A 144,179-nucleotide genomic window follows, 5' to 3' on the forward strand; every position below is an offset into this window, starting at 1 on the left:
GAGAGCTGATTAATGCAGATGAACAATACACACTAATAGGGAGGGAGGACACACAAAGGTCCAAATAAATTTTTTTTATATTTAAATATTTCTTGTCTTGGCATAAAATATAAATTTTATTTCATCACATTTCAAATGTCCAGTCACAAAGTAAGGGATGCACAAACAATGGTATATGCATATGATGCAATGTTACTTAGCAATATAAAAGAATGATCTATTGATAGAAAAAACAACAAGAATAAATTGCAGCATAAAATATGCCAAGTGAAGGAAACCAGATGAATAGAGTACATACTAAATGATTCACTGATATAAAACTCTAGAAAATTCAAACTAAACTATAGTGATGATGAGAAGATCAATTATTACCTGAGGATTGAGATGAGAGGAGCTGGTAGTAGTTTGGAAGGACACTTTGGAAAGTGATGGAAATTTTCTTTACCTTTATTGTGATTACTATTTATGTAATATATATAAATGTGTAGGCAATGGACATGAACTTGGGCAAACTCCGGGAGATCATGAGGGACAGGGAAGCCTGGCATGCTACAGTCCATTGAGTGGTGAAGAGTTGAACAAGACTTGGTGACTGAACAACAACAAACATGTGTGTGTTGTTAACATGTTATTAAATGCTAAAGTGTATGATAACCAAAGTCTGAAAATGATTATAACGTTCATCTTCAGGGTAATACATAAGCACAGCTGCTTATTATGTATCAATTTATACCTGAAAAAGCTATTCAAAAATACAAAGAAATGCTGGTTTTATTAGCCTCAACTAACAATTTTCCAAAGTATACATAATATCTGTTCTATTTTAAATGTATGCCAGCATAGAAAATGACATTTTCCCCAAATACGTATACCAAATGATTCTTACTTTGTAAATAGCATAGAACATATAAAAACATAGTTTTGCATTTATATTCTAAGTAAAAAAATATCTGAATAAACTTAAAAGTAAATCCAATAAAATCAAGAAAGCAATCACAATTGGTTTTCATTATACTATTATGTAACATAATTCTACATCAGTTACTGAAATTTAAGAGTGAAATGAAAGAATGAAATGAAAGTCAGTCAGTCGTGTCCGACTCCTTGCCTCTCCATGGACTATAGAGTCCACGAAATTCTCCAGGCCAGAATACTAGAGTGGGTAGCCTTTCCTTTCTCCAGGGGATCTTCCCAACCCAGGGATTGAACTGAGGTCTCCTGCATGGCAGGCAGATTCGTTACCAATTGAGCTATGAGGGAAGCCCGTATGTAATATAATTCTGCAACAATTATTGAATAATTAAATCATGTAATAATTTAATTAAATTATATGCATCATTTAATAAGATAATACACACAAGGAGAAAAAGATCACTATTTTCAAATGACTATTTCTGAGAAAACCATGGAAATACTTAGAAAATCTATATAAAAATAGGTTATTTTCATGATATCTGGTTGAAAAGGAACTGATAATTATAGGAATATATTATTATATTCCTATAATTATTGGTTAAAAATGGAAGATGTAAAAATTTCATTTCATAGTGCTAGAAAATATAAAATATCTAAGAATAAATTTAACATATAATAAGTCATTCTTATATCAAGAAAACATTAGACTCCACTGAAGTTGTGTATGAGCACATAAATATTAATATTAAGGAAAAACATTACTTGCTTTGTGTTAGGATAATTCAGTTCTATCAGATGTAAATGGTCTCCTTATTTCTTTAAGAATTTTGAATTATCTATTTTATATTTAAAAGTTGTCCTTTGCAGTTTTTCGAACTTCATTTCCTAATTTTAACATCATTGTGTTACTTTTCAAACAGTCACTGTCTATATAGTTAGCTTCTATTTTCAGTAATTTCTTAATAAGTTTTAGGACAGATAAGAAAAATGATGAGGGATTATGTGTTTGCCTCTTTGTTTTTTGAGAAATTCACTCCATTATAAAGGCTACTCACAACAATATAGAAGTACCTGCCATTTGAAAGACTCCTGTGGGCTGGGGGCACAAAAAACCTATGCAACTTTACCCAGGGTTTTCTGTAAGAAACTTTATGATGTTCTAGGAAGATCTTTGTGTTGAATTTGTTTCAAGAGGCCAGCTTCTTAGCATTATCTAGGTCTCCTTCTTATGACCTAAGTTGCAGTGTCCTGGAATATTAAATGATGCATGCTAAGAATGAGCTGCTTCTCTGATGGCTCAGACAGTAAAGTGTCTGCCTACAATGTGGGAGACCCGGGTTCAATCCCTGGGTTGGGAAGATCTCCTGGAGAAGAAAATGGCAACCCACTCCAGTATTCTTGCCTGGAAAATCCCATGGATGGAGGAACCTGGTAGGCTATGGTCCATGGGGTTGCAAACAGTCAGAGACGACTGAGCGACTTCACTATCTCTATCACTATGCTGGAATGGCTTTTATTTCTTACCATCAGCTTTCAACAATCAAGTTAACATTATATGTCTGTCTTATTAGCATCTCTGTGTTTTCTCTACTTTGGTCTTCCAGTCAAATATTTAAGAAGTACTTATCAGACATTATAGCATAGTCCATAAAAAGTTTTAAAACCTTATTTATTAGCAATTTATGTGTCCCTGTAGTTGAGCAAGAATCAGTTCAGTTCAGTTGCTCAGTCATGTCTGACTATTTGTGACCCCATGGACTACAGCACGCCAGGCTTCCCTGTCCATCACCAACTCCCAGAGTCTACCCTAACTCATGTCCATCAAGTCAGTGATGCCATCCAACCATCTCACCCTCTGTTGCCCCCTTCTCCTCCCACCTTCAATCTTTCCCAGCATGGGCATCTTTTCCAAGAGTCAGTTCTTCACATCAGGTGGCCAAATTATTGGAGTTTCAGCTTCAGCATGAGTCCCTCCAATGAATATTCAGGACTGATTTCCTTTAGGATGAACTGGTTGGATCTCCTTGCAGTCCAAGGGACTCTCAAGAGTCTTTTACAACACCACAGTTTAAAAGCATCAATTCTTTCGAGCTCAGCTTTCTTTATAGTCCAACTCAGATTCATATATGACTACTGGAAAAACCATAGTTTTGACTAGACAGACCTTTGTTGGCAAAGTAATATCTGTGCTTTTTAATAATGCTGTCTAGGTTGGTCATAGCTTTTCTTTGAAGGAGAAAGCATCTTTTAATTTCATGGCTTCAGTCACCATCTGCAGTGATTTTGGAGCACAGGAAAATAAAGTCTCTCACTATTTCCATTGTTTCCCCATCTATTTACCATGCAGTTATGGGACTAGATGCCATGATCTTTGTTTTCTGAATGTTTCGTTTTAAGCCAGCTTTTTCACTCTCCTCTTTCACTTTTGTCAAGAGGCTTTTTAGGTGGTTTTTTTTTTTTTTTTTTTTCTACTTTCTGCCATAAGGGTGATGTCATCTGCATACCTGAGGTTATTGATATTTCTCCTGGCAATCTTGATTCCAGCTGTGCTTCATCCAGCCCAGCATTTCTCATTATGTTCTTTGCATGTAAGTTAAATAAACAAGGTGACAATATAAAGCCTTTATGTACTTCCTTCCCAAATTGGAACCAGTCTGTTGTTTCATGTCCAGTTCTAACTGTTGCTTTCTGACCTGCATACAGATTGCTCAGGAGGCAGGTAAGGTGACTGGTGGTCCCATCTCTTCAGAATTTTCCACAGTTTATTGTGATCCACACAGTGAAAGCCTCAGGCCTAGTCAATAAAGCAGAAATAGATGTTTTTTCTGGAACTCTCCTGCTTTTTTAATGATCCAACAGATGTTGGCAATTTTATCTCTGCTTCCTCTGCCTTTTCTGGAAGTTCACAGTGTTCAAGAGCAAGAATATCTAGCATTAAGTAACTGCATTTCAATTCAGGTTCGTACTGTTTTTAATCATCCCTTAGATTCATAGTTATTGCTTCTACTTTTGTTACATGTTTTCTTATGGATCTGTCATGGAGAGTTCATTATTTTTGTTCAGAAATATCAGATTTTCAAAGGGAAAAAAAGGCACAATTTCACATTCTGCACGAGTATCTTCCATAGTGCTCAGGGACATATATCTTTTAAGCATACATGGGTGATTCTGATAAATCACAGAAATATTGAAATTATAAATCAGCAGCAGATCTGGGTTATAAAATTATCTCAAAAGAGTTTGTACTTCTACCTCTGGAGAACTCTTGGAAACAATTCAACAATTATTTATTGAGCACCCACTATATACATATATGCTATTGGCTATATGTCTCAGAAGATAAAAAGAATCTTTTGTTTAAATTATAAATCTTGGATATTGGACAAATTATTGTATTTTTATAAAGCAAAGTATAGTAAAGTATTTTTTTACATAAGAAGAACAATAAAAATGCTTTGTTGGAGTGTGGGTTTAGTTTAAGTTTCTTTAAGTTTCTTTACTTAAAGAAGGAGCTATTCATAGTTTTTAAAAAGAGAGAGAGACAGATAGACAGAGAGAAGGGGAAAATAAGGAAAGAAAGAAACAAAGACCCGGAAGTCTCAACTAAAAAAGTGACACTTGAAATGACAGGCAAGTTGAATTCCACCTCTCTCTGGATTTATATTGAGAAGGTAGACTTTAGTTGTCCTGACCTCAGCATTCCTACATTGGATGACTAATTCCACCATAGATGTAATGAACTGAGCAAGTAATATAGTCTTTATAAGCCTCCATTATATGATGTATATGATGGAGACAGTAGCATTTTAATACAGAGATGCTATGAAGCTCTGTATTAAATGTTTCATTTATAAAGACTGTAGCACAGCCCTTTTTATATTTTACATGTTCAATCAAGGTTTAGCTCTCATTAGCTGTTACAATAATAATTGTAATTACTACATCTACTAGTGGAAAAGGTACCATAGTAGTAAAACAATATGGGCAAAAAATGGAAAACAGCATGAAAATTTTTGAGAAACAGTAGAAGTTAATTTTGATTGGAGGATATGGTTCATTTAGACAATAGTGACAGAGTGGCAATGCTGGAAAAGTAGACTGGGGATTTATGGAGGGGCTTAAGTGCCTGGTTAATAAATTTATAATTAATTTGGCATACAAAAATGAGTCACAGAAGTTAATTGAGCATGGATATATAATTTGGCCTCTTTTAAGAAGATTAGTCTTGGCCTTCAGTGGAAAAAGAAAAGAGGCAAGAAGGCCAGTTGGAAACTTAATAAAGTAGTCATTGCAAAGGGAATTACATCCTTTATAAGAACAATAACTATAGTAGTGGAAAGAAGTATTCCAGAAGGATTACTGAAGAAGCTACATACTGGCTCTGAGTAGAATGTAGAAGATTAAAAGGTTAAGTTGACTAAGATGGCTCTCAAGAACTGGAAGTCTAGTGGGAACTGTAAATAAAAGCTTGAAAGCAAGGACTGAGGGAAATTGGTTCTGTGGAAAATGTAGCACTTTTTGATTTGTACATGATAAGCGTGATGAGTCGGGGATGTGTAGTCTAAGGAAACAAAAACAGTTAAAATCCAAGCCAAGTCTGAAGAGAGAGTTCAGGCTATCAGCAGATATTTTGGAGCTATTTACATTGAGTGTCAGTTTATGAAATCAGAGAAGACAAATGTTAAAATATAATAGTTTGAGAAAGAAAATAAGAGGACTGAGAGGAGACTACTGGTCATTTTCCTTTAGCTCCTCTAAATAGTTCTAATCTAACTAGGTCAGGTGAGGTAATAATCTAAAATGTGGCCTTCTACAAGTAATTATTACAAATCTTAACATATACACATCATTAAGATCAGCAAGACATCATATGTATGCTCATTCCAAGTTCAAGATTGTTTATAAAAGTTGTGCAGATGTTGGAGAAGTAAACAATGTGAGCAGCTACATGATCTACTATCTATACTGAATGATGAAGTAATAAATTGGGGCCTTATCCAGCAATTCTTCAACAGATCAGATCATAATGAACACTTTTCCTCTCATTTCAATAATCTACTATTGAAGCCCCTTCTTAATTCCATCCCCTGATTATCCTCCAAGATGGACATAGTCAGAACAAGTCATTTGAACTTAGTTTTCACCTTTTTTTTTTTTTTTTTCCCACTGCACACTTACATTTATAATACCATTAGGTTAAGTGGCCCTTTTTTCTCCCCAGCTGTGGTTTCCACTCCTCTGGGATAAATTTCTTTTGAGTCACTCTAGCTTTAAGAACACATTCTTTCAAGCATTCAAAAATTCAATCAAATGTGTCCTCTGAGTTCACTGAACTCAAAATCTTATTTGAGTCTATATTGCTTGTGTCCTCAGTATAACAAAGAATTCCAGATATACCATGTTCTTGGATTAGAAGAACCACTGTTGTGAAAATGACTAAAGAATATTACCCAGAGCAATCTACAAATTCAATAAAATCTCTATCAAGTAAAAAATTATATTTTTCACAGAAAAAAAATTCTACATTTTCTCTGGAAGCACAAAAGACCCTGAATAGCAACAGCAATCTTGAGAAAGGTAATCAGATCTGGAGGAATAAACCTTCCATACTTCAGAATATACTGAAAAACTACAGTAATCAAGACAATATAGTACTGGAACAAAAACAGAAGCATAGATCAATGAAATAAGATTGAAAGTCCACAGACAAACCCACACACCTTCTTTGACAAAGGAGGCAAGAATATACAATGGAGAAAAGATAGTCTCTTCAATAATTGGTGCTGGGAAAACTAGACAGCTACATGTAAAAGAATGAAATTAGAACACTTCCTAACACCATACACAAAAATAAACTTGAAATGGATTAGAGACCTAAATGTAAGATCAGACTCTGTAAAACTCTTAGAGGAAAACATAGGCAGAACACTCTTTGACCCACCTCTAAAAGTAATGGAAATAAAGACCAAAAAAAAAAAAATTTTAATGGAACCTAATTAAACCTAAAAACTTTTGAATAGCAAAGGAAACTATAAACAAGATGAAAAGACAACCCTCAGAAGGGAATAAAATAATTGCAAATTAAGCAACTGACAAGGGATTAATCTCCAGAATGTAATGTATAAACATTTCATGCAGATCAACATCAGAACAAGCAACTCCATTGAAAACAGCACAGAAGACTTAAATAGACATTTCTCCAAAGAAGACATACATACGGCCAACAAACACATGAAAAGATCATCAATTTTGCTCACTGTTAGAGAAACACAAATCAAAACTAGAGGGAGAATGATCAAAATGGATGTTGTCAAAAATCTACAAGCAATAAATGCTGGAGAGGATGTGAAGGCAAGAGAACACTTTTGCATTGTTTTTGGGAATGTAAATTGATACAGCCACTATGGAAATCAGTATGGAGATTCTTTAAAAAACTAGGAATAAAACTGCCATATGACCCAGCAATCCCACTAGTGGGCATACACCCTGAGAAAACCATAATTCATAAAGGCACATGTACCCCAGTGATCATAACAGCACTGTTTACAATAGTCAGAGAATGGAAGCATCCTAGATGTTCTTGGGCAGATGAATGGATAAAGAGTTGTGGTACTTATATACAATGGAATATTACTCAGCCACAAAAAGTAATGAAACTGGATCATTTGTGATGTGGATAAACTTTGAGTCTGCTATACAGAGTGAAGTAAGTCAGAAAGAAGAAAACGTGTATCCTATATTAACACACACACACATGGAATCTAGAAATATGGTATTCCTGAACCTATTTGCAGGGTGTGAATAGAGATGCAGATGTAGAGAATGAATTTGTGAACACAGTGGGGGAGGGAAAGTGTGAGATGAATTGAGAGTGCAGCACTGACATATATACACTGCCATATGTAAAACTGATAGACGGAAACAGCTGTATAGCATAGGGAGCTCAGAGGTCTGGGATGATGGTGGTGAGACGGAGACTCAAGAGGGAGGGAATATATGTATATTTATAGCTGACTCATGTTGTACAGCAGAAACCAACACAAAATTGTGAAACATTTTTCCTCCAATTAAAAATGAATGAATCTCCTCACCAATATTTTCCTACTATTGCTGATATCAGAAATATAAGGAACTCTTATTTTTCACTGGGCATATGAAGATAAAGATAGAAATTTCAGAAAAGGAGAGAAAGGAAATTTTCGCATCATAAGACATTCCATACAGGAAAAAAAAAATTAGTTAATTGTGGCGTTGTCAAAACATGTAATAGTATAAATTTGTGAGGTACACTTGGTAATTTAAAGTATTTTGCTAACAGATGAGATGTGCATTGCTAAATACTATTACTAGAGAAAATCATATGATAGACTAGATAAAATAGAGTTAATAAGTGTAGATAATTCCGAATTTAGGGTAAGGGCTAGGGAAGACTGGAGTTTTGAGTTAAATATATCTGTCCTATTGATGGATTTAATGATTATTGGTCTTGATTGTCATATTGTGGGCAGGACAAGGAAAAAGGGAAAAATAAATTACAGGATAGTAAAATACTCTCTTAAAAATACTGTAAAGTAGTATCTATAATATATTCATATTAATAAAGACTAATAATACATGGTTCTAATGTATTTATCTTTTATTTATCTTTAAATTTTTTAAGCACACCGTGCAGCATGTGGTATCTTAGTTGCCCTATCAGAGATTGAACTCATGCCCACTGAAGTGGAAACACATAGTCCTAACCACTGAACTGTCAGGGAATTCTGGTTCTAATGTCTTAAAACTGGATTCTTTGCTATGAATATTGGACCTAAAAACAAATGAATCAATATTTGTAGTCGTGAAATTTTATTCATGCTCCTGGAACTTATTTCCAAATAACAGCTCCAATCCCACATCTCATATTTTAATGCTGCAACAAAAATGTTGATTCTTTAAAACCACTCTTATAATTATCATTTATTGACATTTTTATTTCTGAAGCTATATTCCTTTTCTTTATCTCACCAAGCCTGAAAGAAAACAAACAGAGATTTCTAAGAGGCCAGTCTTGAGAGTCTTTTTCATTCATTTCATTGTATACACAGTGCAGATTATTAATACCCACATTTTCATTATTAACCTTTTGTCTTCAGGGCACTCTCTACTATAAAGGAGAACATAATTTGAAGTGTTCAGCTTTTGTTAATAGTCCCAAGTGTTATGCTATGGTCATTTTAGATTTTATATTTCCTCTTATCTAGGTGTACCTTGACTATGAAATCCTAACCATAGAAAATTCTTAATTTGCTGTGATCTTCTAGTTTTATTAAATTCCAAATCTTTCTATAACTAGCACACATATTTACAATTTATAGAAGTCTACCCTATATATTTTCAAATGCTTTAGTATGTATATCATAAGCTATGATCAATATTGCTATTATCTCTTAATCTTTCCCACCCTTGATATTGAAGTTGGTCCATTCTCTATAGATAGAATGAGCCAACATAGTACCATCCTACTAATGTGTATGAATCTACCCATAGATAAGTACTTCATAGATGCTTTATCTTATTCTCATTTCATACCTGAGAAAAGGGTGTTCAGAGAGGTTAATTGATCTGTCTACATAATGTAGTGAGTATGTGACAGGGGAAATCCCCAAATTCTGAACTTAGGCCATTTATCCTATTTCAAACACACTATTTTCTTTCATTTCCAATTACTTTCTCCACATAAATATAAAAACCCAGCACTATAACACAAAGTGGTGTATATAGATTAGCATTTTTATTTTCTATTTCTTCAAGAAGCTGAAGTGCTGGTATTAAATAAGAACTTTGGGTTTGACTTTGCTTTGGATAATACACCAGTTAAGAGATGCAAGCTTCAATCATATAGGATAATAGATGATCTGCTGAAGAGAGAAATTGATTTTGAAGTTGTAATTTACTTGAAGTGTTTTGATGATCTCATAAAATACAAGCACAAAATTGAAGTTATTTAGGCTTTCATGGCTCTCTTAAAGCTTGAATTACTACTTCAGTGCCAAAATGCCCAGGATAGATCCACAGGTTCCTGTATTACAGATTACATTTTTATTGCACTGTGAATATATTTCCTGGTACAAAAGCTTATTCTTTACCCTCTCCATCTATTATTCATTACCTTTTTCTCTCTCCAACTCTCTCAAATTTCTCTCTCTATTTCTCATTTTTCCCCACTTGTCTTCTCATTCTCTCTCTCTCGGTCTCTTTACCTGGAAAGTGACCCACTCCCATGTTGTTTGTGTGTGTGGTTCATGGCTGATATTTCTTTTTTCAAAAATGATTTTATTTGGGCTAACTAGAAGAAATAACCCTGTATATATCATCTCTTTAGCTATCAGCCATTTCTCTTGAACACGATTCTAGTGTTGTATATGAGTATTTGTCATTTATGTATACCTTTTATCATTTGATATATTTAAGCAAGGATAATAATATCCAGAAAGAGGACATAAGAAAACAGCTTTCTCTGCCTTGTCCCTTCTAAGGGAGGAAGGTAGAAGGCATAGTTTGAAAAGCTTGAAGGGTTGCTCTCCTGAAATGGTTTTCAATCCTGGAGGCAGATAGCATCATCTGGAGAGTTTTTGAAACCATTCAACTAGATAATCAGAATCTCTGGAGGACAAAGATTTTTAAGCTTCCCAAGTGACTTGTAGAGCTTCCCAGGTGGCACTAGTTGTAAAGAACCCTCTTGCCACTGCAGGAGATGTAAGAGACTCTGGTTCAGTCACTTGGCTGAAAAGATCCCCTGGAGGAGGGCATGGCAACCCAATTCAGTATTCTTGCCTGGAGAATTCCATGGACAGAAGAGCCTGGAGGATTATAGTCCATAGGGTCACAAAGAATTGGACATGACTGAAGTGACATAGCACGCATGCATGTACACAGGGAGCAAGAGTAACCCCACCAATTAGCAGATAATAGTATTAAGGCTTTACTGAGCAAGGCTCTGCCCACCAGAGTAAAACTCAGTTCTTCCCACCAGCAGTCCCTTCCATCAGGAAGCTTACACAAGCCTCTTAGCTTCATCCATCAGAGGGCAGACAGAAGAAGCAAGAAGAACCACAATCCCACAGTGACTAAAACACATTACAGAAAATTAATCAGCATGAGAAAGCAGACAGTCATGTCCCAGATGAAAGGACAAGATAAAATCCCAGAAAAACAACTAAATGAGCTGATGATAGACAACTTTCCAGGAAAAAAAAAAAAAAATCAGAATAATGAGAGTGAATCTGATTCAGGATCTAGGAAAAAGAGTGAAGGCAAAGATTGAGAAGATGCAAGAAATGCTTAACGTAGACCTAGAAGAACTAACAGACAAACAAACACAGATGAATAGTACACTATAAGGAATCAATAGCAAAATAACTGAGGCAGAAGAAATGATAAATGACCTGGAGAACAGAATGGTGTAAATCACTGCCGCAGAACAGAATATAGAAAAAAGAGTGAAAAGAAATGAAGGCAGCCTAAGAGACCTCTGAGAAAACGTTAAATTCGCCAACATTCTCATTATAAGAGTCCCAGAAGAAGAGGGAAAGGACCTGAGAAATACTTGAAGCAATAATAGCTGAAAACTTCCCTAACATAGGAAAGGAAATAGTCAACAAAGCTCAGGAAGCACATACTCCTAAGCAGGGTAAGCCGAAGAAAGAACACACCGAGACACATGGTAATCAAATTGACAAAAAATAAAGACAGAGATAACATATTAAAAACAACAAGGAGAAAATGACAAATAACATAAAGGGAACTGTCATCGGGTTATCAGTTGATTTATCAACAAAAACTCTACAAGCCAGAAGGGAATGGCATGATATATTTAAAGTGATGAAAGAACCTACAACCAAGAATACTCTCCCCAGCAAGACTCTCCTTCAGATTTGATGGAGAAATCAAAAGCTTTCCAGACAAGCAAAAGTTAAGAGAATTCAGCACCCCCAAACCAGCTTTACAACAAATGCTAAAGGAACTTCTTTAGGCAGGAAACAAGAGAAGGAAAAGACCAACCTACAGAAAACAAATTCAAAACAATAACATAGGTCAATAGTATAATGCCTAATTACTAATTCAATAGGTACCAGGAAGATGTCTAATAGAATCTACCACCATTTGTAATCAAACTTCTTAGTTAAATAGGAATAATGTACATAATAAAGAATAAAAGCCACAGTTAGCAGTACAACTTCCTGCCTACTAAAGGATAGAACACTAAAGATATCAATTAAATTCAGAAAAAAGACATAATAAGAAATATACATGACTCATATAAAATATATGAATATAACAACTGAAAAGTAAAAATTAGATTTGATTCATGGCAAACATAGAAATTTCTTGGGTAAGAGTTTAGGGTAGGAGCAAAAATTTTTATTTCCATATATTTTCCATACATTGAGTTCATTTGCAGTAAAAAGTCAATGACAATTTTTTGTCATTTTATAAAGGATTTTAAAATTCATTTGGAGGAAGAATTTTTAAAATAAATTTTAGAAGTTTTAAGGAAGAACTAACACAATTAGGAAAATCTTCGATCATATATTTGAAGAAATGAATGGTTGGGTACATTTAAAATAGTGTTTCTTTTAGAAACTGATCGAAGTATTTTAAAGGTTAAGAGTGATATTTCACATCAAGGATAAGGTTATTATTATGCACAATGGAAGACTAGCTAACAACTTGAGAGAAAGTAAAAAGACTAACTCATGCCATACATAGTAATTTCCTAGGGTCAACATAAATTACCACAGACTTAGAGAGTTAAAAATAACAAAAATTTATTGTTTCACATTCTGGAATCTAAAAATCTGAAATCTGGGATTATCAGCTGGGACACACTCCTTCTGAAGGTTCTAGGAAAATATTCTTTTATCTTCTGGTTTCTTGTGGTCCTAGCCATTCCTTGGTTTGTGGCATCATTATTCTAATCACTGTTTTTGTCTCCAAATGACATTCTTCTACCTCTTTATGTTTGCTTTTCTTTTCATAGGGACATCAAGTCATTGGATTTAGGTACCATTCTATTAAAGCAAGGATGATTAAACATCAAGATTCTTAATTAATTACATATATAAAGAACCCATTAGCATATGAGATCACATTCTGAATCTTTTCAACCTGCTACATTATACCTTAAGTAAATTGTAGGATTTTTTCTCTTTTCTAATTTAGACAATGTTTTGGCAAGGTACAAAGAATTTCATTAGCTCAAGTATAAGTTCACCATACAAAGAATAAATAGTAATAAGGGAAAAGCAATAATAAGATACAAAAAAGTAAGGCCAAGTTTGTTGAAATTCTAGATGAATATGCTTGTTCATACTATATTGGTGATAGTGCAAAATGTGGTTACTTTTGGATTCTGTATTTCAAGGATATTAGAATCAATTATATAGATGAACAAAAGACTTTATAGTAAATTTTCTGGCAAATATTCGGAGAAGGCAATGGCACCCCACTCCAGTACTCTTGCCTAGGAAATCCCATGAATGGAGGAGCCTGGCAGGCTGCAGTCCATAGGGTCGCTAAGAGTCAGAAACGACTGAGTGACTTCACTTTCACTTTTTCTCTTTCATGCATTGGAGAAGGAAATGTCAACCCACTGGAGAATCCCAGAGACGGGGGAGCCTGGTGGGCTGCTGTCTATGGGGTTGCACAGAGTCTGACACGACTGAAGCGACTTAGCAGCAGCAGCAGTTAAATCATTTGTGTTCATATAATGCATGGGAATTTAAATGCCATTAAAAATGTATTTGCTGTCAGTAAACTCATATGATACACTTAAACTAAAGAACAAGCTAAAAATCATTTATTAAATAATAATTAACTTATGAATTGGAACAATAAAAGTATCTAACTATTTTTGCAATGGAATGTAAATCATAATTCACAGTCATAAATCTGTGAGGATGGTTCTTTTAAAACAGTTTTATTTTCTTCCATTGTATTGATTTCATAAGACATATTGTAAATATAGTTTTATGTGTATTACCAATATTTTCAAAGATTTTAGCTTTGGCTATATTATACAGTTATTTTATTTTTCTCTTGTGTATCTAGAATTATATTTTTTCAACTTTATTTGTATCTTTCTTCCTTTAAATTGATTAGTCTTAAAATATTTTAACTATTTCATCGATTATTTTTAAAGATATGTTTCATAAAACAGTTTTGTGTTGTTTATAAATAAGCTGTTTAGGATTCAGAAATAGATGTGTGCACATTTGGAGTGGAAATTGATGGAATCAAACACAGATAAGGAGACCTCCATGCTCTATGAGAATGGCTTACCCTGAGAAAAGAAACAATCTGGCATATTTAGCTGCTGCTGCTGCTAAGTCACTTCAGTCCTGTCCGACTCTGCGCGACCCCATAGACGGCAGCCCACCAGGCTCCGCCGTCCCTGGGATTCTCCAGGCAAGAACACTGGAGTGGGTTGCCATTTCCTTCTCCAATGCATGAACGTGAAGAGTGAAAGTGAAGTCGCTCAGTCGTGTCCAACTCTTAGCGACCCCGTGGACTACAGCCTACCAGGCTGCTCCGTCCATGGGATTTTCCAGGCAAGAGTACTGGAGTGGATTGCCATTGCCTTCTCCGGGCATATTTAGCTAGCCTCAGCAATTAACTTGAGAATAATATGAAGGCGGTGCATCCAGGTACGAATTGACAGTTGTTGCTAATACCGCTTCCAAATATATCTCCATCAGGAGAATTCATGAAAACTAGGGAGGGAATACTTCTAGGTGAAATATATAAAAAAAGTCAACACTGAGACCTTCATAATCTATCTACAAGACACTTTTAAAAGTATTGAAATCAAGAGAAACCCATTTCTCTATTTTGTAGCAGCGTGGAGTTTGTGTTTTAAAAGAGCATGACATGAATAGAAATGAAAACTTGCCCTGGAGCAAAGCACCTATAATATCAGGCCTCCAAGTCATATGGTGGAAAAGTTGTCGTTCCTGAACAGAAAAACACTGGCCTGTCAGTGATAGCCCACATGACACAAGATATGAGCTGGCTACCAACAGTGAAATTTTTCTCAATTATGGCACAATCAGGGCTTCACAGGTGGTGCTAGGGATAAAGAACCCACCTACCAATGCACGACACAGGGGTTTGATACTTGTATTGGGAAGATCTGCTGAAGAAGGGCATGGCAACCCACTCAATTATTCTTGCCTGGAGAATCCCATGGAAAGAGGAGCCTGGTAGCTACCATCCATTGGGTTGCAAAGACTGGGATGTGACTGAAGCGACTTAGCACACAGCACACACATGTGGGATAATTCAGGGTTTGTTTTATATAGTTTTATTGCTTAACTTTATTTTCCAACTATTTTGCAATAACATTGAATTTTGTGTATATACTTCTTAAATAAAAATTTTACTATACATGTAATTCTCCATAAAAAGTATTCATTCACTTAAGATTTCTGAAAGAATCACAGCTATACAAATATACACTATTGTTTGAAATATGCAAAAATATTTTTAGAATTTTAAATATCAACATACTAATTATATTTTCTCTGTTTAACTTCAGAGTAGCGAGGAAATTCTATAAGCCCCCACAAATTCAAAAAGTGAAAATTTCTTAGGCTGAATCCTAGTAAAAAGACAAGGTAACTATAATAAATTAGTTCCTGAGCACAGAAGGAAGATAATCAGTAGAAAGAATAATGAGGAATATGTCCTCTGGAATGTTTAGTTTTTGTTGTTCAGAATATTGGCTTAGGAGTCAAATACATTAGGAATAAGTTGCTAATTCTACCATCTACTATCTGTGTGTCTTTTCTTAAAATTACTTTATGTCTAAGCTTCCATTTGTTTGTAAAATAGAAGTAGTAATAACTATCTCACTGGATTTTTATAAATATGATATAGCTAAAGATATAAAATCAATTAGCTCAAGGGCCAGAGAAATTCTAAAAATAGAAATCATGATTAGTATATAAAAAGTTTCAATATTAACCAATAAAACCATTAATAACTTTAATTATCAGACTAGCTTGACAAAATGAAGCTCATTCCAATGATCTTTCTGATTTCCTGAAGAAATCTCTCTCTTAATTGCTTATGCCACAAGAAGTTAAGAAATCCCTTGAATATTTAATTAAGAACTCCCAATATCCTTGTTATAATTACAAAAAATACAGCCTATATTAACATGCAGTATGCAGAACACGTTTCATAAACCAATTTTTAAATGGGTGTAAACTCAGAGGTCCCTGAAGGCAGTTCCCAATCAGCCTACTGCTAAGTGGAATATCCTTAGAAGTGCATTAAATGCTTTGATTAAGCATAAAAAGCTCTTGTTAAACAGCCATAATGAAATATCTCATTAACGTGAGATACGGGTGTATGTGTGTATGTGTTTGTGTGTGTGTGTGTGTAACAGATCACACTCCCCCCTTTTCAATTAAAGAATAGTTAATTGTCTATTGTTTGCAATATGTATGGAAACAGCCTCCTCCTTGATCTTGATTCAGGTTAGAAAGCTAAAATTTATCTCTCAATCTTGGGATTTACAAGCTATTATTAATAGTTTCTATATTTTATTTATTCATAGTTAAACTATTTTGTTGGCTTTTGAGTTAGCAAAAATATAGAATTCCAGAGTTCAATTGAAAATATTTTATGTTTTATGGAAAGGCCACATCCTGAGGAGCCATCATTAGTGTTTAGGTTAAAGAATCTTGTCTCAGCTCAACCATCTACCCAAAATAAGGTCAAGAACAAATAAATCCTTTATTACCAGCTTGGTTTTGAACTCAAGTTAGATAATTTCTTGGTGAACTACAGAAGTGTTTTTAAGTTAGTGATAGACAAAACTAAATGGTTTCTTTTCTTTCTTGGCATCTTTTATTGAGTTCCCATTCCAATTTGAACTTTTTAGAACTGTGGCACTTAAAGCTTCATTGTGCATCAATATCATAAATGCTGCTTTTAAAAAAAAATGCTTTATCCTGAATTCAGTATGGGAATGCTTTGGATTTTTGGATTGATGACTGAAGTACCATACTTTATTTTGCCACACTAATGGCTAGAAAAAAAAAAACAAAAAAGAAACATTCAGAATAGTAGCAAAGGTGGTATTAAGGAAGGGAAAAGAAAATTGCCCTTCAAATCTAGAGTAAAACCAACCTAACCAACAATGTAAGCCTTTCACAAATTATTAATCCTGTAGGGAGTGCCCAAATTCATATTCTAAATATGTGTGTTTGATTTTTATCTTCCAACTTTCCCCCTCAATAATCCCTAACAATTTAATTTTTTCACTATCAAGTAGCTCAGCTTATTGTCTATAAAATATATATTTTTGTTTATTCACCTCTTAATCACTTAGTTAATGTTTGTTTTTCACAGCTTATTTTGTAATATTCCTGAATTTCTTTTTCTTTGCAATTAAACACAGGTTGCTTGAGAATTAAGATTGGTTTGAGATTAGGGATAATATACTTACGGGACCTATATATGACTCAACTGTATTTCATTTTTGATGCCTAAAATTCTTATCAATAATTTAACTTCTCATTTTCTTTCTATTTTTAGAGCATAATAAGATCCACTGCCTGCAACCCAGGAGACACTGATTCAATCCCTAGATTGGGAAGATCCCCTGGAGGAGGGCATGGCAACCAACTTCAGTATCCTTCCTGGAGAATCTCATGGACAGAGGATCCTGGTAGGCTACAATCAGTAGAGTTGCATAGAGTTGGACATGGCTGAAGCAACTGACCATGCTTGCAAGATCAAATGCAGCAAAATACTATGTATTTGGAAAAGCTACTTTAGAGCCAAAGATGACGATGCCAAAATTAGACAGCTAATTGACATATAGAACCAGTATGTTTATGCTTGAGATATATTAATTTTAGCTGATGGACAATTGTTCAAAATGATGGTAAAATTTTTGTCTTAATTATAATGGTTTAATTGCCTAAAAGTTCACCATGCAAAAATTGAACCCACGGAAGTAGAAGACATTCTTGTAATAATGATGTAATAATGATTCTAAATATGTTATTTAAAACCTGCAATTGTACAATCTACTCAAACACCACACATTTAGACACCAATCTTTTAGACTACTAAAGGAATTTTGTTGCAAAATATAAACATCAATATAAATATATATATACACATACATATGCATATATAAAGAACCTACCTTTACCTATTCCTCCCACTCTCCTTCATTCCATTGCCCAAATGTTTGCTGAAACAAACCCCATGGGGCTTCTCTAAGTCTGTAGGACATGTCCTTCTCCTTAAGCAAAGAATTCCATGATACTCCCTTCATTTTGCCTCTGTAGCTTTCCTCGAAAGCACCCAACAAAGTTCATAATTATTTGCTTATTTGCATTAATGTTCAGTTAATGTGACTCTCCCAATAAATGTCTTTATATTAAATTATAGCAATATTTGTATTATTTATGGGTAATAAAATACTGCAAGGAGATCCAACCAGCTCATTCTAAAGGAGGTCAATCCTGAGTGTTCATTGGAAGGACTGATGTTGAAGCTGAAACTCTAATACTTTGGACACCTGATGCAAAGAACTGACTCATTGGAAAAGACCCTGATGCTGAGAAAGATTGAAGGCAGGAGGAGAAGGGGATGACAGAGGATGAGATGGTTGGATGTCATCACTGGCTCAATGGACATGGGTTTGGGTGGACTCCAGGAGCTGGTGATGGACAGGCAGGCCTAGCATACTGTGGTCCATGGGGTCGCAGAGTCGGACACGACTGAGGGACTGAACTGAACTGAAGTAAAGTACTAGTGAGAACACTGTGAGATGTCTCAATTCATGGACAAATAATCAAGAATTTTGGTGTTCACATTTTAAGTTTTAGCATATAGTAAGTCTATGAATACAATTCAAGTATTTAGTGGAAAGAAAATATATACACATAAGAGAGTTTTCTGGCCTAGAGATATATTTAAATTCTTGGGATCTTAGATCACATAGGCAAAGAATTATATTCTGGACTGAAAAACCTATAAATCATGTTCAAAAACTGCCTAACTTCTTAATGATTAATTGAAACTGTGTTCCTACATTAATTATAATGAGTACCTCTGGCCCCACTGCTTGATATAGAGAGCTAGGAGTGCTGCTCACACCCTGCCACAAAGAAAATCTAAAATAATTTCAAATTCTTTCTTCAACACATTAAGATCTTAGGTCACATAGTTAACAACTAGTCCCAAATCAAATAGAGATGAAAACCTGCAGGGAGAGATGAAATGGAAGCACTTACTCAGGGAGTATATAATAATGCAACTGAACAGGTAAACAAAGTTCAACTAGAATCATTGATGACCTTGCTGAACTTGAAAATTGAGCTGGTGGGACACTGTGAAACTCAAGGATGTGCTAAATTAATGGCAGTCAATTTTGTTGATTCTTCTTTCTCTGTGATACTGGATTTTCACAGAAAAGGCAGGAAAGAGTGCTAATAATTATCCATTGTAATGACCTTGGGCAAGGAAAAGCAGTTGTTTGAAGAGGGCAAGAAACTCTATCCAAATTCATCTCGCCTATACACTATGGAGGGGGGAGTTTGAATTTGAGCAGGAAAGGGAAACAGACTATGCTTTTCTTGGTTACTGGTAAAAACTTGTGGCTGTTGGGAAAAGAAATAAAGGAAAAAATCCTATTCCTGGTGGAGAAGCAGGATTATACACTGGACTCACAACTATAATTAAACCTGTAACTATAATTAAATCTGTAACTAAAAAAAGAAGAGTAGAACCAAGAGCACCACATCCATGAGTTCCCTGGAACAGAATGTGCCAATACCTTAGGCTAATTGGAATGAGACACCCCTGCCACCAGAATAACAAACCTTAAATAACAAATAACAGCTTTATATTACAGAGGGAGAAAAGATGAAGAGCAAAAACATCAGAACACTCAGTGATAAACAGAGACATTAAGAGCTATCTGATATGGACTGTAAAATAATTATGATTAATGTGTGTGTACTGCTTTTCATCCTGTTTGTGATGCCAGCTGTCTTGCTATTTACACTCTTTGCCCTATTTACCGAACCCAGGGTAGGCAAGCCGTAAACTAAGAGGCTGGAAGGCAACTCGAGAAGCCATAGGAACTATAGGGACTGCAGATCTCTCCTGGCTGACAACAGCCCTAACAGTATTCGCTCCTGGCTGATGCAGCAGCTAGACACTCTACAGTCCCTCCTCTAATGGCTGTCCCAATGGACATAGGCATGATGCAGCAGTAAAGAGCTGCTGCCTTCTAGGTGGAGCTCACATATATGCATACCACACAGTGTCCCATAATCAAGTGAGTACCTCGTGACACATGCATGCACAGTGCTACAAATGATCTCAGTTGTTCCATCGCCATTATTTGAAAAACGTGGGGTGAGAGAGCCTGAACATGCCATCTTGGCTAATTTGCTCTCTCCTCTCAGTGTGAAAAGCTCTAAATAAAACCTGGGCCACACTATCAACATCAACAGTGTAAAAAATTGTAAGAAAGCATCAAATAGAAATGCCTGACCTGCTTCTTGAGAAATCTGTGTGCAAGTAAGGAAGCAACAGAACTGGACATGGAACAATGGACTGGTTCCAAACAGGGAGAAGAGTATGTAAAGGCTGTATATTGTCACCCTGTTTATTACACTTATATGCAGAGTACATCATGAGAAACGCTGGGCTGGATGAAGCATAAGCTGGAATCAAGATTTCCAGGAGAAATATCAATAACCTCAGATATGCAGATGACACCACCTTCACGGCAGGAAGTAAAGAACTAAATAGCCTCTTATTGTAAGTGAAAGAGGAGAGTGAAAAAGTTGGCTTAAAGCTCAACATTCAGAAACCGAAGATCATGGCATCCAGTCCCATCACTTCATGGGAAATAGATGGGGAAACAGTGGAAACAGTGAGAGAATTTATTTTTTTTGGGGGGGGGGGAGGGGCGCTCCAAAATCACTGTGGATGGTGACTGCAGCCATGAAATTAAAAGACACTTGCTCCTGGGAAGACAAGTTATGACCAACCTAGACAGCATATTAAAAAGCAGAGACATTACTTTCCCAACAAAGGTCCATCTACTCAAGGCTATGGTTTTTCCAGTAGTCATTTATGGATGTGAGACTTGGACTATAAAGAAATCTAAGTGACGAAGAATTGATGCTTTTGAATTGTGGTGTTGGAGAAGATTCTTGAGAATCCCTTGGGCTGCAAAGAGATCAACCAGTCTATCGTAAAGGAAATCAGTCCTGAATATTCATTGGAAGGACTGATGTTGAAGCTGAAACTCCAATACTTTGGCCACCTGATGCAAAACACTGACTCATTGGAAAAGACCCTGATGCTGGGAAAGACTGAAGGCAGGAGGAAAAGGGGACAATAGAGGGTGAGACGGTTGGATGGACCATCTCGATGGACATGAGTTTGAGTAAACTCTGGGAGTTGGTGATGGATAGAGAGCCCTGGTGTGCTGTAGTCTGTGGGGTTGCAAAGAGTCGGACACGAATGAGTGATTGAACTGAACTGAGAAATGAAGATTTTACTATCAGAAATGAAGAATACCTCTTGTGAGCTCATCAATAGATTGACACAAAGGAGAAAAAAAGTCAGATAACTTGAAGACAGGTCAAGAGAAATTACTCAAATTGAAACACACATACACGATAGCACATGTGCCTTTAAACATAACAGAAACAAAAAAATAACACGTTTCGTATTGGTACTAGACTTTTTTCTTATTCAATTTTATCTCTACTTGGTGACTTTCTTGAAACAGATAGTACACATTTCTTAATATCATGTAATAGAATAAGTCTAGATGACTTTTACCCTTATATCTAGTAGAAAAGTATCACAGACATAGAATAAAGCAAAAAAGTTATTATCAACGTAAGTACAGATCAAAATTACATGATGAAAGAGAGTATGTAGGTACTTCATGGTAAATACTATCATACAATAACCAGGAAATTTAAGTCTAAAAATAAAGAGCAGAAAAGGAATTTACAATATACCTTCCAATGGGAGTGGAAAAAAAAATGGAAAATTCTCAGCAATAGAGAAGTGGACAGTCCAGTTGACTAAAGGCATAAAGAATAGGAGAATTGAGGGGGGAAAGAGAGACCCCAATGCATCATCCTGTATATTTCCTGTATTCTTGTGGCTAACCTTCATTTTGCAATTGGGTCAGGGTTCAAACTGAAGGAAGTTTGGGAATATGATTCATTTCAGTACTCATGACCATTGATGTTCACCTAACCTTCTGCAGCCAAATTTTTTTGTAATCATTCTAGACATCAATAATTATAAGGCATATAGATATTTATATACTATATAAAGGAAACACACCGTCTTTATATTTATTCTCTTAAAAAGAATGTCTTCATCTAAATGCTTTCAGAATGTTTACATCTGCAGAATTGCTGTCTGTTATAAAATCTTGTAATAGAGGAAATTCATTCTGAAATCAAATCATTCATCATAAGAAAATAGTAGCTGGACTACAGAAAAAGTAGGTAGTGGTTAGAGGGATCTGATGGTTAGAAGTAGTTGGGAAAGAGATTTTTTAAATGTCTGTCATTTAGCTCGAGTTATTTAATTTTTCTTTGAACTTATTTCCTTTGTACAATTAGTATTTAGTCTCTAATATTAAATAATTTGGGAATCCATAGTCATATATATCTGAATGTGATGTGAACATGAATTTCAAACTCTAAGCTCTAAGTTACTAGTCTAAGTTCTGGTATTTACTATGTGTGGTTAACTCTGTAAATTACTTAAGCCTTTTGGGACTCAATCTCACCATTTCCAAAATGTTTTTGTTAGAAAATTACTAAGGCTTAAAATAGCTACAGAGTGTGAAATTGCTTTTTATTCTACTTGATACAAATATAAGTATATTTTTAAGTAGTTAATACATTTTGCCAAGCTGCCTTCCTTTCTGCAAGGAAAACTCAACAGTTTGACTCCATGTCATATGGTTCTTGAAATGAAAGTGAAGTCACTCAGTCATGTCTGATTCTTTGTGACCCCATGGACTGTAGCCTGCCAGGCTCTTAGAGTCACAGGATTTTCCAGGCAAGAATACCACAGCGGGTTGCCATTTCCTTCTTCAGGGGATCTTTCCAACCCAGGAATCTAACCCAGGTCTCCTGCATTGCAGGCAGACTCCTTACCATCTGAGCCACCATGGAAGTGGCTTGAGGGTTCTTGAGGGAATGGTTAAAGAAGATTATTCCATTTCCATGGCATCAGGGATGGGAATATTACCTCCCCCACTTCCACATCATTGAAATTCCTTCTCTACAAACTTTAAAGTTGGAAGCAAATAAACTGTTTTTTTTCTATCTGCTAGTAAGTTTGTGAAGATGTGGCCTAGATGGACACAAAATCTGCATACCATATATATTATTTCCTGGAGATGGTAAATTATTTTTTATTAAACACAAATTTAATAGTTATTAAGTGAGGACAAAGATGTGCTAGTTCACACAACCAGTTTTTCCATAATGAAAGCAGAAGATAATGGAGACAAAGCAGAGCTATGTTTTCAAAGACAGCCCCTGAAGGGAAATTTGATTCAGCCAAAATTATTCCCTTGAATTCCCTGTCACAGTACAAATCCTTGAGTTCATGAGAGTGAATCCAGTCTAGTATTAAATTTTCATTGGTTTATTCATCACCATAAAAAATAAAAATAAAAAAATGCTGTGATGTTATAGGGAAGTGAATATATCACATTTAGATATTTTCCCCTAAATCTAATCTAAATCTAATCCTCTATTAATATTTGTATTACAATGAGATTTTACTTTAAGCTCTATATTGAGGTCTTTTAAAATAATTTATTAGTTATTTCCAATTGTTTTTCATGCATTTCAAAGTTTAAAGGTTTGGCTTTTTAGTTTTTGCATTTTCTCCTTTAAAAATACTTTTCATATAAGTATCATAACTTCATTAAAAAGTAAAACAATTTTTATGATGTATACATTCATTTTTAGAAAGTAAACCAAATGTGTGCCAATTTTATTAAACTTATGTGCATTATGAAATGCTATAATAAAAGCCAAAAATCTTTTGAAGAGAAATTTTAAAAGAAATGGCATAATATTCAATTTCATTTTAAGTGATAAAGAAAAACTTAGCATAGATTTTAAAACATATTATAATAAATGTAGACATTACGGAGAAAGCAATGGCAACCCACTCCAGTACTCTTGCCTGGAGAATTACACGGATGGAGGAGCCTGGTGGGCTGCAGTCCATGGGGTCTCTAAGAGTCAGACACGACTGAGAGGCTTCACTTTCACTCTTCACTTTCATGCACTGGAGAAGGAATTGGCAACCCACTCCAGTGTTCTTGCCTTGAGAATCCCAGGGAAGGGGGAGCTTGGTGGGCCGCCGTCTATGGGGTCGCACAGAGTCGGACATGACTGAAGCAACTTAGCAGCAGCAGCAGACATTACACTTTACATTCAGTTCAGTTCAGTCGCTCAGTCGTGTCTGACTCTTTGCGACCCCATGAATTGCAGCACTCCCTGTCCATCACCAACTCCCGGAGTTCACTCAAACTCACGTCCATCAAGTCAGTGATGCCATCCAGCCATCTCATTCTCTGTCGTCCCCTTCTCCTCTTGCCCTCAGTCCCTCCCAGCATCAGAGTCTTTTCCAATGAGTCAATTCTTTGCATGATGTGGCCAAAGTACTGGAGTTTCAGCTTTAGCATCAGTCCTTCCAAAGAAATCCCAGGGCTGATCTCCTGATCAGCAATGCTCAAAATTCTCCAAGCCGGGCTGCTGCAATACATGAACCGTGAAATACCAGATGTTCAAGCTGGTTTTAGAAAAGGCAGAGGAACCAGAGATCAAATTGCCAACATCCACTGGATCATGGAAAAAGCAAAAGAGTTCCAGAAAAACATCTACTTCTGCTTTATTGACTATACCAAAGCCTTTGATTGTGTGGATCAAAACAAACTGTGGAAAATTCTTAAAGAGATAGGAATACCAGATCCCTTTACCTGCCTCCTGAGAAATCTGTATGCAGATCAAGAAGCAACATTTAGAACTGGACTTGAAACAACAGACTGATTCCAAATCGGGAAAGGAGTATGTCAAGGCTGTATACTGTCACCCTCCTTATTTAACTTATATGTAGAGTACATCATGCAAAATACCAGGCTGGATGAAGCACAATCTGTAATCAAGATTGCTGGGAGAAATATCAAAAACCTCAGATACTCACATGACACCGCACTTATGGCAGAAAGCAAAGAAAAACTGAAGAGCTTCTTGGTTAAAGTGAAAGAGGAGAGTGAAAAATCTGTCTTATAATGCAACATTCAGAAAACTAAGATCATGGCATCCGGTCCCATCACTTCATGCCAAATAGATGAGGAAACAATGGAAACAGTGAGAGACTTTTTTTGAGGGGCTCCAAAATCACTGCCAATGGTGACTATAACTATGAATTTAAAAGGTGCATGCTCCTTGGAAGAAAAGCTTGATCAACCTAGAGAGCATATTAAAAAGCAGAGACATTACTTTGCCAACAAAGGTCTGTCTAGTTAAAGCTATGGTTTTTCCAGTAGTCATGTATGGATGTGAGAGCTGGATTATAACGAAAACTGAGCACCAAGTAATTGATGCTTTTGAACTGTGGTGTTGGAGAAGACTCTTGAGAGTCCCTTGGACTGCAAAGATATCAAACCAGTAAATCCTAAAGGAAATCAGTCCTGAATATTCTTTGGAAGGACTGATGCTGAAGCTGAAACTCCAATATTTTTGGCCACCTGATGTGAAGAACTGACTCACTGGAAAAATCTCTGATTCTGGGAAAATTTGAAGACAGGAGGAGAAGGGGATGACAGAGGATGAGATGGTTGGATGGCATCACTTACTCAATGGATATGAGTTTTTGAACAAGCTCTGGGAGTTGGTGATGGATAGGGAATCATGGCATGCTGCACTCCATGGGGTCACGAAGAATTGGACAACTGACTCTGAACTGAACTCTAATATTAAACTATTTTTGCAAATTATTTACTTCTTATCAAACTTGTAATAAGTTACTTTGAAAGTATTTCACAGCATCCTCTCAAAATAGCCTTTTCTTTTCTGATTTTCAGTTTTCTTTTCCAATGTCTCTCACCTGTACTGTAAACAAAACTGGTAGACCTAAAACTTTTATGAATCAACACATTTTCTAAATATATCCTTCTTAAGTTCAGGTATTGGTTTTAGGAATCAATTCAAACATGTAACATATTGTTAAAGATAAGCTCTGTTAATATATCTATACAAATCTCATAGCAACACTCAATGAAAGGAATTTTATTTTATTTGTTATAGTTCAAAAGTTCTTTAAAAATTGCTTTCACATAAGTATTTATGAGTTAGAGGACATTTTTAGAATTCATGTAGGAAGAGATTAAATTTTCCAAAATAATCCTAGGTTCATAACAAGACATATAGATCTTAAATCAGTGATTTGAACAGATTTTGAGAGACATGATTACGTATGAGATTCTACATCGTAATGGCACCAGACATGTCCTTAATTTATTGCACACAACTCGAGGCAGAATATTTATACCTTAAAAAATAAATACCAGATGAAATAATCACTGTAGTGTATATAATACTAGAAAACTAAATATATGTGAAGTAGAATGGATTTAGGTTTCTGTAATTAATCCATTTGTTGTATGATCGGACTGATATTGCATTTAGAATCACTTGTCTGTTATTAGTCTCAATTAGTACATTTTTCAATCATTGAGCATATATATCACTGTATTCTTATTATAATGCTCATTCCCAAAGATTCCTTATGATCTTCCACAATTTATCCAGTAGACTTAACTCCCACTATGCACATACAAACCAGATAGTACTGGCAGTTTTTCCTTAAATAATTCCCTGAATACATATTATTAGATTATATTTATTAATATTATTAAAAATATAGAACATTATTACTAATTATAAAACTAATTTGATTTAAGTCAAACAATATAATATCTCCCATGTATATTTAGATGTACTTATTTTTAAAACATAACCATCCATAAATGATGGAACTCCATGTTTGGAATTCTATTCCTTTGGAAATGACAAAGGACAATTATTTCCTTATAAAGAACTTTAATATTTTATAATGTCAATGTTATTATTACATAATTACTTTCATTTCAAGTGTAACTGATGAGAATTCATAGATTTTTAAAGGCTAAGATTAATGATTATCTGTCTAGGGAAAGTTCTTTCTGTATTATACTTGTTCTGCAGACAGGACACATATCTCAGGTTAGCATTGATATTCTTTTCTTTGCAAGGCCTATAGTTAAAAACTATGCATTTTGTTAGTGATTCGAAAAAAATTATATCAAGACAATTTTTTTTAATGTTCTTGTGTGATCTATGGTTATACTAATAAAGATGTTTGAAGCATTGCAATAATTTCCCTTGCAAATTTCATTGTAAGTCATTTTCCCAGATGCTTTTTCTTCAAAATAAACTACAATGTATTTTTTACAAGCTTTTTAAAGACTGAAGGAAGTTAAATGATTCTGATATAATTCTTAGCAAATTATGCATTATAGTTTGATGAGAAATATATATGGAAACAATTACTGAAAAATATAGATTACAGGAATTTTACAGAAATGTAGTGTTAGTAGTTTGAGTTCCTCTAAGGTACTTTTTAAACTAAGTTTGCAAAAATGCCTTCTGAGAAACAAAGCTAATAAATAAACAGTGTCTGGTAATTAGTATATCAATGCTCTGTGAGCAGAAAGAAAATTGTATTGTGTATAAAATACTATTTTCTCATTCAATCACAAATTTATTTATATTCATTTGAAAGTAGAAAATTCTGGCAAATAAAAATAATTTCTAACTCCACTCCCTATATTCATCTGTCTTCAAAGCACATACACAAATTACATGCTAGATGGCACAACCACAACTGAGCTAGCTGGAATTTTCTCCACTTTTGGCACCCTTTCAACTCTGCTTCTAAGACCCACTTGCTTTGACACAGAAATGATGTTAACAGTTTTTCTGTCAGTCAGCTATCCAGAGTACAAATACCTTTAGCTGTCTTAAGTGAAAAACAAAATCATTGGGATGTGTAAGAGAATCAATCACAGACTCATCGGGAAGCCTGGAGAAACAGATTTGGAAATGAGCAGGAGGCAAGGGCTAGGACCATGATCAACGTCAAACCACAAGAACATCCTTTTTAAAACCTTTTACAAATGCATGCTGTTTTGTATTTGTAGTGTAATCATACCTAATACAAATGCCTAGTTTTGATTTACTACTTCCCACATTTATTTTCACTTTCATAATTAAACATAGTAGAACTCATAATTGGTACTCAAATAATCTACTTACAAGAGTAATGGGTGTACCCCTTCCTTATAAAATCTTCAAAACTACAGCTCCTGGCATGCTTGTGAATCTAGATAGAAAACCCCTGCATAGCAGGCCTGGTACATCTGCTTTAACCAGTTCTCTTATGCTTACCATCTTTTACCAGGTGAATTTGTGAGTCCTCAAATTTCATATATTTAGGTCCTAAACCCGATGTAACTGTATTTGGAAACAGGGCTTTTAGGAGGTAATTGGGATTAAATGAGATCATAAGAATGGAATTCTAATCTAAAGGACCAGTGACCTTATAAGAAGAGGAAGAAAACCTTTTTTCCAGCCTCCATGGACACATACTAAGAAGTGTGAGTGCACAGAGAAAAGGTGACTATCTGCAGGTCAGGAAGAGAGCTGTCACCAGAAAGTTAATAGGCTGATACCTTGATCTTGAACATTTCAGCTTCTAGAAATAGGAGAAAATAAATTTCTATTGTTTAGGCCACTCAGTCTACAGTATTTTGTTTTGGCAGTCTGAGCAGTCTAACACAATATATTTATTCTAGGTACTCACATTACTATATCAGGTGATAAGTGTGTAAGTTAATGGAGCTTGAAAGAAAATCATATGAAAGTTAAAGTGACTGCTTGGGAAATACTCAGTAAAATTTGCTCAAAAAAGTGTTGCCACTGTACGCATGTAGACAACTATAAAACTCTAGAAAAATAATACAATCTGGAAAGTTTCTCAACTCAGTTGTTTTACAGCTTTCTTAAAATGATTCTGTCTTAAATACATTGAATGTAAACATCTTAAAAAAACTGTCAATGTTTTTATTATAAAACAGATTTGATATGGAACTATAATCAAAATTATAGTTATAGGCTTCCCTTGTGGCTCAGGTGGTGAAGAATCCACCTGCAATGTGGGAGACCGGGGTTTGGTCCCTGGGTTGGGAAGATCCCCTGGAGAAGGGAAAGGCTACCCACTCCAGTATTCTAGCCTGGAGAATTCCATGGGCTTTATAGTCTATGGGGTTGCAAAGAGTCGGACATGATTGAGCGACTTTCACTGTCACTTCTTTCGTAATCAAAATAATAATCCTTAAAGAAAATGTCTTTGTACACCTTGAAAATATACATGCCTAAGTTAAAATGAAATGTTCTCAGTACAGACACAGAAAACATTTAAGAATATTTACCAAAATTTTTATATATGTTTATGTTTTATATAATCTCTTAAATAATCAAGATAAGAATGCATTTAAGCTAATTTTAACTTTTTTTTTTTTACTAAAAATTACTCTGTGTTGGTTTGGTTGTTTGTTGTTCAGTTGCTAAGTCATGTCCAACTTAGCAATCCTATGGACTGCAGCACTCCAGGCTTCCCTGTCCTTCACAATCTCCTGAAGTTTGCTCAAACTCATGTCCATTGAGTCGGTGATGCCATCCAACCATCTCATTCTCTGTGACCCCCTTCTCCTCCTGCCCTCAATCTTTCCTGGCATCAGGGTCTTCTACAATGAGTGGCCAGAGTTTTGGAGCTTCAGCATCAGTCCTTCCAATGGATATTCAGGATTGATTTCCTTTAGGATTGACTGATTTAATCATCTTGCTATTCAAGGGACTCTCAAGAGTCTTCTATAGCACCACAATTTGAAAGCATGTCTTATCCTTGCATGCCATCAAACAGCAGCATTAAACTCCCTATCTTTCCAGAATGTACTGGACCCTTTCATTTATGCCATGAGGTCACTATGGCTATAATGGTTCTGCTTAGGGTAAAGAACATCTGTGAGCAAAGGATTTCTCTGACGCATCACTTGGGAGCAAGCAATGACTAAAAGCCAAGCAAAACTGACCAAATCCTAGCACAGGGTGTTTGTTAACTTTCATTCTTATGCTTATTGATCAGTTCTCTGACTGCTTGGTAACTAGTTGAGTTAGAATAAATATATCTGTGGCGAAGTGCACACAAACACAGAAAAAAAAATACCTTAACATTAAAAAAACTAAGATCACAGGTATACATGTGTTCCCCATCCTGAACCCTCCTCCCTCCTCCATCCCCATTCCATCCCTCTGGGTCGTCCCAGTGCACCAGCCCCAAGCATCCAGTATCGCGGATTCATTTTGATATTTGGCAAAACTAATACAATTATGTAAAGTTTAAAAATAAAATAAAATTAAAAATAAAGTAAAATAAATAAAAAAACTAAGATCATGGAATTCAGTCCCATCACTTCATGGAAAATAAATGGGGAGAAAATAGAAAAATACTTTCTTGAACTCTAAAATCACTATAGATGGACTGCAGCCATGAAATTAAAAGACACTTGATCCTTGGAAGAAAAACTATGACAAATCTAGACAACATATTAAAAAGCAGAGTTGTCACTTTGCAAACAAATATCCGTATAGTCAAACCTATGGTTTTTCCAGTAGTCATGTACAGATGTCAGAGTTGGACCATAGAGAAGACTGAACACCGAAAAATTGATGCTTTTGAATTGTGGTGTTGGAGAAGTCTCTTGAGAGTCCTTTCAACAACAAGGAGATAAAACCAGTCATCAGTCTAAAAGAAAATCAACCCTGAATATTCATTGGAAGGATTGACACTGAAGCTGAAGCTTCAATATGTTGGCCACCTGATGAAAAGAGCTGACTCACTGGAAAAGACCCTGATACTGAGAAAGATTGAAGAAAAAAAGGAGAAGAATGACAAAGGATGAAATAGTTGGATGGCATCACTGACTTAATGGATGAGTTTAAGCAAACTCCAGGAGATGGTGAAGTATAGGGAAGCCTGGCTGCTGCTGTTCATGCAATCTCAAAGAGTCAGATATACCTTAGTGACTGAATAACAACAGTCCTTTGACATTTAATGTGATTTCTTGTAGGAGTGTACTTACTGGCATTTCCTTACTTGTTTTCTATGTTTCTGTAGTTATTTTCTTCTTGTTTTAGTTTATTCCCATGTAGTTTGATGATGTTCTTTGGTGATATGCTTGTGTTTCTTTCTAATTGGTGTGTGTCTACCACAGGTTGGTCATCTGTGGTTATCATGGCTTTCATATATGTAAACCAATTAGTTTATATATTAGTTTTAAACTGATAATCACTTAAATTCAACACGTTCTTAAAGATCTACAATTTTTTTTCACCCCATTTTGTCACCTTTTATGTTTTTCATGTTATAGTTTATGTTTTTATGTCTATCTCTTACTTGTTATTTGAAGTTCAATAAATATTACATTTATTAACTTTTTGGAAAAGGTCAGTTTTCACTCTAATCCCAAAGAAAGGCAATGCCAAAGAATGCTTAAACTACCACAAAACTGCACTCATCTCAAACGCTAGTAAAGTAATGCTTAAAATTCTCCAAGCCAGACTTCAGCAATACGTGAAATGTGAACTTCCAGATCTTCAAGCTGGTTTTAGAAAAGGCAGAGGAGCCAGAGATCAAATTACCAAATTCCTCTGGATCATGGGAAAAGAAATAGAGTTCTAGAAAAACATCTATTTCTGCTTTATTGACTATGGCAAAGCCTTTGACTGTGTGGATCACAATAAGCTGTGGAATATTCTGAAAGAGATGGGAATACCAGACCACCTGACCTGCCTCTTGAGAAACCTATATGAAGGTCAGGAAGCAACAGTTAGAACTGGACATGGAACAACAGACTGGTTCCAAATAGGAAAAGGAGTATGTCAAGGCTGTATATTGAAACCCTGCTTATTTAACTTATATGGAGAGTACATCATGAGAAACGCTGGGCTGGAAGAAACACAAGCTGGAATCAAGATTGCCGGGAGAAATATCAATAACCTCAGATATGCAGATGACACCATCCTTATGGCAGAAAGTGAAGAGGAATTAAAAAGCCTCTTGATGAAAGTGAAAGAGGAGAGTGAAAAAGTTGGCTGAAAGCTCAACATTCAGAAAACTAAGATCATGGCATCTGGTCCCATCACCTCACGGCAAATAGATGGGGAAATAGTGGAAACAATGGCTGACTTTATTTTTCTGGGCTCCAAAATCAGTGTAGATGGTGATTGTAGCAATGAAATTAAAAGATGCTTACTCCTTGGAAGGAAAGTTATGACCAACCTAGACAGCATATTTAGAAGCAGAGACTTTACTTTGCCAACAAAGGTCTGTCTAGTCAAGGCTATGGTTTTTCCAGTGGTCATGTATGGATGAGAGTTGGACTCTAAAGAAAGCTGAGTGCCGAAGAATTGATGCTTTTGAACTGTAGTGTTGGAGAAGATTCTTGAGCGTTGCTTGGACTGCAAGGAGATTCAACCAGTATATCCTAAAGGAGATCAGTCCTGAGTGTTCATTGGAAGGACTGATATTGAAGCTGAAATCCCAATACTTTGGCCACCTGATGCGAAGAGCTGACTCATTGGAAAAGATCCTGATGCTGGGAAAGATTGAGGGCAGCATGAGAGGGGGATGACAGTGGATGAGATGGTTTGATGGCATCACTGACTCGATGGAAATGGGTTTGGGTGGACTCTGGGAGTTGGTGATGGATAGGGAGGACCGGCATGCTGTGGTTCATGGGGTTGCAAAGAGTCTGACACGACTAAGCAACTGAACTGAACTGAATCTTCATATTAGTTTATTTAATGCCTGATCTACAACCCTAACTATATATTTACCTTTAGTGGTAGGATTTCTATTATTGTATAATTCTTACTTCTTGCAGCCTTTTCATTTCCACTTAGAGAAGATCCTCTAATATTTCATTAGGGTCTGTTTAAGTATTAGACTCCTAGATTTCACTTTATGAGAAATACTCTTTATCTCCTTTAATTAGCATGGTAAGTTTTCAGTGTAGAGAATCAAGTGGTAGATTTTTTTTAATCTATTTCTATTTCTTTTATTTCAGTATTTGAAATATATCCTGACACCCACTTCTGTCTTGTGAAGATTTTTGAAGGGGAAAAATGAGCTGATAGTCTTATGATGGGGTTCCCTTGTATAAGATTCTTTTCTTTTTCATTTTCAGCTTTAGGAACTTTTCAGTAGTGACTTTATTAACTTTTTTTTTTTTTTCTTTAAGTCCAGAGCTAATAGCTGAAGGGTATGTTTTTCTTTAAGCTTTGTACTAATGATTATATAACAGCAATGTATCTTGCTTGAGGACATGTTTCTCTTTCTTAATAGGAACCTTCTGACTGATTTTGTTAATTTAAGATGTGTGTTGTGGGAGTGGGTCTGGTAAAATAAGGCCTTGATAAGACTAGCAAGGGGGAGGCAGTGCTCTCAGTCTGCCTTCTGATGTCTATGTCAGAAGATTTCTCTGTCCTTTTGCACTGTAATAAAACTTCTGCCACACAAAATTCTGAGTTATTAAGCCTAATCCCTGATCCTAAAGCTAAATCTTCTTCGGATTTCGCAAATTTGACATTGTTCACCATAAGCTATCAATACCTTCTAATGTATTTTCATTTCAGTTATTTTATTTTTTATCTCTGCTGGTTCTAGTTTACATTTGCTTGTTCCTTATTAAAATTCTTATTGTGTTCATCTATTCTTTTCCAAGTTCAGTAAGCATTATTTGTATTAATGCTTTGAGCTATCTGATAAATTATCTTTATGTTTCACTATGATTTTTTTTAATTTTTCCCTAGTCTTTTCATTTTAAGCCAACTCCTTTTTCTTCTAATTTTGTTTAACTCTCTCTGTCTCCATGAATTTAGGTAGAACAATTACCTTTTCTGCCCTTGAAGGGATGTCCTTTTACAGATGTGTCTCCACGTACCCATTGTTTGTGCCCAGTGGCTTTGGTGAGAGAACTGGATCTGAAGTGAACATGAGTCAAGTCTTCTCTAAGTTTGTGATTGCAGCTACCTTGGTGGGAAGTAAGGTTGGGGGTGGAGGAACTAGAACCAGTGTTAGTTATGAACCAGGTCTTTTTGTCTACTTATTGATGACCACAGCTCTGTAGGGGGCAAGGTTAAGACCAAAGTAGTTGATCAGAAGCCAAAGGTGCTTTGACAACTTTCAAAGGTCCAAGACAACTTGGACCAACTTGTCAGGTCCAAGTTGACCTCTAAGTGTGTACTCTGCTCCAGCAATGGCCCCTCTACTCTAGTGGAAAGCAGCACAAGGGCTAGAGGAACTGGCACAGATACCAGGTACAGTTCTGAGGTTCATTGGGACAGTCTCAGCAATCTAGTCAGAGCCCCTGGCAGCTCCTAATCAAGTGTCTCCAAGAGCACACTGGCAATGGTTAACCTCACCTTGTTCAGAAACATGAAAGCATCCAAACCAGACTTGTTCCTATAGTGTACATACATTCTCCTCATCAGTGGCATCTCCACCTCAATGAAAAGCAGTGTTTGTACAAGAAAGGGTGGAGTGGGCATTTGGTGAGGGTTGGAGTACATGCTGGGATAGTAAGGGTAAGTCCGTCAGAGCTCCAGACAGCTTTTAATTGACCACCTTTGCATGCACTCTGGCAATGCCTGCCTTTGCCCTCTTGAGAGGTAAGATCAAGTCCAGTCTTGCTTCATTTTCTCTAAGCATTTATATACAATCTCCTTGGCAATGTCAGTGTTTACCTTAGTGGATAGCTCCCGAGCAAAAGGGACTGGAGCTGACCCCCTTTCTGGGCATGAGTGTGTACTGTGATATTCTTGGAAAGCTGGTAAGAGAACTCAGACTGTTTTCAGTCTGTTTGTTCTTCCTTATTCCTGAGAATAAACAAGTATAAATGCAGCTCTTCACAAGTGGAATCTGGTTTATTACAACCCTCTGGTAAGTCCACTGGTTTGCAAAGCAGCTAAGGAAACTTGTCTTTCAGGACTGTGGTGTCAGATTTATGACTTGAAGCCCTCACACCCAATGGAGGACCTCTGAACTTGCAATTCTCCATCCTTTTTGTGTCACTTGCTAAGAATGTGGGTCCCAAACTGAATGCTTCTCCACCCTTCCTACAATTAATAAGGAAACAAAGAAGAATCAGAGGTCTTACCCATGGCAAAAACAAGTTTAATGAAGAACAGAAAGAACACCTCAAGGAAGAGGTGGGCCAAACCAAGAGAGGCTTTGGCACCAGAACGATGAAGTATGGGGTTTTCAGGACAGGGATTTCACATGTTCATCTAGGCAGGCATGTGGACTGACAGTTTTACATGACAGTTGCAAGTTACATTACAACAGGCTCTATTGTGCATGATTTTCCCCATAATTCAGTCTGCTATAATCAGATATATGTATGTATAGAATGTTGAGCAGTCCAAGTGTGAATTGGAAAAGAATTTCCAAACACGGGGCATTTCAGAAGGGAGTGAGTTTATTAAGAGCAAAAAGCAGAGATAAGATAATGTGGGCACTATGAGTACAGTGGGCCAGCCAACCTCCTGACAGACCAGAGAGAGTTGATAGTTTTCATGAGTTAATAGCCAATTTTATAATCTCAAGACAAAAAAAAAAAAAAAATCCTGCTTGAAGGTTGACAATGGGTGATTGTTTGGGGTGAGATACGTGGCTTATTATTGGAGTGGGCATCTTTGCCTAATTTGGAATTTGGAAGCTTGTTAGTAATGAACAGGTGGCTTTTGGCAATGGTTACAAAGGGGCTCAATTACCTTCGGAGGTGACCTTGGTTCTGGGCTCTGCTTCTGTGGCCTTGGTAAAAGGCACTTGCACCTGTGGCCTTGGGGCAGGACTCAACATACAATACTTATGAACCCTTAATAGGCTCCCAGCTACCTAAGCTGACTTGAGGACACAGCTGTGCCTCCAAGGTGCCTGTGTTGGAGTTGGAGAAGCCTGTGTAGGTAGTTTGCATCCACTGTGCACCAAGGGAACATGCTCCAGAGTTGAAAAGAATCTGTGGTTATTTTGTAGCATATCTGTGAGCTCTTCTCAGTCGCATCGGAGTGTGTCTGAGGTGAGGTTTAGAGATCAGCTTGAATCATTTTTGACTAGGCCTACCCTCATTGCCCCTGGAGAGGGAAATGGCAACCCACTCTAGTATTCTTGCTTGGGAAATCCCATGGCCAGAGGAGCCTGGTGGGCTACAGTTCATGGGGTAACATGAGTCAGACACGACTTAGTGACTAAATGACCACCAACCATCCTACACCTTAAAAAACAAATGATAGGTTAATCATATATATGATTTGTTAATCATACCTCAATAAAACTGTTCAAAATTAAAAAAAAAAGTAGCAACAGCAGAAACAAATTAATTGAGAACTAATCTCTCTAAATGATTGATGAATACTGGAAGAAAGTATAATAATGTATTTTATGTGTTTAAAGAATATAACTCTCAGTGTACAACACTGTACTTAACAAAAATATTCCCCAGCAATTAAGGTTGAATAAAAATATTTTCCATAAATTAAAAAAATGAAGTAACTTGTAACCAGCAGAACCACACTGAAAGAAATACTAAAAATCATAATTGTCTTAATAAATATGTATAAAATAGTACAGGATATAACTCAGGAAGTGATAAGTAGAATTAAATATTTGAAGGTATTCCAGAAGAAATGGAAAGTATCACCTAACATTAAATTTAAGGTTGAATTGTTATCTCTTAAATAAGTCAGTTCAGTTCATTTGTTCTTGTGACCCCATGGACTGCAGCATGCCAGACTTCCCTGTCCATCACTGACTTCCAGAGCTTGCTCAAACTCATGTCCATTGAGTCGGTGAGGCCATCCAACCATCTCATCCGTCCTTTGTCATCCCCTTCTTCTTCCTTCAGTCTTTCTCAGCATCAGGGTTTTTTCCATGAGTTAGTTCTTTGCATCAGGTGGCCAAAGTATTGGAGCTTCAGCTTCGGCATCAGTCTTTCTGATGAATATTCAGGATTAATTCCTTTAGGATTGACTAGTTACTTAATACCTAAATTATAAATTAAAGAAGGAAAAATGAAAGTATATACAATTTAACACAAAAATCATTTTGTTTCTATAACTTAGTAATGGACAATCTCAAGAGAAAATTAAGAAAATAATTTTATAAATAGTAGCAGTCAAAATAATGAAATACATGTCTGCTGTGTGTACTTAGTCACTCAGACGTGTCCAACTCTTTGTGACCTCAGGGACTGTAGCCTGCCAGACTCCTCTGTCCTTGGGAATTCTCCAGGCAAGAATACTGGAGTGGGTTGCCATGTCCTCCTCCAGGGGATCTTCCCAACCCAGGAATCCAACCCTGGTCTCCCACATTGCAGGCAGATTTTTTACCTTCTGAACCAATAGGGAAGCCCAATAAAATATATATGGATAGATTTAACTAAGAAGTGAAAGACTTGTGCACTGAAAACTACAAAATCTTGTTGAAACAAAGACAACTTAAATAAATGGAAAAACATCGAATGCCTATGGGTTGTAAAAAATATTTCTAAGATGTCAATATCACCAAAAATGATCTATAAATTTAGTATACCTTAAGTTGGTCAGTCGTGTCTGACTCTTTGCAACGCCATGGACTGAAGCCCACCAGGCTCTTCCATCCATGGGACTTTCTAGGCAAAAATACTGGAGTGGGTTGCTATTTCCTTCTCCAGGGGATCTTCCTGACCCAGAGATCGAACCCAGGTCTCCCCCATTGTGGGCAGATGCTTTATCGTCTGAGCCACCAGGGAATCCCACCAGGGAGTTATAAATTTAGTATATTTCGTATAAAAATTCCAAAACTTTTTTTTCTCAAAATGGAAATGCCAGTTCTCAAATTCACATGGATTTGCAAGAGCCCCACATATTCAAAACTATCCTGAAAAACAAAAATGAAGCTGCAGTGCTTAGACTTTCTAGTTTCAATATAGTTGAGAGTTCAGAAATAAATACAAACATCTGTTACTAACTGATCTTCAATAAGGGTTCCAAGATCATTCACAGAGAAATAAGTCTTTTCAAAATTTGCAGAGGGATAGCTGGATTTCCACATGCAAAAGGATGAAATGAAAGATTTTACCTATATGTCTCCCAGAAGCATATCAAAGAAACAGAAAACACAAGCACAAAAACTCTGTAAGGTTATGTAAAGGTTGAGCAACATAATTAATGAAATTTATTTGCTGAATATACATGGAGAACTTCACTGAACAACTTCATAAGGCCTATTCTTTTTATGAACACATGGAATATTTTTGAAAACTATCTGCTTTATTATTGCATTTATTTTATTTTATTTATTTATCTGCATATTATTAATGATGTCCTTCAATTCACAGATGCAAGATATCAGGTAAAATTAAATTACCTTTACCTCCAGTTTTCTTTTGTCTCCCAGTTTTCAGAATTTGTTTCCCTGTAATTAAGGCATTGTATTTTGTAATCTTAGTACTACTATTTGGTTTAATTAAAGGCTAAGATTTTTAGTTGTTGCCAGCTCCTTTGTCATAGTACTCCAGATGAACTCTCAGCATGCTTAAGATGGTCTCAAGAAAAAAAAAAAAAATTCTAAAATCTATATATGTTCAAACTTACTTTTCCATAGGTTTCATTCTTAAAGCTAATATGAATTGACTAAATATAAAAGTCTTCATTCAGAATGTCTTCCTATGAGTGCTTTTAGGTGTTGCTATATGTCTTTTGTGACACTGAATTTTGCTGTGAGTCAGTCTAAGGCAAGCTTTCTTTTTTCTCTTATAAGTTACTTGATGTTTTTATCCTGGCCATAGAAGAAATATTTATATTTGAAAGCTAAATATTTTACTAAATTACATTGTGGTATTGACTCTTCTGTATCTGTTATATTTTACATATGTTGTCTGCATATCTGTAGTTTTTTTAATTTATTGAAAGTATTCTCAAATTATATACCCAATATATTTTATTTTTTATTGTTTAAGCTCTCTTCTCCATGTACTCTAATTAGGCACATATAGACATATCTACATATTTATTTAATCTACTTTGCACATCTGTTGCATCTATTTTTATTTCTTTGGTCCTCTTAAAGTGATTCTTTTTGTTTTACTTTGCTTGCTTTGCTAGTTTCTATACTTCATGTCTCTTAATTGTTTCTTTCACTGTATCTATTCTTTCCTTCTATTTTAATTTTCATTCCCATTCTGTTTTGTTGATTGTTTTACTTCTTTATTGAACTCTACCAATTCATATTTATTTCATTGTTTTACCATGACTGGTTTATAAAGCAATTTATTACTACTGATTTAATTTATTATGGAATAGTTGTTCAAAAGTATATTAGGTTTGTGATATCACATAGTTCTGATGATTGATTTTTATGTATTTGTAAGTTACATATTTATTTTTGTAGAGTATCCTCTTACATGTGTTTTATTGCTGATACTATGCTAGAGGACTTTAATGAATGTGTTTTATACAGCAAATATTACTTTCTAAGTAGGTCTAGGATATGTCCAGAGTACATTTTACAGTTTATTTTTTTTTTCTTTGATGACATGGAGATAATTGCTTCCTACAAATACTAATAACTGGTGGGATCCTATAGGCATTTCTATTTCTCCTACATTTTCAGTAGAATTCAATAGGTATTTCTCACCCCAATTCCAATAGCCATCTTGCATATATGATATACTGATTCTGTTTTACAATATGGTTCCTTTCCCTTTAAAAAGTGGAATTTTGCTGGCATTTTCTAAGTGATCACTCCTATTCTTTCAACTCTCTTGCATTTCTTTTTTGTAACTTCCTCTATGGGATGTTAGGGGTTTCCCCAGTGGCTCAGTGGTGAAGAAGGCACCTACAACACAGCAGATGCAGGAAACACAGTAGGGAAGATACCCAGGAGGAGGGCATGGCAACCAACTCCAGTATTCTAACGTGGAGAATCCCATGGACAAAGGAGCCTGCCGGGCTATAGTCTATAGGATTGCACCGAATTAGACATGACTGAAATGACTTAGCACACATTCATGCACACATATGGGGTACTTGGCCAATTTCAAATGACTTGGCAGTTTTCACCTAATTTTGTTTGATGGAATATTTCTATTGTCATTTTAAAAAATAATTGAAATTTTTGTTTGCTTAAAACTATCATTGTTTCCTTGCTATGTTTCCAAAGGATGATTCAAATATTATATTATTGTGCCTGAAAATTTGAGTCTTTTTAATTTTAACCTTTAAAGAAGGAAAGCCCATAAGCTCCTGGTTCTTGGGTTGCTTGGAGTTCCTCTATTTTCAGGCTATCCCAAGACATTGATGTTCAAACTTGAATTTCAGCATCTTGCAAATAAATAGCCCCCACTTTTTTGTGGGGGGAGCTATGCTATTTGTAAGCACTTTCTTTTACTCAGAAAATGAAAAATTGAATACTGATACAATAACACTATTTAAGCTAATCTTCAGATAAATTTTTCAATGCATGTTGTGTGTGTGTGTTCAAAATAAAAATCCCTTTAGGGTTGTAAATTCTATGATATAATATAGCCTAATCTTAATCTGGGCATATGTAATCTTTTAACAAACTGACAATCATCAGCTTTATATCTTGGTATATCTTGATAATGAATAGAGGCTCTTATTTCTTCCATTAGACATTTTTAAAGATTGCTTGTTTCAGAAAAGTTTCTGATATAGAAATATTAAAATTTTTCAATTGTCCAAAAATGCCCTTGCAATAATTAAGCACCAAGCAATCAAGAATAATATGATGCACTTTGTTGTTTTATTTCTTTGAAAGTGAAAGTGGGGTCACTCAATCTTGTCTGACTCTACAGTCCGTCAGGGACTGTAGCCTGCCAGGCTCCTCCGTCTATGGGATTTTCCAGTCAAGCATACTGGAGTGGGTTGCCATTTCCTTCTCCAGGGGAATCTTCCCTACCCAGGGAACAAATTCAGGTCTCCCGCATTGTAGGCAGACTCTTTACCATCTGAGCCACCACTTTACCATCTGAGCCACCAGGGAATCCTTAGTATGCTTTAATCTCTTTTCATTCTTGAGTAGTTTCTTCAACTTTTAAAAGAATATAGGCCAATTACCTATAAGTTTATAAAATGTTCAACAGCTTGGAATTCTAGGATTGAATTTTCATTGTCCGTTTCAGCTTAAATACTGTTGTAAGAATGCTGCACATTACTTGATGTTTTACTCTTTTGATTGAATATCAGAAAGCATATATTCTTGTGCATATATTCATATATTCTTCAGCATGTGTTCACATGCTCCAGTATTCTTGCCTGGAAAATCCTATGGATAGAGGAATACAGGAGCCTGGTGGGCTATAGTCCATGCCGTTGCAAAAGAGTTGGGTATGAGTTAGCAACTAAACAACAAAAAAAATTGCTTCACAATGTGTGTTGCTTTCTGTCATATAATGTGAATCAACCGTAAGTATACATATATTTCCTCCCTCTTGAAACTCCCACCCACCTCCCACATCCCACCCTCTATGTCATCACAGAGCACTGGGTTGAGATCAATTCAGTTCAGTTCAGTCTCTCAGTCATGTCCAACTCTTTGCGATCTCATGAACTGCAGCATGCCAGGTTTCCCTGTCCATCACCAAATCCTGGAGCTTGCTCAAACTCATGTCCATTGAGTCAGTGATACCATCCAACTATCTCATCCTCAGTCATCCCCTTCTCTTCCTGCCCTCAATCTTTCCCAGCATCAAGGTTTTTACAATGAGTCAGTTCTTCACATCAGGTGGCCAAAGTATTGGAGTTTCATATTTAGCATCAGTCCTTCCAGTGAATATTCAGGACCGATCTCCCTTAGGATGGACTGGTTGGATTTCCTTGCAGGCCAAGGGACTCTCAAGAGGCTCCTCCAAAACCACAGTTCAAAAGCATTAATTCTTTAACACACAGCTTTCTTTATAGTTCAACTCTCACATCCATACATGACTACTTGAAAATCCATAGCCTTGACTAGACAGACCTTTGTTGGCATAGTAATGTCTCTGCTTTTTAATATGCTGTCTAGGTTGGTCATAACTTTTCTTCCAAGGAGCAAGTATTTTTTAACTTCATAGCTGCAGTCACCATCTGCAGTGATTTTGGAACCAAAAAAATAAAGTCTCTCACTGTTTCCATTTTTTTTCCCCATCTCTTTGCCATGAAGTGATGGGACCAAGAGTGTTTATTTTCTCACAATTTTGATATATGTGTGTTTATCTGATAAATGAGGAAAATTATCTGGGTAAATTGGTTGTTTTATTTGTTGGTTATGATTTTTTTTTTTTAAGCAAACCTCTTGGGGTTTATAAGACAACACTATAACATTATGGATTTCTCAAGGTACAAGCTTTCAAGAAAAGGCATATACACTTTATCTTGGTTAATGGCAATTACTACAATTATATACAAAAACAAAAAAACCAAGCACATTGATTTCTTGTTAGTAAGAATCTGGGGGAAAATTCATTTGGGCTGATAGCCAAGTGCTATTTTATTTTGGAATGGCAATTGCTTTGTTACTTAAAGGCAAAACGCATGCAGTATCTTTTTTTTTTTTTTTTTTAACTAGAAAATGTTATTTTCGTGTCTTTTTAATTTCTAAATGACAAGCTACAAAGTGTGCAAAGAAATTTTATCTTGCCTCTAATATAAGTAAAATGGGTTTTAGTCAACTGGTGATGGGCTTACGCACATTCTGTTACCTTTAGAACTATTAGTTCCTTGTTTTATCTTCACAAAGAGACTGTACACAATCTGTCACAGTCTTGAGTTGGACTCATTGCACCTAACTGAAGCTGTTAAGTCAGGATCAGGAACTGCTTCTGCATTTTGGATAAATACTTTCTAGTGTCCTTCTGACATACAGAGAGACTTTGTCGTTCATTTGCTAAGTTGTGTGCAGTTCTCTGCAACGTCATGGACTGTAGCACAGTAGGCTCCTCTGTCCACTATCATCTGGAGTTTGCTCAAATTCATGTCCATTGAGTTGGTGATACTAGAAAGACTTAGCAGTTTCTATTTTTCTATTTCTAGAATAAAGAAAAGAAAGACAAATATAGGCAAAGAAAGTGAAAATTAGCTTTTAACGTCTTCATGTACTCTACAAAAATGTCCAAGTGAAATTCATAAACAGAAAATTATTTCCAGTTTTATCTTAGAGCATTGGAGAGTGCTTGCTAATAAAATTTTATGTTACATTTTAAGTGATAGAAATCAGAGGTTTTTATCATGAAACTAAACATTAGTATTGCCCTAAACTTAGATTTTAATTTTACAGGTTGGAAAATGAGGTTCCATTACCAAGAGATGAGGTCAATATTGTCAATGTAGCTATAAACATGCAAATGAAGTCAAAACACTTTTATGTTTTACAAACACTCCTCTCAACCACATTAAAGAGAGCTCACAACCCTCTGTTGGTAAAATATTAAGAATGGATAAGGACAGTAGCATAATGTCACTTCCTGGCAAAAATATGCTTGCACTTACTTTTGAAAATCCAACTGTTACCTGAAGTCTCATGTTTATGCTGATTTTATCTTATTGTCTCTAAACCCAAATCTTCTCTCTCCACTTGAAAGTGAAGTGGAAGTGTTAATAGCTCAGTTGTATCTGACTCTTTACCACCCCATGGCTGTAACCCACCAGGCACCTCTCCCATGGAATTTTCTAGGCAAGAACACTGGAGTGGGTAGCCATTCCCTTCTCCAGGGGATCTTCCCTGACCCAGAGATCAAACCCAGTTCTCCTGCATTGCAGGCAGATTCCTTACCATCTGAGCAACCAGGGAATCTCTCTCTGTCTTTTGGAAGACCTTAAATATTCTCCTCTCTGCTTTTTCACCAGATCCATGAGATATGTCAATAAGTTTAAAACATTAGCCTGTTGTCTTTTTCTTGTTGTTTCTAGCCTTTTATCCATTTTCAACCATTAAAAAAATAAATAACCCTGTTTATAGCCTTCAAGAAGGAAAGTACAATATAGATAGATATTATATTTACAGGGAGTAAAGCTAAATGTTAATATAGGCTTAATTAAAAACGTAAAATTTGTAACACCTGTGAAAGAAAAAAAAAATCTACTTTCCTGTTTCATGATCATCTGAGTAAGTAATCAACTTAGTTTCTATTGGGAAACTTGGAAGTCCCAAGTATCTTAAACTTGCCTAAATTTAGTGTAGGGATCACTGAAGTCCTGGAGGGAAATGCGATTTTCAATATAATAGAATTTAAAATTACAGAGCCCCAGGTTCAATTTTTAGGTGGATACCACTTTGTTCTGAAATTATATTTAATAAAAAGCCCCTACTTTTCTTTCATAACAGTTCCATGAGTCTTCACAGAGAGCTCCAGGGCTTTCTAGAGCCACTTCCAACAGTTCTGTGTATTAGGATTCAATTCATTTTCTAGTTGAAAAACTTTTCTACAAGGACAAATGAATACATTCAAGTCACTTTAATAAGCATCAGAGTTAGACATAGAACTCAGTATCTAAAAACATGAACTTTTTGTTTACTCTAAAAATTAGATTGATGTATAAAGGTGATGTTATACAGAAGGCAAAAGTCCTGATATGTTTAGGATTTCTTTTCCATTTGCAATTGAGCTTTTTATCCTACTATTTTCTAATAAACCATTTAACAAGACAAAAGAAAAGTGGATAATTTGTTGGTAAAATGTAGGGAGGATGAAAGAAAAATGATAAATAGATGGTTTCAGCTGGCCAATGTTATACATCTCAGAATTTTGTCCAAGGTTTGCCTTTATGTTCACTCATGCTGTAAAAACAATTTTTTGTCAGTTGCTGCCAGAACATGCTGACCGACATTCCTTGCCTGATCATTCTAAGATGAGATCTATCTTGCTATACCAAATCAATTACTAAGTTATAATAATACAAAGCATGTGGAAAGCTTTGAAGAGCTGAGAGAGACAAAATAAAAGTATCAATTGTGCTCCCTGGAGGTGAAGACGTTATCTTATGGGAGTCACCATAAATATAAAATCTGTCAGCCTCCATGCCCATAAGTAGAAAAATGGGAAGAGCTTCAGGGGAACACATTTTACCTCTAGCATATAATATCAGCAACTTAATTAGAAATAATTCTAAAACTAAGTTCCTAGGACTATATTTTTTAACTACATGTATATTTTACCTAAAGGCATACAAGCCTACAAATATGTATGGATTTATGCTTTGTAGAACAGCACAGTTTTGTGCAATAAAGAGTCTATATTTAGATACTTCTTATTTAATATTTTGTCCTATCATCATGCATGTGTCTAATCAAAGTTCTAATTTTATGGATTAACTGCATAGGCAATGGCATTCCAAATAAAACAAATCTTTATTACATTAATTGAATGTGAATAAATAACATGTTATACTCAAATTCCACCCTAAGTCAGTTAGCAAATGGTTTGAACTTTTGACTCAAAACAAAAATTAACTTGATAAAATATTTGGTACTAGTTTTTAATCACATTATATTTACTGTCATTCAGTATTTACTGAAACTATTACTGTTACAGATGACCTGCTGTCAGGATGTAAACTCACATTTGCTTAATTCCAGGTCTGTGTTTTATTCATTCTAGTTCTTCATCAAAGATTTTTTACTTGGATTAACATCAGGTGTTGGCTTCCCTGGTGGCTCAGACTGTAAAGAATCTGCCTGCAATGCAGGAGACCCAGGTTTGATCCCTGGTCAAGTAGTCTGGCTGGAGAATTGTTCTTACCTGATTAACATTGGTTGCTCAGTTCAGTTCAGTTCAGTTGCTCAGGTGTGTCTGACTCTTTGTGACCCCATGAATCACAGTACGCCAGGCCTGTCCATCACCAACTTCCAGAGTTTACCCAAACTCATGTCCATGGAGTCAGTGATGCCATCCAGCCATATCATCCTCTTTTGTCCCCTTCTCCTCCTGCCCCCAGTGCCTCCCAGCATCAGGGACTTTTCCAATGAGTCAACTCTTCGCATGAAGTGGCCAAATTATTGGAGTTTCAGCTTCAGCCTCAGTCCTTCCAATGAACACCCAGGACTGGTCTCCTTTAGGATGGACTGGTTGGATCTCCTTGCCGTCCAAAGGACTCTCAAGAGTCTTCTCCATCATCACAGTTCAAAAGCATTAATTCTTCAGTGCTCAGCTTTCTTCACAGTCCAACTCTTGCATCCATACATGACCACTGGAAAAACCATAGACTTGACTAGAGGGGCCTTTGCTGGCAAAGTAATGTCTCTGCTTTTTAATATGCTATCTAGGTTGGTCATAAATTCCTTCCAAGGAGTAAGCATCTTTTAATTTAATGGCTGCAATCACCATCTGCAGTGATTTTGGAGCCCCCCAAAATAAAATCAGCCACTGTTTCCACTGTTTCCTCATCTATTTGCCATGAAGTGATGGGACCGAATGCCATGATCTTTGTTTTCTGAATGTTGAGCTTTAAGCCAACTTTTTCACTCTCCTCTTTCACTTTCATCAAGAGGCTTCATAGTTCTTCTTCACTTTCTGCCACAAGGGTGGTGTCATCTGCCTATCTGAGGTTATTGATATTTCTCCTGGCGATCTCAACTTCAGCTTGTGCTTCCTCCAGCCCAGTGTTTCTCATGATGTACTCTCCATATAAGTTAAATAAGCAGGGTAACAATATACAGCCTTGACATACTCCTTTTCCTATTTGGAACCAGTCTGTTGTTCCATGTCCAGTTCTAACTGTTGCTTCCTGACCTGCATATAGGTTTCTCAAGAGGCAGGTCAGGTGGTCTGGTATTCCCATCTCTTTCAGAATTTTCCACAGTTTATTGTGATCCACACAGTCAAAGGCTTTGGCATAGTCAATAAAGCAGAAATAGATGTTTTTCTGGAACTCTCTTGGTTTTTCAATGATCCAGCAGATTTTGGCAATTTGATCTCTGCTTTTGTTTTGTTGCTCAGTAGTGTCCAACTCTTTGTGGCCTCATGGACTGCAGAAGACCAGAGTTCCCTGTCCTTCACTATCTCCTGGAGCTTGCTCAAACTCAAGTCTATCAATTTGGTGATGCCATCAAACCATCTCATTCTCTGTCACATCCTTCTCCTCCTGCTTTCAATCTTTTTCAACATCAGAGTCTTTTCCACTGAGTCAGCTCTTCATATCAAGTGCCCAAATGACTGGAGCTTCAGCTTCAACATTAGTCCTTCCAATGAATATTCAGGGCTGCTTTCCTTTAGGATGGACTGGTTGCATCTCCTTGCAGTCCAAGTGACTCTCAAGAGTCTTCTCCCACACTACAGTTCAAAAGCATCAATTTTTCAGCATTTAGCCTTCTTTATGGCCCAACTCTCACATACATACATGACTACTGAAAAAAAGTATAGCTTTGACTAGATAGACCTTTGTCAGCAAAGTAATGTCTCTGCTTTTTAATATGCTGTCTTTCCCTGATAGCTCAGTTGGTAAAGAATACACCTGCAATGCAGGATACACCAGTTCAATTCCTGGATCAGGAATATCTGCCGGAGAAGACGTAGGCTACCCACTTCAGTATTCTTGGGTTTCCCTTGTGTCTCAGCTGGTAAAGACTCTGCCTGCAATGTGGGAGACCTTGGTTTTATCCCTGGGTTTGGGAGATCCCTTGGAAAAGAGAAAGGCTACCCACTCCAGAATTCTGTCCTTGAGAATTCCATGAACTGTATAGCCCATGGGGTCACAAAGAGTCAGATATGACTGAGCAACTTTCACTTCACTTCAACTATATTAGTAAGATATACCAGATAATTATTGATTTTTAAGATTTTATTTTTTCAAGAATTTTCCCAGAATTTTTAGCACCCTACTTTCCTATATGAAGGAGATACAATGTTAATACTAAAGTATAATTTTCAGTCATTGATTTTGAACTTACTATAATACTGATTTTTTTCAAAGCTAAATATGTGTCAACATTGAAGAATAAATCAGACCTCTGCCATTAGTATTGAAGGATTAAATAGAATTATAGATTTTCAAATAGTTGTTAATATGTGTAGTATAATTTAGGTATTTTGCAATTGTCATACAGTACAGTCGCATTTTGTTAACTGCACATGTAATCCATATTTCTGCTTTTCTTGTGTTTCTCTTTGCTGTGGCTTGAACGAGAGCTACTCAGCTTCCAGTCTACTTTGCAGGTGTTTTATGACTCAGATTAGGTTAATGGCATTTAAGCAGAGGTCATCAGAGGTAGCTTGTTGGAAAATTATTGCCTCTTTTTAAAGGGTCAAACAAGAATGGAGGCTATGTACTCTGCCCATTTCCCTTCTGCCTGATTTGATGTTGTGTCTAGAACACCAACTTTGATCCATTGATCATGAAGCATTTAACATAAGAACAAAGAGCCTACACTGTAGACATCACAAAGTGGAGCCTGGGGCCTTGAAAGCATAGCCAGGTGATTTATACAGAACCTGGAGTCACCTGCACCCTGACATGTTGTTCAATAAATGTCCTCATTTGCAGTCAGTGTTAGGCTGTAAATTTCTGATGAATGTAACCCTAATAGTGATACCCTTATATAGCTGTATAATGCATATGTTCTTGCTCAATATCTTTCAAGTTAAATATTACATTAACTTTCTTAAGTGTTAATTGTGCTTTAACACTTCTCCTTATGTGATGAGAAATATCCCACTCAGTCACTCAGTGGGGAGCTGCTTCTTCCTCACTGGGATTTCTACATTTGCCCCATGGGGATTTTCACTGACCAGAATATTGAGACAAAATACTCCCCTACGCACCAACTTACTCCCCGCCATGATCTATTCAACATGTTACACCAAAGGCCTATGTTCATTTTGAAAGTTCTAACTTAGTTGCCTAATGTCCTATCTCTACTATCATTCACATAGACAGACCTGAGTTGTCTGACTCCAGGCCAAAATCCTCTGTCTGATTTCTCAGGTTCAACCATAGGCATGTGCAAAGGCTTCAGCTGAGGAGGTTCCCAAGGGAAAACAGCTCTGCCCACACCAGACCTGGTACACAGTCAGTGCATTGTAGTCTCAGAACTCAGGGCTCTTAGCGACACATGCCCTTGTATATACTTGAATTCCTGGCCCAGGGCCTCTGTTTGGAGGTCTTCCAATCAAGGGCCCTATACAGAAGGAAGATCTCAAGCACTCCTGCCCAGATCACCTCTTTAAGCATCCTTGAAAACATTTTTCTCCACTCTAATTACTATTTCTTCCCCTTTGCTTTCCCTCAGCACTCATGGTCAAAGATGTCAGGAGCCTTTTGTCTGGAACTTCCCTAGCCAGTAAGACAAACATCTACACTGATCCATCTGACCATCACCTGGTGCCATTTCATAGGGGAAAGTGGGCTACTGAGGGAGCTGGCACATTTTCCTTTAGCCTTTCACTGTAATATCTCAACAAGTGATTAAAAGCTTGATTGCTACATTCATTTGGCTGTTTTTAGCTACTGCAACATCTGGCGTCTTATCTCCCCCTAGCTCAGCTGGCCCTTGACAAGACCCAGAGGAGGTACATACTTGAAAATGGTGTGTGAAGCAGAATCAGACCACAGGGTCAATCCTTAGCAAAATTCCCAAGGTAAAATCATTTGGGGGCATATGGCTGTCTTTCAGTCATGTCGTTTTTATCTTTGCACACTTTGAAACATTCTAATTCTCAAATTTGAGTATTAAAAAAAAGAAAGCTCTCATAATTATCCCCTGAAATCTAGAAAAGCTACAATCCCTAGGATATGACTCTTATCTGACTTAGAGGAGGAGGGTAAAGGTAACTGTTGTTCTCATTTTTTAGTGTTTAGGTTTATTAGTTGCAAGAATAAAACAGAAATTAGCATTCATTAAGCAATTATGTCAAATGTGTGATAGGAAAATGTACTTCCTGTGTTTGTATATCCTCCTGTGCCTAAATTTCTCCTGTATATCAAGTCAATTTCTCTGTTTCTTGGGTCATGCCTGCTACCTTGCTTCTACTTCCAATGTGCTTACTGTTTGCACTAACAGGTTTTTGGCAGCATTTTCTCTTATGATCCTTCCTTCCTCTCTCCTCTCAATTCTCCTCTTTTTCCTTTTGTTTTTGGCAATGGTTTTATTTTATTTTATTTTTTCCTCTTTGATGAAAAGAACAGTTCATTCACTTATAGTTAGACTGCACTGATACCTAGAGTAAGCAAATAAAAATGACAATATAACAGGAAAATAAAGAATATACACACAGATACATAATGAAAAAACTGAATCCCATGTCACTATTGTCATACTTTGGTCCTCTTGAAATTATCCCTCTGTTTTCTGTAATTTGTCATTGTAGGGAAACAGCAAATTAACCAAGATGGCATGGTCAGGCTCTTTTGCCCCATAACCTCTTGCTCTTGTCCCACATTTTGTAACTAATGTTTATGTAATGATTGTTATAGCAATGCCCATGTGCCTCACGAGGTACTTATTTGGTCACACGCTGTGTGTTATAAGTATATATGTGTGCTCCACTCAGAAAATGGCAGCATATTACTGCTGCGTCATGGCTGTGTTCATTGGGTCAGCCTCTGAGGAGAGACTATAGCATGTCTACTGTTATCGCTGCTGCATCAGCCAGGAAGGCATACTGTTGTGGCTGCTGTATAAGCCAGGAGAAGGGTTGTTTTGTGTCAGGTTATGCTATGGTTGTTGCCAGAAGAGACTAAACATGTCTGCAGTTCCTACGCCTCCTTGTGTCTTCTTCCAGCCTCTTAGCTCTGGGTTGCCTACCTACCTTGCCTTGCCTATCCTGGGTTCAACAAACAGTGTGCAGAGTGAGATGCAGCAAGACAAGTGTCCTCATGAACAGGATGATCAGTGATACAGCCATATATCTGTGTCTCATGGAAACAGAATGGATGGAAGAAGGGGAAGGAGAGAGAGATGACATCTGTATCCTTTTCTTCTCCAATGTGGCTCCTTTATCCTGAGAAGTTCCAGATCCTTTTATAAAATTTTTTTCAAGGAAAAAGCTAGATTTTAAAAGGAATAGAATCAGAAGATTATGTGTCCTATGGAAAGGCATGGCTGGCTTCTGCAGTTTTAAAACAAGAAACATAGGAAAGAGGATGGTGGAACAGCTGTTTGGTTGCTGTTGTTCAATCTTTCAGTCATGTCTGACTCTGCAACCCCACGACTGCAGCACACCAGGCTTCCCTGTGCTTCACCATCTCCGGGAGCTCGCTCAAATTCATGTTGGTTGAGTCAGTGATGCCATCCAACCATCTCATCCTCTGTCCCCTTCTCCTCCTGCCTTCAATCTTTACCAGCACTTTTTTTTTCCTAAAATTGAAAGAATTCCATAATTTCTTCTTTTTATCTATAATCCTGAAGTTTGAAATGGAGACTAAAACTAACCTTTTAAAATACTCATTCTCATTCGTATTTTAGTCTTTTAACAAAAGCATTTTGAATTTGTCTCTCTAGTAAACTTAAAACAATTAATTTTTGAATGCCTTAGTTTCTAGATGCATCTGAAATTTTGTACAATCTCAGATGCATTATTAGGATTTGACAAATAGCATAATACAAATAAATGGGAAGTTATTTCTGCAGCCCTTCTTGCCTTCCTTTATGAATATGTAAATAAGGTAGTGTCAATATCACCTTTCAATTATTTTTGGCAGATTAGAATTCCACTGTCAGTTGCTCAAATTTTTGACATTTTCAGGTTGTGATTTCTGACTTGTAATAGCTCACAATTGCTGCTTATCCAAATTTAAAAAGCAGCTTCCTTGGGGAAAAAATGTATTCCCAAAATTGTATTTACTAAAGTAATTTCTAATCAAATAAATTAAGCCAACTTTTTTCTTGATAAAGAGAAACCCTGAGAGGGCATCATGTATCTTGGAGAATTACTGAACAACAACACTAATAAAAATTGACTGTTTGCTGTTTGGAAGAAATCTGAGGGCATGAGATTTGTAACAGAACAATAAAACATATTGTGTTGCTACAGTATTCAGTGGTCTTTTGGTCAAAAGTGGCACTGATTCATACTAGATTATGTCACACAAGAGTATTCACTGGTCCACATATCCTGAAGGCTAAATAGCACTGCTTATTTCAAGTGAAAGTGGATCCCAGGGTTCAGATATGTCAACAGCAACCTGTGCCATTTTCTTATCTCTTGTTTCTGATTTCATTCTGAGATATCATCCTCTTTATCATTAAAAATGTTGACTATAAAACTCAAGTTTAATAAATAACTTATTTTTCATTACTTCACAGGCAGAGCTATTCTTCAACCCAGCTTCCAGTCAATAATTCCACTTACTTCTCTTTTTACCACCCTGAAAAGGGAATAAATTGAATCAAATCAAATCATTCAAGTAACCAGACAAGCAAGCAATTCCAGTTCTGACTGGGTCTGCTTAAATCATATGATCATTCTTAAACTAGTTACAATCTAAATGGAAGAAATATTCTAATTGAAAGATTGTCTGTGTGGGTTCCAGTGACTGATTCTTAACAAATTATCCAAAAACTTTGTTGTGAAAAATGATCATTCACTTTGCTTGTGGATTCTGAAGGGCATGGTGGGGAAGCCTTATGTGCTTCACTTGGTCTGCCAAGGCGTCTCAGAGGCTGGGATCTGAAATCATTTGATGTTTCTCTCACACATACATCTGCAAGTTGATGCCAGGAGCTGAACAGCTTAGGAACAGAATAGACAAAAGCGTGCCTGATGAACTATGGACTGAGGTTAGTGACATTGTACAGGAGACAGGGATCAAGATCATCCCCATGGAAAAGAAATGCAAAAAAGCAAAATGGCTGTCTGGGGAGGCCTTACAAATAGCTGTGAAAAGAAGAGAAGTGAAAAGCGAAGGAGAAAATGAAAGATATAAACATCTGAATGCAGAGTTCCAAAGAATAGCAAGAAGAGATAAGAAAGCCTTCCTCAGCGATCAATGCAAAGAAATAGAGGAAAACAACAGAATGGGAAAGACTAGAGATCTCTTCAAGAAAATTAGAGATACCAAGGGAACATTTCATGCAAAGATGGGCTCGATAAAGGACAGAAACGATATGGACCCAACAGAAGCAGAAGATATTAAGAAGAGGTGGCAAGAATACACAAAAGAACTGTACAAAAAAGATCTTCACGACCAAGATAATCACGATGGTGTCATCACTCACCTAGAACCAGACCTCCTGGAATGTGAAGTCAAGTGGGCCTTAGAAAGCATCACTATGAACAAAGCTAGTGGAGGTGATGGAATTCCAGTTGAGCTATTTCAAATCCTGAAAAATGATGCTGTGAAAATGCTGCACTCAATATGCCAGCAAATTTGGAAAACTCAGCAGTGGCCAGAGGACTGGAAAAGGCCAGTTTTCATTCCAATCCCAAAGAAAGGCAATGCCAAAGAATGCTCAAACTACCACACAATTGCACTCATCTCACATGCTAGTAAAGTAGTGCTCAAAATTCTCCAAGCCAGGCTTCAGCAATATGTGAACCGTGAACTTCCAGATGTTCAAGCTGGTTTTAGAAAAGGCAGAGGAACCAGAGATCAAATTGTCAACATTTGCTTGATCATCGAAAAAGCAAGAGAATACCAGAAAACATCTATTTCTGCTTTATTGACTGTGCCAAAGCCTTTGACTGTGTGGATCATAATAAACTGTGGAAAATTCTGAAAGAGATGGGAATACCAGACCACCTGACCTGCCTCTTGAGAAATCTGTATGCAGGTCAGGAAGCAACAGTTAGAACTGGACATGGAAAAACAGACTGGTTCCAAACATGAAAAGGCGCACATTAAGACAGTATATTGTCACCCTGCTTATTTAACTTATATGCAGCGTACCTCAAGAGAAATGCTGGGCTGGAAGAAGCAAAAGCTGGAATCAAGATTGCTGGCAGAAATATCAATAACCTCAGGTATGCAGATGACACCACCCTTATGGCAGAAAGTGAAGAGGAACTCAAAAGCCTCTTGATGAAAGTGAAAGAGGAGAGTGAAAAAGTTGGCTTAAAGCTCAACATTCAGAAAACGAAGATCATGACATCTGGTCCCATCACTTCATGGCAAATAGATGGGGAAACTGTGGCAGACTCTATTTTTCTGGGCTCCAAAATCACTGCAGATGGTGACAGCAGCCATGAAATTAAAAGACGCTTACTCCTTGGAAGAAAAGTTATGACCAACCTAGATAGCATATTCAAAAGCAGAGACATTACTTTGCCAACAAAGGTCCATCTAGTTAAGGCCATGGTTTTTCCAGTGGTCATGTATGGATGTGAGAGTTGGACTGTGAAGAAAGCTGAGCACTGAAGAATCGATGCTTTTGAACTGCGGTGTTGGAGAAGACTCTTGAGAGTCCCTTGGACTGCAACGAGATCCAACCAGTCTTCTGAAGGAGATTAGCCCTGGGATTTCTTTGGAGGGAATGATGCTAAAGCTGGAACTCCAGTACTTTGGCCACCTCATGCAAAGAGTTGACTCATTGGAAAAGTCCCTGATGTTGGGAGGGATAGGGGGCAGGAGGAGAAGGGGACAACAGAAGATGAGATGGCTGGATGGCATCACTGACTCCATGCATGTGAGTTTGAGTGAACTCCAGGAGTTGGTGATGGACAGGGAGGCCTGGCATGTTGCGATTCATGGGGTCGCAAAGAATCGGACACGACTGAGCGACTAAACTGAACTGACTGATCTCTTACTCTGTGTGGCCTCCTCACCTGAAAGAGAAGTTTGACGGCTGTAGCCATACTTTTTACATGTCAGCTCAGAAATTCTAGAGAGAGCTAGATAGAAGTTTCATTGCCTTTTTCTTAGACTCAGAAACTATAATACCTATCTTCAGACACACACCTCCCAGAATATTGGAAATAAAAGCAAAAATAAACAAATGGGACCTAATTAACCTTAAAAGCTTCTGCACATCAAAGGAAACTATTAGCAAGGTGAAAAGACAGCCTTCAGAATGGGAGAAGATAATAGCAAATGAAGCAACTGACAAACAACTAATCTCGAGAATATACAAGCAACTCCTACAGCTCAACTCCAGAAAAATAAATGACCCAATCAAAAAATGGGCCAAAGAACTAAATAGACATTTCTCCAAAGAAGACATAAAGATGGCTCACAAACACATGAAAAAATGCTCAACATCACTCATTATCAGAGAAATGCAAATCAAAACCACTATGAGGTACCATTTCACGCCAGTCAGAATGGCTGCGATCCAAAAGTCTACAAGTAATAAATGCTGGAGAGGGTGTGGAGAAAAGGGAACCCTCTTACACTGTTGGTGGGAATGCAAACTAGTGCAGCCACTATGGAGAACAGTGTGGAGATTCCTTAAAAAACTGGAAATAGACATGCCTTATGATCCAGCAATCCCACTGCTGGGCATACACACTGAGAAAACCAGAAGGGAAAGAGACACGAGTACCCCAATGTTCATCGCAGCACTGTTTATAATAGCCAGGACATGGAAGCAACCTAGATGTCCATCAGCAGATGAATGGATAAGAAAGCTGTGGTACATATACACAATGGAGTATTATTCAGCCATTAAAAAGAATACATTTGAATCAGTTCTAATGAGGTGGATGAAACTGGAGCCTATTATACAGAGTGAAGTAAGCCAGAAAGAAAAACACCAATACAGTATACTAACGCATATATATGGAATTTAGAAAGATGGTAACAATAACCCTGTGTACGAGACAGCAAAAGAGACACTGATGTATAGAACAGTCTTATGGACTCTGTGGGAGAGGGAGAGGGTGGGAAGATTTGGGAGAATGGCATTGAAACATGTGTAACATCATGTATGAAATGAGTTGCCAGTCCAGGTTCGATGCACGATACTGGATGCTTGGGGCTGGTGCACTGGGACGACCCAGAGGGATGGAATGGGGAGGGAGGAGGGAGGAGGGTTCAGGATGGGGAACACATGTATACCTGTGGCGGATTCATTTTGATATTTGGCAAATCTAATACAGTTATGTAAAGTTTAAAAATAAAATAAAATTAAAAAAAAAAAAAAAAAAGAAAAGAAAAGTAATGACAATACAAACTTAAAAAAAAAAAAAAAAAAAAAAGAATGTTTATTGTAGCAGTGATCTTTGTGGCACAAAGCTAAAAACATTTTTCATGCCATTAATAAAAGTATATTCAAGAAAAAAAAAAAAAAAAAAAAAAAAAAAAAAAAAAGTAAGTTAATAATCCAATAATATTCTAAAGACATATTTTGTGAGAGGAGACTTAAAGAATTTGAGGACCTGTTTAAAACAACCTCAATGCTCCTAACTCTGAAAAGGGTAAGTTACACATTTTGATAGAAATTTCTAGCAGGTAGAAGGATAGATAACAAAAACAGGGGTGTGTGTACTTGATACCAGCATATGAGAGTAGAATGCATAAATAGAAATTATAATGAATTTCAGCATTAGGGGCCCAATATTATCTTATTAATTATATCTTGCTGTTACACTTCTATTGAGATGAACAATTAATTACACTGTCTTGGAATTATCATTGTCTTGTTTATTATTATACATTTTTATCAATCTTTCCATTTATGGGTATTAACATTGCTTTCTCTATCAAGTGGTTGAAATAGATCTTTAAACATTTTTTAAGGAGAATAAACTAATTCAAATTTTCCTTGAGTCCTATTTACTTTCAGGAGCTTTTATCTTAAAAAAAAAAATAGTATCTTGTCATAAACTTTTATTTTCAGCTTAAAATTACTGAGGATACTATGACTTTATATTGATAACATGAGTTTGTTTATTTTCTATTGTTAGTATGAAGTTAACCTTTATTTTTGACTGTTTTTATACATGTTATGGAATAAGATCTCTCTTCATTCCTCTGTGTTTATATGGAAGTATCTTAAGAATGATATTGCATGACCCACAGTGAACTTTACTCATGCTATATATATATAATTTTTTTTTTGTCTAGAAAACATATATGTGTACTTGTGTGTATGTGCTCAGTCATGTCTGACTCTTTGCAACTCCATGGACTGTAGGTCACTAGGCTCCTTTGTTCATGGAATTTTCTAGACAAGTGTACTAGAGTGGGTTGCCATTTCCTACTTCAGGAAACTTCCCTACCCAGGGACCCCACACATGTTCTTCCATCTCCTGTGTGATTCCAACTTCTGCCCTATTTGTTCTATCAGTAATCACCAATAATTTGCATTTTTTTAAATCACCAGTTACAGCCTCCATAGATATACTTGCATCTTTTATCTGTTAATTTTCACCTTGTCATGTGAATTCTGGGAAAGCTTTTCAAATTGTTCCCCACATCTCTTAATTGATAACTTCTGATAATTCAAAACTATTTCCCAAACATTTTTCAGATAATGGAATAGATCATTTTCAGAATTAATATCTTCCTTTAAGTCTTTTGTATTTTGTTCAATATATTTGATTCTGTACTATATTTTCATGGGCTACAAGTTGTCAGTATTTACATTTTTTCCTTTAACATCATTTGAATTGTAATCTCTTCGACACTGTTTATCAAGAGATGGGGTATGTTAATTCTACTTCCATCTTTTTGACCGTGCCACTGTGTCTTGAATAACATAATTCATTATAAGTTTTGAAATTGGAAAATGGGAGTCTTCCAACTTAGTTTTTGCTTTTCATTATTGTGGCTATTCTGTAACTCTTGAATTTCCAATGGATTCTATTATCAGTTTGCCAATTTCTGTGAAAACTCCAGGTAGAATTACAATAGTGAAAAAAGTGAAAGTTTCAGTCGCTCAGCCATCTCCAACTCTGCAATTCTGTGGACTGTGGCTGACCAGGCTCCTCTCTCCATGGAATTCTCCAAGCATAAAAACTGGAGTGGGTAGCCATTCCTTCTCCAAGGGATGTGTCATATCTTTCAATTAATCTTAGGACTATTGACATCTCAACAATATTGTCTTCCAATTTGTGAATATGTGATACCTCTCTACTTATGCAAATCTTCCTTAATTTCTTTTGGAGATGTTTTATAGTTTTCAGTGCACAAATCCTACACTTCTTTTGCTTAATTTTTTCTTGAACTTTTTATTTGTTAATATGCAAGAACATAAATGAAATTTGTTTATTGCTAATATATAGTAGTACAACTGATACTTTATACTGATTTTATAATCTACAATCTTGTTAAACTCATGTATTATTTCTGAGAGTGTGTGTGTGAAATCTTTTGTGGTTTCTGCATCCATTAGTATTCCATGTGTAAAAAAATGCAAACATTTCTATATTTGGCAAAACATAACTCTATTTCCTTGATGTTTACATGTCTCATAGTTTTTGTTGAAATCTGAACAATTAGTATAATGTAGTAACTATGCAAATAAGACTTTTGTTGGTTTGTATGAAAGTGTGTAAATGTCCTGACTATTCTGTAAAGTCTGGATCATGTATTGTAACTGATCTCTCTCTTTGATTAGCTTAGGGGTTGGCTAATAAATCCACATATTTTACTTAGATATCTTGATCCAGTACATCTCTTAGATGTTACTAAGTGGTTGCATGCTTTAGACACACCTTTAGTACTCCTTCAGTTCATAGTAGTGCCTTATTCTTCACTTTGAAGTTTCAAGATTGGCCAGAGGTGAGATTTTAGGGCCTCTTCAGATCTTCCTGGACATATGAACTGCCTCAAATATGACCTTCCAGATTCTCAGGAATATGGTAGAGCTTTTCAAAACCTCCTGTGAACATCCCATTTTCCAATTTTTCTTTTAAGTTTTTGGTTGTTTTCCCATTTGCCCCAATTGTTAACACTGGCTCAAGCAGTTGTGGTTTTAAACCGTTGTGGCTGATTATTTTAAGCAACTGTCGAGGGATGAAAACTTTTCACTCTGAATTCTGACTCAGGTTAAACAAGAGCAAGCTGTCCAATTTGGGTTTACAGGGAACTTACAGGCCATGTCAGAAAAAAATCTGTACAAACGAGGCTCTATAGAGTACTCCAAATTTATTCTGCCTCGTCAGGGCACTAACTTCAGAATGTGCTTCTCATTCACCTGTTTTATATAGATGTACTTGATGAATGTTATCCTGTTTATGCAGTGAGCAGAAGGTAGCTCTCTCAAGATTAAAAATGCTATAAAACTTTGTGTAAAATTTATATTTACTAGAAAATATTAGATGCATTTTTTTCTTTTTCTTTTTTATATTCAAGTATAGTTCGTTTACAATATTGTGTTAGTTTTAGGTGTATAGCATAGTAATTCAGTATTTTTGTAGTGTATATTCCATTATAGGTTACAATAAGGTGATGGATATAATTCCCTGTGCTATGCAGTAAATACTTTTTGCTTATCTGTTTTTTATATGTTGTAGCTTGTAACTGTTAGTTCCATATTTTCTTAAGACAGAATAAGCCAAGATCACCCAATATCATTATCTCAATCACCGCAATTTTAGGGCAGTTTAAATTATAACTCCTGACATATTATTTATTTAGTAAATACCCATTGAAGTGAAAAAGTTTTAGTCACTCGGTCATGTCCCACTCCTTGAGATCCCATGGACTGTAGCCCACCAACCTCCTCTGTCCATGGAATTCTCTAGGCAAGAACACTGGAGTGGGTAGCCATTCCCTTCTCCAGGGGATCTTCCTGATCCAGGGTTCGAACCCAAGTCTTCTGCATCTCCTGCACTGGCTGGCAGATTCTTTACTGTCTGATCCACCAGGGGATACACACATAAGAACATCTATCCAATAATAGTCTAGTCATTCTTTAAAAAGAATTAGGGAGGCTTTTCCTACCTGATAAGATGGTATATTTTAAAGAAATCATGGTAATAAAACAGTGTAGTGTGAGCATCATAGTAAACAAATTAAACAGAATGGAAACTTTAAAAAATGGAAATAAAACACATATGAATGAATTTATTTTGTGATAAAGTACCACAAAAATTGGACATAGTATGGACTGTTTAAGAGATGATGGTGGACAAACTGTCTTGGAGAAGAGTATAACTTTGGATCTCTATTCATCACTATATATACTATGTCTAAGAACAGTAAAACTGTAAGAGCAATAGAGTAAAACCAAGGAAAATATCTTTGTATCTCTGGGTTTGATAAGAGATTTTAATGAAGCATTTGAAAGCACATATAAAAGGCAAAAAATAAAATTCTCATTCAGTGTTGTCATATTTACTATTTTCCAAAGACACAGATGAAAATTAAACGGGATGATAGAGAAATAGAATATATTTGCAAAGTTAGTGCCTGGAAAATATTTTGTATTTATAATATAGAAGTTCATATAAACAAAATAAAAGCAGAGACCCAATACAAAGAGGGCTAAGTTTATTGACAAGCAATTAAGAGCCACTTTTATCACACTTTTGCTTTTTAGTGTATATTTTTAAGATATTTGTTTCAACATAGTATGTGAAAGCAGATAATTGGAACCATCCTTGTGAATGACCACTAAAAATAAGTAATGTTAAATAAAGTAGAATATATGTAATACCTATGATGCCATAACAGGTAGTAAAAGCAATAGATAAACAAGAGGTACTCAGAGCATATGGATGGACTTTAAAATATGAAGCTGAGTCAAAATATTATTGTATTATTATTGCTAAATGCTATATATGTAGCTATACAATACAAACATAAAAGAAAAATACATTATACTTTAAAATATGTTAGAGTGTCTTTTGGAGAAAATAGGAGTATTGAAAGAATGTGGAGAGTAGAATGGGGAAATAAATGCTTAATTCTTGCACTACAGGTCCAAAATGGTAAGAGGAAAAATTTTAAAAAGAGGCACAAAAACAAAATCATTCCAACCTAATGGGTAAATGGAGAAGGAAATGGCAACCCACTCCAGTACTCTTGCCTGGAGAATCCCAGGGACAAGGGAGCCTTGTGGGCTGCCGTCTATGGGGTCGCACAGAGTCGGACATGACTGAAGTGACTTAGCAATGGGTAAAATTTTAAATATATCTTGACCTGTGATATGGTGACTTTATACTTTTCTTCCTACAACTTCTCTTCACAATGAAACTATTATTCATATAATAAGTACATGTTAATTTCATGGATGATGGTACCTAATATTTTGGATGTATTTTTCTGTAATACCAATATAATAAGGAAATCTACTTCATAGTGTTGCTATTGGAGAAGGCAAAGGCACCCCACTCCAGTACTCTTGCCTGGAAAATCCCATGGATGGAGAAGCCTGTTGGGCTGCAGTCCATGGGGTTAAGAGTCAGATACGATTGAGCGACTTCACTTTCACTTTTCACTTTCATGCATTGGAGAAGGAAATGGCAACCCACTCCAGAGTTCTTGCCTGGAGAATCCCAGGGACAGCGGAGCCTGGTGGGCTGCCGTCTATGGGGTCGCACAGAGTCAGACACGACTGAAGTGACTTAGCAGCAGTGTTGCTATAAAGATTATATAATTTAATATGTGAAAATATTTAGAGCAATGTTTAGGACATGGCTCAGATGATAAAGCGTCTGCCTCCAATGTGGGAGACCTGGGTTCAATCTCTGGGTCAGGAAGATTCCCTGGAGAAGGAAATGGCAACCCACTCCAGTATTATTGCCTAGAAAATCCCATGAACTGCAGAGCCTGGTAGGCTACAGTCCATGGGGTCACATAGAGTTGGACACGACTGAGCAACTACTTAAGTAAGTTAAGTAAAATGCTCTGCAAAATTGCCTTCTTGAAATTTTTTGACTGTTAACACAAGTGAAGAAAAAATAAAATTATAAAATAAATATATATTATATACTTTTAGAATAAAGGGCATTATGATATTATTTACACATGTATTAAGTGATTTGAAATTTGAATTCAATATCATTTCACTTATTTTTTGAGGTTTATTGGGAGTCTCAATCTTGAACTGGCTTTTGAAAAATTTGAGTCTAATAGCTAAATATTCCTATATAAATATGCCTATATAAAGTATGTATATGTAATACATATATAAATATATATATGCAAACATATATATATATACACATGGCTGCAGGAGAGGCAAGTTCAATCCTGGCATTGAGAAGATCCCCTGGAGTAAGAAATAGCAACTGATTCCAGTTATCTTGCCTGGATAATCCCATGGACAGAGGAGCCTGGGGGGCTATGGTCCCTGGGCTCCCAAAGAGCTAGACATGACTGATCACACACATACCTCTCATTTAAATAAAATGGTAACTGATTGGATCATATAGCCAAAATAGCCTAGAAGGAGAACTGGATTCATTTGAATGTTAATTTCAACATTCACACGTCTTTAGAACTTTGGCTTTATTTATGTATACTCTGAAGTTTTTGTTATTTTTCCCCTCTATAAGTCACTTTCACAATTAAGATAGCTCATCTGATGAGTTAAAATATATATAACAGTTCCTAAACTCCCATCACTGTACTATTCCAAGTCATTCAATATTCTGTTCATTCTCAAAAAATTAGACACAGCTTCTGCCCTCATTTATTTAGCAAAATCTCCTGAATGCCACATGGCCTAGATTAGGTCTCCTGATTATCTCAGAACTGTATTCTATAGCTGGAATAATGGGAGTAATTCTTGGAGCTTGTGATGACTCATTCCCATAGATCTTTAGAGAGTGCAATAGAGATGCTATTACACAAAAGAAAATATGGGTGCTTTAGTGAGAATTCTAGGGGGTGAGTCTTGTGTAAGAAACCAGCAAATATTAACTTTAGAATGAATAACTTAAACCAATAATAATTCTATATATTCCCTCTATGGTTTTTTTTTTTTAAATATAAAATCTTACTCAAATGGAGTCAATCAAATCTGACTCCATTTCATCTCTGCTTTCCTTTTGCATTTAAAAGATTTTCTAGCATGTCTATGTTCTTGGCTCCTCCTGTGTCAGTATTTCAGATACTGACAAATCCATTGGTTCCTCTTACTAATGTTGTTCACAGGATATTTAGATGTTCTACTGTAACAGACAAAAATGGAGAGGCACATAATTTTTGTCTGAAAAACAATCTGCCCTACAAAGATAGTCAATGCTGTATTTATGATATTCTTATTATAGACAAACAAAAACAAGTGCATAAAATTTGGTTAAATCTGTTCACCTGAGAAATTTTCAGGGTCAAGCTAAAGAGTGTGTGTTGGTTGCAAAATCTAACTACATGTTCAATTTTCCCTACAGTGCAATACAAAGAAACAGTGATACTGACACTCTGAGGAGGACGGTCAACATGATACTGGAGATGTCCCTGATAATGAGTGACTATGGGTATTAAATACTGTAATTTAAGTAAAATGCTTATTGTTGTTGTTCTGTGGCCAAGCTGTGTCTAACTCTGCAACCTTATGTATTGCATCATCCCAGGATTCCCTGTCCTTCACAATCTCTCAGTTTGCTCAAACTCAAGTCCATTGAGTCATTGATTCCATCCAACCATCTCATCCTCTGTCACCCTCTTCTTCACTTACCCTCAATATTTCCCAGCATCATGGTCTTTTCCAGTGAGTTGATTCTTCACATCAGTTGGCCAAAGTATTGGAGCTTGAGCATCAGTCCTTCCAATGAATATTCAGTACTGATTTCCTTTGGATTGACTGGTTTGATCTCCTTGCAGTTCAAGGGACTGAAGAATTTTTTCCAGCACCAGTTTGAAAGCATCAGTTCTTCAGTGCTCAGCTTTCTTTATGGTTCAACTCTCACATCCATACATGACTACTGGAAAAACTATAGCATTGATTATATGGACCTTTGTTGGCAAAGATATTATTTTAATTATTAAATAGATATTTTCTTATCTTGAATGCATATATATGAAATATATGAAAAATGAAATATGTATTTGGTCTTTTCCCCCAGTTCTTGACAGACAGATTCTAAACCCTTGCAATTTCCTAGGTGATAGGAACATTTGTTGTTCTAATGTGACTACTCTTGTTAGGCTTCTGGATAGCTTCACAATGGGAACAGATCACCAGAAAGACCAAGTCATGATAAGAAGCTTGGAACTTTCAGCCTCATTCTCCAGAGAAAAGAGAGGGGCCAGAAATTGATTTATAATCAATCATATCTATGTGATGCTGCTGCTGCTAAGTCACTTCAGTCATGTCCGACTCTGTGTGACCCCATAGACGGCAGCCCACCAGGCTCCCCCGTCCCTGGGATTCTCCAGGCAAGAACACTGGAGTGGGTTGCCATTTCCTTCTCCAATGCATGAAAGTGAAAAGTGAAAGTGAAGTCGCTCAGTTGTGTCCCGTGTCCGACTCTTCATGACCCCATGGACTGCAGCCTACCAGGCTCCTCTCTCCATGGGATGAAGCATCCATAAATATCCCCAAACCACAAGGTTCCAGATTTGTGCACAATTGAATGTGGCACCCTCCAACTCCACAAGGACATTTCCAAACCTTATCTTATCTACCTCTTCATCTGACTATTCATCTGTATTCTTTATCATATCCTTTATAATACATTGGCAAATGTAAGCAAATATTTACTTGAGTTCTGTGAGTTGTTATAGCAAATGTTGAACCAGGTTCAGGGACTGTTCAAACCCGCAATTTATATCTAGTTGGGCAGAAGTACAGGCAACAACCTGGAACTTGGAACTGCTGTCTAAAGTGGAGGATGGTCTTGCAGGACTAACCCCTTAACCTGTGGGTTCTGTGCTAATTTCAGGTAGTAAGGTCATGATTGACTTATAGGACAGCTGGTTGGTGCCTGAGAGTGGGACATTGGGTGAGATTGGGGGAAAAACCCAAACATTTGGCATCAAAAATAGCATATGTGTAGAGGAAACACATTTTTATTTTAACCTATACAACTCAAAGTATGTTCTTCTACAAAGCAATAGCTGTGACCATACTTTGCTGATCATTTTTATTAGTGGTTGTTTTATTTAATCTTAAAAATTCATTTGAATTTTTTGTCTTTTCTCACACCTACTTTTTTAAACCTCTTTTTGTTTTTATGTATGTCTATTCTTCTAGACTCTTCACCAGTTTTGGCTTTACATTGTGCAGTTTATTGGATTTCAGAATCTGTGGGTTAATATATAAACAGAAAAAGACATACGTTCTGAGAAGAAAAATATGATAAGATAAAATAGGAAATGCAAAGCAAGTGTATAATTTGTTTGTGGTTTTAAATTTAATAGTATAATTCTATATGGGATGAGAATAGTTTAATCAAGCCACTATTTCGAATGTTAAGAACTACATATCTAGCATTAATAACCCAATCATATAGTATTGTGAACTTATAATACAGTGTAATTTCAATGATTTATCTAATCAGAGATTAGGTTTTGTATTTAATTATATTTTATTTGAAGATGTATGAGAATCCTGAATTTCTTGAAAGCTGTAACAGAACTTTGTTCTTTTATGACTTGCACCTGTTTTTTGATGAACACTTAGTGTCAAGAACTATGAGGGGTCTCACAATTTTACTTTTTTTGCTCAGCCATGAAGTCGTGTCTGATTCTTTGTGACCCCATGAACTGCAGCATTCTAGTCTTCCCCATCCTTCATCCTTCACTATCTCCCAGGGTTTGCTCAATTTTATATCCATTGAGTCAGTAATGTCATCCAACTATCTCACCCTCAGTGACCCCCTTTTCTTGCCCTCAATCTTTCCCAGCATCAAGATCTTTTCCAATGAGTTGGCTCTTTGCATCAAAGGGTCAAAGGTTTGGAACTTCAGCTTCAGCATTAGTCTTTCCAATGAGTACTTAGGGTTGATTTCTTCTAGGATTGACTGGTTTGATCTCCTTGGTGTCCAAGGGACTCTCAAGAGGCTTCTCCAGCACTGCAATTCAAAAGCATCAATTCTTTAGCATTCAACTTTCTTTATGGGAAAACCAATAATTTACCTTACCACAGTTTTTATAGATACTAGCAGAAGACAAGAAACTCTTGGGCCAAAGTGAAAATTCTTTATTACTCATTGTAAAAAGGCAGTGTGAGCTTAATACTCACATCTCTTCCCTTTGTCCCCAACATCTTACCAGGCTGACATGGATGAGCCCTTATTGGATGGTACATACATAGTGGACTGTGTCACAGCTGATCAATAGGACATCTATTTCTTATAACATATTTAGAAAACCATACTGTGGACTGAAATCTTAAATATAAAAAACAAAATTTTAAAATGTTCCAAAAAATAAATGAGAATGTATTGCTACTGTAGGCTGGGAAGAAATTTAAAAACAATATATTACAGTCAATTACATAAGTGCTAAATTTAATTAAATTTGCAAAATTTCATGTATATGTGTTTATACAATCTTAAGACATCATTTAAAAGCTTGGAATATATTTGCCAAACATGAAATTTATAAAGACACATGGAGAGATTTATAAATCAGTAATAAAATGAAAAATTAGAAAATACAAAATCAGCACAACTCCTGAACTGACATTTCAGGAAGAAATAAACACACAAATGACTAACATGTCAAAAGACCTTGATATTCAATAATTGTTAGAAAATGCACAATAAAATTAATTTGCAACACTATTTTAGATATACTCAATACAATAAAATGAAAAAAAATGTTTTTAAAGATATATGCTTGTAGAATAGGAAATTTTAATTACCAAGATTGAAAAGAATTTGCATTACACAAATAAAATCGAAGTTACATACATAAAATGATGCAGAAATCTCACTTCTAATTATATATTCTAGTTACACAAAAGGAAAGATGTTCATGACAAAATTTTTAAGTAACAGCAAAACCAGTGCATAGCACAAATATCTGTAACCACGAGGATGAAGAAACAAAGTGTGATATATTCAAAAGAAAGGTATAGTAGTAAAAAAAGAATAAACTATAGTTCCATTCATCAACATAAGTAATATGTAAATATAATATTAAGCACATCCATACTTATAGAATATATATACTGTTTTCACTTTATGTGAAGCTTCAATCCTACAAAACTAAGCTCTATATTAATCAGAAATGCTATTATAAAGTAATTATTAAATAATAAATAAAAATTAAAAATAAGATATAACTATAAAAACATCATAGATAAAAGCAATATATTAAATTATTAAATACATGAACAGTGAAAACCTAGATGAAAGTTATGCCTTACTAGACTTATAGGTATATTTTCAAAGTTAGCATAATAATAAACCAAATAGTTGCTAATGAATTTGATATGATATACAGTCTAAAATAGCTGCTTAAGTAAATACTTAAATATTCTTTTATTGCTGAAACAAATATTTTCCAATAAAGTGAATTAATTACATTTTTAGACATTCAGTATTCAATGATAAAAAAGGATTCTTGATATGTTCACAAGTGTCAGGAAACATTTTTCTTTTATTGGCAGAACATACATGTCACAAAATTTCTGGAGAGATAGCTGATTAATGTGTCAAAATCATCAATGTTTGCACCAAAGTTTTCCTTTTATAAATCCATACATCAAGGAAATAATTATATTAAAAATTGTAACATATAAATTCTGACATTTATTATACTGTTTCTACAGTACCCAAATGTAGAAACACACAAAAAATTTGTTTAAAAAATGTTTATTCAGCTTTAAAATAGGAAAACTTTATCCTTTGACAAATATATACAAACATTTTATTCCTCAAAACAAAACAGTTTCTCCCTCAAAAAATTCAGATATGTTGGTTAATATACACAAGCTGTGTGTTTATGAGAGAATATATTAGATCATTTACTTAAAAAAAATTCAGGTAATATTCACTAACATTATTTTAAAGTTAGAAGGGTAACATTTTAAATAGCAGTGGAAATATGACAACAAAATGCTATAAGAATATAATCAAAGAACTTTATGACATGTTAATTTTTAGAGTATTAAACACATAGACCCACCCAGGGCACCACAGACCAGTGGCCAGCACCAGGCAGCAGTCCTGCAGTCCAGGTTGGCCAGGGGCCTGGGCTGCTCACCATTCAGAAACATGATTGGTTCTATGAGGACCTACAAGACCTTCTAAAACTAACACCCCAAAATGATGTCCTTTTCACAATAGGGAACTGGAATGCAAAAGTAGGAAGTCAAGAGACACTTGGAGCAACAACGGTCAAGATTGGCCTTGGAATACAACATGAAGCAGGGTTTTCCAAGAGTTTTGCCAAGAGAACACAGTGGTCATAGAAAACACCCTCTTCCAATAACACAAGAGACAACTCTGCACATGGAGATCAGCAGATGGTCAATACAGAAATGAGACTGATTATAGTGTTGTAGCTGAAGATGGAGGAGCTCTATACAGTCAGCAAAAAAAGTGGACCTGATATCAAATCATGATCTGTGGCTCGGATCATGAGCTCCCTATTGAAAAATTCAGGCTTCAAATGAAGAAACCAGGGAAAATCACTAGGCCATTTAGGTATGACCTAAATAAAGTCCCTTAATTTTACAATTTGTTGTTCTTCATTTGCTCAGTCATGTCTGACTATTTGTGACCCCATGGACTGAAGCACACCAGGCTTCCCTATCCATCACCAACTTCCAGAACTTGCTCAAATTCATGCTGTTCATGGGGTTCTCAAGGCCAGAATACTGAATTGGCTTGCTATTCCCGTCTCCAGTGGACCACTTTTGGCAATGACCCCACACGGCATAGCTCATAGTTTCACTGAGTTAGACATCACCGTGATCCAAGGGACCAGTTTAGTTTTCTATAGTTGTGGTTTTCATTCTGTCTGCTCTCTGATAGATGAGGATAAGAGGCTTGTGGGAGCTTCTTGATGGGAGGGACTGGCTGTAGGAGAATCTGGGTCTTGCTCTGATGGGTAGGGCCATGCTCAGAAAATCTTTAACCCAATTTTCTGTTGATAGTTGGGGCTGTGTTCCATCCCTGTAGCTTGGCCTGAGGCCAAACTATGGTAGGGGTAATGGCAATAATGATACCTCCTTCTTTAGGGCTTATGCCAGGATTGTTGTAGTCAGTGCCCCTAACCCCAAGGCAGACCACTGTTGACCCACACCTCCGCCAGAGACTCCTGGACATTCATAGGCAAGTCTGGCTCAGTCTCTTGTGCGGTCACTGTGCTCAGGGCATTTCAAATAGGAATGTGCAAGATATTGCAGAACACATACTGTACATCACTCCTCTGCTCACAGGATGGATCATCAGATGTCATTTCCAATACACAAGCTTGAAAATGAATTTATTATAAATTTCAAGATCATAACAGGAAAACATTAAACCAATTATGGAATCATGAGTAATTACACAGCTTGAACACCCATGACTGGCCCTATTAACTACTGGTTTAAACTTCTGAGATATTCTTCCTTTTTCATTATCCTTCATGATAAAATATAAAGTTAAGTATTGAAAAATTTGCTGTCCTTGAGGGCTATGTTGTTGACTAACTCCTTCTCTGGCCATGGACTATGTGGGCTCTTGAGTGTTTTAATATTTAAATATTTGGAGAAGGCAATGGCACCTCACTCCAGTATGGACCGAGGAGCCTGGTCAGCTGCAGTCCATGTGGTTGCTAAGAGTTGGGCATGACTGAAATGACTTAGCAGCAGCAGCGGCAGCAGGTTATGTTAGTTTTTTCTTTATCAGTGTAATTTCCTCAAAAATGAAATAGACTTCTGAACTATTTGCTTACAGTGAGCTCTATGAGTCAGTAACTTTAGCTAAAGCTCTTTCCTAGATATACTTAGTAAAACAGACATTTATTTTCATATTTATATTCCACAACTTAATGGTGGCTATTTGAAGCAATCGACTTGGGTGGGAATGGAAACACTTAATTTGATCTTTACGGATATTTAACTCTGCCATTTATTGAGAAATGCTAAAGGGATATTGCCATTTAAATGATTTTGTTTGTTTGTTTGTTTTGTTTTTGCTTTTTGTTTTTAAACTGAGTTTCCTGCTTTTTAGGGTCCAAAAGCATTCAGTGTTTTCATCTCTCAAGGCACATGTTTCTATACTCTTTTTCCTTTCATTTATTTTGCATTTGAAACCAGCAAATTCTTGCCTGAGCTCATATCTTATATAGTATTTTGGAAGTGCAGTTAAAAATTACTGACATCTAGCATCATAGCTGTTAATTCCAATTTATTGCTTTGGTTTACTTGTCAGACAACTCTACATCCCAAGTGTTGGACATTGTATTCTGCAGCTTTGCATACCTATGTACATTTTATTACACATGAAATTGTCATTAGATATATAAATCTCTGTTTAGATGTTTTTTCTTCCAGTAATACTCAGGAACATTAAAGAAAAATGCTCTTGGATTGGTCTCTTATCTTCTTATATCCAGTTTTGTTGTTCAAACTATAATTAGCATTATTTCTCTTCTTACATGGATGTTTTTTTCTTTCTCTGTGCCATATTTTTCATTTTCCTTAAATGATGCTATTACATGTAAAAGGTTGCCATTTTTATTCTTATTTAGGATTCAAGTCTATTTCAAAGTTTCCTTTAAAATGGAAATTGATTATAATTATTTTACAACTATAATCTTGCTATACTTTTTTAAAGAAACATTTGTTGGGTGATCTGTTTTCAGCTTCACTCTAGTCTTAGCAGTGCTTTAAAAAAAAGACATAGGCAAACAAATAAAAATTAAAAAAAAATCAATGTGCATTCTACTGTTGTTGGATGGAATGCTATATACATGGAAAATAGGTCAAGTGAATTAATCCTATTCAATATGTGTTTTAAATTCTTGCTTGTTTTCTACTTGTTCTCTCAGTTACAATGAAAGGGAGTGAACTGACCAAGTGTAGTTCTGATTTTGTTTATTTTTCACTTCACTTCTGTCAGTTGTTTATTCATCTATATTAAATTTCTTATGTTAGGCACATAGTGATTGAGGATCAAGTGACCATTTTTATCATAAATATTTCTTTTTACTGGTAATTTTCCTTGTTTCAAATTTTACTTTTTTATGATATTAATATAGTTACTTAAGCTTTTTGAAATTATGTTTTCATGGCATGCCCTTTTCTTTTTTGCCATTGTACCTGTCAATGTAATTATATTTCAAATGGATTTCTTATTTGTAGCAGAGATCCAGGGTCCTTCTATCCAATCCAATAATTCATGTCATTAAAATAATATGTTTAAACCATTTACTTTTAATGTAAGTATTTATGTGGCTGAATTTAATTTTGAATTTTTATTGTTTATATTTGTCTTGTTTGTTTCTTGTCTGTTTCACGTTTTCTACATTCATTTATATTTTTTTAGCATTTGGATAATTGTGTTATCAGTCAGTTCAGTCACTTGGTTGTGTCCGACTCTTAGTAACCCCATGAACTGCAATATGCCACGCTTCCTTGTCCATCACCAACTCCTGGAGCCTACTCAAACTCATGTCCATTGCGTCGGTGACGCCATCCAACCATCTCATCCTCTGTTGTCCACTTCTCCTCCCGCCTTCAGTCTTTCCCAGCAACAGGGTCTTTTCCAATGAGTTGGTTCTTCACATCAGGTGGCCAAAGTATTGGAGCAGTCCTTCCAACATATGTCCTTCCAACCTATGGCTGATTCATGTTGATGTCTGGCAAAAATCAACTCAACATTGTAAAGCAATTATCCTCCAATTAAAAATAAATAAAAGAAAAAGTTAGTGTGTCTCACTTTATTGCAATATTTGCTTTATTGTGGTGGTTTGGAACCAAAACAGCACTGTCTCCAGGTGTGCTTATAAAGGGTGAGGGGAAAGAAAAGAGACCTATGTACGTGATGCTTTTAAATGTCATACCAAGTTCCACAGCACTAACCTTATGTAGTTTGTGACAGGTTTGGTGTTTGCCAGACATCAACATGAATCAGCCACAGATGTACATATGTTCCCTCCCTTTTGAAACTAACATTTTGTTTACACAGGTTATAAAAATTTACATTTATACTGCACTGTAGTCTATTAAGTGTACAATAGCATTATGCCTAAAACATGTAAATACCTTACTTAAAAAATAATTTATTGCTAAAAATGCCAATATGATATAATAATAATATCAAAGATACTGATCATAGATCACCAGAGCAAATACAATAATAATGAAAAAAATTTACATTTATTTGAATCCTGCAACTTTACCAAATTCACTGATAAGTTATAGAAATTTTCTGGTGGCTTCTTAGGATTTTCGATCTTTAGTATTATGTAATCTGCAAATAGTGACAGTTTTACTTCTTTATTCAAAACTATGTTGAATAAAAGTGGGGAAAAAAGTCATTGACAGTGGACATCTTGGCCTTGTTGCTAATCTTAGAGGAAATGCTTTCAAATTTTCACCATTGAGAATGATGTTTTCTGTGGGTTTGTTATATATGACCTTTTTGATGAGGGTTCCATCTCAACAAGGTGGAGAGCCCACATCCTGGAGAGTTTTTATCAAGGTGTGATTTGTGACCCAAGATGTGATCTATCCTAGAGAATGTTCCATGTGCACTTGAAAAGCAAGTACATTTTGATGCTTTCAAATGGAACGTCCTATAAACATTTATTAAGTCTGATCTGTGTCATTTAATGTGTCATTTAAGATTTGTATTTCTTTATTAATTATAGTCTGGATATTCTCTCCATTTATGCAAGTGGAGTGTTAAAATCCCTCACTCTTATTGTGTGCATAGATTTCCCATTTTATAGCTATTATAATAGCATTTGTGTTGTGTATTGAGGTGCTCTTGTATTGGGTGCATAAATATTTACAACTGTTATATCATCTTCTTGGACTGATCCTTTGATCATTAGATAGTGTCTGTCCTTGTCTTTTATAATAGTCTTATTTTAAAGTCTATGAAAATACTACTCTAGCTCTCTTTTGATTTCTACTTCCATGAAATATCTTCCATCTCCTCACTTTCTCTCTATATGTATACTGAGGTCTGAAGTGAGTCTCTTATAGACAGGATACATATGGGTTTTGTTTTTGTATCTAGTCAGTCTGTGTCTTTCAACTGGAGCATTTAGCATTTAAGACAATTATCAGTATATATGTTCCTGTTGCCAATTTCTTAACTGTTTGGTTTTGCATATCTTTTTTTGTTTTGTTTTCCCCCTTCCTGTTTTTTTCTCTTTTGCCTAGTTTAGTTCTTTTAGCAATTGCTATAAAGCTGGTTTGGTGGTTATGAATTCTCTTAGCTTTTGCTTGTTTATAAAGTTTTTGACTTCTTTGTTGAATCTGAATTAGGGTCTTGCTGGGCAAAGTATTCCTGGAAACAAGTTTTTCTCTTCCATCATCTTAAACATATCCTGCCACTTCCTACTGATCTGCAGAGTTTCTGTTGAAAAATCAGCTGATAAACTTATGGTTATAATATACAATTCATCCATATGTTATTTGTTGATTTTTTTCTTTTTGCTTTTAATATTGTTTCTTTCTATTTAATTTTGTTAGTTTGAGTATTATGACTCTTGGAATGTTCCTTCTTGAGTTTGTCCTGTTCAAGACTCTGTGCTTCCTGGATGTGGGTGACTATTTCCTTTCTCATATTAGGAATGTTTTTGACTGTTATCTCTTCAAATATTTTCTCACCTCCTTTCCCTCTTTATTACTCTTCTGGGACCCCTATAACTCAAATGTTGGTCTGTTTAATGTTGTTCCAGAGGTCTCTGGACTGTTCTCATTTCTTTTTATTATTATTATTATTTCTACAGCAGAGGTTTCAACCATTCTCTCTTCCAGGTCATTTATCTGTTCTTCTTTTTTAGTGGTTTTGCTATTGATTAGTTTATTTGCTAGTATTTTTCCATTTCAGTTACTGTCTTGTTTACCTCTGTGTGTTCATTCTTTAGTTCTTCTAGGTCTTTCTTAATCTTTTTTAATATCTTCCTAATCTGTTCCTCTTTTCTGCTTCTGAGATCTTGAATCATCTTTACTATCATTATTGTGAATTATTTTTCAGGTGGATTGCTTAGCTCCTCTTAATTTAGTTGTTATTGTAAGTTTTATCTTGCTCCTTCACCTGCAATATATTTCTCTGTTACCTTATTTTGTCAGACTTGTGCATTTGTGGTCTCCTTACCACAGGCTGCTGGATCATAGTCGTCTTGCTTCTGGTGTCTGACCCCTGATGAGTGAGCTTGGTGCAGAGGCCTGTGCTATTATCCCCTTGTTAGAGGGTTTGATTGTTGTTGTGTTGATCAGAGCCAATACTAGATAGGGGGTGGGACCTCCCCTTTGCTCTGTGGTTGTCCTTGCCTTGTCAGGCATGAGGTTTGCTCTCTGGTTGTTGGAGTAGAGGCCCCAGATCTGTCCCTTAGGTGTGATTCTGATCTGCAGTATGAAGTAAAAAGGATTAGATAATTCCCACTGCAAGAGCTTCCCTGGTGGCTCACATGTAAAAAAAAATCTGCCTACAATATGGGAGGCCAGGATTTGATCCCTGGGTCAGAAAAATCCCCTGGAGAAGGAAATGGCTAGCCACTCCAATATTCTTGCCTGAAGAATTTAATTGACAAATGAGCCTCATGGCTACAGTCCACGGGGTCACAAAGTGTTGGACACAACTCAGGAACTAACACTTTCACCTTCACTTCACTGCAAGAGCAGCCGCTGAGTTTTCTTCCTCTGGAACTGTTTACCTGCAATTGTGCTGTTGTTTCCCCTTTCACAAATTGTGTGGGCTCACAAGTACACTATTGTTGGCACTGCCCTCAGTCCTGTGTTAACTGTGGATATGCAAGCAGTTGGCCTTGATGATTCTCAGGTGCTATTTTCACCCAGCATTGGCACAGATTAACTGAAATTAGGTTCCAGTACTGCAGTAGCTGTTTACCTTGACTCACTGTAGGAGCTATGGAGGAAGTTCAAACTCTGGTTTGGCCCTACCCCTACACGTGCATACCCACCAAGCTCATAACTACTAATGCCAAACCTGTGATAGGGAGTTTGACTGGTGTTGTGATGACCAGAGCCTGCCCTGGGTATTGAGTGGGCCTCGCCTTTCTTCTATGTTTGTCACTGCTCCATTAAGGGCAGGATTTTCTCTCTAGTTGCTGTAGAAAGGCCCCAAGATCTGATTCTTAGCTGTATTCATGATCTGTGGTGTGACGTAGGTGGGATTGGAACACTCCCACTGAGAGGGAAGACACTGAGTATTCTATTTTTGCAGCTTTTCACTTCTGGGTGTGCTCTGTTATGTCATCTTTCACCCTTTGTGCAACTCCTTAGATTACACTGATGTTTGGCACTGCTCTCAGCCCCCTGCCCTTAACGTGGGTGTGCTGACAGTTGGCCTTTATGTCCCAGATGTTACTTTCACTTGACCACCAGGGTTGATCCACTGAAGTCACGTCCCAGAATTGCAATATTCTTGGATCAGGAGCTCTTATGGGTGTTATAGGGACAGTTCATACTTTAGCCTGGCTCTACTCCCGCATGTTTGTGCCCACAAAAATCTACAGCTACTAAAGTTGGGGCCTTCTTGGCTGCTGGAGCATTTGTCTGTTCAGATGTTTTGCAGGTGCTGAGTTTTTACCAAGCCATTCATGGGGATGTTAAATTTGCAGTTTGCTCATCTGCGAAGAAAGATTTTAGTTTCTCTTCCATAGTTGCATGGCCTGCAGAATTAGCCCTCAGCTAACAGTTGCATGGCCTGCCATATTAACACCACAGCTGTGGTGTTAGCCCTACTTCTACATATGGGCCACTCATAGAATCCTACTACTAAGGCTATCCTGCAGCACTTGGGTCTGCTCCAATGAGGAGAGAGTGTGAAGGTGGCATGGCCTCCAGGGTCGCAGAAGCTGTGGTGATGACAGATGTATTAGGGATTCAGAGACTGCAAGAGATCCAGCCCCATTGGTGATGGTATTCCTGGGAAATCAGGTAGTCACAGGAACAACAGGTCTAGTCCTGTTGGAAGACTTGTCTAGCTCCCAGCTACTGGCACGAGATGGCCAGCTCTAGTAGAGACCTTTCCCATTTCCCAGCAGCATGTGCAAGAGGGTCAGCCCAGGTGGGGCTCTTTTCCAGTTCCCAGTTTCAGTATTGGGCCTGTCCCAGGTCTTTTTCTAGCACCCAGTGGCAGGCACATGTAGGCTTGCCCTGGCAGAGGACTTTCCTAGCATTTTGTTATAGGCATAAAAAAGCCAGCTCTGGTGTGGGGTTGGGGAGAGACTGCAAAAGCAGGTCGACCCCCTGCACATCATTCAACAATGGTGCCATGCTTTTGTGGCAGTCTGTTTCCTCCACAAATATTCTCCATCAAAGATCGACTCACTCCCCTCCCTTCAGACTATCCCCTGCAGCCAGAAACAGTCCTCGCTAAGGTTTGCTTTCCAATCCCCACATTCCAGCACACAGCACTTCATGCACAATGACAGACATATATCCCAGGCTGGGGTGTGCAGGGTTGTGGCATGGACCATCTGTATAGGTCCCACTCTATTCCGTGTGCCACAGACATGCTGTTTCACTCTCCTCTGACAGCTCCAGATGCTCCCCTTCTGTCCCATTTGATGTCCCCATCATTTGAGGGGATTTCCCCAGATGTGAGAAATTTTCCTCTCCTTCAATACCCTCAAGGGTGCAGGTCCCATCTTATATCCTCTTCTCACTCTCTCTCTTTTTTTTTTTTCCCTTCTTTTTTTCATCCTACCCAGCTCTGAAGGGATTTCTCCTGTTCTTTCTGGTGTCCAAGATCTTCTGCAAATGTTCAGCCAGTGTTCTGTGAGAATTGTTTCATTTGTAGATGTATCTTTAATGCATTTGTGGAGAAAAATGAATTCCATGTCTTCCTATTTGTTAGGGAAATTAAATAGTCTTGTTTAGGCTTCAGAGACAAAGCAAAGAAGACCTCTGACCTTGCTTCTGACCTACCTGAGCACTGCCCTGACTACTGCTAAGGGTGCCAGTCACACCTCTGTGAGTGTCAATGTTGGAAGAGAAACACAGTAGATAGATAAGAAGCTGATCTTGGAATTTGTTATGTCCCTGGAGGAGGTCTGGCCAGCCACACCTTGGATTTAGCAACATTCCAAGATTTTCAGAACAAAGGAAACAGCCTTGTAAAAAAATTAACATAATACAAAAGCTGCAGTTTTGCTCCTAGACTTAGAATGATATAGGTTTGTGGCCTGGGGATTATAAATGGGAACCCCATGGGACTGCAATCTGAAGTTTAACCCAAGGAGCAGACACACTGCCTGGGATCTTTGCCCAAATGGTACTCCAGATATGCTGTGACATGGGACTTTCCAGGCCGTTTAAGTCGGCATGTTGGTCAAAATCCAATTTGATGATGTATCTTCTGCTCTTTCTATGTCTTTTTTCTTTTAATATTAGTATATTGAAAGTAAGCTAGATAATTCTCAATAAATATTTATATTATTTATTTGTATATAACGAGTGGCTTATTTTGTTAACAAATCCTTTGAATCTGAGACGAAAGTGAAAACTTTCAGCCAAACACTGCTGCTCCACATTTTGCTTTCTTTATTATTCCATATGTTTCCTTTTATGACTTCCTGTTTCTGTTTCATGTTACTAATCACCTTAGTTGAAAGATTATTATAATTATTTTAATTTCTATTTTTTCTTTTCTATTTATTTCAGTTCATGTTGTATCTATAATGTATTTGGTATCTTTCCTTTATAGCAGTTGAACTTGTGAGTGTCACACGAGTATATATTCCTCAGTTCTTTGTCTCGTCACAACAAAGATTTGGAGCAATGGACATTAAAGCCCTTGGCGCATCACAGCTCTCAGGTCTTGGACAAACCGTGTTACAGCTCTTAGGCAAATCAGTGTTACAGCTCCATTTTATTTAGAAGATAGCAGGAGAATCCAAGACTCGAAGAGAAGAGAGTGGAGGAGTACGTGGGGAGGGAGAAAGAGAGAGAGAGAGCGTGCGCATGCACGCGGAAGAGACAGTCCCAGAGAAAGCGCTTTGGCTCCTCCTTTTATATGTTTTTTCTTCCACCTGGGCCTGCCCTATGCAAATTGGGCTTAGCCAGGAGTGCTGTTTGTTCTGCCTGAAGTTTTCACTCTGGTCCTCGGACCTTCCTTTGACCTTCCTTGTCTTTTAGCCACCGCCATTTTGGACTCCTTTTCCCTATTCTACCTGCCTAACATGAGGTATTCAGTTATTTTAGAAAGCAAACTGAATGTCTGACCATATCAACTTTCCTGTCTGGTAAAGTGCAACGGAAAAACGAAAGGTCATATTGAAAGTTTGGAACCTTCTCAATGGGTTTAAAGTAGAGGGAATATAAAACTGCTAATTATCTCATCATTTCACCAAGCAACAGTTCTACTAATGAGCCACGCTTAAAGACTTACAAAGGAACTGGAGTTGGGAAGCATACTCTCTCATTTGCATAGTTTGATGTACCATTGTTGGAGATTTAAAGTCAGAACAGAAGTAGTTGTGGAATGCTTGACATCTAAGAGTCAGTTGCACCCCTTTTATAGTGCCTCACCCAAAGTATTGTGCCAACCCAGCATTATCTGCATTCACAACTGAGGAGCCTGGGCTGATCCTGGTCATTTCTGTTGTACAGATCAAACACTTTCCCAGATAATTTAAGTGGATGATAACAGAACTTAAATCTTTCCCCAAGTGTATTTTCTTTTCAAGGCAATACCACCTTCTCTTCCATAAGTTCATGATATTCTTTATTCTCCCTAGGAGTTTTGCAGATATTGTCTGTCAATTCTCACATCTAGTCTGCCCTGCAATTCCTGTATTTTATTTTCACAGATGATTTTAAAGAATACAGATGGCAGCACATTCTATATGCCACCTTGTCAGGAAACTTTCACCTCTTTTACAGTATTATCTATTTTTGAGCTTCATTTAATTTTATCCCTTCAATGATTGTTCAGGGATCCTGTCTTTCAATCCTTATATCACAAGGAACATACTTCAGAAATTTCCTTTTTCATTAGAATTATTTGTATTATTTCCGTGCTCCCATTAGATAGCTTTCCAGAATGCTCTTGCTTTTTCCTGTTTCCAGATACTCTGCACAATGTTTTCATCAATAAATATTTTAGAAATCATTACATTCTTATTATTTAAAAGATAAAAGATTCTACTATCTAAAAGTGAGGAGGTATTAAAGTATTACTGAGAGGCATTCAAATGCATAACTATTTCCTATTCTTCACTACCAATATACATATTTATGAAGGAAGTCTGAGCTATAAATTTGTGAGGAAAAAAAGCAAATGTGAAAAAGTGATCTAATGCATATATCAGAGAATGTAGCCTCATTATCATGTAAATAATAGATTCTACTGATGAAATGTTCAGAGTACTAGATAATGCAAAGTAATAGATAAGCTGTCTAGTTATAATTTTACCTTAAACAATGCTGAATTAGAGGTAACATACAGCACATCTTACATTTCCCTAACATATCTAAATAATATGCTTTATTATAATGATGCTATAAATGGCCATGGTAATAAGAATGTACTTACTACACAGGTAGAAGCTATAATTAACAAGTATAGGGTAGTATTACATGTAGTACAATCCTAAAGTTCTAGATAGTTGATAAATGTGGTTTTCTGATTAATTATATACTTTAATTTGCCAATGAATAACTATTCATTTAACACCTACTCTGTGTGTGTGCAGTGTATATGATAAAAATAAAGTACAAGACACAGTACTGACTAAATACTTAAGATACTTAGAATGCATTTGAGCAGACAATGCATTCTTTCCTGAAAACAAAAGGGGAGATATACAACATCTGTTATAATTCAGAGAAGAAATAGCAAATATAAAAAGTGTCATTATTCAGATGCTTTATCAAAATGAGAGGATTTGAATACAAACAAAATATAAATGTCATCAGTTAGTTTGAATACAAACAAAATATAAATGTCATCAGTTAGTTTTTATTTTAAAAGTATTTCCTTCATTACAGCACACATAAATAATAATTCTGAATTTGAAAATTTATTGTTTCCTAGGTTTTAGTTTTGTGTTCTAAGTTTACTACTGCTGTTTGAAAATGGTCAAACTATTTTTACTAAATGTAGCATGATTGCAATCACTAATCACTTATACAAACATAAGCACATACATAAACGTATATAAACATGTGTGTATGTACCTATGTATAATAGATACAGATCTCTTAATATATTGATAAATGAAACATTGTTTAAGCAGTCTCACAGAAATATTTACAGAAAGGGAGAAATTCACATGACTGCAAAGAAATGCTCATGCAGTTGAAACAAAAATGAACATGCCAAAAAACAGGAGTTTAAACAACCAAGTTGTATAAGGAAATTGCTTAGCCTTATAGATGCAAGATCAAAAACTCACAACATAAAATTTGATGCAATTTGCCAAAGACATCAAAGGAAATGGGGAAAAAGTTCTTACACAGAAATAAGAGTGTAATAGAAAATGTAACATTTGCTACCCATGGAGGCAAAACTTTGAAATGCTATGAAGTAAAGAATCAATCAACCATTAACATAAATTTGTTGACCACCTATTATTACTAAGAAAATCATAAAGCAAACATGAATGTCTGACCCTTAATATTTTTCCCCTCTTTGCAATAGGATGTAAATATTCAGATGCAAGAACATAAGCTCTCTTAACTTTCTTCACGCTCATTCCATAATCACTACTGAGCCTCTTTCTCTGACGATAAACTTCAGAGTGAAATATAAATAGATATCTGCTACCTTCTCTGCAGAGAAGATAATTTCATATATTATTTTACTTTTTACTGCCTCTATAACACTGGGCAGGTTAGTTAAGCTCTGAAACCTGTGTTTCTCCAGTTTCCAATTTTTTTTTACTGTATTAGTTTGATACTGTATTTTACATGAGTTTCACAATTCTCCTGTAAAAGGAATTGAAGGATTGTGCATGGGGGAAGAACTTAGATGCTCATACAGAAGCCATCTCTGCCAGGTCTTGTTGATACCCTCTATGAATATGCTGGTAACAGCTTTTTCACTGATCTCCATCCACTCCTGCTTTAAATACGGCATTGACAGGCCCACATGACTAAATTAGTTGCTGAAGTTTAGCAAATGAAGGATGACTCCATCTTTATGTTATGTTTCATTGAAAACATGCCTAAAAATCTTATAGTGTTGTAACTTTGATTGCTGTCCAACGGTGGCTCGGCTGAGAGACATACCTCTCAGCCCCCACAAAAGAACCACTGCGCTATAATCAAAGTTAAACCTCCCATCTAACAGCTAGGTCACTTTGTGGAGCTAGGGCACTTTGTCTGGTTTGTCTTTCTAGAATGATTATCTCCCTATAGAGTTCTCAAATCCTATGTAAAGGTTATTCCATTTATTTGATAAACAAACATGTTGCAAGTTCTGTGACTGTCAGGAATATTTATATTGCTTCTGACTCTTCTCTGTGATATGTAATGGGGAAATGAAAATCTCCTCTTCCAAGGCTTTTCACTTACATTGGTTTATTACCTTGGGATCACTTCCCAGAAGTGGTATTACTTTTTCAAATAATATGAATATATTTATGGTTTCACATACTTCTTGGTGAACTGCTTTTAAAAAAGTGTTGTGTATAAATTTACAGTTCCTCTAAAATGTAAGAATTGAGCCAATTTCATTGCATATGCACTATAACTGTGTATATTAAACAAAACATGAGAGAAACTTCACAATAAAATGCAATATAGCACTATGGAAATAAATCTGAAAAAAAAATGTAATAGCAATGATCCCTACAAATATGCACAATAATGTGATTATCTGAAAAGCAAGAAAGAATGTGGCTATACTGATAAATTTAAAATATATTGGAGTTTTAAATCAAAAGATTATAAAAAGGAAGGCACTTAGCTCAGAACTTTGTAAGGAGAATCATTTCAAGTCATTTCAAATATTGTTCTCATGCTGTATCATTTGATGAATATAACTTTTAAAAATATAATGGATTGATGGCACTAAAATTACAAGTAGTGCTGCTAGAAATAATTACTACTCATCCATATCTGACACCAATAACCACAAATAATTAGAATAAAATTCTATTCACAATGTTAACATGAGCTATAAAGTGTCACAACATTTATTTATATACAAAGAATAAGCAGTTAGAGTTTATAGTAGCAGTTACCATAACATATTTAGGGATAACTAATAAAAATAACAACTCTTTTTATGTTGAGAGTGGAGATGGAGAATCTGGACACAATTGAATGAAAGGAAAAAAAAGTAAAAGCAGTAAGAAAACATTAAATACAAAATCAATGTGCCCTAATGTCTTACTGGCTATTAAAAGTTATAAAATATCAAAAATGTTATTGGTATATAAATAGAAAAATAAGTGTGATTAATAAAGTAAATCTAGAAAAATAAATTTATGTAAAAGGATATGGTATCCCAATTATTTGGTGAAAACTGATAACTTTCAACAATGTTGAAGTAATTTTGTAGCTATCTGGAAAGTGAAATATTTGGAAACTTACACTATAAACCAGCATAAGCTTCAAATGGATCAAGGATTTACATGTGTACAAAATAAAAATAATAAAAATGTAAAAATTTCTGAATAATGCTTTTATATGAAGTATGCTATAAATTAAAGAAAATCATTTTAAAATGCTATAAAAGAAGCAAACATATCTGTACATCTTATAAACAGAGTAAAATTAAAATATAAATGAAAAGTTAGGGAAAACATTTGCAACTTTTATCAACACTGTAATCTATATATCTCAAGATGTATAAAGATTTTTATGACAATTGATAGGAAAAGAACAATAGTCCTATAGAAAAATAGCTCTGAACTCACATTACACAGATGTGGACTTGAAAATAATACTCAAACATGGTAAAATATAATCCAGTAATCCATCTTATTTTTATTAGAGGACACATAAAGTAATTTCACAAAGATACTACTTATATTAAGAACATTATCAAAACATAAGTGTTGAATAAAATTCTCTTGGCAAGGATATAGGGAAACAGGCACAGGAAATATTGGCTTAGAGCCAACAGCTTCAGAACTTGTTAGTATATTTACACAAATTTCAAATATATATAAGGACTGAACTAGCAATCTCATTTCTATTGTTTAATCTTCTAATATACTTGAGCCATTGCTTGGCATTATTTATTTGGCTTATTGATAATTGAAAAAGGACTTTAAAAGAGTGATATATTCAGCAGTAGCAAGTAGATAAACACATCAAAAATTAGACATACAATGTAATACTAGTCATAGCAATGTCAAAAAATAAAAATCAAAAATAAAATTATAAGTGTAAGTATCTGAAACTATTGAAAATTAGGGAGGAATATTAGTAAATAATAAATGACAATAAAATGAGCATTCCATATTGCAAGCACATACATAATTAACAAATGAAAAACAAAACTTAACTTTGTTTACCCAAGATATCCAGAGATGTATATATGTAGATATATCTTAAAATTATGAAAATTATATCATAATGACAGAAGGCCAGTACAGATTAACAGGGTAAAAATAAAGTGTCATGTCATGTAGGTAGACCAAGACTGATGGGTCATGGTGGAGAGTTCTGACAAAATGTGGTCTACTGGAGAAGGGAATGGCAAACCACTTCAATATTCTTGCTTTGAGAACCCCATGAACAGTATGAAAAGGCAAAAAGATAGGACACTGCAAGATGAACTCTCCAGGTCGGTAGGTGCCCAATGTGCTACTGGAGACCAGTGGAGAAATGACTCCAAAAAGAATGAAGGGATGGAGCCAAAACAAAAACAACACCCAGTTGTGGATGTGACTAGTGATAGAAGCAAGGTCTGATGCTGTAAAGAGCAATATTGCATAGGAACCTGGAATGTCAGGTCCATTAATCAAGGCAAATTGGAAGTGGTCAAATAGGAGATGTCAAGAGTGAATGTCGATATTTTAGGAATCAGTGAACTAATATGGACTGGAATGGGTGAATTTAACTCAGATGACCATTATAACTACTACTGTGGGTGGGAATCATTTAGAAGAAATGGAAAAACATTGATAGTCAACAAAAGAGTTCAAAATGCAGTACTTGGATGCAATCTCAAAAATGACAGAATGATCTCTGTTCGTTTCCAAGACAAACCATACAATATCATGCTAATCCAAGTCTATGCCCTGAGCAGTAACGCTGAAGAAGCTGAAGTTGAACGGTTCTATGAAGACCTACAAGACTATCTAGAGCTAAAATCCCCCCAATTTGTCCTTTTCATTATAGGGGAATGGAATGCAAAAATAGGAAGTCAAGAAACACCTGGAGTAACAGGCAAATTTGGCCTTGGAGTACAGAATGAAGCAGGGCAAAGGCTAATAGAGTTTTGTCAAGAGAACACATTGGTCATAGTAAAACCCTCTTCCAGAAACACAAGAAAAGACTCTATACATGGACATCACCAGATGGCCAACACCAAAATTGGATTGCTTATATTCTTCGCAGCCATAGAGGAGAAAGCTCTATACAGTCAGCAAAAACAAGACCGGGAGCTGACTGTGGCTCAGATCATGAACTCCTTATTGCCAAATTCAGAATTAAATTGAAGAAAGTAGAGAAAACCCCTAGCCATTCAGATATGATATAAATTCCTTATGATTATACAGTGGAAGTGAGAAATAGATTTAAAGGACTAGATCTGACAGAGTGCTGGATGATCTATGGATGGAAGTTTGTGACATTGTACAGGAGACAAAGAACAAGACCATTCACAAAAAAAAGAAAATGCAAAACAGCAAAATGGCTGTCTGAGGAGGCCTTATAAATAGCTGTGAAAAGAAGAGAAGTGAAAAGCAAAGGAGAAAAAGAAAGATATAAGCATATGAATGCAGAGTTGCAAGGAGAGAAAAGAAAGCCTTCTGCAGATCAGTGCAAGGAAATAGAGGAAAACAATAGAATGGGGAAGACTAGAGATCTCTTCAAGGAAATTAGAGATACCAAGGGAACATTTCATGCAAAGATGGGCTTAATGAAGGACAGAAAAGGTATGGATCTAACAGAAGCAGAAGATACTAAGAACAGGTGGCAAGAATACATAGAAGAATCTTCATACAAAAAGAATCTTCACCACCCAGATAATCACGATGGTATGATCACTGACCTAGAGCCAGACATCCTGGAATGTGAAGTCCAGTGGGGCTGAGAAAGCACCACTACAAACAAAGCTAATGGTGGTGATGGAATTCCAGTTGAGCTACTTCAAATCCTAAAAGATTATGCTGTGATAGTGCACTCAATAAGTCAGCAAACTGGAAAAAAGGTCAGTTTTCATTCCAATCCCAAAGAAAGGCAATGCCAAAGAATGCTCAAACTACTGCACAATTGCACTCATCTCACACACTATTAAAGTAATGCTCAAAATTTTCCCAGCCAGGCTTCAGAAATATGTGAACCGTGAACTTCCAGATGTTCAAGCTGGTTTTAGAAAAGGCAGAGGAACCAGAGATCAAATTGCCAACATCCGCTGGCTCATTGAAACAACAAGAGAGCTCCAGAAAAACATCTATTTCTGCTTTATTAACTATGCCAAAGCCTTTGACTGTATGGATCACAAGAAACTGTTGAAAATTCTGAAAGAGATGGGAATACCAGACCACCTGACCTGCCTCTTGAGAAACCTATATGCAGGTCAGGAAGCAACAGTTAGAACTGGCCATGGAACAACAGACTGGTTCCAAATAGTAAAAGGAGTACATCAAGGCTGTATATTGTTAACCTGCTTATTTAACTTATACACAGATTACATCATGTGAAACGCTGGGATGGATGAAGCACAAGCTGGAATTAAGATTGCCGGGAGAAATATCAATAACCTCAGATATGCAGATGACACCATCCTTATGGCAAAAAGTGAAGTGAAGAGAAGTCTCTCGGTCATATCCGACTCTTTTTGACCCCATGGACTATATAGCCTGTCTGAATCATTGCGACCCCACGGACTGTAGCTCACCAAACTCCTCTGTCCATGGGATTTTTCAGGCGACAGTACTGGAGTGGGTTGCCATTTCCTTCTCCAGAGGATCTTCCCAATGCAGGGATTTAACCTGGATCTCCCTCATGGTAGGCAGACACTTTACCATCTGAGCCACCAGGGAAGTCTCCCAAAAAGCCTCTTGATGAAAGTGAAAGAAGAGAGTGAAAAATTTGGTTTAAAGCTCAACATTCAGAAAACTAAGATCATGGAATCTGGTCCCATCTCCTCACGGCAAATAGATGGGAAAATGTGGAAACAGTGGCTGACTTTACTTTGGGGTCTCCAATATCACTGCAGATGGTGATTGCAACCATGAAAATAAAAGATGCTTAATCCTGGAAAGGAAAGTTATGACCAACCTAGACAGCATATTAAAAAGCAGAGACATTACTATGTCAACAAAGGTCCGTCTAGTCAAGGCTATGGTTTTTCCAGTAGTCATGTATGGTTGTGAGAGTTGGACTATAAAGAAAGCTGAGTGTCAATGAATTGATGCTTTTGAACTGTGGTTTTGGAGAAGACTCTTGAAAGTCCCTTGGACTGCAAGGAGATCCAACCAGTCCATCCTAAAGGATATCAGTCTTGAGTGTTCATTGAAAGGACTGATGTTGAAGCTGAAACCCCAATACTTTGGTCTTTGATGTGAAGAGCTGACTCATCTGAAAAGACCCTGACGCTTGGAAATACTGAGGGCAGGAGGAGAAGCAGATAACAGAGGATGAGATGGTTGGATGGCATCACTGACCAATGCACATGAGTTTGGATAAACCTCAGGAGTTGGTGAAGGACATGGAGGCCTGATGTGCTGCAATTCTTGGGGTTGCAAAGAGCCCGACACAACCTAGAGACTGAACTGAACTGAAAAGAAAGTGTAAAAGGTATTCAAATTATGTATATTGGAAATATAATTAATGTAGCTTTTCAAAATCTGGTTCAGTTCAGTTCAGTCGCTCAGTCGTGTCCGACTCTTTGGACCCCATGAATCGCAGCATGCCAGGCCTCCCTGTCCATCACCAACTCCTGGAGTTCACCCAGACTCACGTCCATCGAGTCAGTGATGCCATCTCATCCTCTGTTGTCCCCTTCTCCTTCTGCCCCCAATCCCTCCCAGCATCAGAGTCTTTTCCAATGAGTCAACTCCTCGCATGAGGTGGCCAAAGTACTGGAGTTTCAGCTTTAGCACCATTCCTTCCAAAGAAATCCCAGGGCTGATCTCCTTCAGAATGGACTGGTTGGATCTCCTTACAGTCCAAGGGACTCTCAAGAGTCTTCTCCAACACCACAGTTCTAAAGCATCAATTCTTCAGCACTCAACCTTCTTCACAGTCCAATTCTCACATCCATACATGACCACAGGAAAAACCATAACCTTGACTAGACAAACCTTTGTTGGCAAAATAATGTCTCTGCTTTTGAATATGCTATCTAGGTTGGTCATAACTTTCCTCCCAAGGAGTAAGCGTCTTTTACTTTCATGGCTGCAGTCACCATCAGCAGTGATTTTGGAGCCCAGAAAAATAAAGTTTGACACTGTTTCCCCATCTATTTCCCATGAAGTGATGGGACCGGATCCATGATCTTTGTTTTCTGAATGTTGAGCTTTAAGCCAACTCTTTCTCTCTCCACTTTCACTTTCATCAAGATGTTTTTTAGTTCCTCTTCACTTTCTGCCATAAGTCTGGTGTCATCTGCATATCTGAGGTTATTGATATTTCTCCCAGAAATCTTGATTCCAGCTTGTGCTTCTTCCAGTCCAGTGTTTCTCACAATGTACTCTGCATATAAGTTAAATAAGCAGGGTGACAATATACAGTCTTGATGTACTCCTTTTCCTATTTGAAACCAGTCTGTTTTTCCATGGCCAGTTCTAACTGTTGCTTCCTGACCTGCATACAAATTTCTCAAGAGGCAGATCAGGTGATCTGGTATTCCCATCTCTTTCAGAATTTTCCACAGCTTATTGTGATCCACACAGTCAAAGGCTTTGGCATAGTCAATAAAGCAGAAATAGATATTTTTCTGGAACTCTCTTGCTTTTTCCATGATCCAGAGGATGTTGGCAATTTGATCTCTGGTTCCTCTGCCTTTCTTAAAACCAGCTTGAACATCAGGTAGTTCACGGTTCACATATTGCTGAAGCCTGGCTTGGAGAATTTTGAGCATTACTTTACTAGCGTGTGAAATGAGTGCAATTGTGTGGTAGTTTGAGCATTCTTTGGCATTGCCTTTCTTTGGGATTGGAATGAAAACTGACCTTTTCCAGTCCTGTGGCCACTGTTGAGTCTTCCAAATTTGCTGACATATTGAGTGCAGCAGTCTGGTAGTAAAGGCAAATAATTCCAGAATGTATGATTTGATAAACTGATAATTTATTCTTATCTCATACCCCAAATAAATTTTAAGTGAATTAAAATTTTCCATGTAATTAACCAAATTTTTGATTTGAAGAGTTAAGCTAATGTTTAGAAACATGAGATTTTTAAAAAAGTCACAAAAAAACAAGCAAATAAACATTTTTGAATAGAGATATTAATAATAATACAAAGCTGATATGTACTGATTTTTACCCTCTAAATATTTTCTCTATGTTATCTTATTAATACATGAAATATGTGGGTCCAGAAAGCTTAAATGTCAAGTAAAAATTCAAACATTAAAATAATTAAATTATGAGTTAATAGTATGAAAAGCAAGCACAGTGCTTTTAATTCAAAAAATATTTTTTTTATGTTGTTACGTGAGACTTGATCAGAAAACAAATGGAGTAAAAATGGTCACTATTTCTTTTCCTTCATTCTGTTTTCTACATCTCTTGATCCTTTCCCTCACTGAATTCATGGTTAGAAGTGTTGACAATTTACCTGGGTACTTCTTTCATCATTAAGTAAAGGTAGTTAACATTTTTTCCCCCCAAACTTCAAACAAAATCCCTAAGTCTAAATGTATCTTCTTATGCTCTATGCTGTACACTGAAATGATCATGGCTTGGCAATGGTCATGCTAATCTAATACATTTTGATCTGAGCCATGTGCTTAACCATACAAGTGAATGGATGGTCATGGAAAAAACAAGTATTTTATAGCCAAGAATAAAGGTAAATTGAATCTAGTGGAGAAAAAAGAAAAAAATGTTCACTATAAGTATATGTGACAGCTAGTGTATGAACATCTTCAATATATTAAGAATTTTTCCAAATCACTAAGATATAAACTTCCCGAGAAAAATAAACTAAGAAAATATATGTAAGTTAACACTGAAGGAAACTTAAAAGGCTGATGAGGGTGTGGAAAACAAAAAAAAAAGAACAATTTTAGTTGTGATGAATGAGATAGCTAATTAAATCATAATGAGTTGATACAAAATTTAGGCCTATAAAGTTGCCCATAATATTTTGGCTGTTTTAAAATTTAAATATGCTTGGTGCTAAGAGTAAGCAAAATGGCTATTCTTCACAGCTGGTAGAAATATAAATTAGTAAATGTAAAAAAAATCTATACTTATATGTCTATCTATACATCTCTGTCAATTTATGCATGTGTGTGTGAATAGGTAATAGATAAATAAATTTGACAATGCATATGAAGACTAAAAACTGTCTTCCTCATGTTACTTAATATAGGTATTTTACTATTGAATATTTATACTTAAGGTAAAAATCATAAATGTGAGCAAAATTGCATGACCAACAGTCTACACTGATATGTTTTTTTCTTATATTCATTTAAACAAAAATGTTCCCATTAAACTTACAGTGTAAGATAGAAAGTAATAAACTATTGCAAGCTGTACCTCTGAGAGATGATTTAAGTAAAATGTACAGGTCTCTATAGGAAGCCTGGAAAATAATGATAATCAAACCCAGTACCTCATTACCCCAAACATAAATCCTGTTTACTACAAAAGAATCAGTGATGTAGTGCAGGCCTTATGTGTGAGGATCAATTTTTTTGTTTGTTTACTGTAGCAAGTCTAAAATACATGTTTAAAGATAAAATCTTTACTAATTTATTTTTCTATAATAATCTGTGCAAAAAATTCTTGCACTTTCATGGAACAAACATTAATGAGAGATTTTAAATTGCCATGCTTCTTATGACTGGATTTTTAATTCTATCCACCAATTTATTTTTAGACTCTTTTATTCTTTGTCAGTTTTATAGCTTTAATTCTACCTTAAAAGTATAGTTGGGTCTTCCAAATCTATGTTGAATCAGAGTAGTGAGAACAGACATCCTTGTTTTGTTACCGATCTTAGAGGAAATGCTTTTAATTTTTTCACCAATGAGAGTAATGTTAGCTGTACGTTTATCATTTAGGACCTTTATTATATTGAAGTAGGTTCTCTAAAGTCCAATTTCTGGAGAGATTTTATCATAAATGGGTGTTGAACTTTGTCAAATATTTTCTGCATATATTGAGATGATCATATAGGTTTTATTCTTCAACTTATCAATATGTTGTATCACATTGATTAATTTGTGTACACTGAAGAATTCTTGCATCCCTGGGATGAATCCCACTTGATCAGGGTGTATGAGTCTTTTAATGATTTGTTGGATTCTATTTGCTAGTATTTTGTTGAAGATGTCTACATCTTCATCAGTGATATTGGCCTGTAATACTCTTCTTTTGTTTTATCTTTGTCTGATTTTTATATCAAGATGATGGTGGACTCAGAGAATGAGCCTGGGAGTGTTCCTTCCTCTGCAATTTTTTGGGAAGTCTTTCTGAAGTGTAGGGACTGATGCTGAAGCAGAAGCTCCAACACTTGGGTCCGTGATGCAAAGAGCTGACTCATTAGAAAAGACCCTAGTGTTGGAAAGATTGAAGGCAGGAGGAGAAGTGGACAACAGAGGACGAGATGGTTGGATGACATCACAGACTCAATGGACATGAGTTTGAGCAAGCTCTGGGAGATGATGAAGGACAGGAAGGCTGGCATGCTGCAGTCCATGGGGTTGCAAAGAGTTGGACCCGAAAACTGAACAAGAACAACAGATGCTAATTCTTCTCTAAATGTTTGACAAAAGTTACCCATGAAGCCATAGGCCCTGGACTTTTACTGGCAAAAATTTTAATAACATTTCCAATTTTAATTTAAATTAAACTAAATATTTTTAATAATAGTTTCAATTTCAGTACTTGTGAGTGTTTATATTTTCTGTTTCTTCCTGATTCAGTCTTGGAAGTTTGTATCTTTCTAAGAATTTGTCCATTTCTAGGATGTCCAAGTTGTTTGTAGTAATCTCTTTTGATCCTCGCAACTTCTCTGTTTTCATCCCCATTTATAGAAGTTGTGGTACAAATATACAATGGAATATTATTCAGTCTATTATTCACTCATAAAAAGAAATGAAATGGTGCCACTTGCAGAGACATGGAAGAACAAAGAGACTGTCATACAGTGTAAGGTAAATTGGAAAGGGAAAAATATTGTATAATATCACTTATATGTGGACTCTGGAAATATATTAGAGATGAACTTATTTGCAAAAAAGAAATAAAGTTACAGATGTAGAGAACAAACTTCTGGTTACCAAGGTTGGAAGGAGAGTGGGATGACTTGGGAGACTGGGACTGACATATATACATTACTGAGTATAAAACAGATAACTAATGCAAAACTACTTTATAGCACAGAGAACTCTACTCTGTGCTAACCTAAATGGGAAATTAATCTAAAAAAGATTAGATATATGAATATATATGACTGATTCACTTTGCTGTACAGCAAGAAACTAGTGCAAACTTGCAAAGCAATTATACTCCAATAATTTTTAATAGTGTGGTCTTCATAACTCAAAGAAGTAAAACTAGGTTGTAATTCCTCAGGACAGAAATGACACACCTATCAATCTGAGCAATATATTTTTAAGTTTGTATACTAGAACTCAATGAAGTTTTAGGGGTAGTTGCATCATAGTACTGGTTTATGAAATTACACTGAATAGGAGCAATTGTGTAAGATTTACATGTTTCACTTTAGACATAGTGGTGGTGTTGAGAAGAAAATGAGAGGAAAAATGAAATATGATTATGGAATTTATCTTCTTCCTTTCATGGTAAAAACTCTAGAAATGTTTTTCCCAACTCAACCTTAAGAAGATACCTAGATAGTGATGCAGATGCCAAAATCAATTTCAAAAGAGAAGTCTTGCTAAGAATATCAGTAGTCTAGAGTATTTCCTTGCTTGAAGCCCTCTGGGATTCTCAGGATTGATCTCTCCAATTCCTGATATAGAGTCAGGCTAATAGACTTAGTAAATTCAAGCACAAATGTGATGGTAGAGCTGACTCTTATTCTTCTTTCTGTGAATGTTATGACGCATTGTGTTATCACGCATAGTGACAGAACTGAGGTTTTGTTGGGGCCAAGAAGCTAACTCATACAAATAATAAAAATTCTAGGTTGACAATTGTGATACACTGTACAGAATCTCGAGTGCTGCTGCTGCTGCTGCTAAGTCGCTTCAGTCGTGTCCGACTCTGTGCAACCCCATAGACAGCAGCCCACCAGGCTCCCCTGTCCCTGGGATTCTCCAGGCAAGAACACTGGAGTGGGTTGCCATTTCCTTCTCCAATGCATGAAAGTGAAAAGTGAAAGTGAAGTCGTTCAGTTGTGCCCGACTCTTAGTGACCCCATGGACTGCAGCCTACCAGCCTCCTCCATCCATGGGATTTTCCAGGCAAGAGTACTGGAGTGGGGTGCCATTGCCTTCTCCGGAATCTCGAGTGAGTAGAGCACAAATGTGGGCTCAGTTCTGTGTTCTAATACTGACATTCTGGTGGCTTCTTAGTAAGAGACTTAACCTATTAAATGTTTATCAGATCGTACATTGTTTTTGTACAGAATCTCTATATTTTTCTCTCTCTTCCTATCTTCATCCACCCATCCCTCTCTCCTTATGTGTATATGTGTGTGTGTTATATGTGTGATGTATGTGTGTGAATATATATTTAAATCTCAGTCAGTTGTATTCATTTAGAACTAACAAATAGAAATTAAAATTACTATATATTAAATACATATAAAATTTTAGATTTAAAGACTAGTATCTATTCCTTCTACATATTTCATTTTGTATCATGCAGACATGATCTATGACTAGTTTTTTTTATGGGTGTATTGTTATGAGGAGTTTTGGGCTTAAAACATTAAAATAGGCAAAATATTATACTGCATGAGCATATTAGGAGAAACAAAGTGCATTAGCTTGGTTTAAAAGATAAAGATACATCAACCATTGGCATAAAGAAGAGTACTCTGACAACATATTTTTTCTCATTATAGTAACAGTTTTAACTCAGTATTACAAATCAATTCAGTTCATCAATTCTTTAAGATTTTACTTTGTAAAGAATTTTGAATTAAATTAGAAATTTCCAGTAACTTTCCCTTATTATTAAATAGAGAAAACAGTATTCCATATTTAATTGGACATAGATGACTATAATTTATTTTTAGTTTTCCTCTTTGTGCCAGCATTAGGCAAGCCACCAAATTTATATTGATTACATCAGGTTATCATTTTCTTAGTCATCAACTTATTCATCATTGCCTCTGGATATCAGTGGAGAGAATGTAAAAGTTGGAACATTTTTTTCAATGCATCATCTGAAACCATGGGCAGGAAATAAATAGAGAGATGTACAGTTAACCGTTTCCTCAAAGAAAAAAATACCAGTTAGGATCCAGAGACAAACAGTTGATGCTGGTTAAATAAGTTATCACCATATTGGTAGAGAAGGAAATATGAGTCAATTGATAAAACTGTCAAGAAAGGGGGTAGAAATAACCCTGAATTCCTCAGAAGACTAGCATGAAAATAAGCATGATCTTTAAATGAATTGGAAGTTTAAGACATAAACAATGAAGAGTGAATATGAAGGTAGCAATGAGAAGTGAGGGGAAATTTTACTACACTCTTAGAAATGTTGGAAACTAACACACACACACAAATATTTAATTATAAAACACTTTCAGAGAAGCTCTTGAAAAAGAAACAAGAGGTAATACCGATGACTAGAAATGTCCGTGAGAGATGCAATGGGCGAGTTCTTGTGTTGAAGAGAAGAGGATTGAGGGTTTGAGATGAACTAGAAGATAACAGAACTGAAAACAGATGAGAGTATTTAATAAAGAACCAGAAAGGAGTCTTTAAAAGAGGGAGAACAGGAGGGAGATGGGAGTCTTTAAAGGAGGGAGGGTGTTGTATGTCACAGAGTATATAATCAAGAAGTATTCTTTTCAAGTTAAGGCACACATTTCTAAAAAGCATATATAAGCAGCAAAAGAAGAGAAAAAAAAAAAAAAGAAAATCAAGGTAGACTCAATGAAACTAATTACTAATAGAATGGTAGTTAAACTTCTACATTCATTTTAAGCAAAATGTCTATAATGCAACCATGAATAACTAACTTTTACTTAGATTCCATTTGTTATAAAGCACTTAACTAATTTGACTTGATCCTTACAACTCAGAGGTATAGTTTGGGAACTAGGTACCATAAATATCTAAATTTGTTAATATTTGAGTTCAGATTTTCTCCTATTATATAACTTATTTTCTTCTCAGACTTCACCATTATATATAATAAGCCAGGACACATGACTTATTTAATAGGTCCACTTAATTTAGAAACAGAAAATTTTAAAATTTAATTAATGGTAATATTAATGTACATTTATGTATGTTAAGAAGATGGATATTATTAATTGCTTTATATTTGAATTAGCCTTACTAATTATGTGCATGTTTATTAAATATTACAATAAAAAACTCGAGGATACTATTTTGAAATAATTAACGTTTCTTTTTTGCAGAAATAACTGAAGTCTAAAAGCAAAATTTCAACTTCAGCTTCTTCAGTGTTACTGGTTGGGGCATAGACTTGGATTATTGTGATATTGAATGGTTTGCTTTGGAAACGAACAGAGATCATTCTGTCGTTTTTGAGATTGCATCCAAGTACTGCATTTCGGACTCTTTTGTTGACCATGATGGCTACTCCATTTCTTCTGAGCGATTCCTGCCCGCAGTAGTAGATATAATGGTCATCTGACTTTTCACTTTCATGCATTGGAGAAGGAAATGGCAACCCACTCCAGTGTTCTTGCCTGGAGAATCCCAGGGACGGGAGAGCCTGGTGGGCTGCCGTCTATGGGGTCGCACAGAGTTGGACACGACTGAAGCAAGTTAGCAGCAGCAGCAGAGTTAAATTCACCCATTTCAGACCATTTCAGTTCGCTGATTCCTAGAATGTTGACATTCACTCTTGCCATCTCTTGTTTGACCACTTCCAATTTGCTTACCTTAGTTTCATGGCTTACCAGACCACCCGATCTGCCTCTTGAGAAATTTGTATGCAGGTCAGGAAGCAACAGTTAGAACTGGACATGGAACAACAGACTGGTTCCAAATAGGAAAAAAGAATTCGTCAAGGCTGTATATTGTCACCCTGCTCATTTAACTTCTATGCAGAGTACATCATGAGAAACGCTCACTGGAAGAAACACAAGCTGGAATAAAGATTGCTGGGAGAAATATCAATAACCTCAGATATGCAGATGACACCACCCTTATGGCAGGAAGGGAAGAGGAACTCAAAAGCCTCTTGATGAAGGTGAAAGTGGAGAGTGAAAAAGTTGGCTTAAAGCTCAACATTCAGAAAATGAAGATCATGGCATCCGGTCCCATCACTTCATGGGAAATAGATGGGGAAACAGTGGAAACAGTGTCAGACTTTATTTTTCTGGGCTCCAAAATCACTACAGATGGTGACTGCAGCCATGAAATTAAAAGACGCTTACTCCTTGGAAGGAAAGTTATGACCAACCTAGATAGCATATTCAAAAGCAGAGACATTATTTTGCCAACAAAGGTTCATCTAGTCAAGGCTATGGTTTTTCCTGTGGTCATGTATGGATGTGAGATTTGGACTGTGAAGAAGGCTGAGCACCGAAGAATTGGTGCTTTTGAACTGTGGTGTTGGAGAAGGCTCTTGAGAGTCCCTTGGACTGCAAGGAGATCCAACCAGTCCATTCTGAAGGAGATCAGCCCTGGGATATCTTTGGAAGGAATGGTGCTAAAGCTGAAACTCCAGTACTTTGGCCACCTCATGTGAAGAGTTGACTCATTGGAAAAGACTCTGATGCTGGGAGGGATTGGGGGCAAGAGGAAAAGGGGATGACAGAGGATGAGACGGCTGGATGGTATCACTGACTTGATGGACATGAGTCTTGGTGAACTCCGGGCGTTGGTGAGGGACAGGGAGGCCTGGCGTGCTGCGATTCATGTGGTCCCAAAGAGTCGGACATGACTGAGTGACTGATCTGATCTGATCTGAAAGGCAAAATTTATATCAATAAAAATATAAATGATAATGCATTGATTGTATTAATACTGGGGTATTCTAGATGAAAACTTTTTTTGATCATTAAAATTGATACTGGGAAAAATGGGAAAACCAGGAAAATATGACATTATAGTTTTATTTGAAGTTTAGACTAATAGGCACTCTTCTTTTCCTTTCCAAAAAGTCTTGTTACATTTTTATTGTCATATTTAGATTATACAAGGAAAAAAATGAAATATTTTAAAGCTCTAATCTATAGAGTATTTTTTTGCATGGCTGTATCCTTTGAATTAATTTCACTTGTATTTTCCATTCCCCATTTGCTGAGCTTCTATTTAAGGTGTTGGTCATAAATACAGATCTGGTTCCTGCAGTGACCCTTAATTCCAGTTCAAATGCAGAAAAAGTACTTTCTGTATTGCTGTCATAATTACCTACAGAATCCAGTCAGGCTACAGACCCCTTTGCTACCAATTGAAAGAGTATGTTTTCTAAAGAGTATGAGTATTTGTCTTCACCTCACACTCATGATTGTGGAGAACAGGGAAAGTTTATGATCTTGCAACTGGCAAGAGTCATGAGTCTCCTGAAGTTGAACAGGGACATCAACTCTTAGCTTTTAAGTTTGCCAAAGTTCAAGTTGTGTTATCTGTGATATTATAAAGAAAATCAATAATTTCAGATATGCAGGTTACACCACACTTATGGCAGAAAACTAATACAATTTTGTAAAGTTTAAAAATAAAATAAAATTAAAAAAAAAAGAAAGTGAAGAACTAAAGCGCCTCTTGATGAAAGTGAAAGAGGAGAGTGAAAAAGTTGGCTTAAAGCTCAACATTCAGAAAACGAAGATCATGGCATCCAGTCTCACATTTCATGGCAAAAAGATGGGGAAACAGTGGAAAGAGGGGCTGACATTATTTTTTGGGGCTCCAAAATCACTGCAGATGGTGATTGCAGCCATGAAATTAAAAGACGCTTACTCCTTGGAAGGAAAGTTATGACCAACCTAGACAGCATATTAAAAAGCAGAGACATTACTTTGTCAACAAAGATCCAGCTAGTTAAGGTTATGGTTTTTCCAGTAGTCATGTATGGATGTGAGAGTTGGACTATAAAGAAAGCTGAGTGTCAATGAATTGATGCTTTTGAACTGTGGTGTTGGAGAAGACTCTTGAGAGTCCCTTGGACTGCAAGAAAATCCAACCAATCCATTCTAAAGGAGATCAGTCCTGAGTGTTCATTGGAAGGACTGATGTTGAAGCTGAAACTCCAATACTTTGGCCACCTGATGCAAAGAGCTGACTCATTTGAAAAGACCCTGATGCTGGGATGGATTGGGGGCAGGAGGAGAAGGGGACGACAGAGGATGAGATGGCTGGATGGCATCAGCAACTCAATGGACATGAATTTGGACAAGCTCTGGGAGTTGGTGATGAACAGGGAGGCCTGGTGTGCTATGGTTCATGGTGTTGCAAAGAGCTGGACACGACTGAGTAACAGAACTGAACTGAACTGATGCTTTACATTCATAGGCAGTAGGTGAGTTACTCATAGTACAATTAAAATCCTATGCTTAGTTTTACTTTCTTTATCAATTTAAATTACTAATATATAGAATGATCTAACAAGATATTTAGAAAATCCTAAAATTTTGTGTGATTTGTTAATGACCACAAACTACAATCCAAATCAGGAATGAATAGAATGTTAATAAAATTCTACACAACTTACAATGTTCATTTAGCTGACCAAATTTAAATCCTCTGGGGGAAAATATACCAGTCTTTTTTTCTTAATAAATACATTTTATTGGAGTATAGTTGATTTACAATATTGTGTTAGTTTCAGCTAATATAACAAAGTGAACCATTGATATGTATACACACATTCACTTTTTCAAATTCTTTTCCCATGTAGGTTTCCATAGCATACTAAGCAGAGTTCCCTGTGCTAGGTTCTTATCAGTTATCTATTTTATATATAGCAATGTGTATATATTAATCACAGAATGCAGAATATCTGCTATGAGATTTAATTAACAAAATTCAGTTATGTTCAATACTCAGCCATTTGTCAATTTCATAGATGCTTATTTTTATCTATTTGAAAATCACTTACTTGTCAAGAGTAAGATAAAGCACCTTGTTTTTGTACTTTGAAAAGCTGAAGTATTCATATCTCTTGTGTAATGTTAGAATTTTTTTAGTCAATTTCTTTAAGTAACGACAAAAAAATCACTACCACAAATACTCTAGTGGATTTACAGAAGTGATATGACTGAGGGAAGAGGGAATAATACAGATGATTTAGACCAGGATTATGTTGAGCTCAAAGAATTATCTGGGAAAATATATTCAGATTGATATTGTGACATGAAAGCCCTAGAACAGATGGCTTCCATCTATTTATATTTACTGTTGATGATCCTAAGAAAGAATCATCATCTAAATTTGTGAATCTCTTGAGTAAAGTGCCTGACCTATCAATCATATACATTGATGATTCTAGACAGGCATCATATGCTATGAAATGGAAACACTAGTGTAGTTTAGGTTATTACATTTTTAAGGACTATATTGATTATGAATTCAAAAGTAAGTGTATGGAGATATAAAATATACTCTCAGTCTTTTGTGAAAAGCCTTTTGTGAAAAGTCACTCTAGAAAAGTCATTAAATTTCAAAAGGAAGACATGAATATCTAGCATTTAGTATCTTTTTTAGATATGAACATATAAGAAAAAAGTGTGTTGTATAAAAAAATAAATACAAGATTCCTTGATATATTTGTCTTAATATACCAACTCAAAATAACCTTTTTAAAGAAAACAGACATTATTATTTTTATCTTATAATAGTATTTTATTTCAAAAAGGTATAACTATAATGTGCAAACTTGGGATTTTTTATTAACTTGTTCAGAAAAGTAAAAGTCACATCTGTGTTTCTATTTATTTTGATTTTGCTAGTTCACAGTAATCAAATATCAGTTACCATCCTGTAAAGAATATTGATGAGTCTAAATTTCATTATATTCCATTATTAATCAATTATGAATACTAAAAAGTAGCACTTATGTAAGGTAGTACATTTAAACAAGATTAAATGTAAAGCTGTTACTTGGGTTTTGACTTGTATTTTCCAAAATGCTATGAGAAATTCAGTAAGTGGATGAATGGAGTATATGTTTCTTTTTAATAGTCTGGATTCAGATTAATATAGAGGAAGTCTTGAAGGTCATCTGGCTTTACTGGCAGTTTTAAATATATGCCAAATAATAGTTCTAGAGGCTGTATGCCCATAGATTTCTACTGTCTATAAATTGTCAGCCAATTTATTATTTGGACATTTTTCTTCCCAGGGATTTAAAAAATCTGTTTCAGAATAAGAAATATGTATCAATCCCCCATGTGTCTTTAAAAGAAACAGAGATCTAAAACCAATTTGGATTCCTTTGGTTCATTTTTCAGTTGCTAGTAGTCAAGGAGTATTCCCTCCTCCCAAAACTTGTAGAGTGTGCAGTTGTAAATTGCTCTTCTCTTTTGACAGGCTGTTGTTCTGAAGAATATGGCTATTTATTCCAACAGGGAATTTTTCCAGGCTACTAAACTTTCTAGCCTTGAAATGAATTTTCTATTGCATAAATGACCTTTCAACTATCTAACCCCTAAACACGTAAACAATTTTACTTTCTATTTCTGAAAATCATTCTTAACTGTATCATTTGTTTTGCTTATTTCTATATATGCATTTTCCAAAAGTATAGTAAGGATAGATGAAGGAATTAATGGTGAAGAAGAAGTTATATGTGTGACTTTATGATTCATAAAAAATATTTCAAAATGATTACATTTCTTCTGCACTAGTAAGAATATTATCCTAATTATTTTGTTGTTCATTTCTGGTACATCACTTAACTATATAGTTATGTAGATTTGCTAAATCATTTGGGATTAGAGATTCTGGAATTTTTTCCCTCTTTGCATTTTCCTTTAAAAGCTTAAATATCAAAAGCCAGTATGATGAGACAATGTATGTGTGTGTGCTAAGTCCCTTCAACCATGTCTGACTCTTTGTGACCTTATGGATGTAGCTCTCCGGGGTGCTCTCTCCATGGGATTCTCCAGGCAAGAATACTGGAGTGGATTCCCATGTCCTCCTTCAGGGGATCTTCCCGACCCAAGGATCTAATCGGAGTCTCTTATGTCTCCTGTGTTGTTGGGCGGGTTCTTTACCACTAGCGCCACCTGGGAAACCCATGATGAAGCAATAGTTACCAGGAAACACAAATTCTTGTGGCTCTCTTGCAGGGCTTCCCTTGTAGCTCCTTTGTGGGGGTTCCCTTATGGCTCAGCTGGTAAAGAATCTGCCCACAATGAGAGAGACCTGGATTTCATTCCTGGGTTGGGAAGATCCCGTGGAGAAGAGAAAGGCTACCTACTCCAGTATTCTGGCCTGGAGAATTCATGGACTGTATAGTCCATGGGGTCCCAAAGAGATGAGTAGGACTAAGCCACTTTCACTTTCTTTTCAAACACAAATTAATTCAATGTCTCTAAGCATGCTTGAAATTTCTAAATGCTAACACATTTTATAGTGTTGCTAAAAGATAAAGATAATTCAAAACTAAACTGTGTAACAAAAAGTACTCTTTTCATGGGGGGAGGTGGTTATTTTCATTCTAAGAAAAATTCATTTATTGAGGTTTTGCAAGTTTCCCACTACTACCTATTTTTATAGGTCAACAACAACAACAATAACAAATTAAAAGATCTGATCACACAAACACATATTTTCTTCATAGAATTAAAAGGAACTTTAAATAAAATTTCTCATCTCTTTGAACAGACTTTCTTCACTCTACCATTGATTTTGATTGACAGGACAATTGAACAAGAAAAGCTGTGATTTAAGGAGATGCACACACAGTAGTGATATTAAAATGTATTATTATTTGTATTAATGTTGAACTCTGTGGCAAAATGATCTTGGCATTCATTCAAAGATACACTTTAGGCCTAATCTTTTCAATTCATAGATATACCTCTTGAACAAAATTTTAATTCATCAGGGAGACTTGGCTAGTTTTTGTCCAAGAACTTGGGCATCCTCCATGACATTGTCCTTCTTGGATCCAGGATATTCAGATCTTCTGAGAACTTCCTCAAGTCAAAACTTTGCTACAATGGGGAAAACTCAAAATCAAATGAACAAAATGAAGTGAACACCATCCATTACTTGATGAAAACCAGTTTAAAATAAATAATTTGTAGATACTTTCAAGATGTAATGCCCTATGGGGGAGTGGGGGGAGGAATAGTGTGTAAAGAACAGAGTAGTGGCCCAATTTTAACACTGAACATTTTTAATATTGAATTTTAATATTGCTACATTTTCACATAAATTAAGGTGCACATAGGGAACCTTGTATTCTTTCACTTTTTAAGAAATTATACATTTCTTAAAGTGGGATATAAAATAGTATGAGCATTTTCTGGGTAGGCATTTTCAGGCATATAAAAACTTATTGGAATTTAAAATCACATTACTTAAGCTTTTGCTTTCGCAGTTAACAGCTAATAAAAATCTTTACAATTTTTCTGTAATATTTCTACTTCCTCTGCATTTCAGTCTTTAAAAAAATCATACCTTATGCATACATTTTTTTGAACATACATTTTTATAAGTGATGAGTCTAGATCATTTAAACAGATTGACTTGTGAAAATAATGTTCTATGTAGTAAAGATAAGAATTACAAAGATCACCATTATACTCTTTGTTCTCTATAAGACTAAAATATGAATGGACAGACATATTAAAGGAGTTTTTCTATTGTCAGGGACATGTAGAGGGGCAGCAAGTAGAATCTGTATGGTAAGAACCTGAGATATACAGTTTCCAAAATCAGTATTAGAACAAATGGGGAAACAATTCAAATACAATTAGGAAATGTAATCAGGAGAAAGATAAATTTGCAGACATCAAACTCTTAAAAGAATAAGTAACATTATATATATTTGTGATGTGATATTTTTTATCATTAATTTCTTTGGATTGTTCATATATAGTATCTAAAAACAGAAAATAATTCACTAATTTGGCAAAATGTAATATTAATTTACAAAACAGAATAATGATCACATACATAAACAATAAAATGTTAAAAATATAATGAAAGATAAGAGCTTACTTACCATGGCCATAAAACAAAATATTTTAACAAAATTGGGTGAATTAACCCAATCAGATATTAAAACACAGAGCATCTAAAATTTTAAAACTGTAGCATTGGCTGATAAATAAATAATCAAGTGGAACAGAAGCTGAAAGGCCAAAGGATACTAAAGAAATATGAAACTTTATTATGATAATAAATTTCATATTCCAAATTGCTAGGGTCAAAATATGCTTATTAATATATGGTAATGGTATGATTAGACATCCATTTATAAGGATAAAATGGCATCACTTGTTAAAATAAATCAGTGAAACTTAAGAGTTAGGATTGAAAGATAAATATGAGCAACATAAATATACTGGAAAATTATGACAGACTTTCTTTAAAATTTGCATATGTATAAGTATCTTTCAACTATATCTCAAAATTCAGATGAATACTAAAAAGAAATAACAAATATGATGCATTAGTTCAGTTCAGTTCAATCAGTTGAGTCTCACTCTTTGAGACCCCATGGACTGCAGCACGCAAGGCCTCCCTGTCAATCAATTCCCAGAGTTTACCCAAACTCACATCCATTGAGTCAGTGATGCCATCCAACCATCTCATCCTCTGTCGTCCCCTTCTCCTCTTGCCTTCAGTCTTTCCCAGCATCAGGGTCTTTTCAAATGAGTCAGCTCTTCACATCAGGTGGCAAAAGTCTTGGAGTTTCAGCTTCAACGTCAGTCCTTCCAATGAACACCCAGGACTGATCTCCTTTAGGAGAGACTGGTTGAATCTTCTTGCTGTCCAAGGGACTCTCAAGAGTCTTCTCCAATACCACAGCTCAAAAGTATCGATTCATTGGCACTCAGCTTTCTTTATAGTCCAACTCTCACATCATACATGACTACTGGAAAAACCATAGCTTTGACTAGACGAACCTTTGTTGGCAACGTAATGTCTCTGCTTTATAATATGCTACCTAGGGTGGTCATAACTTTCCTTCCAAGGAGTAAGTGTCTTTTAATGTCATGGCTGCAATCACCATCTGTAGTGATTTTGGAGGCCCCAAAAATAATGTCAGCCACTGCTTCCACATTTTCCCCATTTAATTGCCATGAAGTAATGGGACCAGTTGCCATGATCTTAGTTTTCTGAATGTTGAGCTTTAAGCCAACTTTTTCACTCTCCACTTTCACTTTCATCAAGAGGCTCTTTAGTTCTTCTTCACTTTCTGCCGTAAGTGATACCATCTGCATATCCGAGGTTATTGATATTTCTCCTGGCAATCTTGATTCCAGCTTGTGCTTCATCCAGCCCAGCATTTCTCATGATGTGACCTGCATATAGATTTCTCAAGAGGCAGGTCAGATGGTCTGGTATTCCCATCTCTTGCAGAATTTTCCAGTTTATCATGATCCACTCAGTCAAAGGATTTGGTGTAGTCAATACAGCAGGAATAGATGTTTTTCTGGAACTCTCTTGCTTTTTCAATAAGCCAGTGGATAGTGGCAATTATTTGATCTCTGGTTCCTCTGCCTTTTCTAAAACCAGCTTTAACATCTAGAACTTCATGGTTCACGTTTTGCTGAAGCCTGGCTTGGAGAATTTTAAGCATTGCTTTACTAATGTGTGAGATGAGTGCAATTGTGTGGTAGTTTGAGAATTCTTTGGCATTGTCTTTCTTTGGGATTGAAATGAAAACTGACCTTTTCCAGTCCTGTGGCCACTGCTGTTTTCCAAATTTGCTGGCATATTGAGTGATGCATAGAATTTTATAATAATTCCGTTTCTAAACACAGAAATATCAAAAAGCAGTAGCCAACAGAGTACAAATATTTATAATACCACACAATAAATGGTCCATAATCTTAATTCAAAAAAATCTCAAAAAGGAAGACCTGAAAACTCAATGTGGTAACAAATAAGAGATTCAAAATTAATTTTTAAAATGCTCAAAAAATATTAGATAGTTCTAATACATATGAAAATATATTTGAATTAATGATTTGCAAATTAAAGCTATATTTTGTCATAGTGTTTTGCCATTAAACTGACAGAATTCAAAGACATGACAACATACACTGTTGGCCAAGTTGTGGAGAAATATAGTATCATTTTATTATTGCTGCTGGGACTGTGAAATGGCATAACCCCTGTAAAGACACTGTCTACAAAAATGAACATACATTTACCACTTGATCCATAAATCACACTTTCTAGAATATTGTAGTTTTAAAATATGTGTTAAGTGGGAAAAAAAAAAACCACAAATACCACTGAATAAGTCTAAAATACTATTTCTAGGGCAAGAAATATATAACAGGAAAGAAGAACAAGTGAATATAACTGCTTAGTTTTCAGGAAACTAATTAGTTACCTACAAAGAATAGGAATGAAAAGAATAGTAGGAAAAGAAGAAAGAACACGATTTTATACATAGAGATAAACCAATATTATTCTTCAGTTGCTAAGTCATGTCTGACTCTTTGCAACCACGTGAACGGCAGCACCTCAGGCTCCCTGTCCTTCACTTTTTCCTGGAGTTTGTTCTAACTCATATCCATTGAGTCAATATGCCATCCAACCATCTCATCCTGTGTCACCCTCTTCTCCTCCTGCCCTCTATCTTTCCCAGCATCAAAGGCTTTTCCAATGAGTCAGCTCTTTGCATCAGGTGACCCAAGTATTGGAGTTAAAGCTTCAGCTGAATATTCAGCTCAATATTCCAATAAATATTTAGGGTTCATTTCCTTTATGATAGGGACTCTCGGGAGCACCATAATATGAAAACATCAATTCTTCGGTGCTTAACCTTCTTTACAATCCAATTCTCACATCCATACATGACTACTGGAAAAAGCATAGCTTTGAATAGATGGACCTTTGTTGGCAAAGTAATGTCTCTGTTTTTTAATATGCTGTCTAGTTTGGTCATAGCTTTTCTTTCAAGGAGCAAGCATGTTTTAATTTCGTGGCTGAAGTCACCATCTGCAGTGATTTTGGAGCCCAAACAAATAAAATCTGTCACTATTTCCACTTTTTCCCTATCTATTTGCCATGAAGTGATGGGACTGGATGCCATGATCTTTGTTTTTTCAATGTTGAGTTTTAAGCCAGCATTTACACCATCTCTTTTTACCCTCATCAAGAAGCTCTTTAGTTCCTCTTCCCTTTCTGCCATTAAAGTGGTATTATTTGCATATATGAAGTTTGTTGATATTTCTTCCAGCAATCTGATTCCAGTCTTTGCCTCATCGAGCCCAGCATTTTGCTTCATGTACTCTGCATATACGTTAAATAAGCAAGGTGACAATATACAACCTTGATGTACTCCTTTCCTGATTTTAAACCTGTCTGTTGTTCCATGTCCTGTTCTAACTGTTGCTTCTTCTTCTGCATTCAGGTCTCTCAGAAGACAGGTAAGGTGATCTGGTGTTCCTATCCCTCTAAGAATTTTTCAGTTTGTTGTGATCCACAGAGTCAATTGTTTTAGTGTAGTCAGTGAAGCAAAAGTAGATGTGTTTTTGGAATTCTCTTGCTTTTCCTGTGATCCAGCAGGTGTTGGCGATTTGATCTCTGGTTTCTCTGCCTTTTCTAAATCCAATTTGTACATCTGAAAGTTCTCAGTTCACCCACTTTTGAAGTCTAGCCTCAAGGATTTTGAGCATTATCTTCCTACCAAGTGAAATGAGCTCAATTGTGTGGTAGTTTGAAAAATACTTTGCATTGCCCTTCTTTGGGATTGGAATGAAAATTGACCTTTTCCAGTGCTGTGGCCACTGCTGAGTTTTCCAAATTTGCTGGCATATTGAGGGCAGCACTTTAATAGCATCATTTCTTAGGATTTGAAATAGTTCAGCTGAAATAATTCACCTCCATTAGCTTTGTTCACTGTGCTATTTGCTAGGTCGAGTCAGTCCTGTCCGACTCTGTGCGACCCCATAGACGGCAGCCCACCAGGCTTCGCTGTCTCTGAGATTCTCCAGGCAAGAACACTGGAGTGGGTTGTCATTTCCTTCTCCAATGAATGAAAGTAAAAAGTGAAAGTGAAGTCGCCCAGTCATGTCCTACTCTTAGCGACTCCATGGACTGCATTGTAATGCATCCCAAAGCCTATTTGATCTTATAAGTGGAAATATATACCTTTGACCAACAATGCCTCATCATCTCTACCTATCAACCCCCGCGAAACACCATTCTACAACTCTTTTTATGAGTTTGCATTTTTCAGATTCGATACATTAGTGACTGTGTATAGTATTTGTCTTTCTCTGTCTGTTATTTCAATAAGCATTAAGCCCTCAATGTACACTCATGTTGTCTCAGGTGGCAGGAATTCTCTTTCTCATAACTATATAATATTCCATTGTGTTTATATACATATATGTGTATATATGCACACCTTATTCTTTCATACAATGACAGACACCACTTAGGATGTTTCCATATCTTGGCTATTGTGAATAATGATGTAACAAACTGTGCAGATATCTCTTCATGATCTTTGCTTTATTTCCTTAAATATTTTATATATATATATATATATATATATATATTATACACATTACATATATTTAACATATATATTACATATATATATATATTATATGCAAAGAAATAGAGGAAAACAACAGAATGGGAAAGACTAGAGATCTCTTCAAGACAATTAGAGATACCAAGGGAATATTTCATGCAAAGATGGGCTCAATAAAGGACTGAAATTATATGGACCTAACAGAAGCAGAAGATATTAAGAAGAGGTGGCAAGAATACACCCAAGAACTGTACAAAAAAGATCTTCATGACCTAGATAATCATAATGGTGTGATCAATCACCTAGAGCCAGTCATTCTGGAATGTGAAGTCAAGTGGTGCTTAGGAAGCATCACTACGAACAAAGCTAGTGGAGGTGATGGAATTCCAGTTGAGTTATTTCAGTCCTGAAAGATGATGCTGTGAAAGTGCTGCACTCAATATGCCAGCAAATTTGGAAAACTCAGCAGTTGTCACAGGACTGGAAAAGATTAGTTTTCATTCTAATCCCAAAAAAAGGCAATGCCAAAGAATGCTCAAACTATTGCAGAATTGCACTCATCTCACACGCTAGTAAAGTAATGCTCAAAATACTCCAAGCCAGACTTCATCAGTACATGAACTGTGAACTTCCAGATGCTTAAGCTGGTTTTAGAAAAGACAGAGGAATCAGAGATCAAATTGCCCACATCTGCTGGATCCTGTAAAAAGCAAGAGAGTCCGAGAAAAACATCTATTTCTGCTTTATTGACTATGCCAAAGCCTTTGACTGTGTGAATCACAATAAACTGTGGAAAACTCTGAAAGAGATGGGAATACCAGAGACCTGACCTGCCTCTTGAGAAACCTATATGCAGGTCAGGAAGCAACAGTTAGAACTGGACATGGAACAACAGACTGGTTCCAAATAGGAAAAGGAGTACATCAAGGCTGTATATTGTTACCCTGCTTATTTAACTTATATGTAGAGTACATCATGAGAAACGCTGGGCTGGAAGAAGCACAAGCTGCAATCAAGATTTCCAGGAGAAATATCAATAACCTCAGATATGCAGATGACACCACCCTTATGGCAGAAAGTGAAGGGGAACTGAAAAGCCTCTTGATGAAAGTGAAAGAAAAGAGTGAAAAAGTTGGCTTAAAGCTCAACATTCAGAAAACGAGGATCATGGCATCTGGTCTCATCACTTCATGGGAAATAGATGGGGAAACAATAGAAACAGTGTCAGACTTTATTTTTTTGGACTCCAAAATCACTGCAGATGTTCATTGCAGCCATGAAATTAAAAGACACTTACTCCTTGGAAGGAAAGTTATGACCAACCTAGATAGCATATTCAAAAGCAGAGACATTACTTTGCCAACAAAGGTCCGACTAGTCAATGCTATGGTTTTTCCAGGATCATGTATGGATGCGAGAGTTGAAGAAAGGTGAGTGCCAAAGAATTGATGCTTTTGAACTGTGGTGTTGGAGAAGACTCTTGAGAGTCCCTTGGACTGCAAGGAGATCCAACCAGTCCATCCTAAGAGAGACCAGTCCTGGGTGTTCATTGGAAGGACTGATGTTGAAGCTGAAACTCTAATACTTTGGCCACTTTATGCAAAGAGTTGACTCATTGGAAAAGACCCTGATGCTGGGAGGGATTGGGGGCAGGAGGAGAAGGGGACAACAGAGGATGAGATGGCTGGATGGCATCACCGACTCGATGCACATGAGTTTGTGTAAGCTCCGGGAGTTGGTGATGGTCAGGGAGGCCTGGCATGCTGCATTTCATGGAGTCACAAAGAGTCGGACATTACTGAGTGACTGAACTGAACTGATCTGTACTGAATGACCTTAAGTACACATCATATTCGCAGTATCCAACCAGAAGAACATTTAAAAGGAAAATTAATCCTACTTTTTTTTAATATCTTACTCTAACTGTATGTTTTCTATAAGATATGTATGTTTTCTATAAGATACTAAAGACAAAAGATTGCATAGGACTATTGAAGTCTACTAAGTAGCTTTACTGTTAACAGAGGTACATTTGACTATCCTTATGCATATGATATTGCATTGTAAAAATTTCAGGCAACAAATCCTATGAATCAAAATTCTCACCATATAAGTATATACAGTGGAGAAAAACCCTGTTTTCTTGGCTAATACTTGGAGACATTGACATAAACTTGTGATTTTTTTACCATGTGTTCCCTACTTCTCACCACTAAAACAGTTTAAACTCAATTGCATTTTGGTAGTAATGAATACAGTTAGTACTCCAATATTGATTTCTAAATTCCATTTTACATAACTGAGTCACTCTTACTATCCCTTATTAAATTTCACCAACTTTTAATATGCTGATTGCAGGTCTAGAGAGAACAAATAAAATACAATTTGTTCCCAAAATAATTTGTTTGGGGAAAAAAAAAAATCTTGAAGACTAAGGAATATTTAAAAGGAAAATTTATATATCAAAATAAATAGTGATAATGGTGATTTTAACTTTTAAGTTTAACTTTACTTAAATGTAGAAGAAGAGTACCCATAAGTTCCACATGGATAATCTAAACATTAAAAAAAGCAATTCATTTAAACAGACAAACAAATGCTAATAAATGTATGAAAGTGAAAGTGTGAGTCAGTCATGTCCAACTCTTTGAGATCCCATGGGTTGTAGCCTGCCAGGCTCCTCTCTCCTCGGAATTTTCCAGGAAGGAGTGCATAGCCATTCCCTTCTCGAGGGAATATGCCTGACCCAGGGATCGAACCTGGGTTTTCTGCATTGCAGGCAGATTTTTTATTGTCTGAGTCATCGGGGAAGCCAATAAATATACAAGAGATGACAAAATTAGAAATCATCAATTGATCATTCAGTGACTTGGATATTCATAGGCTCTCTATAACTTAATAGCATCAGCAACAGGGCAAACCGATTAATAAGAGCATCAAGATAATAGGTTAATAATAGGATAATCCCTTGTTGTGATAAATACATATGACATTTGTTGTATTCCTGCCAAAACATTTTAACTTGGATCCAATCATGAGACAGCTATCAGACAACCAAACATGTATGTATTTAAAAATAACTGGCCTATACTGGTTAGCAACAACAACAACAAAAAATCCAAGTTAGTTTAGGAAGAGACACTTCTAAATTAAATATAGACTAAAGTACAAAACAACCAAATTCAGTGTATGATACTTTTAAGCAGACCTTAGAATAAGAGGAAAATATTTCTAATGTTTGTTATTGGGACAATTGGAAAATTTCATGAATCAATGTTAAATTATTGAGAAATATGCACATACTATCTTTATGTAGAAGGTTGTTTTTGTTCTTTGAAGTGTTTGTTGGTAAAACACAGAGATTTCTTCAAAATACTCACAAATGTATTAGCTAAAAGATATTGTCTATGTAAGAATACATATAAGTTTTTTGAATGTTGAGTTTTAAGCCAGCTTTTTCACTCTCCTTTTTCACTTTCAAGAGACTCTAGTTCCTCTTCTCTTTCTGTCATGAGGGTGGTGTCATCAGCATATCTGAGATTATTGCTGTTTCTCCCAGCAATCTTGATTCCAGTTTGCGCTTCATCTAGCCTGGCATTTTGCATGATGCACTAATGGGTTCTAAAAACTCTGTTTGAAAAAACAAGTGCTCATGCTGCTGTGCTAAGTTGCTTCAGTCCTGTCCGACCCTCAGCGACCTCATGGACTGCAGCCTTCCAGACTCCTCCGTCCATGGGATTTTCCAGGCAAGAGTTCTGGAGTGGAGTGCCATAGCTTTCTCTGAGTACGCATGCAATAAATAGTAAAAAAAGCATTTGCTGTAGCTCTGATGTAAAATGTTACCAATTCTAGACTAAACTGTATAGCAAGCTTATAAAGTAGCTTTTCTGTTGTTTTTATATCATAGTCCTATAAAAATTCTATCACTAGCTTGCCTTGACACTGAGGCTAGAATCCAGTCTGTTTGACAAGGCAGGGAGGGAGAGGAGAATTACTCTGCACAGCAAGCAGGTACAGATAGAGTGCTGGCTATACAAACCCTAACCAACCAGTCAAAAGTCATTATATTTCCCATTGAGAGGAGCCAACGGAGGTGGATAAAGTGAGTGAAAGTACCATATTATCCCACCACAATTATATAATTGGTACCAACTGCTGACCTAAAGGACAGCCAGTCTTTTGCTTCCAGCAGAGCCAGGCATGACTGAAGCAGTTTGATAGTGAAGAGTATATTCTATGTTCTATAGTATTATTCAGCTCAATGTCAGCATTTGTTGTATTTCCAAATATCAAACCTGTTTTCTGGTGTCAATGGAAGGTTGAAAAATGATGTCTCTGCAAATGAAGTGGATTTAAGGTAAAACTGGAAATCACAATGAACAGTTGAAGTCTCTAAGAGTCAAAAGGAAATTCTTAAAAAGTGGAAGAAATATGGGTAACTTTGTTATAGAGATTTGAATATCCACAGGAATAGTCTACAAATGTCCAATCCAACATTTTATTTTGTCTGTCTAGTTTCAGAAGGAAAAGGAGAGCAAGGTCAAATTGGACAATTTGAGGAGAGTTTTAAAAGGGCTATTATCAAAGATATGAGAAGTGTTTGAGCAAACCATAAAGGGTAGTATAGGACCAGGGAACTGGTAAGAGGTGAGAAGAAGAAATTCTACTCGACCATGGGAATGGGTGAGAGAGATGGAGAGTCATTAATGGAATTGGAAACTGAGGGTCAAGGGAAAAGAGTGTCCTCATCAGAAGCTGGATCTATGCTAACACATCTAGAAGGAAAGATAGCCCTAAGTCGTGTCTGACTCTTGCAATCCCATGAACAGTAGGCTGCCAGGCTCCTCTGTCCATGGGATTCTCCAGGCAAGAACACTGGAGTGGGTTGCCATTTCCTTCTCCAGGGGATATTCCAAACCTGGAATTGAACCCAGGCCTCCTGCCCTGCAGGCAGATGCTTTACCGACTGCGCTACGCGGGAAGCCCAAGGGAAGGAAACCAAGGGCTATTCTCACAGATTTTTTTACTTTTCCTGCTAGAGTTCACCATTGAATAAACTAAACTAGATGTCAGAGAGAATAAAGGTTAATTTTATAACTCAATTAGGCTATACTTTAGGACCCGATTTTAGGCCAAATGCTAGTGTATATGTTTCTGGAAAGGTGTTTTTTTAATGCTGTGAATAACATGTAAATTCAAAAAACATTCAAAAAAAGAAGATCATACATGATATTTTACATGTTTCAATGCCATTCTCCCAAATCTTCCCACCCTCTCCCTCTCCCACAGAGTCCATAAGACTGTTCTATACATCAGTGTCTCTTTTGCTGTCTCGTACACAGGGTTATTGAAACATGTAAAATATCATGTATGAAATGAGTTGCCAGTCCAGGTTTGATGCACGATACTGGATGCTTAGGGCTGGTGCACTGGGACGACCCAGAGGGATGGTATGGGGAGGAGGAGGGAGGAGGGTTCAGGATGGGGAACACATGCATACCTGTGGTGGATTCATTTTGATATTTGGCAAAACTAATACAATTATGTAAAATATAAAAATAAAATAAATTAAAAAAAAAAAGAAGAAGATCATGCCATCTGGTCCATCACTTCATGGCAAATAGATGGGGAAACAATGGAAACAGTGACAGACTTTATTTTCTTGGGCTTCAGGATCACTGCAGATAGTGACTTCAGTCATGACATTAAAAGACACTGCTATGACAAACCTAGACAGCACATTGAAAATCAGAAACGTTGCTTTGCTGACAAAGGTCCATATAGTTGAAGCTATGGTTTTTCCAGTAGTCATGTATGGATGTGAGAGTTGGAACATAAAGAAGGCTGGACACTGAAAAACTGGTGCTTTTGAGCTGTGGTGTTGGAGAAGACTCAAGAATCACTTGGACATCAAAGAGAACAAAAGAGTCAATCCTAAAGGAGATGCTTCTGCTGCTGCTGAGTTGCTTCAGTCGTGTCTGACTCTGTGCGACCCCATAGACGGCAGCCCACCAGACTCCCCTGTCCCTGGGATTCTCCAGGCAAGAACACTGGAGTGGGTTGCCATTTCCTTATCCAATGCATCAAAGTAAAAAGTGAAGGAAATAAGTCCTGAATATTCATTGGAAGGACTGATGCTGAGGCTGAATCTCCAATACTTTGGCCATCTGATATGAAGATCTGACTCATTAGAAAAGATCTTGAGGTTGGAAAAGATTGAAGGCAGGAAGAGAAGGAGATGACAGAGGATGTGATGTTTGGATGACATCACTGACTCAGTGGACATGAGTTTGAGCAAGCTCTGGGAGATGGTGAAGCACAGGGAATCCTGGCAGCCCATGCGGTTGCAAAGAGTCAGACATGACTAAGTGATTGAACAACAACAACTTTTAAATTATAATAGTAGACCATGAGTAAAGAAGATTACATTTCATGAGATGTATATGCTTCATTCAATAAAAGATTTTAGAAGAAAAGACTGTGATCCCCCTAGAAGGAAAGAATCCCACCTCCAGACTACCTGCAACTCAAGACTTCACCATCAAGTCTTGCCAGAATTTCAAGCTTACTGGCAAGCCACCCAAATAATGTAAACATCTCTCCACTCACCTCCTCTTTCTCTCTCTCTCACACACACACACATACACACACACACATGCACTTATATATATATATATATATATATATATATATATATATATACATATATATAGTGGTGGGGGGGGGGGGTTCCCTGGTGACTCAGATGGTAAAGAATCTACCTGCAATGCAGGAGACCCTGGTTCTATCACTGGGTTGGGAAGATCCCCTGGAGAAGGAACTGGCAACCCACCCTAGTATTCTTGCCTGGGAAATCCCATGGACAAAGGAGCCTGGTGGGCTACAGTTCATGAGGCTGCAAAGAGTCAGACATGATTTAGCAACTAAAGAGCAGCAATGTATATTTATACTTTGTTCCATTTCCCTGGAGAAGTCTAACTTGTACAAAGGATAAAGGGGCACCAATCGAATTCTTACAGGCAAGATTTGTGTACAAGTCTTTGCATGTAGATATATCAAATTGGCTATGGTGGAGTTTGAAATCTTCCAGAGAATACTAATAGAATAATCAAAACTCCTAAAAGTTAAAGAGCTGACAATAAGTAAACCCTGACATCAAATGAAGTTGTGTTTCATCTTTCTGTTGTGCTCATGTAAGTGTCTGAGTCAAATCTCATTATTTATAACAAAGAAACAGTAGCAGCACCTGTGAACTTTTTAGAAATGCAAATTCTCAGGGCAAAATCCCAGATCTTAGAATCAGTAACTCTTGATACTAGGACTTAGGAACTTGTGTTTTAGCAAGAACTCTATGTAATTATGATACAGACTAAAGTTTGAAAGCCATGGTTGATTAATTAATTTGGAAACCAGATATTTTTTAACATAGTGCTAGCTTATATTTCGGAGAAGGCAATGGCACCCCACTCCAGTACTCTTCTTCCCTGGAAAATCCCATGGATGGAGGAGCCTGGTGGGCTGAAGTCCATGGGGTCGCTAAGAGTCAGACACGACTGAGCAACTTCACTTTCACTTTTCACTTTCATGCATTGGAGAAGGAAATGGCAAACCACTCCAGTGTTCTTGCCTGGAGAATCCCAGGGACTGGGGAGCCTGGTGGGCTGCTGTCTATGGGGTCGCACAGAGTCGGACATGACTGAAGCGACTTAGCAGCAGCAGCAGCAACAACAGCTTATATTTATAATTATTTCACCTACTTTGTGACCATAGTAAAGTATAAAGACCATTAATTCAATTAAGTATAGTCTATCAATAATGTATATTTTATTAAGTTATGAATAGAAAGCTAAAACTGGGGCTTTTAGTGGCTTTTGTTTCAACCCATCACTGGAGATGCCACAAAAGCTATTGGGAAATATAAGAATATGACTAATTATAATTTTAAAATGATGTCACTCTTGTAGGGAAAAAAAAAAAAAGATAGCTCTGATCTACCATGGGAGGGCATGACAGTAGAGTTTAGAGAAGATCCAGGTATCAAAATACAGAGACAGATATATTTATAGAACATAAATATCTGATATTTATAGAACATAAATATCTGATATTTATAGAACATAAATATCTGATAAGAAACTTCTGAATAGGACCAGCCAGAGATGGTGAAAGAAAAAAATGCTTTTGTAAAAATCAGTGTTGAGGCTCAGGGTACATAAAGGCAGGATGTGGTATGCAGCAGACAGAGGTAGCCTATCCTGGGCTGTGGCAACAAGGTTGTCTGCTTTATGCCACATCCCAGCTTAAATTCACCAGAAGAGCATAAGGAGGGACCTGGAGCCCTGCCACTCTCCTCAGGTACAAATTAACTGTCAAAGTGGCTGAGCTAAGCAAGGGAAATGAACTAATGGAAACATAATTAGATAACTGAGGATACACTGTTACAAGAAAGATCACAAGCCAAATAGATTTGTAATAGTTGAAAGGGAGCTACTGAGGGCATGAACTTAATACTTGCAATTATGAAAACTCATATCAAGATGTAAGTATAAAATGTACAATATTTTAGATAAAGAACTTGAAAATGAAATAAAACCAGAAACAAATTATTGAGCTGTGAGATCTTGTTGAAGAACTCTTTTTTTAATAGACAAATATAACAGAAATATGGAAGACAAAATCAAATTTAAAATATATAGAAGATAGAAATGTTGTTAACATCTATGTACTAAAAGTCCAAGTTTTAAATGTTTGCAGTTGAACTTTCTATTTGTACGTTTCCAGGTAAGTACATTTGACTAAGATTACAGTTCATAACAATTATGAAAGATGATTTCTTTAAAAATATTCTTTAAAGCCATTGGAGAGCAATCATGAGGTGGGGAAATAACAGCCCATTTCAGACCCATTAGATCATTCAGAATGCCAAACACTAGACATATGAATAATGTCAACCAAGATCACCAGCTCCATGCTGGCCTAATTAGAGCTGCCCATGTAAAACTTGACTGTAGTTAACTGTTTTGTGGTACAGTATATCTGAAAGTTGCTAAGTAACTCCTAAAAGTTCCCATTATGAGTTAATTTTTTTTCTTTCTTTCTTTCCTTTTCTTCCTTCCTTTTATTTATTTTTTGCCATTGTTGTTCAGTAATTATATGAAATGATGGATGTTAACTAAACTTGATAATCACTCTGCAACAAATGTAAGTCAAGGCATTGAAACAAATTATTGTACACATCAAACTCACACACTGCTGTATGTCAGTTTTACCTGAATAAAACTGAAAAAAAAAATCTTGCTGTGATACAAGAAGCAGGCTTATTATGGAAAAAGTGTCACTGAATCCAATATGGCTAGTATTGCAGAAGTCATCCCTTTAGAATGCTCAATACATTTATACAAAAGGAGTCCAGTAACATCCACCTGAATATGATACAGTGGAAGCATCTTGACTCAGAAGGGGGTTTTATTATTAAAGATGCTTAATAGAGAGTGAATTTCAAGGGAAACTTGGTCAAATCTCAAAGTAAAATAGGAAAAGCAAAATATGTAAGTGAGAAATTAAATGCAAGTAATAATGTTATAAATCACTATTTTGGGGAGGTTTGTTTTACAGTAAACACTAACACACAAAGAATATCACATGTAGGTAGCCATATCCAAAGTGAATGTGTATGAGTGTGCTCAGTCACTCACTTGTGTCCAACTTCTTTGTGACCCCCACGGACTATAGCCTACCAGGCTTCTCTGTCCATGGGATTCTCCAGACAAGAACACTGGGGTGGGTTGCCATTGCCTCCTTCAAGGGATCTTCCTGAACCAGGGATCTAATCCATGTCTCCTGCAGTTTCTGCATTAACAGGCAGGTTCTTTACCATTGAGCCACTTGGGAAGCCCTGAAAGTGAATGCCTTATTTTACAATTCCTCCAATGTTTTATTAAAGTCGTGGTGCCTCCATATTCTTGCCAGCAATTCATGCAGTGGTTTCTTTTTTTTTTTTTTTAAACTTTACAATATTGTATTGGTTTTGACTCTTTTTTAAATTAATCATTCTAATAATTGTGTAGTGATATTTCATTGTGACTTAACTTACATTTCTCTAATGACTAATATTATTGAGAATCTTTTCATGGCTTTAACTGACATCTTTTTTGGTAAAGTGTCAGTTTAAAATTTTGCCTAATTTTTAAATGGATTATTTTCTTGTTACCGAATTGTGAGAGTATTTTACATGCTGTTTACAAGACATATTACTTACAAATATTTTTATCTAGTCTGTGGTATCTTTTCCTTGTTTTAATAGTATCATTTTAATAATAGAGCAATCTAATTTGGTGAAGTCCAACTCATTAATATGTTATTTTATATATTGTATTTTTGTGGATATATCTAGGAAATTTTAGCCTTAAATTAGAATCACAGAGGGTTTGCTGTATTCAAGATGTGGACTAGAGTGAAGTAAGTCACCAAAGCACAGAAATAGACAGTCATTTTCAAGGACTTCCAAGTGGAACCACATTGCTCCTATATCTGGTGCCCATTCCACCATCACTGAGGGCAGAGATTTTTATCTGTGTAATTCTTTTCTGTATTCCCAGTGATTATAACAATTCTTAGCATATACTAAGAACATAATATTATTAGTCAAATGAAAAAATACAATAAAGAACACGGTTTTCAATTTTAGAAATCCCAGGAAAGATAAACATAAGATATGAAACAATCAATTGTACTTCTATGTATGTGTAAAGTTTTAACTATACAGAGACAGTGGAGGATAGATGGATATATTGATCCTAGAAGGAAATAATCTGCTAATTCATAATGATCATGTCATTAAGGCATCAAAGTGATTTCACTTCTCTTTTTTATGCTTTTTATTTGCTATACTTAAGATATAAGTATATAAGATATTTGCTATACTTAAGATATATTTTCTTTCCCAAAGAAAGGCATGCCAAAAAATGCTCAAACTACCACACAATTGCACTCATCTCACACGCTAGTAAAGTAATGCTCAAAATTTTCCAAGCCAGGCTTCAGCAATACATGAACCGTGAACTTCCAGATGTTCAAGCTGGTTTGAGAAAAGGCAGAGGAACCAGAGATCAAATTGCCAACATACGCTGGATCATGGAAAAAGCAAGAGAGTTCTAGAAAAACATCTATTTCTGCTCTATTGACTATGCCAAAGCCTTTGACTGTGTGGATCACAATAAACTGTGGAAAATTCTTCAAGAGATGGGAATACCAGACCACCAGACCTGCCTCTTGAGAAACCTATATGCAGGTCAGGAAGCAGCAATTAGAACTGGCCATGGAACAACAGACTGGTTCCAAATAGGAAAAGGAGTACGTCAAGGCTGTATATTGTCACCCTGCTTATTTAACTTAAATTCAGAGTACATCATGAGAAACGCTGGGCTGGAAGAAGCACAAGCTGGAATCAAGATTGTTGGGAGAAATATCAATAACCTCAGATATGCAGGTGAGATCACCCTTATGGCAGAAAGTGAAGAGGAATTAAAAAGCCTCTTGATGAAAGTGAAAGAAGAGAGTGAAAAAGTTGGCTTAAAGCTCAACATTTAGAAAACCAGGATCATGGCATCTGGTCCCATCACTTCATGGCAAATAGATGGGGAAACAGTGGAAACAGTGCCAGTCTTTATTTTTGGGGGCCCCAAAATCACTGTAGATGGTGATTGCAGCCAGGAAATTAAAAGACACTGACTCCTTGGAAGGAAAGTTATGACCAACCTAGATAGCATATTGAAAAGCAGAGACATTACTTTGCCAACAAAGGTCCATCTAGTCAAGGCTATGGTTTTCCCTGTGGTCATGTACGGATGTGAAAGTTGGACTGTGAAGAAGGCTGAGTGATGAAGAATTGATGCTTTTGAACTGTGGTTTTTGAGAAGACTCTTGAGAGTCCCTTGGACTGCAAGGAGATCCAACCAGTCCATTCTAAAGGAAATCTGTTCTGGGTGTTCTTTGGAAGGATTGATGCTAAAGCTGAAACTCCAACATTTTGGCCACCTCATGCGAAGAGTTGACCCGTTGGAAAAGACTCTGATGCTGGGAGGGACTGGTGGCAGGAGAAGAAGTGGATGACAGAGGATAAGATGGCTGGATGACATCACCGACTTGATGCACTCCGGGAGTTGGTGGTGGACAGAGAGGCCTGGCATGCTGCAATTCATGGGGTCACAAAGAGTTGGACACGACTGATCGAGTGAACTGACTAACTGACTGAACTAAGATAGCCATCTATTACGTTTTAACTAAGCAAAGAAAAACAGTGAAGATTGGTAAATTGGACTCTATTTCACTAGAATACCAAGGCTTACTCCCATAGACTTTCAAACATTTAATGTAACTTTTGATTTTCCCAAAGTGCCAGATTCATGTAACACCTGATGTATTACAACAAGATAAAGAGAAAAAAGAACAATGGTCCATTATTCAGTTTTCAACGAAGAAAGTCATGCATTCTCTCATGTTTTAATAGCCACAACTGAATTAAATAATTGGATTTTTAAATATTTAACAAGGAACACTCAAATGATTCATGTTCAGATCAAGAGAATTCTCTCCAAAAAATCACATTGGACTACAAAAAGCATTTTTACTGGAGGGAAAAATCTCTAGACTCTAAAAAGCATATTGCCTCAGTAAATGCTATTACTTTTACCTCAATGTACTCTAAAATACTTTAAGTGCAGTACAGCTCCAGCAAAGAAAGTAGTTTACTTCTCTCTGTGGTTCTCTTTCCCCAAATATTTCCAGCAATAAAATATACTTTGCACATAATGGGTTGAGATGTGTGAGGTTTCTCAAGCATCTACCAACTTTTCAACTGTCTTTAAGAATGATACACTATTAACTATAATTCTCACAAAGCTTTCATTTGTTTTTATTTTTTTGCTGCTATTATTATTATTATAGTCTGCTTATTTTAATTTCTTTCTTCATAGCTTTTTAAAAAATAAGATCATTATACCTGTATCTTGACTTTTATTTGTGGACTTAAAATAACGGTTGGAGACCTGTGAATGCTCAGCTTTTCTCAAATAAAAAGGTGTGTATGTACATGTGCATATATAATTATGAGAGTAAAATCTATCATTTTTAATTATTTTATTTTAATTTCTTAGAATTCTAAAACTAGTCAGTTATGTTTTACTAACTTTTGTATATTACAGAATATGTAAGTTTTCATTTTTGAAGAAACAATAATATATCTTTGGTGCTCATTTTTATTTTATATTACATATAAACTGAAAACCAAAATCCCTTGAATACTTATTTTAATAATTAAACTAGTAATTTTAATGTATAATGAGTATATTACTGAGATCAGTTATCTTGTGATAAAGCATAAACTCTTTTCACTGGATTTTTTGAGGTTCTATTTAAGTGGGGTTGCTAATAAAGCATGTTATCCATGTTTTTTAGACAAATTTGAGGTCATGTTCTCATAGTTTAATTCTTCTGATAATTAGTTTTATACCATAAGAAAATTTGAAAATATATAAATATATTTACCTTTGCATGCATGGATGCTCAGTCATGTCTGATTCTTTGTGACCTCATGGACTGTAGCCCACCAGGCCACTCTGTCCATGGAATTTTCCTGGCAAGAATACATTGAAGTGGCTTGCCATTTCTTACTCCAGGATATCTTCCTGACGCAGGGATCTAATCTGCATCTCTTGTATCTCCAGTATTGGCAGGTAGGTTCTTTACCACTGTGCTACCTGGAAGACCTCTGCTTAATTTATTTCCAGTGGTGGTGCATGTAAGACAAATAAAGCCTTTATAAAACTCTGCTTGAAGGAACAGTGTTTTATTGTTGTTGTTGCTTTATTTTTGTTTCTGTTTTTATTTTTCTTTCTTGGAGAAAATTTCCAGTTAAAAACATTTTTTTTTCAATCTTGCAATTATTATTTTTCTAATTTCTTAAAAATGTTATAAAGTTGAGGAAAGAGCAAAAAATTGCTAACTAAATTTAGGAGGATGTGAGAATCTAGAAATACAAGAAAAGTCCCTCCTTGCTCTGAGTATATTTTAAGGCCAAAGCAAACTGAGGCTTTAGGCCAGTGACCTTGAGGAGAAAAGAGATGAAAGATTAGGTTCAGGTTTTACCAGTTACAGGAAACGCACCTTTAATAAGCTATGAATACAGAGTCACAAAACTAGAATGAAAATTAAAAGCTAGAAGCCTGATTCTTCCCATGAAAACCTTCCTTTTCAGGAGACAGCAAGAGTGGACTAAATAAAAAAAGAACAACAAAAACAACAAAATCCCTGAGGAATTGTGGCTATAGTTCAGCTTTCTCATGTTTTTTTTTTGTTTTTTTTTTTTTTGGTAGCTGTAGTTTTCAGTACCATAATGAATTGTTATATAAGATTATCTCTGACTTCCAAAGGCTTTAATACTTTGCAGGAGTTTAAGACAATCCACTCTCAAAAACAATCTTCATTCAGAGTCTTGAGGAGCCAAAAGCAAATTATATAAGCATGATTCTATTAAAGATAGGTGCAAAAATAGCAGAGATAGAAATACTTCAGATAAAGAAAATACCAGACATAGATCATAAAATAATAAAGTTTGATATTTTCAAGAAATAAAACACATTTAAAATATTTGTAAAATAAAGGAAATTATAAACATGTTGTCACATATTTAAGAAGCATGGGGTTCATGAAATAGTAATCCCATGGCTAGTTTGACCAAAAGTATGATGCAATAGTGAGAAATTATTTAAAATACAACTCAGAGACAAAAATATTTAACATAAGAAAGAAGTTTAAAAATTTGGATGACTGCATGACAAGGACCAAGATACATTTTTGTGGAATATAAGAAAGGAAAGAAAAATTAAAACAGAGGCAAAAGTCAAAGAAATAATGAACAAAAGATACAAGACCCAGATGCAAACTCACAATGTATATGAAGCAGATGAAAGAAAATAGTTTCATACTGACATGAATGCTGGTAAAAGAAAGAAAAGAAACAAAGAAAATGAAAGGTGAGCACTAGCCCAAGAAATAAAACAGAGTACCTTAAGAATATCAGTAAGACCAAAGATTACTGACAGTCTAGTAGATACCTGAATACAGTAAAATTATTTTTACAGTGAGTGATGAAATTACCAAATTAGAATTCTAAGATTAGTAAAAAATATATTCCAAAGGCAAACAAGGATACAAGTTTCTAAGCACACATATATATGAAAATTAATTACAATAAAGCCTCACTAGGTGTAATTCTAAAGGATATAGCTCTGCCAAAAGGTGAATGATTACTAGGGGAATTAGAGACCTAATTAAAGATAAAGGAATTTAGTGACAAGGTCCCTGAAACAAGACGCAGTCATGCCAGACAGAATCCATGACCAGGGAAAAGGCAATGAATGCTGACAGAAGGGTTGATAAGGTAATAGAAGGTGGAAATATGTATATTCTTATTGTAAAATGTATATTTTTACCACTCCACAAATCCCATTGTTAATTCTCTAAACTTTTAGCTTTCTAATCCCTCGAAGCGTCTTATGCATTCCGTTCAGTTCAGTTCAGTCGCTCAGTCCTGTCCGACTCTTTGCGACCCCGTGAATTGCAGCAGGCCAGGCCTCCCTGTCCATCACCAACTCCCGGAGTTCACTAAAACTCATGTCCATCGAGTCGGTGATGCCATCCAGCCATCTCATCTTCTGTCCCCTTCTCCTCCTGCCCCCAATCCCTCTCAGCATCGGGGTCTTTTCCAAGTCTTATGCATAGAGAGCTGGATATTCTGGGAATGCTCAGATATTAGACTAAATGTGTATTCATACCATGGGGAAATGAGCAAAGGAACATCCAAAAAGGAGATTTACATTAAATTCCTCAATAATTCCTGTTCTATATATGGTATATCAAAAGTATACAAGCTATTGAGTTTATTCCATCATTGTGAAAAAATTTATACTGATCCTGAAGTCAAATTTTTTAGCAGATTTCCACATTTCTATTTAATATTGATATCATATGGGAAACTAACTTAATGCCTTTGAACTTTTCTCTTTTTTTACTTCTTTACCTCTTTACTCTTTTTACTTCTCTCTTTTTTAAAAGTTGATAGTGATATTCCCTGACACATTATTAAATTACTATAAGGTCCCACATTGTATAATGCTATAATGGTTTTTTGGCACATGGTATAAATGATATGCTTGTTATAACTATCAGTAGTCACTGCAAAAGTTAACCCAGGTTAACTATTTCCTAAAGAGATAAATTTGTGGAAATGAAGTAGGTAGCATATTTTTGCTAATTTGATGCTAAATTAAGTAACATGAAGTTAAGATATAGAATGTGTGCAGTGCTTAGTCCCTCGGTTGTGTCCGCCTCTTTGCTACCCATTGACTATAGCTCACTAGCCTTCTTTGTCCATGGGGATTCTCCAGGCAAGAATTCTGGAGTGGATTGGCATGCCCTGCTTCAGAGTATCTTCTCAACCCAGGAATCAAACCAGAGTCTCCTGCATTGCAGGAGGATTCTCTACCAGTTGAGCTAACAGGGAAGCGCAGGATATAGAATAGGGTTTCTCAATCTTGACACATTGACATTTGCTTCCAATAATTCTTTGCTGGAAAGGGAACTATTCTGTGAAGCGTAGGGTGTTTAGCAGCATCCCTGGCCTCTTCCTACTGCCAGGAGGCCCCTCCACCTTCCAGTTGTGCTAATAAAAATTGTCTCTAGATGTTTCCATGGGAGCAAAATCATCTATGACTAAAAACCACTGAAATGGATGATTCCCAATCATGAAAACAATTTAGTACCCCAGCCATGAAATTAAAAGATGCTTACTCCTTGGAAGGAAAGTTATGACCAACCTAGATAGCATATTCAAAAGCAGAGACATTATTTTGCCAACAAAAGTCTGTCTAGTCAAGGCTATGGTTTTTCCTGTGGTCATGTATGGATGTGAGAGTTGGACTGTGAAGAAAGCTGAGTGCCAAAGAACTGATGCTTTTGAACTGTGGTGTTGGAGAAGACTCTTCAGAGTCCCTTGGACTGCAAGGAGATCCAACCAGTCCATTCTGAAGGAGATCAGCCCTGGGATTTCTTTGGAGGGAATGATGCTGAAGCTGAAACTCCAGTACTTTGGCCACCTCATGCGAAGAGTTGACTCATTGGAAAAGACTCTGATGCTGGGAAGGATTGGGGGCAGGAGGAGAAGGGGACGACAGAGGATGAGATGGCTGGATGGCATCACTGACTCGATGGACATGAGTCTGGGTGAACTCCGGGAGTTGGTGATGGACAGGGAGGCCTGGCGTGCTGCGATTCATGGGGTCGCAAAGAGTCGGACACGACTGAGCGACTGAACTGAATGTATGATAGAAGAAAGAGTAAAATCAAAGCATGTTAATTGCAGATGGAGACATTCCTTTATCATTATCTTTCAATTCAATGTTGCCCCAGGAATTACAGTTTAAAAATGAGTGATATAAAAATAATCAAATACCTTGTTAGATGATTTAGTGGGATATAGGATCTTATAAGCTGAAAAGATCTATCAAAAAGGATTTACCATTGTGTTGGAAGGAAGGAAGAAGTGCTTAGTTGTGTCCAACTCTTTGCAGCCCTGTGGACTGTAGACTGCCAGGCTTTTCTGTCCATGGAGTTTTCCAGGCAAGAATACTGGAGTGGTCTGCCAGTCCCTACTCCATGGGATCTTCCAGACCCCAGGGATTGAGCTTGTGTCTCTTGCATCTCCTGCATTGGAAGGCAGATTCATTACTACTAGTGCCACCTGGGAAGCCCATTATGTATGCCAGTGCTAAGTGAAATTTGACTAACTAGTGGCTTTGCAGATGAAATACAAAGAATCCCTACCTAGAGAAAAGAGAAATATTTTTATTTAATCTACCTAATTAGGAAGACCTTTAAATGTATCATAACAGTTATTTTTCTCTAAAGCTCTATGATGAATAAATTGTATTTTAAAACACAAAATTATTGTATAGGGGAATTCTATTCCTATTCATTTTTAAAACCCATTAACTCAAAATGCTTAGTAAAAATACAATTCATTTACCCTATATCTAGAAGCATTGGAAGAGTAAATATCATGAAGAGACTTGAATGTGTGTTTTTAATTCTCTTCAAATATGTAACCAAACTATGAAAAAAGAGAGAAGAAACCACAAGAGTCAAAAATGTGGAGAAAGTACAAACTCAGAAAAATAGAAGTCACAGAGATCACTTAATTTATATTAGATATAATTTAAATACCATATACATTAAAATAACTCTCTAATTATAAATGAATACTTCTCTAACAAAAGTACCTCCATTACACTTTAATTGATCAAATAAATATTTCCATAATTGAAATAATATATAAAAGCAAAATTAAAACACAAAACTTATCCCAAATCCCACCATCATTTCATTTTCTTGGCTGTCTTTTCATGAACGATTCATACTCTGTTATATGCATGGACACATCTATATAGAATTAATGTAATTTCATTGTAAATATAGCTTTTATTTATTATTTCATTAATATTATCTCATATACAATCTCTACAGCTTGTTTTATTCTCACTTAATTGCATACAGTGGAAATCCTTTCAAATCAATTTCATAGAGCTAGCGTACATTTTTTTATCAACTACACAAAATGATTAATTTATTTCCTCATTGATGTGAAACCATTTCATTGTCAGTATCTGGTACTATAGAAAAACTGAAAAATATTGTTGTATGAATACCTGTGAATGATGAAAAATAGGAATTAAAAACTGCTTAGAAATTGATTTTAAGAAGGATAAAATATGTTAATTTGTATTTTCATGTGTTTCCTTAAGAAATAGCCTTTGAATTTGTTCAATCAGTTAGATACAATATGGTGTCTAAATTTTATAATGGAATAGTTTTTCTTTTACACTGAAAATATATTCTTGGTCAAGAAGTTTTCCAACCAATGTAATTCACTTTAAATGTGTATTTTGCTATGACCAACCTCAAAATCATATAACTCACACAATGTCTGCTATTAAATTTTATTGAAAATTTAAGGTTAAACATAGTTCTATTGTCATTTTTGATGTCGCAAAATAAGGCATTTGTAGAGCATAAGTTTCAGTATACATCCACATGACCTAGCTAGACCGGAGAGAGACAGAGGAAAGAGATAGACTTAATATAATGCAGAGAAAGTTACGTAGCTGTAAATATACTTACTCAAAGGATTATCAAAAGTAAACACCATTTAGATTCAGAGATTAAATACAGAATAAAAAGCCCTCTCTATTCCTGCTGGATCACTACGTCTTCCCTCCTCATGAAGGATAACTGCTCTGACCTGCAACATCCAGTTTAGTTCAGTGGCTCTGTCGTGTTCAACTCTTTGTGACCCCATGTCACAGCACGCCAGGCCTCCCTGTCCATCACCAACTCCTGTAGTTCACTCAAACTCATGTCCATTGAGTCGGTGATGCCACACAGCCATCTCATCTGTCATCCCCTTCTCCTCCTACCCCCAATCCCTCCCAGCATCAGGGTGTTTTCCAATGAGTCAACTCTTCACATGAGGTGATCAAAATATTGGAGTTTCAGCTTTAGCATCAGTCCTTCCAATGAACACCCAGGACTGGTCTCCTTTAGGATGGACTGGTTGGATCTCCTTGCAGTCCAAGGGACTCTCAAGAGTCTTCTCCAACACCACAGATCAAAAGCATCAATTCTTTGGCACTCAGCTTTCGTCACAGTCCAACTCTCACATCCATACATGACTACTGGAAAAACCATAGCCTTGACTAGATGGACCTTTATTGGCAAAGTAATGTCTCTGCTTTTGAATGTGCTATCTAGGTTGGTCATAACTTTCCTTCCAAGGAGTAAGAGTCTTTTAATTTCAAGGCTGAAGTCATCATTTGCAGTGATTTTGGAGCCCCAAAAAATAAAGTCAGACACTGTTTCCACTGTTTCCCTCTCTATTTCCCATGAAGTGATGGGACTAGATGCCATGATCCTCGTTTTCTGAATGTTGAGCTTTAAGCCAACTTTTTCACTCTCTTCTTTCACCTTCATCAAGAGGCTTTTTAGTTCCTCTTCCCTTTCTGCCATAAGGGTGGTGTCATCTGCATATCTGAGGTTATTGATATTTCTCCCAGCAATCTTGATTCCAGCTTGTGCTTCTTCCAGCCCAGGATTCCTCATGATGTACTCTGCATAGAAGTTAAATAAGCAGGGTGACAATATACAGCCTTGATGTACTCCCTTTCCTATTTGGAACCAGTTTGTTTTTCATGTCCAGTTCCAACTGCTGCTTCCTGACCTGCATATAGTTTTCTCAAGAAGCAGGTCAGGTGGTCTGGTATTCCCATCTCTTTCAGAATTTTCCACAGCTTATTGTGATCCACACAGTCAAAGGCTTTGCCATATCAATAAAGCAGAAATAGATATTTTTCTGGAACTCTCTTGCTTTTTCCATGATCCAGTAGATGTTGGCAATTTGATCTGTGGTTCCTCTGCCTTTTCTCAAACCAGCTTGAACATCTGGAAGTTCTCAGTTCATGTATTGCTGAACCCTGTCTTGGAGAATTTATAGCATTACTTTACTAGCGTGTGAGATGAGTGCAATTGTGTGGTAGTTTGAGCATTCTTTGGCATTGCCTTTCTTTGGGATTGGAATAAAAGAAAAGTATTAGGCTGGTTAAATATACATAATATTTATATACACAAAATTAAATATTGAATTAATAATAATACATTTGAATATATTTAAAATATATATTAATTTATTGATAAATATATTTTAATTTATTATATAATATATATTAAATTTAATATATAAAATATATAAAATATACTTAAATATATACAAATAATTATATATATATTTAAAGGTTTAGACTATGAATTTCAAATAATTTAAACTAGGCTCAGACATATCTTTATTAATCATAATAGGAATCATTACAATCAACACATTTTTGCCAACAAGAAACAAATTGATTTATTCCTGTAGCATAAAAATCCATGCCTTGGGATTCAACAAACTCTTGAAAGCATTTTCTTCCTTCTGCTGGTTGTGGCAGCATTTTCCCTGTAAAGTTCTTGAGATGCTTAAAGAGGTCATAATTAGTTGGCAAGAGGTTCAGGTGAATATGGCAGATGAGGCAAAACTTCATAGCCGAATTCATTCAACTTTTGAAATGTTGATTGTGCAACATGAAGTCAAGCATCATTGTGGAGAAGAACAGGGCCCACTCTGTTGACCAATGACAGCTACAGGTATTGCAGTTTGGGGGGATATCTCATCAGTTTGCTGAGCACACTTCTGAGATGTAATGGTTTCGCCAAGATTTAGAAAGCTGAAATGAATCAGATAGGTAGCAGACCACCAGTGACCATGACCTTTTTTTGCTGCAAGTTTGGCTTTGGGAAGTATTTTGGAGCTTCTTCTCAGTCAACCTCCGAGCTGCTCATCTCCAGTTGTCCTGTTGTATTAAATCCACTTTTTGTCACACATCATAATCCAATCGAGAAATGATTAGTCATTTATGCATAGAATTAGAGAAGATGACACTTTAAAATGATGTGTTTTTTTTTTGTTTGTTTGTTTTTGTTTTTGGTCAGCTCATGAGCCACCCACTTTTTGTCATCTTTCCAATTTGCTTCAAATGCAGAATGATCATAGGATGGTTGATGTTGAGTTCTTTGGGAACTTCTTGTGCAGTTGTAAGAGAATCAGCTTTGATGATGCTCTCAGTTGGTCATTGTAAATTTCCAATGGCCAGCTACTATGCTTCTCAACTTCAAGGCTCTTATCTCCTTTGTAAGACTTCTTGAACCACCACTGCACTGTGTGTTCATTAGCATTTCTTAAGGCAAATATACTGTTGATGTTGTGAGTTGTCTCTGCTGCTTTATCACCCATCTTGAACTCAAGAAAATCATTTGAATTTACTTTTTGTCTAATGTCATTTCCATAGTCTAAAATAAATATATAATACACAGCAAGTAATAAGAGATGATAAGAAAGGTGCATTAAAATGAGGTATAACAAAATCACATTTATTTAAGAATGTATTCCAACATCAAATGGTAAATTTCAATAATGCAAAACTGCAGTTACTTTTACACCAGCTTAATATTTGCTGATTTAAGAAAAAGCAAAATTAATTTTGTATTGATAGAATCACAGTGCTGTCTCTAGGTTTTTTATTTTTTAGGTAATATATTTCTTTTAATTAATTAATTTTTAAATGTTTTTAAAAATTTTAATTGAAGGATAATTGCTTTACAGTATTGCATTGGTTTCTACCAAACATCAGTATGAAAGAGCCATAGGTTTACCCATGTCCCCTCCCACTGAACATCCCTCTCACTTCCCTCCACATCCCATCTCTCTAGGTTGTAGCAAAGCACCAAATTTTGAGCTCCCTGCATTATACAGCAAATTTCCACTGGCTATCTCATTTTACATGTGGTAATAAATATGTTTTAATGGTACTCTCTGTTTGTTCCCTTTTTCCTTACTCCTGTGTCCACAAGTCTATTTCTATGTGTTTCCATTGTTGTCCTACAGATAAATTCATCAGTAATATATATATATATATATATATTCATACAATATTTCTCTCTCTTTCTGACTTACTTCACTCTGAATAACAGACATGCTTCATCCACCTCATTAGAACTGAGTCAAATGAGCTCCTTTTTATTGCTGAGTATACTCCATTGTATATATGTACCATATTTCTTTATCCATTCATCTATCAACAAACATCTAGGTTGCTTCCATGTCCTAACTATTGTAATTACTGCTGCAATGAACATTGAGGTACAGGTATCTTCTTCAATTAGGGTTTCCTCAGGGTATATGCCCAGTAGTAAGACTTTTGGGTTGGGTTCATATGGTAGTTTTATTCCTAGTTTTTTAAGAAATCCCTATATTGTTCTCCATAGTGGCTGTATCAGTTTGCATTCCCACCAACAGAGCAAGAGGTTCCCTTTTCTCCACACCCTCTCCAGCATTTATTGTTGGTAGATATTTTGATGATGGCCATTCTGACCGCTGTGAGGTGATAACTCATTGTAGCTTTGATTTGCATTTCTCTAATAATGAGTGATGTTCAGCATCTTTTCATATGGTTATTAGTCACCCACATGTCTTCTTTGGATAAATTTCTGTCCACACACCCATGGGAAACTTATCTTCAACAAAGGAGGCAAGAATATACAATAGAGAAAAGATAGTCTCTTCAGTAATTGGGAAAACTGGATAGCTACATGCAAAAGAATGAAATTAGAGCACATCACAATACCATAAACAAGAATAAACTAAAAATGAATTAAAGACCTAAATGTAAGACCAGAAACTATAAAAACTCTTAGAGGAAAACATAGCAGAACACTCTGACATAAATCACAGCAAGATCCTCTATGACCCCCCTCCCAGAGTAATGGAAATAAAAACAAAAATAAACAAATGGGACCTAATTAAAATTAAAAGCTTTTGCACAGTGAAGGAACCTATAAACAAGGTGAAAAAACAGCTCTCTGAAGGGAAGAAAAAGAAAATAGCTAATGAAATAACTGACAAAAGATTAATTTTCAAAATATAAAAGTAGCTCATCCAGCTCACTATAAACAACCCAGTAAAAAAAAGTGTGCAGAACGCCTAGGCATTCACACTCAAATTATATGATTATGAGATACATCTCTGTGTTATGTGTCACCTCAATTGATTCATTATAGTGTGGTATCTTTTCCTATTTTATGAATATATCCAACATTTTATCAATTCCACTGGAGATTGATTTTGAGTTTTTATTTTTTTTAATTTTATTTCATATATTTGTCTATTACTGCCATTTGGAAATAACATTGGGCTTCCTAGGTGGCACTAGTGATAAAGAACCCTTGTGCAAATGCAGGAGTGATAAGATCTGCAGGCTTAATCCCTGGGTCAGGAAGATCCCCTGGAAGAGGGTATGGCAACCTACTCCAGTATTCTTGGCTGGAGAATCCCCATGGACAGAAGAGACTGGTGGACTAAGCCCATAGCGTTGGAAAGAGTCATACATGACTGAAGTGAGTTAGCACAGCACAGCATACAGCCATTTGGAAGAAAAGCTATGATGAACCTAGATCAGATCAGATCAGATCACTGGCTCAGTCATGTCCGACTATTTGCAACCCCATGAATCGCAGCACGCCAGGACTCCCTGTCCATCACCAACTCCCGGATTTCACCCAGACTCAAGTCCATCGAGTCAGTGATGCCATCTAGTCATCTCATCCTCTGTCGTCCCCTTCTCCTCCTGCCCCCAATCCCTCCCAGCATCAGAGTCTTTTCCAATGAGTCAACACTTCGCATGAGGTGGCTAAAGTACTGGAGTTTCAGCTTTAGCATCATTCCTTCCAAAGAAATCTCAGGTCTGGTCTCCTTCAGAATGGACTGGTTGGACCTCCTTGCAGTCCAAGGGACTCTGAAGAGTCTTCTCCAACACCACAGTTCAAAAGCATCAATTCTTCGGCACTCAGCCTTCTTCACAGTCCAACTCTCACATCCATATGTGACCACAGGAAAAACCATAGCCTTGACTAGACGAACCTTTTTGGCAAAGTAATGTCTCTGCTTTTGAATATGCTATCTAACTTGGTCATAACTTTCCTTCCAAGGAGTAAGTGTCTTTTAATTTCATGGTTGCAGTCACCATCTGTAGTGATTTTAGAGCCTAGAAAAATAAACCCTGACACTGTTTCCACTGTTTCCCAATCTATTTGCCATGAAGTGATGGGACCAGATGCCATGATCTTAGTTTTCTGAATGTTGAGCTTTAAGCCAACTGTTTCATTCTCCTCTTTCACTTTCATCAAGAGGTTTTTGAGTTCCTCTTCACTTTCTGCCATAAGGGTGGTGTCATGTGCATATCTGAGGTTATTGATATTTCTCCCTGCAAACTTGATTCCATTTTGTGTTTCTTCCAGTCCAGCTTTTCTCATGATGTACTCTGCATATAAGTTAAATAAACAGGGTGACAATATACAGCCTTGACGAACTCCTTTTCCTATTTGGAACCAGTCTGTTGGTCCATGTCCAATTCTAACTGTTGCTTCCTGATCTGCATACAAATTTCTCAAGAGGCAGATCAGGTGGTCTGGCATTCCCATCCCTTTCAGAATTTTCCACAGTTTATTGTGATCCACACAGTCAAAGGCTTTGGCATAGTCAATAAAGCAGAAATAGATGTTTTTCTGGAACTCTCTTGCTTTTTCTATGATCCAGCGGATGTTGGCTATTTGATCTCCAGTTCCTCTGCCTTTTCTAAAACCAGCTTGAACATCTGGAAGTTCATGGTTCACATATTGCTGAAGCCTGGCTTGGAGAATTTTGAGCATTGCTTTACTAGCGTGTGAGATGAGTGCAATTGTGTGGTAGTTTCAGCATTCTTTGGCATTGCCTTTCTTTGGGATTGGAATGAAAACTGACCTTTTCCAGTCCTGTGGCCACTGCTGCGTTTTCCAAATTTGCTGGCACGTTGAGTGCAGCCCTTTCACAGCATCATCTTTCAGGATTTGGAATAGCTCAACTGGAATTCCATCACCTCCACTAGCTTTGTTCATAGTGATGCTTTCTAAGGCCTACTTGACTTCACATTCCAGGATGTCTGGCTCTAGATCAGTGATCACAACATTGTGATTATCTGGGTCATGAAGATCTTTTTTGTACAGTTCTTCTGTGTATTCTTGCCATCTCTTCTTAATATCTTCTGCTTCTGTTAGGTCAATACCATTTCTGTCCTTTATTGAGCTCATCTTTGCATGAAATGTTCCTTTGGTATCTCTGATTTTCTTGAAGAGATCCCTAGTCTTTCCCATTCTGTTGTTTTCCTCTATTTCTTTGCATTGATCACTGAAGAAGGCTTTCTTATCTCTTCTTGCTATTAGACAGGATATTAAAAAGCAGAGACATCATTTTGCCGACAAAGGTCAGTATAGTCAAAGCTATGATTTTTTCAATAGTCAGGTACGGTTGTAAAATTCGATCATAATGAAGGCTGAGCACCAAAGAATTGATTCTTTCAAACTGTGTTGCCCCTTGGACAGCAATGAGGTCAAACCAGTCAATCTTAATGACAATCAACTCTGAATATTCATTGGAAGGACTGATACTGAAGCTAAGCTCCAAAACTTTGTTCGTCTAATGTAAATAGCTGACTCATTGGAAAAGACCTTGACGCTGGGAAAGATTGAGGTCAGGAGGAGAAGGGGGTGATAGAGAATGAGATGGTTGGATATCATTATCAACTCAATGGACATAAGTTTGAGCAAACTGCAGGAAATAGTGAAGGACATGAAATCTGGTAGGCCTCTGTCCTTGAGGTCACAAAGAACTGAGTGACTGAACAGAAACAACAACAAAGAACTATTTAGTAATAATACCATTATGAACAGCTTGTTTCTATTTTTGGCACACATATGAACACAATGCTTTTTACTTTATACTTGGGAGAGGGATAAAAATCAAAAGATATGTATCTTTCCAACAATTATTGATGATGTAGAAAATTTTCCCAAATAGTCTTCCATTTGCATTCTCATGTGCAGTTGTGAGCCCCTATTCCTCTCCTTTTCGATAACCCTAAAAGTGTCAATATGTCATTTTTAATCACTCCCTAGATGTATGTGATAGCTCATTACAGTGTACGTTGCATTTATCTGACTTCTGTTAATATTTATGAATTTTTCAAATAATTAATTAACATTGGGGATTCTCTTTTATAAAATATTTTCATAATTTTCTTACTTAGTATTCTGTGATTTTTTTAATTGAAATAAACATGCTTAATATAGGTACACACATACCCTCTTATATAGCGGACAGATTCTTTACTGTTTATGTATTGTATGAGTATTACCACTCTCTCACTATTTTCCTTGACTTCATTTTCTTAAGTTGTGCTTTGAAAAATGAAATTTTTAATTTTATTTGATAATTTTAGTCTTTGTTTTATTTATTAGCCATTATTTTTCATAAATCATATATCCAACCAGCTTTATTTCATACTTTCCTAGCTTCTAGGAAGTTTCTATAATCTTTCTGTTTGCCTTTCCAGAATTAAAAATGCAACACAGTGGGTAAATGAAAAGGAATAAACAGGAAATTTTACTTTATTTGATAATGACTGTTTTGTAATTGACCAGTTAAATTTATACCTTCATGCATTTATTTTGGAAGACTTCAAATTCTACAATTTGAAGGGGGTCGTCAATTACATTATCATGTGTAATCTATGACACAGGCAATAAAATGTATGAAATGGCACTGCTTCATGGATAGTTTACAAAACAGAAATGATAAAAAGATAGTGCTCTTACTTAAGTAGTGGAAAAACTTAGTGCTTGATTTATTTAATGGATGTAACCAAAAGTTTTGTTGGTAATAAAAATAATCTTTGTAGAATTATGCAGTCATTTGGAATGATATAAAGGAGCTGATGTCAATAAAAGCTGTGATTATTACTATGGTTTCATTCCATTTTGGTGGGTAATCAGTTATTATCATTATTTATCACTTTATTTTATGGTTACTGCTTGCAATTTCAGGCTTTAAATACTGAAAATGTAAACAGTGTTAATTTAATTACAGTATGGTATTTTAATACTGAATTGCATGTGGTGTTAAATTATTAATAAGTATTTTTAAAATGAATATTCTAATAACAATTTGTATTTTTGCCTGATTTCTTGTTCATCATACTTTTGAACAAGTTGATATGTTTGTAATCTTGAAAATAGTATTGCAGAAACAAATGCTATTCCCATGGGGCTGGTTTCAGGAATTAAACTTTATGATGTTTACAGTTAAACACAGAGATAACATTGATAAAGGAGAGATATCTTATATCTTTAATAAATTGTATATTCATTATTTAAAGGCATCTTCTAAAAGATACCTGAAACTGAAAGTGAAGACGCTCAGTTGTGTCTGACTCTGCGACCCCATGGACTGTAACCTTCCAGGCTTCTCCATCCTTTCTCCAGGGGATCTTCCCCACCTGGGGATCAAACCCTGGTCTCCTGCACTGCAGGCAGACTCTTTACCACCTGAGCTACCAGTTCAGTTCAGTTCAGTCACTCAGTAGACTCTACAACCCCATGAATTGCACCACACCAGGCCTCCCTGTCCATCACCAACTCACGAAGTTCACTCAACTCATGTCCATCGAGTCGGTGATGCCATCCAGCCATTTCACCTTCTGTCATCCCTTTCTCCTCCTGCCTCCAATGCCTCCCAACATCAGAGTCTTTTCCAATGAGTCAACTCTTCGCATGAGGTGGCCAAAGTACTGGAGTTTCAGCTTCAGCATCATTCCTTCCAAAGAAATCCCAGGGCTTATCTCCTTCACAATGGACTGATTGGATCTCCTTGCAGTCCAAGGGACTCTCAAGAGTCTTCTCCAACACCACAGTTCAAAAGCATCAGTTCTTTGACACTCAGCTTTCTTCACAGTCCAACTCTCACATCCATATGTGACCACTGGAAAAACCATAACCTTGACTAGACGGACCTTTGTTGGCAAAGTAATGTCTCTGCTTTTGCATATGCTATTTAGGTTGGTCATAACTTTCTTTCCAAGGAGTAAGCGTCTTTTATTTCACGGCTGCAGTCACCATCTGCAGTGATTTTGGAGTCCAAAGCAAACAAACAAAAAATAATAACAATAATAAATAAAGTCTGACACTGTTTGTTTCCCCATCTATTTCCCATGAAGTGATGGGACCAGATGCCATGATCTTCGTTTTCGGAATGTTGAGCTTTAAGCCAACTTTTTCACTATCCTCTTTCACTTTCATCAAGAGGCTTTTTAACTCCTCTTCACTTTCTGCCATAAGGGTGGTGTCATCTACATATCTGAGGTTATTGATATTTCTCCCAGCAATCTTGATTCCAGCTTGTGCTTCTTCCTGCCCAACATTTCTCATGATGTACTCTGCATAGAAGTTAAATAAACAGGGTGACAATATACAGCCTTGACGTACTCCTTTTCCTATTTGGAACCAGTCTGTTTTTCCATGTCCAGCTCTAACTGTTGCTTCCTGACCTGCATATAGATTTCTCAAGAGGCAGGTCAGGGGTCTGATATTCCCATCTCTTTCAGAACTTTCCACAGTTTATTGTGATCCACACAGTCAAAGGCTTTGCCATAGTCAATAAAGCAGAAATAAATGTTTTTCTGGAACTCTCTTGCTGTTTCGCTGATCCAGAGGATGTTGGCAATTTGATCTCTGGTTCCTCTGCCTTTTCTAAAACCAGCTTGAACATCTGGAAGTTCACAATTCACGTATTGCTGAAGCCTGGCTTGGATAATTTATAGCATTACTTTACTAGCGTGTGAGATGAGTACAATTGTGCAATAGTTTGAGCGTTCTTTGGCATTGCCTTTCTTTGGGATTGGAGTGAAAACTGACCTTTTCCAGTCCTGTGGCCACTGCTGAGTCTTTGCTGGCATATTGAGTGCAGCACTTTCTCAGCATCATCCTTCAGGATTTGAAAGAGCTCAACTGGAATTCCATCACCTCCACTAGCTTTGTTCGTAGTGATGCTTTCTAAGGCCCATTTGACTTCACATTCCAGGATGTCTGGCTCTAGGTGAGTGATCACATCACCATGATTATCTGGGTCATGAGATCTTTTTTGTAGAGTTCTTCTGTGTATTCTTGCCACCTTTTCTTAATATCTTCTGCTTCTATTAGGTCCATACCATTTCTGTCCTTTATTGAGCCCATCTTTGCATGAAATGTTCCCTTGGTATCTCTAATTTTCTTGAAGAGATCTCTAGCCTTTCCCATTCTGCTGTTTTCCTCTACTACTTTGCATTGATCACTGAGGAAGACTTTCTTATCTCTTCTTGCTCTTTGGAACTCTGCATTCAGATGCTTATATCTTTCCTTTTCTCCTTTGCTTTTCACTTCCTTTCTTTTCACAGCTATTTGTAAGGCCTCCTCAGATAGCCATTTTGCTTTTTTGCATTTCTTTTCCATGGGGATGGTCTTGATCCCTGTCTCCTGTACAATGTCACGAACCTCATTCCTTAGTTCATCAGGCAGTCTATCTATCAGATCCAGTCCTTTAAATCTATTTCTCACTTCCACTGTATAACGATAAGGGATTTGATTTAGGTCATAACTGAATGGTGTAGTGGTTTTCCCTACTTTCTTCAATTTCAATCTGAATTTGCCAATAATGAGTTCATGATCTGGCCCAAAGTCAGCTCCCAGTCTTTTTTTTTTGCTGACTGTATAGAGCTCCTCCATCTTTGCCTGTGAAAAATATAATCCATCTGATTTTGGTGTTGACTATTTGGTGATGTCCATGTGTAGAGTCTTCTCCTGTGTTGTTGGAAGAGGGTGTTTGCTATGACCAGTGCGTTCTCTTAGCAAAACTCTATTAGTCTTTGCCCTGCTTCATTCCGTATTCCAAGGCCAAATTTGCCTGTTACTCCAGGTGTTTCTTGACTTCCTACTTTTGCATTCCAGTCCCCTATAATGAAAAGGACATCTTTTTTGTGTATTAGTTCTAAAAGGTCTTGTAGGTCTTCATAGAACCATTCAGTTTCAGCTTCTTCAGCATTGCTCATTGGGACATAGGCTTGGATCACTATGATATTGAATGGTTTGCCTTGGAAATGAACAGAGACCATTCTGTTGTTTTTGAGATTGCATCCAAGTACTGAAGTTTGAACTTTTTTGTCAAATATGATAGCTACTGCATTTCTTCTAAGGGATTCCTGTTCACAGTAGTAGATATAATGGTCATCTGAGTTAAATTCACCCATTCCAGTCCACTTTAGTTTGTTGATTCCTAGAATGTTGATATTCACTCTTGCCATCTCATGTTTGACCACTTCCAATTTGCCTTGATTCATGGACCTAATATTTCAGATTCCTATGCAATATTGCTCTTTACAGCATTGGACCTTGCTTCTATCACCAGTCACATCCACAAATGGGTGTTTTTTTCTTTTTTTCTTTGACTCCATCCCTTCATTCTTTCTGGAGTTGTTTCTCCACTGATCTCCAGTAGCATATTGGGCACCTACCAACCTGGGGAGTTCCTCTTTCAGTATCCTAACATTTTGCCTTTTCATACTGTTCATGGGTTTCTCAAGTCACTCAGTCATGTCCAACTCTTTGTGACCCCATGGACTACAGCACCCCAGGCTTCCTTGTCCTTTGCTATATCTTAGAGTTTGCTCAAACTCATGTTCATTGAGTTGATGATACCATCCAACTCTGTCACCCCTTTCTCCTCTTTTCCTAGTCTTTCCCAGCATCAGGGTCTTTTCCCTGATGAGTAGGCTTTCTGCATCAGGTGGCCAAAGTATTGGGGCTTAAGTATAAGTCCTTTCAATTAATATTCAGGGTTGATTTCCTTTAGCATTGACTTGTTTGATTTCCTTGTTGTCCAAGGGACTCTCAAGAGTCTTCTTCAGCACCACAGTTCAAAAGCATCTATTCTTTGGTGGTCAGCTTTCTTTAGGATCCAACTCTCACATCTGTACATGACTTTGGAAAAACCATAGTTTTGACTATATGGATCTTTGTCGACAGAGTGATGTCTCTGCTTTTTAATACACTGTCTAGGTTTGTCATGATTTTCTTACAAGGGACAAATGTCTTTTAATTTTGTGCCTTTAGTGACCATCCACAGTGATTTTGAAGCCCAAGAAAATAAAGTCTGACACTGTTTTCATTTTTTTCCCCATCAATTTGCCATGAACTAATGGGACCGGATGCCATGATCTTGGTTTTCTGAATGCTGAGTGTTAAGTCAGCTTTTTACTGTCCTCTTTCTCCTTCATCAAGAGGCTCTTTAGTCCATCTCTGAGTTCTGATTCATTCTTAGATTAATCAGAGATAAAAGGCATTTCTATGTGGTGTACAGTACACATAATATACATACATAGTAGTGTGGTGTTAGTCCCTCAGTTTTGTCTGACTCTTTTCAAGCCCATGGACTGTGGCCCACAAGGCTCCTCTGTCCATGGGTTCTGCAGGCAAGAATACTGGAGAAGATTGCCATTCCTTTCTCCAGAGGTTCTTTCAAACCCAGGTGTGGAACCTGGGTCTCCTGCATTGCAGGCAGATTCTTTACCTACTGAGCTACATAGAAGATCCAATATACATACATGCACGTATACATATATGCACAAACATAACTACAAAAAATAATTTAGTGACATTTGCAGTTTCATAAAAAGTAAGTTAGATATATTTTGGTAGAGACAGAAATGTATTTTAATTATTTGAGCCAGATTTCCTGGGAAAGACTGAGACACAAATTTACATACAGTAAGTTGAGGAGTGCTCTTATTAACATCAGTGAGAGAACAAGAGAAGCAAGACTGAGAAAGAGGAGAACAGTTCAGCTTCAGATGATTCTATAAGGAGCTCTAAAACTCATATAGATAATCAAAATTACTCCCCCTGACCTACCAGTAAAGTCTTAGAACTACCAAAGGAAATAGTCACTGGAGGTTGGCTGCTTCTAGCAAGAGTAAACTGGCATAAGGTATCTCCCTATGGCAATTCCCAGGAAGATACTCCATTCTGAGCAACGAGTAGCCAACACTCCCAGAAACTGGAGGAATGGGTCTGAAAAGAAGTAGATGGCACATTACAGCACTCACTCCAATATGCTGAGTAATGAGAATGACACATCTCAAAGTAGTCAAAGTGATAAATGGAGGACTAGGAAACTTCAGTCCTCCTTTCTCCATGGAGACACTGAGATAATAAAAATATACAGGTCAGAATAGGTCTGTGAGAACTTTAGAGACCAATGGTTTGCTCAGCAGAATCCTTGCTGATCAGAAGGGAATGGAATATGTTCAAAGCAATAAAAGAATAAAAATGTTATCAACAAATAATACTGTATCTGGAAAACCTGTCTTTAAAAATGAATTAGAAATTGAGATTATCCCAGGTAAACAAAAGTTGAGGCAATTCATTACCACTAGACCTACTCTACAAGAAATGTTAAAGGAGGTCCTTAAAGTTGAAATAAAAGGATCTAACTAGGAATACAAGGCAGAGAAAGAAGTCCTCCAGGAAAGATGAAGAAGTGGGCAAATGCAGTAACCTATAATATTGCAATTTTGTTGTATAGATGCTAAATGCTAACACATAAATTATAAATTCATGTTAGTGGGTAAAGAATGTATAAAGATGCAATTAGTCACTTCAATAACCCAAAACCAGGTGGGTGGGAGGGTGAAAATCTAGAGATTTTTGTACAAAATCAATTTTAATAGATTTATAAATTTAAGATATGTGTAGTTACAATGGAAACCACAGTAAAAGTACCTATGGAATACACACAGAAATAAATGAGAAGGGCTTGAAGTTTATTATGAGAAAAACAAATCAGTGAAATCATAAAGGAAAGCAGTAAGAGAGAAAATGGACAAAAATTCTATATGACATAGCATAAATGACTAATAAAATGGAAATAGTAATTACTTTATCTATAATTACATTTTATATAAATGTATTAATCTTACCAATAAAAAATATACAGTGACTGAATAGATAAAAGAAGATAGCATCTAACTACATCACTTTCACAGCGTCATCTTTCACCTAAGTTTTCATTCCAATCCCAAAGAAAGGCAATGCCAAAAAATGCTCAAACTACTGCACACTTGCACTCATCTCACATTCTAACAAAATAATGCTCAAAATTCTCCAAGCCAGGCTTCAAAAGTATGTGAACTGTGAACCTCCTGTTCACAGGAGGAGAACTGTGAACTGTGAATTCAAGCTGGATTTAGAAAAGGCAGAGGAACCAGAAATCAAATTGCCAACATCCAATGGATCATCAAAAAAGTGAGAGAGTTCCAGAAAAATATCTACTTCTGCTTTATTGACTATGCCAAAGCCTTTAACTGTGTGGATCACAACACACTGTGGAAAATTCTTAAAGAGATGGGAATATCAGACCACCTGATATGACTCCTAGAAATCTGTATGCAGATCAAGAAGCAACAGTTAGAACTGGAAATGGAACAATATACTGGTTCCAAACTGTGAAAGGAGTATATCAAGGCTATGTATTGTCACTCTGCTTATTTAACTTATACGCAAAATATATCATGAGAAACGCTGGGCTGGATGAAACACAAGCTGGAATCAAGATTGCTGGGAGAAATATCAATAACCTCAGATATGCCGATGACACCGCCCTTATGGCAGAAAATGAAGAATGACTACAGAGCCTCTTGATGAAGGTGAAAATGGAGACGGAAAAAATTGGCTTAAAACTCAATATTTAGAAAACTAAGATCATGCCATCTGGTCCCATCACTTCAAGGCAAGTAGATGGGGAAACAATGGAAACAGTGAGAGACGTTATTTTGGGGTGGCTCAAAATCACTGCAGATGGTGATTGCAGCCATGAAATTAAAAGATGCTTACTCCTTGGAAGAAAAGTTATGACCAACTTAGACAGCATATTCAAAAGCAGAGACATTACTTTGCCAACAAAGGTCCATCTAGTCAAAGCTATGGTTTTTCCAGTAGTCGTGTATGGATGTGAGATTTGGACTATAAAGAAAGCTGAATGCCAAAGAATTAATACTTTTGAAACGTGGTGTTGGAGAAGACTCTTGAGAGTCCCTTGGACTGCAAGGAGATCCAACCAGTCCATCCTAAAGGAAATCAGTCCTGAATCTTCATTGGAAGGACTGATGCTAAAGCTGAAACTCCAATACTTTGGCCACCTACTGTGAAGAACTGACTCATTTGAAAAGACCCTGATGCTGGGAAAGATTGAAGGCAGTAAGAGAAGGGGACAACAGAGGATGAGATGGTTGGATGGCATCACCGACTCAATGGACATGAGTTTGAGTAAATTCCGGGAGTTGGTGATGGACAGGGAAGCCTGGCATGCCGCAGATCATGGGTTAGCAAAGAGTTGGATAATACTAAGCAACTGAATGACCTGAACTGATCCAAGTGCATGCTATTTACAAGAAACTCATTCTAGATTTAAGGACACACAAAGGCTGAAAGTGAAATGAAGAAAAAGATAACCTGTGCAAATGATAATTAAAAGAACAGGGGGATGTCTAAACAAATAGACTGAAGTCAAAAATTGTTATAAGAGTTTTTGAGCAACATTATACAATGATAAAAGGGCCAATTTACCAAGAAAATATAAAAATTATATATGTTTATGCCTCAATCATCAGAGCTCTGTAATATATGAAGCACACTGACAGAATTGAATAGATAAGAGATAGGAACATAATAATGCCTCTATTTTAATAATGGGTAAAATAACCAGACATTAAATCAATAAGGAAATAGAGATCTTGAGCAAACTGTAGACAAATTTTTGAATTCATAAAAGAATTCAAGAAGATTGAAATCATACAAATCATTTCTAATCACAATTAAATGAAACTAAAATTCAATAGTAGATAGAAAAGTAAAAAAATCTATTGAAACATGTAAAATATCATGTATGAAACGAGTGCTAGTCGTGGTTCGATGCACGATACTGGATGCTTGGGGCTGGTGCACTGGGATGACCCAGAGGGATGGTATGGAGAGGGAGGAGGGAGGAGGGTTCAGGATGGGGAACACATGTATACCTGTGGCGGATTCATTTTGATATTTGGCAAAACTAATACAATTATGTAAAGTTTAAAAATAAAATAAAATTAAAAATTAAAAAAAAATCTACAAATATTTGGAAACTCATTACACTCTTAAATTTCCAGAATGTCAAAAATGAAGTCTCCAAGGATGTTAGGAAATGCCTTGAAATCAAAAATGAAATGAAATCACAAATGAAATAAAAAAACACCTCATACCAAAATTTGTGTAATGCAGTGAAATATGTGCTATGAGGGAAATTTATATCAATAAATATATACATTTAAAAATGAATGACCCAAAATAAACCACCTAAAATTGCACATTATGAAACTAGAATAAAAACTATTAGACTCAATCCAAAGCTAGCAAAAGAAAGGAAATAAAGATTGGAACAGGGATAAATGAAATAGAGAATAGGAAAATAATTTAAAAAAATCAAGGAAACAAAAGTGCTGCACTCAGAAATACTTGTACAATGATCATAGATAGCATCACTATTCATAACACCCAAAAGGTGAAAACAGTCTAATTCTGTCAACAGATAAATGAATAAACAAAATGTAGTGTATAATACAACAGATTATTAAGCCTTAAAAGGGAATAAAACACTGTCATATCCTACAACACAGTGAATCTGAGGGCATTATGGCAACTAAAATAAGCCAGTCACAAAAAGGCAAATACTATAATTGCATTTGCAGAAGGTTTTGAAAATAAAGTCATAGAAATAGAAAGTAAAATGATGGTTACCAGGTGTTAGTGGAAGGGGAATTCAGAAACAGTTTTTTAATAGGTATAGTTTCATATTTGCTAGATGAAAAGTTTCGAAGATCTGTTTTACAACAATGTGAATATACTAGACACTACTAAATCGTATACTTAAAAATGGTTAAGATGATAAGTTTTGCAATATTTTATTACAATAATAATGACTTTATATTTATGTGCATATATTTTATATGATATATATTATTTTAATATATAACTACATGATATTTTATTAAATATATTAAACTATGATAAACCTAGACAGTATATTAAAAAGTAGAGACATCACTTTGGCAACAAAGATCCACCTAACTAAAGCTATGATTTTTCCTGTAGTCATGTATGGATATAAGAGTTGTTTCATAAAGAAGGCTGAGTGCCAAAGAACTCATGCTTTCAAATTGTGATACTGGAAAAGATTCTTGAGAATCTCATGGACAGCAAGGAGATCAAATCAGTCCATCCTAAAGGAGATCAACCCTGAATATTCACTGGAAGGGCTGTTGCTTAAGGTGAAATTCCAGTACTTTGGCCACCTGATGTGAAGAGCCAGCTCATTGGAAAAGTTGATGCTGGGGAAGATTG

This window comes from Bubalus kerabau, chromosome 11, assembly GCF_029407905.1.
Source record: "Bubalus kerabau isolate K-KA32 ecotype Philippines breed swamp buffalo chromosome 11, PCC_UOA_SB_1v2, whole genome shotgun sequence".
In the NCBI taxonomy this organism is placed as follows: Eukaryota; Metazoa; Chordata; class Mammalia; order Artiodactyla; family Bovidae; genus Bubalus; species Bubalus kerabau.